We start from the raw sequence: 104,229 nt of genomic DNA on the forward strand, positions 1-104,229 counted from the left end.
GACGGTGTATGGAGAACCTAGAACCATGGTGTTTTTGTTTAACCTCCACTAAGCAGGTATTAGTGAGGCCTTTTGACTTTATCATACCAAATTCTTATTTGGTTGGGTATATTCAAGAATAAATGTTGTTAATTTATATCCCCTTTACATTGGGATGTCTGCACAGGGTGTAAAAGGAAATATCAAAATGGTGTTTATATATTGAGATAATAACGGTTCAGTCCAGGTTCAGAATCTTTAAGGCCTACAGTACAATTGAATTGATATTAATTCAGGGGCAGGCATTAATCTATAGACTGGGGATATGATTGACATTTCCGTAATGGGCTCGTTCGTACTTTTCCGTTATATATTTATAGTCACGAATCACAATAAAAATTATGCATTGTGATATGTGCCAAAACACTTCTATGTTTTCAGTTTTCGATGCTAAGTAAAAGCACAAATGTTGAGACTTAAAACATCCACTCTACTCGAAACCATTAAAAGATTCCACTCAAACCCAAATCAGGTGAAAGTTCTTCATTCACTTGTGGGGTTTTCCTTTATGATCCTTTTAGGGCTGTTAAAATGCTAAAAAAGAAAAAACAAAAAAGAGATAAATTCTTAAAATAACGAATGACAAATGTGATGGTCCTGATAATATAAAAGCTCTTAGAAAATAAAGCTTTATTTGGAAAAAGTGCAAATACAAATATGCATTAATTCATACAAATGATACTTGTTTGTCTCAATTGGGTCAAATATGGATTTGGATTCATCTTATCGGGTCAGATATAATTCGATTCAATTCATACGTATGATCTATATTGTTTAAATTAATAAAGGTTAATTTGAATGTTGTTTTCATTAGTCATAGGGTTCAAAGTTTCAAACAAGTTATAAACCATGAATTTTCTTGATCCAGCGCCAGCGATATGAATGCATATACAAAATAGGTATGGGTCCACACCGTAAGCTGGACGGGATCCGATTCCGGCGTCCGTATCACGTACGGTGGATGCGGATTGGGTTTGGATCCACTTTCATCCCCAAAGAGGATAGGATCTAAGGACACGAGCGGCGAACCCGCTAATAAAAGGAATTTCTCATAGGGCAGTACGATGGCTTCCGCAGCAGGAGGAAGACAGACAACAGCCCTCAGAAAACGAAGCGAATCATGGTTCTTTTTCTGCGCCACGTGTCGTTCTCTCATTGGTCCACCTGAAGACCGAACCAGTCTTCCTCTTCGGCTGGCTTAGCTGCACGCGAGGACCGTGTCTGGTACTACTAGTCTACTGCTACTGTTACGCCCGCTCACAAAAAAGAACTAGGAAAAGAAAAAAGAAACCAACTAACGAGAACGAGCGTCTCAGACTTCTCAGACTGCTGGGCTGTTGAGTTTGGTTGAGACCTTTTTAATCTCTCTCTCTCTCTCTCTCTCTCTCAAGACTCAACTCTCAAGGAAAATGCGGTTTGCTTTTCACGAAGGGCCATTGCTTCCTAGGCAAGCCAAAAAAGCTTGCGGTTTCTGACTGACTATGATGTTCTTCGCTATCCTTAGTTTAGATCTCTGAGAACGAAGAGGGGTCCCTTTATAATGATCGATTTTCTGTAAAAATGCCGGTTTCTTCGATAACTTCATCTGCTCATTTCAGGTAATCGGCGGACGTCGTTTTTTGATTGATTATCTTTCTTCTCGTTTCTGCTTGGTTTGAACTTTAATGGCGTCTGGACCTGTAAATTGTTCTGACAATGTTTTGATTTTCTTTTTTTTTTTTTTTTTTTTTTTTCTCTGAAGGTCGGTTACCGATATGATTCTACTCTGATTAGGTAGAACAGAGTTTGTGTCCATTATTTTTGAGTGAAAAAAACTGAGTTGAATCTGTAATGGCATCAAAACAAGGCTCTAAATCGAAGAAATCAATCTCGAGTGTTAACAAATTTCTTAATTCTCCTTCATCTTCGACTACTTCCTCTTCGAAACAGTTTCTAGACACCTCGCTGGAAGGTCAGAGTTCTCCCGCTTCTTCATCGGCTCGAAGTAAACAACAATATTTCTATTCGGATAGTGTACCTCTTGAGGTCGAGAGACCCAAAGAGAATGTCACGGTTACAGTCCGGTTTCGTCCTCTCAGGTTATTTTCAATTTTGCGCTCATGCATCCCATTTTTTCAATAAAAAAATGTGACTGGTTATGGTTGAATTCCGTTCTGCTTTTTGGTTGGTGCAGTCCGAAGGAAATTCGGCAAGGAGAGGAGGTTGCATGGTATGCTGATGGAGAAACTATCGTGCGGAATGAACACAATCCTTCGATAGCGTATGCATATGGTACGTTGTACTCGAAACTAAATGTTTTAATCCATTGGCGTTAATTGGTAATTTTGAACAGAGGGTGATACAGACTATGAACTTTTTTACGCTTTAATTTTGTTTCCCTACTGAAAATGAAAGCTTCAGTAGTCAACAATACCTTTTCGGAGTTGAGATACAGACAAAATATAAAAAGTAGAAGCAGGAAAAAGAAGAAAGGAAGTGGTGGCAATAAAATTAAAAATTGAATTTCTGAATGTCAGATAGTAGCGAAATTCTGATACATCTTGATGGAACATCTAAGCCCATTTGTAATGTACAGAATTCTCTCTCTCTCTCTCTCTCTCTCTCTCTCCTTGTGATTAAAAACAAGAAAATTTAAGAGACAAAACGCTGTTTATAAGTGTGTGGAAAAATTCCAGTGTGGAGGAATTCCAGAGTTGTAACTCTCTAGTTAGAATTAGAGGATTTCAACACCCCAAAAAAATTGACTTTCTTGGATGCACAAGATAACCACCAAACAAGGTATATTCCAATCAACAAATAGAGGAAAGGTTTACCATTATGGCCACAAACCCCCTCAAAGTTCAAACTGTGATAAAGAGCCAAATCTACCACCAGAAAGGCAGAAACCCTTGATGTAGAAGAGCCTGAACATGTATCCAAGAAATAGATAGAAAAAGCTTCCAAAGGACTGGAGTAATGGACTGATTTCTTTCCTTGTTCTTTTTTTTTTTTATTTTCTAAGAGGATGAAAAATCCATTAATCTCATTTTCACCTAAGAGGAAAAATTCTTACCACTTTCTTCTCCAGCCAAAAGAGGAAAAACCTAAAAGTGAATAGGATCTCAAGAGACCCATTTAAGAAGGCATGGAAGTAGGGAAAGAATCTAATGATAAAAAAACTAGTATTCTCCTCAGTCCTCATCCAGTTGCAAAATTGTGAATATTTTAATGTTTCTAATTTTAATCAATTTGAGTCTTTTGATAAGTTGCCTTTTAGTTTTAGGTGTCGTAGGGTCAAGGTTAGTTATTTTAAATGATCAAATTTGTTTATAGAGTCTTATTAGAGAGTAGAATTTTGAAAAGTTGAAGATGGAATAACATCATTTTTCTTTCAGCCTCTTTTTCCAGACTATTTTCTACAAGTCAATAGTTGTTCCTCTTACATGATTTTGATGCCATTAGATAGGTAACTGAGTTATCTGTCTAACAAGACCCAGTTCTTTTAAATTGATGTGTTTTAAGGAAGTCATGGCCATTTTAATGATAAGTTATTAGTCTGTAATGGAGTTTGGGTTTTCTTATTTCTTCTGATCTCTCTTGAAGTTGTTCTAGATTTGCTTAGTTGTAATGGGATTAATAAAATGTTGTACTGTTATTAGAGTGATTTTAGTAGTTAGCCTTTATTTGAGTGTTCTCATGGGTTAGCTAAGGTTTGACTTAGTTTGAAGTGATTAGAATTTATTTTCGATCAGTTTTTGAGTCTAAATTAGAATCTGTAGAGGAATATTCAAGCATTATCTTTAGCCTATAAACAGAACCATTGTAATCAGAATTTTATGGTTGAAGAAAGTTTTTTTTTTTTGATAAATAGTGGTTGAAGAAAGTTCATTTGCCTATGGGTAAGATTGTAAGAATGCAATTTTCTTTTTCTCTCCTTCTCTATTTTTTTTTTCGCTTTTAAAGGTGCAATATTTCTTCTGTATTCAGATCTAAATTTGTTTTTCCCCTTCTCTACCAATCACATTAGTCCTAGGACTTCCTCCTTTTCATCCTACATCACCCCTTTCTCCAATATGTAAAAAGGCATCTAGTGTAAGACAAGTGAAAGTGGAGATTGGCCTTACTATCCACTAAGGCATGAAATGACTGGGAAATCAATATGATTGTTGGACTTCCCTTTTCTCTTATTATTATTATTGTTGTTGTTGTTAATTTTTTTGTCCAACAAACTATAGTGGGCCCCACCCATTTGAGGAGGGGATACCCAACATGTGTGTTTGCATGTATGTGAGTTAGCAGTATTATTGTCAAATCATCATCAACCTTAAATGAAGATAGAAACTTATGCCAAATTGATGTATTGTGCTATCCTAATGGATCATCTTTTGTTTTTCCAATTTCCTTTGTAGGCTTTGTTACTAATGCTGTAGTTACTATTTTTCCTTTTATACTTTATATCTATATCTATACAAATAATTATGGACATATTTTTTTCAAGTTTGTGTCTTTTCTAATGTGTTATTTGATATCTCCTTTTTTTTAGTAAATAAAAAGAAAATTTTATTAAACAAGAAGAGGGATTCATCCAAAGCAGTGATGAGATATCATTAGAAGAACAAAAAGGAAAACACGAACCTTAATACATGAGATCCAGAAACATAGAAAACAACAATACATTTCAATAAAGTAACAGGGCAAAAATAAAACTTAATTTCTTGACTCTAACTCCAATAGAGACCAAAAGCCATTCCTAAGATCTTTGGAAACTCCTTCGAATTCTGGCAAGATAGAAATCCACTCCATGCTTCTCTTACTACAAAACAGAACTAATTGATCTCTTCTTTTCTCTTTTCCTTCAAAAATTCTTTCGTTCCTTTCTTTCCAAACCTCCCAGAAAATGGCAAAAGGAACATAGCTCCACGCAATTTCTGCCTTGAGATTTTCTCACATTGTTGGCCATCAGGCAAAAATCTCTCCTAGACATCTAGGGTCCATGCAGTCAGATATGAAAAGACCAAAGAAGTATCCTTAAATGTATGTCAAAATGCAACACCTGAAACATAAGTGGAAGACATTCTCTTCAGCCACTTTGCATAAGTAACACCTCCCTGACAACTGCACTTCCCTAGTTAGAATATGATCCATAGTTAGAATGCTGTCCAAAGCCATCATGAGCCATGTAAAAACTCTACCCCTAGGTGGAATAGGGTTTCACCACACTCCTTTAATCTCCGATTTCTCCACTTGATTTCTTGTAAGAGCATTATAAAATGATTTAACAGTAACGATACCATTTTTAGTAAATGAGCTAATATTCTGTCATACTCAAGTTCAATTTTTCTAAATCTAATTATTAATATTTATACTTGGTAACTAAATTTTTTATTTTCCTTCATGCATCTAGATCGAGTATTTGGCCCTACAACAACAAGTAGGCATGTTTATGATGTAGCTGCACAACATGTTGTTAATGGTGCTATGGAGGGCATCAATGGTAAATATGCTGATCTCCTAAAAGTTGACCTTTTTTTTAACTTTTCATGAATTTGGTCATAGTTTTGTCTCAAAAGTCAATAGATGGGATTATCTACCATTTATTTGTTAAAACCATTTTCTTGCACCATGTTGATACGCTCTTTATTTTCAATTTTGTACAGACTTTGTTAATGCTTTCCTAATATATACTTGGTAATGTTTTCTATAACAGGCACAATTTTTGCTTATGGTGTGACTAGCAGTGGCAAGACTCATACAATGCTTGTGAGATAAAATCTGTTCCTTCTGCCCCCCTCGCTCTTTCTCTTAGAGCTGGTCATTCATTAATGCACCATAGAAATTGAAAAAAAAAAAAAGTAGACATATCAGTATGTAGTTGGTCAGAAAAAATGCTGTTCATTGTAATAATTGTGGAGAGAGCATTCTAGGAATGTGTTACTGATGTACAAACACATATGCATGTCTTTCGCCAAATGACATCAGAACCAGCTTAAACTGCCCCCACCCTTCAATGCTGCCCACAAGTTATCATCATCATCATCTAAGCTTTGTTCCAACTATATGGGTTGGCTTCATGAATGCTATCCACCATTCCATCCTATTCAATACCATATCCATTGTTAAATTTTGGGCCTTTAATTGATTTCTCACTACTTCTGCCAATTTCCTTATTGTCCTGCCCCTAACTCTTTTAGCCCCTTCAACTTGTAATAGATTTTTTTTTTTTTAATTTTTTTTTATAGATAACAAAGACTTTTCTTAATAGATATTAATAAAGAAAGATACAAAAGGAGGGGTAAAAACTCTTAACCCTCCCAAGAATACAGTTCAGATTACAATATTGCCCAGAAAAAATTAACTCTTCCCACCCCTTGTTTGGCCAATGAATCTGCCAAGGAATTGGCAAACCTCTTAGTCCATTGAAACTTGACTTCCATATTTTGTGTGAGATGTCTAACTTTCTTCTTCTCATTTAGAAACTTCCACAAACTAGAATCATCCTTCATTAGCCAGTTTATAGCCAACTTAGAATCACCTTCCACTATCAATTTTCTGATATTTAATTCTTGAGCTCTTTTTAACCCTTCCAAAACAGCCAATGTTTCAGCACTAAGAGAGTCCCCCCATCCAATAGAACCAGAGTACAGAGCAATAATCCGACCTTCATCATCCCTTAAAGCTCCCCTTATACCTGACAGGCCTGGATTTCCTCCATTACTACCATCAAAGTTTAGTTTAGTGAATCTTGAAGTTGGAGGGGACCAAACTGGGTTAGATGAATTCTTCCTTGGAGCTGACCAAGCTACTTCTCTCCACTTCCTGATGATATCTCCTTTTGAATAATTTTCAAAAATTTGCAGAGTCTTAACCCAATGAACCAACCCTTATAGAAATTAGTTCAATGATTACACCCTTATTTCTTTCTTTCCCATGAAAGGTCCGTTGGTTCCTTTCCTCCCAAACTGTCCAACATATAGCTGCTCTTACACACCTCCACAGAATTTTCCCTTTCTTCTTCATTCCCCTAACAGTAGTAGAATGGAATAGGCTTTGTACATTTGATGGGGGGGGGGGGGCACTTACAAACAAAAAGATAGAAAAACCAACACCAGATCTCTGAAACAAATGGGCAAGAAGCCAGTAAGTGATAACAAGTCTCACCATTCTTCTTACAAAGGATGCACCAGTGTGGGGATAAACACCAATTAGGCTTTTTCTTTGGAGTAGGTCACAAGTGTCACACTTTTCAAGGAAAGCTTCCCAACAAAAGGCATTAATTCTGGGAGGAATTGGTCTACCCCAGACTTCCAAAATTAGAAAAGGGAGTCCAAAAACATGTGGGGAATGAACTAGTTCTTTGAAGAAAGAGGAACATGAAAAGACACTTGAAGGAGAAGGGACCCAAATCCTACTATCCCTCCTAAGGGGGTCAATCACCACATCATCTAGGATTTTTAGCAGGTTAGAAATGAGGTTCAGTTCAGAGTCTCTAAGGGCCCTCTAAAACCCAAATTCCAATCAATAGTTGAATTAGACGTGGTCAAAAAAGTGGAAACTAGCTCATTTTTAAATTGTGGTAAAAAATACAATGAAGGGGAAAGCTCTTTCAATGGAGTGCTTCCCACCCAAACATGATCCCAAAATTTCACGAGGTTACCAGAGCACAGATCATACCTGATTAGGGGAAGGAAAGAAGGAAGTATGGCATGCATGGATTTCCAAGGAGAAGCTCTCGTAGCCCTAGCTGAAACTCTCAAGTCCCAGTTGTCCGCCGCTTGCCCATGAATACTTAAGACAACTTGAGCCCATAATTTGTTCCTCTCCAATGTCAATCTCCAAAGCCATTTCTCCAATAGAGCTTCATTCTTTTTTCTGCAAGTTACCTAAAGCAAGCCCACCATCACTTTTGGTTTTGGTAACTATATCCCACCTGACTCTATGATCCTTTTTCTCCTCTCCTGGTTACCATAAGAAATCTCTCATTAACTTTTCCAATATCCCACATATTCCTTCATGCATTTTAAATACCAACAGAAAGTACACAAACATATTGGACAATGTTGACTTAATCAAAGTTATCTTGCCTCCCATGGATAGGTAGTTTTTCTTCCAAGATGCTAGCCTCTTAGTGAATCTCTCAATCACTGGGTTCCAGAAGCTCTTTTTGCTTGGGTTATCCCCTAGTGGCAGCCCCAAATAGGTCAAAGGCCATTGAGCAATCTCACAACCCAAAATTCGGGCTCTATCCTCCACCTCACTTTCATTCAAATTAATGAAAATCACAAAGCTCTTATCTAAATTCACTTTAAGATTAGTCACCTGTTCAAACACATTGATCACATGCTTTAGATTATTCACCCAACTTACCTCATCCCCACCACAGAAAAGAATTGTCATCAGCAAACTGTAGATGTGTTATTGGAACCCTATTCCTCCCTACCCTCCAAACTTTCACCAAGTTTCTAGAGTCTGCCCTCTCAATGAGCTTTCCTAGGACTTCAACACTTAGGGTAAAAACGAAAGGAGAAAGGGGGTCTCCTTGCCTAATACCCTTGGTAGCCGGGAAATGATCTACCACCCTACCATTCACTAAAATGGAATAGTGGCAAGTCCTAATACATCCTTTCACCCACTTGCACCACTTCTGCCCAAATCCAAAAGACTCTAAGACTTCCAATAGGAATGACCAATCCACCAAGTCATATGCCTTTTTGAGATCTAATTTGCACATTAACCCTTTCTTCCCACTTATTTTGAAATCTTCTACACTCTCATTCGCAATTAGGATTTGATTCACAATTTGTCTATTCTTCACAAAGGCACCCTGATTTGGGGAAATTATTAAGGGTAGCACCTCTCTAATCCTTTGAGATAGCATCTTAGCAATGATTTTATAAAGGCTGTGTACCAAACTAATGGGTCTGAACTCTTTGGGGTGACAATCATCTCCCTTTTTGGAATCAGAGCTAGGAAGGTAGAGTTTAGACCTGGATTGATCATCCCTCTTTCAAAGAATTCAGAAAACACTCTTTGAATATCCTCCTTAAGTACCTCCCAGTAGTCTTGATAAAAAGCCATCGTAAAGCCATTACGACTAGGTGCTTTAGATCTATTAATGGAAAATATGGCTACCCTTATTTCTTCCAATTCAAAGCTTCTCTCCAACCACACCCTTGATTCTTTCGGGAGTCTAGGCCATTCCAAACCCTCAATCTATAATCTGCTAGACATAGGCCTTCTATAGAATGTTTCAAAATGGTCCACAAAGGCCCCTTCAATCTCACTCTACTGGGTCGATGTTGCATCATTAACCACTAGCTTGGAGATCTAGTTCTTCTTTCTCCTGCCATTGGCTATAGCATGAAAGCATTTTGTGTTCCTATCTCCTTCCTTTACCCACTTATGTCTGGACTTTTGCCTCCAGTTAATTTCTTCTTTGAAGAGGACACCCTCCAGGTTTTTCCTCAGCTCTCACCTAAGCTTTGTCCCTTTCCCGAAACAATCATTGTTCTTCTTTTGCATCTAACTCCTCAATCTGATTAATCAAATGTTCTTTTCTTTCCTCTAGCCTCCCAAATTGAAGAATATTCCATTCTTTGATTTTATTTTTCAACTCTTTTAGCTTCCATTGAAATTTCATACCCTCCCAATTGGCCGTTGGATTACTTGCTACCAACCATTCCTTCACTTTCTCCTCAATGCCTGGATGGGACAACCACATATTCTCAAATCTGAATGGGATAAGTCCTCTATTCCTAGGCTCCACCTTACTAATCAAAACTGGCCAATGATCAAAGGTGGCTCTAGGCAATGTCCTTGACATCAAATCTTCCCAACTTGTAATAGATAACTTCTTACTAGTATTGTAGATGGTCTTCTTTGCATGAACCCAAACCATCTTAGTCTTCTTTCCCTCATTTTATAACCTATTGGTGCTACTCATTTCTAATCATATATGATAAAGTTCAGACCTGCAGTAGAATTCTGTTAGAAATAGTATTAGAGGAAGATTAGAAGAGATAGAAGAGAGAAGAAGAGAAGAGAAGAGAAGAGAGGAGAAGGAGAAAACTGGTTCAAACTAGAGAGAAAAATCTCTCTCTAGTCGGCCATGTTATATTTATAGGTCTCTATTAAATAAAACGAAAGACTATTATGTCCCTACTTAAGTATGAGACACATCACTTAACATAAACATTACACATCAACTTAAACATAAATAGAAAGACTAAACTACCCCTATACAGTCAACACTAACACTCCCCCTCAAGCTGGTGAGTATATATCATATAATCCAACTTGTTACATATGTAGTCCACTCTTCCCCGACTCAACCCTTTGGTGAACAAGTTTACCCATTGACTTCTTGTGTTAGCATATGCAGTATCTATCACTCCACTAAGCACCTTCTCTCTCAAAAAGTGACAGTCAACTTCTATATGCTTTGATCTCTCAAGAAACACTGGATTAGAAGAGATGTGGACTATAGCTTGGTTGCCACAATAAAGCTTCATTGGAGTGTCAATTGAGTACCCCATCTCTTGTAGAAGATTTCTCAACCACACTAGTTCACAAGTGGTATGTGCCTTGACTCTGTATTCAACTTCTGCACTGCTTCTTGCCACAATTGTCTGTTTCTTACTTTTCCATGTTACCAAATTACCCCCAAGAAAAATACGATAACCTGTAGTGGACCTTTTGTTAGATACAGAACCAGCCCAGTCAGCATCGGTGTATCCCTCTATTTCAAGATTTCCTCCACTCATGTATAACAAGCCATGACCAGGAGCTCCCTTCAAATACCTTACAATCCTTATAACTGCATCCCAATGTGGAACCCGAGTTTTCTGCATAAACTGACTCACCACAGTAACTGCAAATGAAATATCTGGCCGAATAATGGTTATGTAGTTTAGCTTACCCACCAATCGCCTGTACCTTCCAGGATCTTCAAACTCCTCACCCATATCACTGCTCAACTTGGTATTTGGTTCCATAGGTGTTTCAGCCGGTTTGGCACCTAAAATCATGTCTCCTCCAACAAATCAAGATCACTTCCTCTGGCACAAATTAATACCGTGCTTAGACCTTTCTACTTTTATCCCCAAGAAATATTTTAATTTACCAAGGTCCTTTGTTTGAAAGTGCTCCTGTAGAAAGGTCTTCAGCCTATCAATATCCCCAGTCTATCATTGTTGGTAATGACAATATCATCTACATATACCGCTAGTAAGATTTTCCCAACATGTGAATCATAGCTGAATATTGAGTGATCAACCTGACATTGTTTCATACCAAACTTCTTTATCACTTCACAGAATCTATCAAACCACACATGAGGGGACTGTTTAAGTCCATAAATGGCCTTCTTTAGTCTACACACCTTATCATCCTCCCCCTGAGCAACAAACCCTGGTGGTTGCTCCATATAGACCTCCTCAAGGAGATCACCATGTAAAAAGGCATTCTTGATATCAAGTTGGAACAATGGCCAATCATGCATAGTATCTAAAGATATCAAAACTCGAACAAAACCAATTTTAGCAACAGGAGAGAAGGTCTTCATGTAGTCAATACCATATGTTTGGGAATAGCCTTTGACAACCAGTCGAGCTTTCAATTGTTCTACACTACTATAAGGTAAATACTTAATAGTGTATACCCACTTATAGCCTACAATATGCTTACTAGGAGGGAGCGTGGTGAGATTCCATGTGTGATTATGAGCCAAAGTTGAGAGTTCTTCTTCCATTGCATGGTGCTGGTACATGTTGTCGATGAGTATACACTTGGCGGATGGGTGGCCGTTCAACGGGAAGTTGCATTGGAGGCGAAGACTTGGTTACAACCAGAACAAGTGGGATGGGGTCCTTAACAGGAGTTGGAAGAGGAGGAGAAGGTGAGGAAGAAGAAGAGACATCACTAGACCCAGAAAAAAATGGAACAGACTCAAAGAAAGTAACACTAGGGCACACAAAGGAACGTCGAGAATTGAGGTTGTAACACTTATACCCTTTCTAGGTCCGGGAATAGCCAAGGAAGATACACTTGGTGGATTGTGCATCTAGTTTGTCCACTCCAGGTCCAAGACTATGAACAAAATATACACACCCAAAAACCCTAAGAGTAAGGGGAAAAGGAGACAAGGTAGGAAACAAAGTAGTGAAAGGAGAATGACCTTTAAGGATGGGCGTGGACATTCGGTTAATAAGGAAATAAGATGTAAGCACAACATCACTCCAAAAACATTTGGGTACATTCATATGATGCAAAAGGGACCGAGTAGTTTCCAAAAGATGGCGGTTCTTTCTCTCAGCCACCCCATTTTGCTGAGGTGTATAGGTACATGAATTTCAATGGATAATGCCATGTTGTTCCATATACTCTTGAAACAATGTATAAAAGTATTTATGACCATTATCAGAATGAATAATCTTATTGTGTACACCAAATTGGTTACGAATTTTAGCATAAAATTTTTGGAAAATGGAAAACAATTCACTCATTTCTTTCATTAGGTAAAGTCACGTCATCCTTGAATAATCATCAACAAAAATAACAAAGCATTTGTAACCATTGTATGACACTATTTTATTTGGACCCCAAATATTTAAATGAACTAAAGAAAAAGGACTCGACATATGATTATCAATCCTAGGACTAAAGGGAACACGATGATGTTCCCCAATTGACACGACTCACAATCCAAAATAGAAAGATGACTCAACGACGGAATAAGCGACTTCAGTGCTTTAAGCGATGGATGACCAAGTCTATAGTGCCACTGAAGAGGAGAAAGAGATGTCTGAAGAGCTGTTGACGAACCACCACCACCATCAAGATAATACAGTCCACCAACTTCATGCCCTCCACCAATCTTCATCCCTGTCTTGAGATCTTGAAAAACACAAGAAGAGGGGTAAAAGGTGATAGAGCAATTAAGAGACTTGGTTAGCTTACTAATAGACATAAGATCAAAAGGGAATTTGGGAACATACAAAACTGAGGACAAGGATAAAGGGTATATGTCAACATTACCAACACCACAAATGGAGGATGTGGAACCATTATCAAGGGTAATAGAATGTGATGTGGAGCACTGTGAAAGGGATGGAAACACACTTGGAGCCCCAATTATATGATTGGAAGCTCTAAAGTCAATAATCTAAGAGGTGGGTTTGGATGCCAGACAAGCCATACCTGAATGTGTGAGTAGCTGAATTCTGTTGAGAGGTGGCTTGGATAAACCGCTCATACTCATCACTTGGGACACTCATCATCTTCCCGGAGATATCCGTAGATGTAGAGGGTATCTGATCAGCTTGTTGGATATCCTATCTTGAACTACCATCACTGGCCACTACATGATTTGCCCAAGTTGAAGGTGGGCCATGCAAATCATAACAAAAGTTAATGGTATGCCCTTCCATACCACAATGTGTACACCCCTCGGACCATTACTACGTCATCTGCCATGAGCTCCCCCTTGAATCTCGACCTCCCAACACGTCCACCACCACGACTATACATGAATCCACTGCTACCACTACGACCGGGCTGAACTCCCCAAGCTCCACCTTTAACACCATGGCCTCCCTCTCTCGTCACTTCAAAGGTAGACCTGTCAGAGATGTTAGAATTCTCTGTGGGCCCAACAAAAATCCTTCAAAGACGGGCAAACACCTATTCTAGAGACGGAAGAGCTGACCCTCCTAGTATCTGTGCTCTCACTGGTTCATATTCAGATTTCAACCCTACTAAAAGTCTGGTCACATCTAGTTGTTCTCTCTGTTGTTGCTGAATCTTAACATCAAAAGTGAGGGGATGGTACACATTCATCTCATGACGAATGTTCCTCATGCTAGCATAGTACTCCTCAAGACTCCGATTACCTTATTGCAGATTAAAGTACTCCTGATAAAAGCTGATACACTCTAGTAGTATTGTCTTGTCCTGAGTACAATTTCTTAGCATGGTCCCAAATCTCCTTGGCTGTATTTAGGAACATAAAATTCACACTGATATTGGGTTCCATACTATTTCATAACCATGTCATAATTTGTGCATCTTCTTGTTCCCAATCACTATACTCCTGAGTAAGAGTTTTTTCTTCTCTTACATGCTTCACTTTCTTCTTATTTCTAAGAAGGACCTCTACAGATTTCGCCCAAGGCACATAATTCTCCCCATTCAACTTGATAGAAGTCATCTGAACATTCAGCTAGTTGGTGGGAACCATAACACTAGATTTGTGTTCACTACTATCTCCCACTGGACACTGTTGAAATCACCTACAGTCACAATTTTCAGCACCACAAAACTACCACACAACTACCTGAATACACACCATAACACTAGCAACTCACCAACCACTCGATTCACACTGAAACACACATATAGCCCACCTATTTGATCACCAAAAACCAACCTGACACTTGACTGTCCACTGCATCACCTGAAACAGCCCCCTTCGTACCATCAATTAGAGGGTTTCCTACAAACACCCACTAAACCACTGACGGGAGGCATGAAAACCTCCAAAGGGAAAGGGCGATCACTCCTTTTCAGCCCTTTTCCCTATCTCCAACAGATGATGAAGAAAACTATAAAACCCTAGGCTGAATGGCGATAGAACAAAATTCTGGGCAGATCTGATTTTGTCACAATGGCTCTGATGCCATGATAAAGTTCAGACCTGCACTAGAATTCTCTTAGAAATAGTTAGAGGAAGATTATAGAGGAGATATAAGAGAGAAGAAGAGAAGAAGAGAAGATAAGCGAGGAGAAGAAGAAAACTGGTTTGAACTAGAGAGAAAAATCTTTCTTTCTAGTCAGCCATGTTATATTTATAGGTTTCTATTAAATAAAACAAACGACTATTATGTCCCTACTTAAGTATGGGACACATCATTTAACATTAATATTACACACCAGCTTAAACATAAATAGAAAGACTAAACTACCCCTATATAGTCAACACTAACAATATCCTTTGAGTTTTCCCAGTTATCCATCTCAATTTTTTGGACCTATTGTTTCTCGATTGCCCAATACTCTAATCCATGCAACGCAGATGGCCTTATAGCCCAATGCACGAGGCTCCTGCCAGTGCGGGGTTTGGGGAGGGATGGATGTATGCAACCTTACCCCTGTACATACAGAGAGGATGTTTCCACGATTTGAACCCTGGTCACACAAATGGCCTTATAGTCATCTTATAAAACTCTCCTTCTAGCACAAGTGGTATCCTCCTATCATATAAGAATTCGGATGCATCCCTCCTTTTGTTCATCCTACTTTAATTCTTTAGGCTACATCCTTAATCTCTTCCTTGTTGTGGATTATTGAACCAAAGTTGTCGAAGACGTCACATTGAGATATCTCTTGGTCTCTAATCCTACGTGAACCCAAATTTCCACCCCTATTGTTATCAAGGTTTAAAATGTCGATGTCAATGGAAATGTCGCTTACCAAAATATAGAACATATGTCAGAAATTTCGAGGAGAAATATTGTAAAAATTAGACATTGTGGAAATATTATGAAATATGTTGAAATATGCAATGATATTTTGTAAAATGATAAAAGACGCATTAATACATATTTCTAGACTATTATCTTATTCCCAACAATTATATAAAGCTAAGAAACTAAGATCAATAACAAATTAGTAAATGACGATTTACTGATTTATTATGCGTTTTGATGTTTTTACAAGGTTATCCGATATTTTCTTTTCTTATTTTTAATTCTGATTTATTATAAATTCTAATATATTTATTTCACGCTAGTAAATAGAAATACATTTATTCTTATTTTTTAAATAGTAAAGTTATAATACATTATGTTTTATTATAAATTTAATAAACTGATTCTCCTTTTTGTAGTATTAAGATTATGATAAATTCTGATTTCTTATAAAACTTAATGAATTTATTATGATTTTTAATACTAAATTTATAATAAATAATGACTTATTCTAATTAATAAATTTATTCTGATTTTTTATATTAAATTTAGAATATGATTTATTATAAAATTTTAATTAACATTTTCTGATTTTAATAAATATTTTTTGTTAACTCTTTTTTATAAATATTTTATTTGAAATTGTTAGAATGCTCGATTCAGGGGTATTTTGGTCATTCTGGTGTATCTTATTGAAAGTGAAATGCCTATTGTATCTGAGTTTAAGTTATGTGTCCCATCTTCTATGAGGGACAAAATTGTCTTTCTTGTAACTCAAGTTTTTCATGAATAAAAGTCAAGTGGGTCGGCTAGGAGAGTGACTTTTGAATATCCTCTCTTCTAGTCTGGCCGAACACTCTTCTCCTCTCCTTCTTCTTCTTCTTTCTCTTTTCTTTCTTCTTTCTTCTTCTCTACTTTGACCTATAAACAAGTAGGGTTTATTCCCATGGTATCAGAGCATTAAAGTCTGGTGTTCGTTTTCTTGCTGCTATCTTCTTCCTGGGTTCACCGCCAGCTTCATAGTAGGTTTCATCATCCTACAGCTGATCTGATTGAAGACTCGATAAAGAGCTGAAAAGGAGTTGTCGTTTTGAGGGCCTGGAGGTGAGAATGCCTCTGGCCGGTGCTGTGGTGGTCGTTGAAGTGGTACACTAGACCCTCTACTCAGTGTACGAAGAGGGCTGGTCGTGTACAGGTATGGACACTGCTGTCGTGTGTTCAGAAATGGACTGTGAATGCTGATTTTTTTTTTTTTTTTTTTGCTTCGGAAGTTAGTTGTTGTGGTGCTGGGTGAAACTGATACACATATCAGCCATGTCTTTTTTTTTTGTGTTTTCTTGTTCAGATGTGTGCTAGAAGAAGAGTGGTAGACTGCTGATGTCCACGACAGCAGTGGTGTGGTGTTAATTGTGTTGTGGTGGCTGACATATCTATGTTTTTAAATGCTTAAAAGTGAACCCCTAGACCTTGTGTGTAATCAGTTCTGCAGTATGCAGAACAAGTGTTCGATGAAATGACTGAGTAATTTCAGTGGTGGTGTGTTGGTGGTAAATGGTCTTGCAGTGTGCAGTCCAAGTGTTTGATGTGTTGACTGAATGATTTCAGCTTTAGAGTGTAGTGTGTAATGCGTAGTTGAAGAAAGTGGGTTGGTGGTAGCATAAGTGAGATAAGTCTTGTGACAAGTTTGAGATTGTGGTGTATATTCAGAGGAGACATAATTGAGATGGCTTCAACTGTAGTTGGGAATGACAACAAAACAGGCATCATGCTCTCTTCAGATTATCTAAGTGTTCAAATGACATCCATCAAGTTGAATGGTGAGAACTATGTACCATGGGCAAAATCTGTGGAGGTGTTCTTGAAGGCCAAGAGGAAAGTAAAACATGTGAGGGAGGAGAAACCTCCCTCTGATTCTCCTGGGTTTAGTGATTGGGAACAAAATGATGCACAGATAATGACATGGCTTTGGAACAGCATGGAACCAAAGATTAGTGTGAACTTCATGTTCCTAGATACAACCAAAGAGATTTGGGATCATGCTAAAAAGTTCTACTCTGGACAAGACAACACAACTAGGCTATATCAGTTATACCAAGAGTACTTCAATTTGAAGCAAGGAAGTCAAAGCTTAGAAGAGTACTATGCAAGTTTGAGAAACATCCGCAATGAGCTAAATGTGTATCACCCTCTAACATCAGATGTCCAGATCCAACAACAACAACGTGAACAACTTGATGTGACTAGGTTTCTTGTGGGCTTGAAGGCTGAGTATGAGCCTGTCAGAGCACAGATATTGGGGGGATCAGCTCTCCCCTCACTTGAAGAAGTTTTTGCCCGTCTTAAGAGGACATCCATTGAGCTAGTGGAACATTCTTCCTTCTCTGATAGATCTGGTTTGGTAGTGACTAAAGGGAGTAGTCGTGGAAGTAAAAGTGGTGGTAGCAGCAGTGGTCCTCCAAGCAACCGTGGTGGATACATGTTTAACCGGGCCAGTGGTCGGACTGGAGGTCGTGAGTCAGGGGGAGGCCGTGGAAAAGAAAGGGGTAATGCTCAGAGAAAATATACACATTGTGACTTAGAGGGGCACACAGTTAATTTCTGCTATGATTTGCGTGGTCCACCCAACACTTGGGCTAACCATGTAACATTTAAGAGTAGTAGCACAATTATTGAAAGCCAGCAAACTGCACCAACCCCCTCCACACCCACTTGTGCTTTCGGGCAGGAAATGGTGAGTGTACCACGGGCAATATATGAGCAGTTCCTTCAAACATCTCAGCAGAACATAGCTACACTTGCTCATTCAGGTATGACTTGTTTAGCTTCCAAAGCCTCACCCTGGATCATTCATTCTGGCGCCTCGGACCATATGTCTAGGACTCCTGATGTATTTTCTTCCCTTTCTCGCACTTCCACATCTCAGACAGTTACACTTGCTAATGGTTCTACATCTCCTATTTGTGGTGTTGGTGATGTTGATCTCTCCTCATTGTCTTTAGCATCTGTTTTATATGTTCCTAAGTTCCCTTTTAACCTTATGTCTGTTAGTAGATTAACCAAGTCCCTTAATTGTTCTGTAACTTTCTATCCTTCTTCTTGTGTCTCAGGATCTTAAGACGGGGACGAAGATTGGTGGAGGGCATGAAGCCGGTGGTTTGTATTACCTTGATGGTGGTGGCCCTCCAGTGGCTTTTAAGTTGTCTCTTACTCCTCTCCAATGGCATTGCAGACTTGGTCATCCCTCTCTCAAGGCTTTGAAGCTGTCAGTTCCTTCATTGAGTCATCTTTCATCATTAGATTGTGAGTCATGTCAGTTGGGAAAACATCATCGAGTCTCATTTAGTCCAAGAACTGATAGTTGTGTCTCAAGTCCTTTTGCTTTAGTTCATTCTGATGTATGGGGTCCAGTTAAAGTGGTGTCATACAATGGGTTTAAGTATTTTGTAATATTTGTTGATGAATTTACAAGGATGACATGGATCTATCTTATGAAAGACCGTAGTGAATTGTTCTCTATTTTTCAGAAATTTCATGCTGAAATACGCACTCAGTTTGGTGTTCATATGAAAATACTTCGCTCCGATAATGCCAAAGAATACATCTCCTCATCATTTCGGCAATACCTAGAATATCATGGAATAGTTCATCAAACTTCTTGTGCCTACACCCCGCAACAAAACGGTGTAGCTGAACGGAAAAATAGACATCTTCTTGAAATTGCTCGGTCCTTGATGATCAATATGCATGTCCCAAAGCACTTTTGGAGTGATGCTTTTCTTACATTCTGTTTTTTAATAAATCGAATGCCCATGTCAATCCTTGGAAGTCAATCCCCTTTCTCCGTGTTGTTTCCCACTTTGTCTCCCTTTCCTCTCACCCCAAGAGTCTTTGGATGTGTTTGTTTTGTTCAGCACTTGGGGCCTGGAGTAGACAAGCTAGATGCTCAGGCTACGAAGTGTATTTTTCTTGGCTACTCAAGGACTTAGAAAGGGTACAAGTGTTATAACCCTAAGTTTCATAAATCGTTTGAGTGCCCTGATGTCACCTTCTTTGAGTTAGTTCCTTTTTTCTCCAATGCCGGGGTCTCTTCTTCTCCCTCTGTGGTTCCTCTTCTTGTTCCGGTTCTGGACCCCCTTCCCGTAGCTCCCACTCCTACTGCAGATGCACATCATATGCCCGTTACTACAGAGAGGCCGCTAATTACTCAAGTGTATACTCGCAAAAGTGCTTCTCCCTCAGATCTTCATCTCCCTATTGCTTTGCGGAAAGGTAAATGTACTTGTACTTCTCATCCCATTTCAGACAGTGTTTCCACTGCTCACCTTTTTGCTTCTCATTGCAAGTTTATATCAGTACTCTCATCGGTTCCCATTCCCAAGACTGTACAGGAAACCCTTGCCTCTCCAGGGTGGCGACAAGCCATGGAAGAATAACTCTCTGCTCTACAACATAATCATACGTGGGAACTCACCACCCTTCCTCCTGGTAAGCACACTGTTGGGTGTAAATGGGTCTATACAATAAAGCATCTTCCTGATGGCAGTGTGGAACGATTGAAGGCACGGTTAGTGGCCAAGGGCTATTCTCAGTTATATGGTGTGGACTATATGGAGACATTCTCTCCTGTGGCTAAAATTGGTTCAGTTTGGGTGTTGATCTCATTAGCTACTATGTATGATTGGCCTCTCCTACAACTTGACATAAAAAATGCCTTCCTACATGGTGATCTTGTTGAGGAGAGGTGTATATGGAGCAACCACCAGAGTTTGTTGCTCAAGGGGAGGCTGGTAAGGTGTGCAGGCTCAAAAAGGCAATCTATGGATTGAAACAATCTCCTCGTGCATGGTTCGGCAGGTTCAGTGAAGTGGTGAAGGCCTTTGGGATGAAATAGTGTCAAGTTGATCATTCCGTGTTTGGCTATAACTCAAAAGATGGAAAAATCTCGCTAGTCGTGTATGTGGATGATATTGTCATAACTGGAAGTGACAGCAATGGAATTGACAGGCTGAAAAAAATTCTTACAGGACCACTTCAATACGAAAGATCTGGGGAAGCTAAAGTATTTCTTAGGAATAGAAGTTGCGAGGTCAAAACAGGGGATCAACCTATGTCAGAGGAAATATGTTCTTGATCTACTTGAAGAAACAAGGTTGTTAGGTGCTAAACCAGCAGAGACTCCTACGGAACTCAATGCCAAGTTAAGTGTGGATGTAGGTGAAGAGTTTGATGATCTTGGAAGATACAGAAGGTTGGTGGGAAAGTTGAACTACCTGACCATTACCCGACTAGATATATCATTTGCTGTGAGTGTGGTGAGTCAGTTTATGCAACATCCCCGGGTTCCTCACTGGGAAGCTGTTCTAAGAATTGTTAGGTACCTAAAGGGTGCTCCAGGTTGTGGTTTGTTATACCAAAAAGGAGGACCTCTTGAGATAGTAGGGTACACAAATGCTGATTGGGCTGGCTCTATATCAGACAGGAGGTCAACCACAGGGTATTGTACCTTCCTGGGTGGCAATCTTGTAACTTGGAAGAGCAAGAAGCAAACAGTGGTGGCAAGAAGTAGTGCGGAAGCAGAGTACAGGGCTATGGCCCATACCACATGTGAACTAGTATGGCTGAAGAACCTACTACAGGAGATGGGTTTATCAATTGACAAACCCATGAAACTATACTGTGATAACCAAGCTGCTGTTCACATCTCATCCAATCCTGTATTCCATGAAAGAACTAAACATATTGAGGTGGATTGTCACTTTGTGAGAGAGAAAGTGATAAGTGGGGTAATAACTACATCTCATGTGAGCTTAGGAAATCAGTGGGCAGATATCTTCACAAAAGGCTTGTCTCGGGGAAGAATAGATTACATTTGTAACAAGCTGGGACTATATGATACATACTTTCCAACTTGAGGGGGAGTGCTAGAATGCTCGAGTCAGGGGTATTTTGGTCATTCTGGTGTATCTTATTGAAAGTGAAATGTCTATTGTATCTGAGTTTAAGTTATGTGTCCCATCTTCTATGAGGGACAAAATTGTCTTTCTTGTAACTCAAGTTTTTCATGAATAAAAGTCAAGTGGGTCGGCTAGGAGATTGACTTTTGAACATCCTCTCTTCTAGTTTGGCCGAACACTCTTCTCCTCCCCTTCTTCTTCTTTCTCTTTTCTTTCTTCTTTCTTCTTCTCTACTTTGACCTAGAAACAACTAGGGTTTATTCACAGAAATATTAAATAGAAATTATTAATGGAATAATTTATATTAATATACTATATTATATTATTAATGTACATTAGTTGACATCTTGTCAACAAAATAGGAAAAATTGTCTTTTTTTTTGGTTTATTTGGACCGATTTGGTCAACATTTCCGAAATAAAGGAAATGTCAACCGAAATAATGCAATTTTTATATTACCATCCATTTTCATGTCGGTGAGCCTCGACATCAACATATGTCGGGCGACATTAGCGAAATGTCACGACCTTTGGTTGCAGCAATTAAAACTAGATCACCGGCGTTGTATCCATTGTTGATTTATTGGTGCTTAAATCATTCTCTTATTACTTTCATCCAAGTCCTTTTCGGTCTGCCCTTTGCTCTTATAGCCCCTTCAGCTTGTAACAAATCACTTTTTCTAATAGGTGCTGTAGATGGTCTTCTATTCACATGAAAAAAATCATCTCAATCTCCTTTCTCTCATTTTATCACATAATGGAGCTACTCCTTGGTTCCTTTGTATGACTTCATTTTAAATCTCCTTTCTAACCTTGAATAGAAGGAATGGCAAAACAGGATTCATGTTACCAACCCCATATAATTGGGACAAGGCTTAGATGATGATGATCAGAAACAACATGCACCATGCGACCTTCTGAATATGTTTAGTCAATTCATACATGACTAGTGCAAATAAATAAGGGTTAAGTATTGAGTCTTGGTGAAGGCCCATCATAATTGAAAACTTATGCATCTCTTATAGGTGTTTAACATTGGTTGCTGCGCCCTCATACATGCTCTTAATGGAGCCCATATTAATTGTTTGGCACTCATTTCTTTCCAAAACTCACCATATTATCTTTCTAGTAACTTTTATTATACTTATCCATATGCATGCTCTAAATAATAAAAGTCGAGATCATCATCATCCATGCCTTATCCCAACTATATGCGGTTGACTACATGAATCCTTTTCTTTTGTTCAGCAAATAAGACTTTTAATTCATTGACATTAATTAAGGTACTAGATTTTAAGTTTCTGGACTGTAGTGTCCCAAAATACAAACAATTACAGTTTGGCCCAGAATAAAGTATGTCTATTTGGTCCCTGTTTAGCTAAGACATCCGCCAAACCATTTGCTGTCCTTTTTATCCAACCAAACTGAGGGTTAAACCTCCTTGCAAGTAGGTCAATTTCTCTGAAGATAAATTTGAGCTTCCAAGGTGCTGAACTGGTTTGCTTTGCCCAAGATATGACCAGTAGTGAATCTCCTTCAATTTCTAAATCTGTTGCTCCAATCTGCTCAGCCAGTTTCAAGCCTTGTAGGAGAGCCAGAGTTTCATGAATCCTGTTTCGCCAATCCGTTCTATTTAAAGCCATATCCACTGTTAAATTATTAGTGCTTAAATCATTTCTTACTAATACCCATGTCCTTTTTGGTCTACCCTTAGTCGTTAACAAATCACTTCTTCTAAGTGGTACCATTGATGGTTTTCTATGCTAAATAATAAAAATTGAGATGGTTTCCCAAAATTATGTTGTAAATGATAAAAGATCAACTACTTATTTGTGCGAGGGGATCATTAAAGGAAATTGAACCTAGTCAAAAGAGCCTATATGATTGTAACTGAGATGGGCAAAAATTAAAATGAATATTACTGATAAAAATAAAATAAAAATGAGAGCTTCCAAGGGAACTTAAGAGTAGCCCTAAGATGCAATGAGATTGATGAAAAGAAACTCCACAGAAATGGTCTAGTCATTTTCAATGAACAAACCCCAATGTTTGTATCCTTTCCTACTCTCTTTTACTTTCGACACTGAACATAGTGCTTTGTAATGATTAAATAAAATAAATGAAGACCAATGAGGACACAAGATATAATAAAATTAAAGAACATGAATATATCCTTATCTCTGTTTATATGTTTCTTGTTTGGTCAGTAACAGATAGCTTTTATTAGAAACATATGCATAAATTATCAAGAATATGACCATCTAATCCCCAGGAAACAATGGGTGAGCAAAAGAGAAACAACAAAAGCTACCAATAAACACAAGAGCAAATACACATAAGAGAATGACTTCTGTGCTCAAGGTCTAGTCTCACCACACAAACTCTCTCTGCCTTACTTTCGTCTTAGCCATATTGTCTGCAAGAGAGTTAGCAGACCATGGGATCCATCTGAATGAGCTATTCATTTTGGGTGCAAAAATTGTTGCTACCTTGGTATGATGATGCAAATAACAGGGCCCTCTGAGAAGTTACACATACAGCTTATAACTACATGGTAGCTCCAATAGAGAAGCAAGATCTTTGTTAGCTAACTATAACTGCTTGTTCTGGTATACTCCAAGGAATGCAAATAGATAGCATGGCTGATTCTCTACCTGGGAAAGAGGTTACAAAGGGATAATTTGGTTAGAGGGAAGCAGGCCCAAGGGGTAATTTGTAAGACTCCGATACTCTTCATAATGCTTACATAATCGTCCCAATGTTATCGTAATTGTCTCTTCCATTTCAACCATTTTGGAATTCTTGTAGTTCTCTAAATTTTATAAATTAATATTATTGTGGTTTACTGTTGCTGTTAGAAAAAGCCTCAGCTCCAATAGAACCCACTAACCTAGTGTGTGGATGTTGCATTTTTATCTCTCAGACAAAATTTATTTCTTTTAATGCTGAAGAATATGTAACAGTCAAGCTTATGGTTTTTATATAATGCTCTTCAACATATTTTTAATCATTTTTCTTCCAATATATAAGCCATGGTGTGGGATGTAGTTGATGCATAAGAATTAATGAAGCTGTTTGGTTTGAAACAATATTCTTATTGTTGTAATGCACAAATGATAGGGTGATCAAAGGTCCCCTGGAATCATACCCTTGGCTGTGAAGGATGCTTTTAGTATCATTCAAGAGGTATCATAAATTGGTTACTTCTTATTGTTCTATATTTTTGCTGCAATTGTACACTTTATTATTCCTCAATAAAAATATATGTTTTTATTTATTAAATGTGCTAGTTAATTTGATGCTCATCTTTGTCCTAGACTCCAAATCGGGAATTTCTTCTTCGAGTGTCATATGTGGAAATCTACAATGAGGTCAGTTTCTTTAGTTTTTATCAAATTATTTGCTTCATTTTGTGATTTATATGGTCATGAATAAATAATTTAATGGTTTTGTCTTTGGAGTTTCTTAAGTTGAAGCTCTCAGTTTAATGTAATACTTGTATTATGTATTTTCTCAGTTAGAATGTTAGAATGAAGTCTCTTTGTATGAGTGTTTGGCTGATAAGAGTTCTTATTAGCCCATACTTAAGTTTAAGTTATCCTGTAACTGGGCCTGTGTTAATGGGCCTAAGCCTGTTTAATGTTTTAAGTTAACTGGATGTCCCATCACTAATCAGGGGCATTCTAGTAATTACTTGTATCATTGTACTACATTCAAATGTAAATAATAGCATGGTCGACTGGGCATTACAGTTCGACATTCACAGCATATCAATGGTGTTCTTCTCCTCTCCTCTACTTCGAGTACAACTCTCAAGCTCACATGGTATCAGAGCACTAGCTTCTCTTTGGTTTCAGCCAGTGCACTAGCTTCTACTCTCTCTTCACTTGCTGTTCTTTCCATCTTCTTTCTTCTTTTCTGGGTTGCTGAAAAAACTAGGGTTGTAAGAGAACAAAGCAGATTCGAACCTAGGGTTTCCCTTGGTTGTAGGGCTCACGGGAGGTAAGGCCCAGAAGTGGATGTCCTATTAGGTTCTTTTCTCAGCAAATAGTAGCTATTTGGCTACTAAGAGAGGTCTGTATAGGACAGACCTAGTTGAGGACTGATTTCAGCAGTCCTAGCTCTAGCCAAAAGGGGGAGAGCTTCTCCACAACTGCAGCTTCGAAGCCCCAGCAAAACCAGCATAGCACAGTGGTAAACAGCTCCAAGTTCAGGTTGGTTATCAGTCTGGAACCTCTCACCACTGCTGTACCCGAACTGCTTCGGCTCAAGTGAAGATTACCTAGGGAGCTGCCAGCTCCAGATTGTCCAGCACTGTGAACACTTCGGCGAGCTCTAAACCTACTCTAAGACTGAAGTCAGCATGTCCCCACTATCCGGAGAAGTTTCCTCTAGAGATAACAGACCTGCCGCAAGGTTCTCTAACCTGGAAAACCCTAATTTGCACAGTTTACAGATTACAAACGTGTTGCTAGATGAGTATAACTTCAGAGAGTTGTTCGTCTCAGCAAGGCTGTTTGGACCAAGTACATTGGGCTTCACAATGTCGTGAAAGAACCTGAAGTTGGCAGCTACTTTGAGAAAGGACAAAAGACAACATAAGGGTCACACAACAAGTGGAATCTTTCCACCAATAACAGTAGTGACAACTCACAAAGTACTCTAACAGTGTCCTCTTCCTCCACAGGGCAGGCTGCCAACTACTTTGGACCAAGTACATTGGGCTTCACGGCTAGTGAGGTAGAGATTCTCAGCTGGGCATTAGCCCGTCTGAAGAACAATTCTTTAGCTTCCACCTCTCTTGCCAGATCAGATAAAGTCTCTGCCTTTAGTGCAACTAGTTCCATTGATTCCACCTCTTGGGTGATTGATTCCGAAGCAACTGACCATATGACACATATGTCCTCCTTATTCTCTTCATATCATTTGTTGTCTGGCCAGGATAAGATGAGAGTGGCTGATGGGTCTCTCTCCACCATCTCTAGAAAGGGGGTGGTTGACCTAAAAAGGACCTCTCTCTTAAATCAGTCTTACATGTTCCTAGTCTTACCTCAAATCTTCTGTCTGTTTCAAAGCTTACAAAAAATTTGAACTGTAGTATAACTTCTTTTCCTACTCATTGTGTCTTCCAGGACAAATTGACGAGGAGAACGATTGGGAGTGGTCATGAGTATGGGGGCCTCTACTATTTTGATGCAGACATCGGCTCAGCCCTACAAGCTTCGGCTACCACTAGTCCGGAAAGTGTGGAGTCAATAGCTAGGCTGCACCTGTGGCATGCTAGGCTAGGTCATGTGTCTTTCTCTTCTTCAGCAATGTTGTTTCCTGAATAGTTTAAGGGAATTCCAAGTCAGAGTTTAATTTGTGATGTGTGTCAAATGTCAAAACAATGTAGAATAGTCTATCCAACTTCTAGTAACGAAATTCGAGCTCCTTTTGATTTGGTTCATTCTGATGTTTGGGGACCTTCACCCATTGTTTCCATTGATGGCTTCCGTTACTTTATCAGTTTTATTGACCATTATTCTCGGTGCACATGGATTTATCTATTAAAAGGACGAGATGGAGTACCACGGATAACTATGGCTTTTTGCAAGATGATTGATAAGAAGATTAAGCAATTCCGGTCAGACAATGCGGCTGAATACTTTGAAAGATCCCTAAACTCATTCATGGAAAATGCAGGCATGTTACACCAATCATCCTGTGCTAACACCCCTCAGCAAAATAGGGTTGCTGAACGCAAGAACAGGCACCTATTGGAGACAGCTTGAGCCCTACTATTCCAGCACAAAGTGCCCAAGCAATATTGGTCTCAAGCTATACTCACTGCATCATACCTGATAAATTGGATGCCATCTAAGGTATTGGGTATGAAGACTCCTTTCTCTATTTTGTGTCCCACTCTTCTAGAATTTCCTCTTCCCCCATGGGTTTTTGGCTGTACATGCTTTATACATGTGAAGGATCCAAAGAAAACCAAGTTGGATCCCAAGGCTACAAAGGGAATATTTTTGGGGTACTCTCCTATACAAAAGGGGTACAAGTGTTATAATCCTGTCTCCAAGAAAAAGTATGTCACCAGAGATGCAGTCTTTTTGGAGTCTCAACCCTATTTCCAGTATTCTCAGAATCCTCTTCAGGGGGAGACTAGTGGGTTGGAAGAGGATTCTCATTCTCCCTTCTTTTTTGTTCCCCTTTCATCACCTTCCACTACTCCTAGCTGTGACATTCCGGGTCAACCTAGTGAGGCTCCCATTGTGCTAGTTACTTCTCCTGATACAACAAATGCTCCTGAAGGTTCCAGTAGGCAAGAGAAAGAGATACTTACATACAACAGAAGGAAGAAGGACCCTCAACCTCATGATTGCAACCAGTTGAACTCAGACCAATCTGTCTCTACAATCCAAGGTAATTCTGGCTCACACACTTCGGATTTGGATCCTATTGCTCTCTATAAGCCTGCTTGTTCTTGTACCACCTGGCATCCCATTGCTGATTTTGTTTCTTACTCACACTTATCTCTTGCCTATCACTCATTTATGTTTGCTCTTTCCTCTGTATGTGTCCCTTCCAGGTACTCAAAGGTGGCATCTGATCCAAGGTGGAAAGAAGCCATGAATGAAGAGATGAAAGCCCTAATGAAAGCAAGAACGTGGGAATTAGTGGACTTGTCAGAGGGGAAAGGCACTATTGGGTGCAAGTGGGTATTCACAGTAAAGCATAGGGAAGATGGGTCAATCGAGAGGTACAAGGCCAGACTTGTGGCAAAGGGATTTACACAAAAGGAAGGAATTGACTACAAAGAAACCTTTGCCCCAATAGCAAAGCTCAACACAATCCGGGTTCTACTATCACTAGCAGCAAATTTCTCTTGGGAACTCCATCAACTGGATGTGAAGAATGCCTTCCTAAATGGTGATATTCAAGGTATTCATGGAGCCTCCACCAGCCTATGATGTTGGAAAGGTGTGTAAACTAAGGAAAGCATTATATGGCTTGAAACAGTCTCCTCGGGCATGGTTTGAGAGACTTTGTATGGCCATGAACAAAGTGGGGTACACTCAGAGCAGTGTAGATCATACATTGTTTACAAGGAGACAGGATGACAAATTTACGACACTCATTGTTTATGTGGATGATATGGTGATTACTTGGAAGAGATGAAGAGGCTGAAGGAGTTCTTAGCTTCAGAATTTGAGATCAAAAACCTGGGAAATCTGAGATATTTTCTTGGGATCAAGAGAAGGAATCTACATATGTCAGCGGAAATATGTGCTAGATGTCCTAGAGGAAACAGGCATGATGGGGTGCAGGCCAGCAGACACTCCAATAGAACTGAACCATGGACTACAATAATCAATGGGTGAGAAATACTGTGATAAAGAGAGGTACCAAAAATTGGTAGGAAAGCTGATATACTTATCCCTTACTCGGCCAGACATTGCCCATGCAGTGTATGTTGTCAGTCAATTCATGCACTCACCAAAGATTCGCCATATGAGAGCAGTGGAAAGAATTCTCAGGTAGTTGAAGACTTGCCCAGGGAAAGGAATTCTATTAAGGAAAAACAATAGACTTGAAATTGAAGCCTACACTGATGCAGATTGGACTGGGTCTGTTGGAGACAGAAAATCAACCTCAGGTTACTGTACATTCTTGGGAGGAAACCTGGTCACATGGCGTAGTAAGAAGCATAATGTAGTGGCTAGATCAAGTGCAGAAGCAGAATACCGAGTTGTGGCACACGGGGTTGCTGAACTCTTATGGCTCAGAACTCTTCTTAATGAGCTTGGTATTAAAGCTGAGGGTCCTCTCAGGCTGTATTGTGATAATAAAGTTGCTATCAACATTGCCAACAATCCCGTGCAGCATGACATGACAAAACATATTGAAATTGATTGAACACTTTGTCAGAGAGAGAATTGTCTCGGGAGAACTCTGTGTGCCTTATACTCCATCAGAGATGCAAATTGCAGATGTATTGACTAAAGGGCTGGCAGCAACAAAGTCCATGGACATACTTGGCAAGCTAAACATGATTGATATCCATGCTTAGCTTAAGGGGGAGTGTTAGAATGTTAGAATGAAGTCTCTTTGTATGAGTGTTCGGCTGATAAGAGTTCTTATTAGCCCATACTTAAGTTTAAGTTATCCTGTAACTGGGCCTGTGTTAATGGGCCTAAGCCTGTTTAATGTTTTAAGTTAATTGGGTGTCCCATCACTAATCAGGGGCATTACTTGTATCATTGTACTACATTCAAATATAAATAATAGCATGGTTGACTGGGCAGTACAGTTCGACATTCACAGCATATCAGTGGTGTTCTTCTCCTCTCCTCTACTTCGAGTACAACTCTCAAGCTCACATTCTCCTTTTTCTATTTAATTTAGGATTTTTTTGTTTTTACTTTTTTTTTTTAATTTTGAGCTATGGGGATTTCTATGATGACTCGTTTCAAGTAAAGCATCTTGAACAAGAGAGAGTTCAAGTGGAGTTGAAGATTTGGGTGTATGTTTCAGTCTGAGAATCCTAGGAATTGGTTCTCGAGTTTGAGAACCAAGATTGTTAGTGCGGATCTTAAGGAGGGTGATCAATGCGGCAACCACAATGATAATTTTGATATAAGGAAACAATGCGGTGGAAGGAAGGATTAAGACAAGGTTTGGCCAGCAAGCAGGTAAAGTTTATTTATTTTTGGTGATTTCGTAGTTGAGCTCTCTTCCATTTTGTCACAACCATGGAATTTGGAGGTGGAGCACCAAGGGCCTGTTTGTTCAGAAGGTCAGAAGGAGGGAAGGGAGGTGGGTTGTAGGGAAGCGGTTAGTAAGGTGGGAAGCGGAGGGCAAGGAAGGAATGTTAGGTAGGGCTGGTTTGGAGGGGGATGATGACAAGAGACCGAATGCTTTTGGTTGTGTTGAGGATTCGAAATAGCGAAAGAGCTTCTGGACAAGGATGAAAAAACTGACTCATCAATAGAGTGCGAGAATTTCCAAAAGTTTGAAGTTTCAATTGGTAGGATTGAAGTTCATCCAGGTCAGAGAAGAAGTGTGAACAAGGAAGGAGATGTTGAACCTCTAAGGGGTGAAGAAAGCCAAAGAGACAAGAAAGTTTCATTTTGTCCATGTGTCAAAGGTTTTCTCGAGCCTAAAAGACAGATTGATTGGGGTAGGTCCTTCCAATAAATATAAGAGTCTACAAGAGGAAGAGATTAAAAGTTCTAGAATCGAGAAGAAGGGTGATGAAAGGAGGGGCGAGGAGCTTCAAGCTATGTAGTAGGGGAGATAACGTTGGCCTTGACAAAGGAAGGTCTGGAGGTTAGGCCAAGGTTTGGGGATAAGGAGGAGGAAGGTCAAGCTGGTGAGAGTAGTCTCACTTTGTCTCAACAAGCTGGAAAGGAGGGGGATAGTGGAGATTAAGGACCTGGTTGACAAGGAGGTTAGAATTGGCAAGAGTTTAGGGCTTTTTTTGGGGGGAGGTGAGGAGTTCAATAGAAGAACTATCGAAATATTTGAAAAGAGAATGAAGAGCTTGTTACGGAAAGAGGAAAATGCTTGGGATGAGGATGCTGATGGGTATGACGAGATGTTTGAAGCTGAAGGCTAGCTACTTTTTGAAGTGTGTGTGTGGGGGGGAGGTTCTTTGTTTTTTTTTTGTTAGTTTTGTGTCTTTGTAATCCTTCTATTATGAGTTGGATCAGGTGTTATCTTAACACCCCTTTTTGGGTTGTAATCATTTTTTTTATCAATAAAATTTTATTTTTACTTTTCAAAAAAGAGCCATGGGGATAATTTGGTCACTGTACATTTTTATGTGGGCTTCAGCCATTGTAAGTTGTTACTTTGCTGTGTAGTGGGTCATTGTGATGTCGTTAGTGTTAGGTTAACGTTTTTATGTAATAGGGACCATAGGGTCAACAGACTATATCTTTTTAATTATTTCATACCTGTTCTATCCTGAAGTTCACACCTAAACCAGCAATCTTTAATTGAAAATCCAACCAAGAATGTTCATCCAATTGGCCAAATTGAGTTCTCTAATGGAGGTCACAATGCTCCTTTTTTCTATAGCTTTTTGACACTCTGTCCTAGATCAATTAGGCACTACAAAGCATTGGTTCGATTTATCCTTTAGGGATGGTCGTACCATGCATTCTAAGATCTCAAAATATCTCATATATTATGCAAAGAAAGTTTCTAAGAGGGGTTTGAGATCCTATTAGGGTTTTCCGGAAGATACCATAACTCTTTGCTCTTGGATTAGAATCTTCCATCTACTCTCTAATCTATGGTTAGGATTAGAAAGACTTCCTAAAACTGCAAAGAGATTACACATTAAGTCCTACAAATTATCGCATTGGCCTCTACATGCAAAGTAAAATTACAGTTCAATCCTTCTACCACATTGGGTCCAATCAGGTCCCACGAAGTTAGAGTTTGGTTTCTCACTTGTCTTTGATCAAAGACAATGATTTCCATGTACTAGTAGGGATGTCAATGGGTTGAGTTAGACGGTAAATTCAACTTGACCCAACCCTATAGGGCTGGGTTAGGGTTAGGTTTATTTAGATGTAGGGTTGGATCAATGTTTTAAAATGCAGAAGCATGACGTGAGGCGTTTCACTACCTAGAGGCATGAGGTGTAAGCCTCTTGAACACAGGCGTAAGCCTCCTTAAGAGGAGGGGGGCTAGGATGAGGATGAAGAGGAAGGGGGGATCTCATTTTTTCTTTATTTTTAATAATAATCTTTTATATTGAGAAGAACAAAGATGCATAACATTAGTTGAAAGGGGGGGTCTGGGGGGCAAAGCCCCCCAACTGAAGGGGGTGGGGGGGTTTGGGGTGCGAAGCCCCCCAATCGAAGGGGCAGGGGGCAAAGTGGCAAACCACCTTCTTTCCCCTTATATTTTCTTCCCTTCCCTTCCCTTTTCTCTTTTTTTCATTTTTCTTTTTTTCTGTCTTTTTATATAAGATGTGCATGAGGTGCATGAGACATATGCCTCTAGCACGCCTCATGAAAAAAGTGCAAGAGGCGCCTGAGGCATATGCCTCAGAGGTGTTAGCGCCTCTGGCATACGCCTCAGGGTGTTTTGGGAGCGCCTTGCCTGGAGGTGCACCTCTAAGCATACGTCTCCCATGCCTTTTAAATCACTGGGTTGGATTATGGTTTTGATTCTTTAACCTGAGTTAGGTTCAAGTTTTAGTTGACCCACCTTGCTAGGTCATGATACCCTTACATATTTATAGGGTATTCTTGTAATTTGTTGATTTATAATTCCACAGCCTTAAAACTTAGGATTTCTTTTCATATTTATTTTGGATTTTCTTCTTTCACTAATGAAGAAAGTGACACCTTAGAATCTATATACCAAATTCCAATTTAAATTTAATGGCTTTTCAGGTTTTCAAAATTTGTTATAAAAAATACAATTGAAAAGATGCATGTCGGTTTTGGGTTTGAACCCTATACGGTCAAGGCAATATATCATGAGAAGCAGGGTTCTTAGGGGGGGTGTGAGATCCTATTAGGGTTTCCATCCTTAAGATTAAGGTTTTCTAGGAGACACCATATCTCTCTACTTTTGGATTGGAATCTTCCATGCACTCTCTCTAATATATGGTTGGGATTAGGGCTTCCTAAAGCTGTAAAGATGTTCAACTACACATTTGCAATCAAGTCCTTAAGTCTTGAAAATTATTACATCGGCCCCTACGTGCAAACTAAAATTACAATTCAGTCCTTCTGTACAACAATGTTCGAATTTAGTTTTCAAACCACATAAAAAGTCATTATCTCGACCAACCACCATAGTTTTGGTTTTGACCAAGAGTTTTGCTCTCATTAAGAAACCTCCTAAAATTCAGTTTCTTGCTTTGAAACTTTTTCAAAACAATTGATAGCATTTAATTCTTTGACACAAACTATTTGCTTCAAAGAAAGAGGCCCAATTGCTGTTTATCTCCAAAAAGGTGTATTCTTTGCAAAGTTGATGGGGAAACAGGTTACCACATTATGGTTACTTGTCCAGTTACTAAGACTGTTTGGGAATGGGTGTTTTCCCTTTTTGGGAATACTTGGAATCCCCCGTGAGTGTGAAAGAATGGTAGGATCCATCTAATGGACGCCATGAAGGGTGCGGAATGGGTGGGCGAATTTCAAAAAAATTTCCTACCTTCTTCCAACTGGGAATCATATTCCCTAAATTTAGAATACATTATTCAAGGATTCTACTTGAACCATAATCAAACCAGATCTGAACAAAAAGGAAGCAGGAAAGATTATACCTGATCCGGAGAAACAATATCTCCCAAAGTTGGTGTTCACGCCCAAAGAAGAAACCAAGATCCGCTCCTGCTGAAAATGACACAACTGTGGATAGAACGGAACCAGCAGGGTGCGTCCTACACACTGGATTCTTCGCAAGAATCCTCTGGAAACCTTGAACACCGAATCTTTTGGTCTTTCTTGCAAGACTATTGTCAAGAACTGATTTCTTGACTTCCTGTTGTTGCAAAGATCCAATCTTCCAACAGGGAATGGCGGCTACTGGAGGAGGAGAAATCCAGGGACGAAGAGGGCAAAACTGTCTCTTCTCTCTGGAGTCTGTGAGAGATCAAATCTCAATTCGCAGGAGGTGTCTCTTGCATACAAAACCCTAGTTCAAAATCTGATATTTCTCTTAGGGTTTTCTCCTCTTTCTTCTTGATTAAGAAACCTCCCAATATTTTGGGAGTTATCCCAATCCAAATCAGTATTTGGATAGGGGATAATCTTAATCCTATCTGCAGATTAAGTTAGTTAACTCCTGATCTTATCAGGAGGTTACCAGATTCAAATCTAATTTGAATTTGGTTTCTTAGAGTGGATAAGGTTAAAGACCCAATCCTTTTACTAACATTAATCTCAGATTCGCCCCATGAATAGGTGATCATATCAGCCCAGTTCGAAATGGGCTTTTGGCCCATTAAGTGTTCAGTGTTTAACCAGTTTCCAATCTACTGCCCAGTTGGGCTTCTTTGTATGGCGTGGGACCTAAGCATTGATCTACACACCAGCCATATGGGTTCGGCCTAGCCTTTATTACAAGGCCCAGCCAAATTCACTGAAAGACTCAGTGACCCCCTTGAGCCCATCACATGGACCCTATGGGCCCAACACTTACATTAAGTGGTCTCTGGGCCAAGCCATCTTATAAAAACCCAGGGACTGTGGGCAGGTGCAAGATTAGCCCATCAGGTATTATCCTAAATGGTCTTACACTTAACCTCTCAGCCCTTAATGATCAAGCACTGCCCGACAAGAGAAGACCTCTCTCTCGGCTGCAAGGAACAGTGCCGCACTCTCTACTCACATAGATACCGGGAATTAAAACCTTTTGCAAATCTTTTGAAACCGTACATATGCATATATATATATATATATATATATATATATATTAATTTTGCAAAACAAAATTCCAACGATTGAAATCAACTGCCGGCAGTTTGGTTTCCATCAGAGAGTGCATTCCCGATCATTACCATTGTCCGACAAAGGGGCTGATCCTGTCACTATGACCACTCACTCAGCTGAATTCTCAGACTGCCCCAACATGTCCAGGTTTTGACCCCTACTAAGGATCTCACTGATTGACACATCAAAGATAGCCCGATCCGACACCTTGTGATGTGTCATAATCAAGTCTAGGGGTCAGGTGTAACTTTCCAGTTTTGCCCATTTGTCTCCAAGGTCTAGGGCAATACTGGAAATCTGGTCCGGTTCAAGGGTTCAAGCAATCCCATACTGCATGTGCCTTGGGTCTTACCCTGATGGCCGAAACAAGCCATCCCAACACTTGGTGGCACATCAATATCAGCCCTGGCAGGATAAATCTCCCCTGACTTATCCAATGGCTGTGAACATTTAAAACTAACACAAGTTTCTTTAAGTGTCCAGTTTTTGGGTCTTACACAGAATTATACCAAACAACATGAATCAAACATGCACTTTAATTTATTTCCACTAAATAACAAAAGTACATCAAATCCGATTGAAGCTAAGGGCATACAAGACTGTCTAACAGAGTGTGCAACACTTGTTCTCTCCCTCATTCTTTAGATGGCCTAAGAAAAGGGGGAGGTTATGTGGAGAAGTATTAGGGCTGCAGTGTGCTGGTCAATATGGGAAGAAAAAAATTCACGAATTTTTTCAGATAAGGAAAGAACCACAGAAAACCTAATAGACTTGATACATTCAAGGGTAGTTCACTGGCTGAAATCAATGGAGATATTCTCTGAATTTTCTATGGCAGACTTGTTGGGAAAGTGGAAAGAGGTAGCTATTGCTACTCTTTGTAAAAGGACCTGTAGACCATCTTGGACCCCCCCTCCCGCCAGATTCATAAAACTGAACTTTGATGGATGTAGCTTAAGGAATCCGGGGCCTTCTGGGATAGGGGGTGTTTTCGGGAATGAGGAGGGGTATATTATTGCCATGTTCTCTGGGCCAATTGGAGAGGGTGACTCTCTTAGGGCCAAAATTCTAGCAGTTCTTGAAGGAATCCAAATAGCAAGAGAATTAAGCATCAGATGTCTAGTTTTTGAGGGGGACTCGGAGGTGGTGATTAGGTGGCTAAAAGGAGATATCAGTGGCTTGTGGAGCTACAACAATGAGAAGAAAAAATTTAATTGGCTGAGTAAGGACTTAGAGGTGCAATACAGCTGGGTGAAGAGAAGTGCTAACTTAATGGCTGATGGGTTAGCTAAGTAAGGGGTGGCTAAGGATTCGTTGTTTTGGGCAAACTTTTAGTGTCTTCTTTGTCATTTTGATGTTGGGGAGTTAAGATAGCTTACCTCCCCTTTTTTTTTGTAATTAAATTTCACAAGTATTATTCATTAATAAAGCTTTATGTTATTGATCAAAAAATTTAATCGCCCGAGTATATTAGGGATTCACAATTCAATCAAAGATGCTACAGGAAAAGCCTTAAAAACTTTCCTGTGAGTTATAGTGCACAAGGACTCTTTCCATATTCATCCAAAAGTCCTTTGAAACCCAAATACTAGAATCCTAGTGCAACTAGGATTCCTCCCTATCCCTAAGTGTCATAGTTCAACAAGGATTCTTCCATATTCATTTTGGTGTTACCTAGGGACTCATATAGGAGTCCTAGTCTCATTGAGATTCCTCCACCAAAGTCCTAGTCTGACTAGGACTCTCGGCCATATCTTGATTTGGCTCAACTTTTTGACAGTAACACTCTCTTGTCTGAGGATCCTTGTTGGGCATTTACAAAATCATAGAATCATTCACAAACACCCAACATATGAAGTCTCATAGCTGCAGGCATCGACAACCATCCTCATGGTATATCAAAGTGGCTCGTTACAATCCTACAATCCTAGAACTCCTCAAGTCTGAGGACTCAAATGACTTTGCATAAGAGAGATTCATGCAAATAACAATGACACAGAAATCCTTTCATGAAGACATGAATTAATCTCTAACTAGATCTTATCAGTGTGTATCCCAGAACACACCCACATGGTACTTAGGAGTCTCACCCCAATGATTGAGATCACACCACACCATTTCATGGAAACTATCTATGTGGTAACCTTAAAAGTAAGCTGTCCAAACTCATCCTTAGGATATTTTAGGTCTATAAGGAACTAGGCCATCCACATCTCCCATGATAAGTCTCACATATCATTTGGGTGCCATAGAATATTGTCTATGGAGTATGGACTAGTTGTAAAGAAAAGTAACTGTAGATAGAATGACTCAATTAGAAAAGAGAATGAAAAAACCTAGGTACATTTGGCTTTGAATGAACACATGAAAATCACATTTCCAACAACTAGTCACCCCTTTGAATTCCTTTGCAATTCTCTTTTAGGGAATTAAACCCCAATTCATTTGATTTCTAGGGATTCCTTACCTAGCCCATCTGTCATGCTCTTGGTTTAGGTGCACTGGTAACCGTTTTTTTTTTCAATATCCACTTGTAACTTGTTCCCAGCTCCCTGCAATTGCCTTACCTGTGAACCCACAATACTGTATTCTTTCTCCTTGACCAACCCATGATTGTTTTGGAGCCCCCTTAACTAAGAGATTTAACAATCCTCATTCCTTGCAACACAGCCTCCAAATCGGATCTAGTTGAGTCATCATAGCCAATTTGCTATGAAAACAAGGCCGTTGTATTTCCATCCCAATTTCTAAAGACTACTGCTACACCTGATAGGCCTAGGTTCTCCAAACTGCATCTATCAAAGTTTAATTTAAAGATTACAGAGTAGACCAAGAGTATGAAAGAACATATCTGTATATGGAGAAAATTTCCATTTTCTGCCAATTTCTAGTAATGTTGTCTATGGAAGTGTTTAAATGCTTCCAATGTTTTCACAGTAGAAGTTGCTGATAACTATTTCTGATGTATACTTTGTGAAGAAAAGTAGAGGACACTGAAAGGTTTCAGCAAGAGAGAAGGAGAGAGAAGAAGAAAAGAGAGAGAGATGAAGCCAAAATTGAATATGTCTGGCTGCCAACCCCTCTTTGAATTATATACTTAAAATAAAATAATGAAAGATTACAAGAATGCCTTTAGTAGGGTGGCTATTTTAAGTAGCTGAACAGTCACAACTTAAAAACATAAACTAATGGGCCTAAATCCCAATAGCTTCCTAACTTAACAACTTAAAAATAAAAAATAAATGACTGGGCCCAATAACTTGAAATTGGCTGAACTCAACACTCCCCCTCAAGTTGGGAGTAAGTGTCACACAATCCCAACTTGCGTAGATCATGCTCCAACTTGTTCCTTGCAACACCTTTTGTCAGAACATCAGCAAGCTACATTTCAATGTGCTTTGTCCTGTCATGCTAAACTAGGTTGTGGGCAATATTAATTGTTGCCTGATTGTCACAGTACAACATCATAGGTTCTTCTGCCTCAACACCAATCTCTTCTAACAAGGAGCGGATCCAGAGAAGCTTTGAAACTCCATGTGCCATGGCTCTGTATTCAACTTCTGCACTTGGTCTTGCCACAACTGTCTGTTTCTTACTTTTCCACGAGACTAGATTACCCCCAACAAGAGTGCAAACTCCTGATGTAGACCTCCTGTCATCAAGGCATCCTGCCCAATCAACATCTATATAAGCCTCTAGCTTCAACTGTCCATGGTCAACAAATAGTATGCCTCTGCCTGGGTGTCCCTTCAGATAAGCAAAAATCCTGTCAACAACCTCCCATTGCTGAACTTGTGAGGCATGCATGTATTGACTCACCACACTCACTGCATAGGAGATATCTGGTCTTGTCATACATAAATATAGTAGTTGCCCCACAAGTCTCTGATATCTTCCAATGTCCTTTATCAACTCACCTTCTAATGCATTAATTCTGTGATTTTGATCAATAGGAGTACTGGCTACCTTTGTTCCAAGCTTCCCTATTTCTTGCAAGAGGTCCAGAACATACTTCCTTTGATAAATAAAAATTCCATGTTTTGATTTTGCAACCTCAATGCCCAAGAAGTACCTCATCTCCCCAAGATCCTTAATTTCAAATTCTTTGTGTAGATTCTTCTTCAAACTGTCAATCTCACTTAGGTCATTTTCTGTGACAATAATATCATCCACATAAACTATCAGGACTGACACCAAGGACCCCCTCTGCTTTACAAACAAAGTATGGTCTGGTTGAGTCTGAGTGTAGCCAAAAGCAATCAAATCCTTCCTAAACCTGTCAAACCATGCTCTAGAAGACTGTTTTAAACCATAAAGTGACTTCTTCAGTCTACATACCTTCCCCTTTTCAGCATCACTATAGAAACCAGCAGGAAGATCCATATACACTTCTTGCAAATCTCCATTCAGAAAAGCATTTTTTACATCAAGTTGAAATAGGGGCCAAGAGTATGTGGCAGCAAGAGAGAGAAGAATCCAAACAGAAGTCATCTTTGCAACTGGTGCAAAGGTCTCTAAATAATCAATGCCATAGGTTTGGGTGTACCCTTTTTGCAACCAGTCTGGCCTTATACCTTTCTATACTTCTATCTGTCTTATATTTAACTGTATAAACCCATTTGCATCCAACAGTCTCCTTGCCCTCTAGTAGATCCACAATATTCCATGTCTAATTCTTAATTAAGGCTTCCATCTCTTCCTGCATAGCTGCTTTCCACTCAGGTTTGGAGAGAGCCTCACTGACACCCTTGGGTATAGACACAGAGTCAAGGGAAGAAAGGAAAGCACGATAAGAAGGAGAAAGTCCACTGTAGGATAGGTACTGTGAAATACAATGAACAATACACTTTCTCTTCCCTTTTCTGAGTGCAATAGGAAGGTCCAGGTCATATGTAATGGGATTAGTAGAATCAATAGGAACTGAAACATTAGAGGGATCAAGAGGAATACCTGAATCCATGTCAGGTGAATCTCGAGTCTCCAAGGAACCGATAGGAAGTGACGTGAGTTCTTCTGCAGTGGAATCAACCTCTTTGTGAAGTCGTTGTCGTGAGTAACATTGAGAAGTAGGACGCAAGGGAGGTGGTAAGATAGGTGACATAGGAGGATCAGACACAGGAACTGGAACTGGAAGAGGAATAGACTATTCACTCACTTCCCCAAAACACTCCAGTTGAGAAAGATCCTTCGAGAAAAAGGATGTGGACTCAAAAAAGGTGACATCCATAGTAACCTACCGACTCCCAAAGACTGGATCATAGCAGCAGTACCCTTTCTGATTTTCTGCATACCCAAGAAAAGCACACTTCTTTTCCTTTGGATCGAGCTTCGAGCGGTGAGGACCAAAAACTTGTGCGAAGCAAACACATCCAAACACCCTAAGAGGAATGTGGAGCATCTATTCCTCAAGAAAAAGGGGGCTGAATGGGGTGCTGAATCCAAGTATATGAGAGGGCACCCTATTAATCAGGAAGACTGTTGTGAGAACTGCATCACCCCAAAACCGAACTGGAACAGTAGATGTGATCATGATTCTTCTTGCAATCTCAATAATGTGTCTGTTCTTCCTCTCTGCAACACCATTCTGTTGTGTCTGTAAGAACAACTACTCTGATGGATAACTCCATACTCTAACAGATATGAAGCAAGGTTCCTTTCAAAATACTCCCTGGCATTGTCTGATCCGAACACCTTCACTCGTACTCCAAATTGTGTTAGCACCATCTGATGAAATTGTTGAACCAAGGATGGTACCTCATCATGAGATCTCATTAAGTAAATCCAAGAATATCGAGAAAAATCATCCACAAATAAAAAGAAATATCAATAGCCACCCAAAAGGAACATGGTATGGTCCCCACACATCAGAATGAATAACATCAAAAGCAGATGAGCACCTTTTATTACTAGCTTTAAAGGAATGTCTACAATGTTTTCCAACCTGACAACCTTTACACTCTAAACTAGACAGATTAATAGACTCAAATAGCTTTGGAAATAAGAAGCGCAAAAGAAGAAAAAGACAAATGACCCAAATGATTATGCCAAAGCATAATCTAACTCACAGACTGACTCAATATCCCTGCTAACATGATGACCCTGATGATGAGGAAGCGCATCCAGGAGGTAGTTTTCATTCACTTCACGAACATTACCAATCGTCCTCTTTGAATCCAGATCCTACAAAACACATGACCAGGAGAAAAAATCACTGAGCAATTCAAGTTCTTAGTCAAACTACTAATAGATAACAAGTTAGTACTCAATCTGGGAACATGAAGGACAGAGGGTAGGGAAATGGAATCAGTAATCTTGACAGACCCCTTCCCAGCAATGGGAACATGAGATCCATCGACTGTGGAGACTCTGTCTCTGCCAGAATAGAGTTGGTAAGAAGAAAAAATAGTGGAACTATGGGTCATGTTCTCTAAGGCTCCAGAATCTATAATCCAAGGAGGTCCCTCCTTACTTGTAGTAGAAACATAGTTTGCAGTGACATGTGAACTACCTGTATGAGCAAAGGAAGTAGAATGTGCTCCACCAGAACCACCTGTACCTAGCTGTCCACCTATTACTAGATTAGGGCTGACTTTACCTCGCTGATTTAAGAACTGCCCATATCTCTCAAGTTCGGCCCTCACTGTAGCAGCTGCAACAGACTCTAAAGTAGTTGTAGGGGGCCAGGTATGTCACCAGTGACTGCCATGTTAGCATTTTCCTTATTGTTTTTAAGTCTATTCGACACAAGATGAGGGTGAAACTTCCAGTAGGTATCTCTTGTGTGTTTGGGCTTCTTATAGTAATCACAAAACATATCCTTCTTATCTTCCTTCCTGATTTCATTGCTACCTCAGTCTCCACTCTGTTTAGGTTTCATAGTACTGACCATGGTTGATTGTTCAAAACCATAATTCTTCATCATCATCACATTCCTCCTACTCTCTTCTCCTGATACAAAGGCATATGCCTGAGAGAGAGTAACATTATCCCTAGAAAGGATATGTTGCCTTGCAATATCATATTCGTGATTAAGACCAGCAAGAAATTCAAAGACTCTATACTTCTCTAAAAGCTTCTGGTAGGCAGTTGCATTCTTAGTGGTTTCCCAAACAATTGTCTCCAGATGGTCAATCTCCTACCACAGGGTTTTAAGGGCCGAAAAATAAACAACAATAGGTTTATCTCCCTACTAGGTAGCAATAATATGATTCCTCAACTGATAGGTCCTAGCAACATTTTCACTCTGTGAGTAGGTTTCTGCAACCCCATCCCATATTTCCTTAGCCGTATTTGCCCACAAAAAAAATTTATTTACATGGGGCAACATCAAATTACACAGCAAAGTCATTACCATATAATTTTCTTGTACCCACCGGGAGCTGTTAGTCTTGGGTTTCACTTCCTCACCAGTGATATACCCCAACTTCCCATGAGCACCAATGGCCATCTTTGCAGATTGTGACCATTCTAAATAGTTTGCAACATCTAACTTAACTATAGTGATGGTCCTAGCCCCGAAAAGTTCTCCGACACCTCCCACTAGTTGCATTTCACTCCCGGGTTTGTTTTCAGTTCCGTGGCCCTCCATAATTCTTAAAAAAGGGTTAGAAGGTCACTTTAAGATGAAAGAATATGAAATAAATCCTTTCTGGTACCCCAGATGATCCTCCCACAAAAGATTCCCTTTTTGCGGGACGGGAGAAGAGAGAGAAGAGGTAGCCGCTTTCTCCAGAGACCTCCAAAAAAGATAGGACTTGAACCGCCCTCTTCAGAAAACCCTAAGGAACCCTAAAAAATTAGGGCGCCACTTCCTAGGTCAAAATTGAAGAGTCCTACAAAAACAGGACTCTCCCCCTTTCTCTTGTTCTTCCTGAATTTGATGGGAAACCCTAGACCAGCTACAGGGCAAAACAGATCCACCAAAAAATCCAAAAACTGGGCTTACCTGAGATCTTCGACCAACCTCTCAAATCACCATGCATTCGGCCGATCTAGGGCTGCATGATAGAGCAGCTCAAGAAGCCTTCAGCCTGCTCTGATACCAAGCAGAAGTTGCTGATAACTATTTCTGGTGTATACTTTGTGAAGAAAAGTAGAGGACACTGAAAGGTTTCAGCAAGAGAGAAGGAGAGAAAAGAAGAAAAGAGAGTGGGATGAAGCCAGAATTGAATAGGTCTGGCCGCCAACCTCTCTTTGAATTATATACTTAAAATAAAATAATGAAAGATTACAAGAATGCCCTTACTAGGGCGGCTACTTTCCTAACTTAACAACTTAAAAATAAAAAATAAATGACTGGGCCCAATAACTTGAAATCGGCACAACTCAACATTCACCAAAGTGCCACCTGAATTGTAATTTTTCAATAATGTCATCCTTGCTTTTCCTTTCAAATACACCACAAAATTACTGCTTTAGTGCATTTCTACAAGTTCTTTCCTCTTTTCTTGGCTGGAGAGAAGAGTGAGGGACTAAAAAGGTTTCCTAGGGTGAATCCACCTTCTACCAAAAACAGAAAGAAAAATTTCCCAAATATTGGACGTGAAAGGATAGAAGATTAACCAGTGAAATGTAATTTCACAATTTTCTCAACATAAAAGACACATTTTTGGTGAGAGATGCCACTTGGACCTACTCTTTTGGAGATTTTTAAGAATGTTACAGTGAGCTGTCCAAAATTTGGCATCACACTTGGAAACATTGTTCATTTCAGAGTCATTTAGGCCTCTCGTTAACCCAAGTCCCATACTAACTGTTTCTCAAGAAAGAAACACCTTGGGGACAAAGTGTCTTTGTGCAAGGAAATAGGGCAAAAAACAAGGAAATCCTTCCGTAAAGAAAAAATCTCGGTAACAATGATCTTCCTAGTATTTGGTTTTGACAGGGTAAATAAAAGTAAGCCTTTCCTTCTTTTCTTGATAAGTAAAAAGTAAAGCGAAATTAGTAGACTTTTCCTTGAAGGAAAAATCACTGCACAAAAGATCTGAAGAATAGGCTGAAAAAAAGCCATAAAGGTCAAACCTTGATGGTGGGATGGTGAATTTCAATAATTCTTGAATTCAGCCCTAGGAGAGATTGAATCTCTCATGAGAAACAAGATTTCTCTATGAATCGATTTAGAATTAGCATGCCAAATTGATTTCTAATAGTTGGGTAGAATGTTACCTGATACAGAGTCCACAAGCTCCCTAGGTGGTTAACATGCCCAAAGATTTAGGTCCAGAAGATCACCAAAGCTGAAGATGACACAACCCAACATTGTGTTGTCTCTTTCACTCAAAATACTCTTGTTTTTCTATAAAAGCTGAGGTGAGAGAAGAAGAAAGGTGCTCCTTTTCCCTTGGGTCGAATTTGGGTTGCAATCGCAAGAAGACTTGTCTAGATTGGGGGGAGAAGCGGTGGTGAGGAAGGCAATCTAACAATTTGAACAAAATAGAAGGCAGGAAAAGAACAAGAAAAGCGCAGTTGGGGAAGGGGTGAGAATTGGGAGGAGGGTGAAGGAAAGGAGTCAGATTTAGTTGATGAAGAGTGAAGGAAGAATGTGAGTTTCGATGAAGGTGAGAGGGTGAGGCTTGGAGGTTCGTGGCTGCTCTATGTTGGTTCCCGGGCTCAGCTGGCTTGGTCCAGAGGTTTCTTTTTGTATTGGTCGCTGGTTTTTGCTGGTTTTTGGGGGCCTTTTGTTTGGGATTTGGTTGCATGTTATTTTTTGGCTCTTATGGAGCTGTTTTCTCAACACCGTCCTAGTTTGTAATTGTTTTTTCTTTTTACTTGTCAAAAAAAATTATGGACAATGTGCTCATATTCGTTTTTTTTTATGTATGCAGAACTAGAAAATATTCCATGTTTCATATTAATAAATATTTAATCTGTATTTCTCTCTTTTCAAGTTTCCCAAGGTGGAGGTTCATAAAATTGAAATTTGTAATGATTTGGTAGAAGAGAGTCCAGCCATCCTCCCTCTCTCTCTCTCTCTCTCTCTCTCTCTCTCCCCATTATGTGTATTTATGACCAAATTATTTTGTTTTTTTTCCCATTAATGTCTCTTTTTCCTGAATTCTTCTATGGTACATTGGAAGCTCTTTTCCCCTCTTATCACATTGATACATATATCCATTTAACCAAATAGCTTAATCTCTTCTAATTGGAGATTGATTAATGCTTTTATATCCATGTACATGAGCATTCTAAAGCTATATTCGTGTTCCAAGAGTATTTATATTTCGTTAATTTTTCATTTGCAAACTATCCTTTTGAGTTTTTTATATTTTGTTTCAGGTTGTTAATGACTTGCTGAATCCTGCAGGCCAGAACCTAAGAATAAGAGAGGACCTTCAGGTGCCAGTCTTTCACTTTATATTCCTTAGAATAGGTTTATTATTTTTCCAGAAAATATGTCTATCTTATTCATTGTTACTCAATTTTTAATTTCCAAATCTCTTCAATATGCATCAAGGTAACTGGGAAATTCTTTTGAAAACAAATTTTGTGCATTACTTTGAAGGTCATATGTGCAACAGGTATGAGGAACCATATGTGAAGATAGGTATTGTATGTAAGTTAAATGTCCATAACTAAGCTAGCCCCTGAAGTTTCTGATATTCAAGAAAAAATCTTGAGTACGAAAGTTGAGTGCACAGGGTTTGAGTGTTTATGAATTATGACTAAGAATGAAAGGTGGATTCAATTAGGAAGTATGTATTCATCCAAAACATTAGTGATAGTAACAACATTGGCTAAAAGATTTTACTTGATATCAGTGTTTTAAAAAATAGCCTAGAAATAGAACCATTTTTTCCTTTGGGTAGCGGGCCACCAGTTCAACCCCATGATATCATAATCAAATAATAAAACATCAAAATAGATAAGAAGCAGAAAAAAAAAAGAAAATAATAGAAAATTTTCTGGGCCTGTCTCTAATGTTATATATTCATCATGTTAATAAAAAATGTGATAAATGAGAACTTTTGTTATTAGTGATGGAAATGACTAGATACAAAAAAAAGAGAGAATTATTGTCGAACCCATTACCCACTGACTGGGTCAAATGGTTCAGCGGTTCAATCAGCTAGGTCACTGGTACATTGACTGAATCAACGTTTTTTGCAAGTAAACTGTTTGGGGCCAAATGGACCCAAAAACCTGATCAAATGACAGGTTGACAAGTCCAACCATCCAATTCAATTGCGGATTGAAAATGTTGCTTAATGTAATGCATTCATGGTCATTTTTTAAAACACTAGATGTTTTTGCACCTTTCTCTGCTTATGACATTGTTAGAGGCTGGAAATTGGTGGAAAATCCTTCTACATATGGATCTACTCTTTCAGTGGAGTGGAGCCTACCTAACACACCAAATAAAGCTAAATTTTGATGGCTGTAGCATAGGTAATCCTTTTTTTTTTTTTCTGGCATAGGAGTACTCAGGAATAGTCACGGAGCCATAACAGTCATGTCTCTTGACCAATAGGAGCTGGGGACTCGAAAAGGGTGAGTTGATATGGATGTCTTACAAGGCCTAAGACTAAGTAGAGAACTTGGTTTTAGAAATATAGAGGTGGATGAGGACTCTCAGATAGTTATGAGTTGGCTAAATAATGCTAGCCAAGTTTTATTCCAGTATAAATGTTTTTTCTATTGGTAACTTTCAAAGAATTTTTTTAGTAAAAGGAATGAATATTTACAATATGGTTGTGCCCATGGATTAAAATATCAATACGATACGCCTGGTATCGGGTGTATCGTATCACTCTAAGGCTGCACTGATATGGGATACGCTATGACTGCAGGTGTATTCTGCCAATCGTGCATATCGGTCCAATACACCACTGTATCGGCATGCATCGCATAGTATCGGCTGATACGCGTCGATACAGAAGCGTCTCAACCATGGTTTCGACTAGTGATGCAGCATCTCACAATAAAAAAATGAGAGTAGCGTGACTCGAACCCACGTTGGTCAATGCACGCGCATTTAACCACAAAGCCATTTGTTATTTCATGTTAGTAAGGGTAATAAAATAACTTTATTAAACTTAATGTTTACATGCAAACAAAAAACAACCTACATTTATTTTCAAAAACTTCAACTTTAAATTAAAAGGAACAATATTCATAATTAGTATTTTATAAATAAATGGAATAAATAATTTATAAAATCCACACACACACACACACACACACATATATATATATATATATATATATATCAAAAATGAATTTTAACTTTAAAAATTTATACAAATAAAATATTTAAAATAGAATAATTATTTTAATACTTAAATTTTTATAAACTTGCATATGGTATATATCTTAAATTTTTATAAATTGTTAATTAATATTTTAATTTACATTAAATAACAATGTATTTATTATTTACAAAAATAAAATTATTGTTTACAAAGTATTTGAAAATATAATATAAATTGGATCTATTAAATCCATTAATCTACTATTTATATAAAAAACAATTTTTAACTTCAAAATTTTATAAAAATAAAACATTGATAATGAAATAATTATTTTAGAAATTAAAATTTATGTATTTCCATATGATATGCATTTTCAAAATTTTAATAGATTTGATATATTTTAAGTTAAGATTATATATTTTTATAAATTATTAATTGATATTTTCATTTACATTTTATAATAACATATTTATTGTTTACAAAAATATAAATATTATTTATCAAACATTTAAGAATTAAATTTTTAGTTGAATTTTTTGAAAATGTTAAAAGATAAAAATAGAAAATAGAAAAAAAGATATAACAATTCAAATATAATAGTTGCATATGCTTTATGCCATACACTATAATAGATAATAAAATAGTATTGGCTTTTTGCATATATTAATTTGTAAAAATCTATATAATATTTTCCTTGGACTCTTGATTGATGCATTACTAATAAAATTGTATAATATCTACATGTCCTGCTATATTAATTATAATATATTTCTTCATATGTATATGTATATATATACATATATCATTTAAATAAACAATTCCTATGTATTTATATATTATTTATAATTGTTTTGACATTAAACATATTATGATTCGGCCTGCCCTTGAGTTCTGTTAGTTTGATAACAGCCAAGAATAGAGAAGAAGAAAGAAGAAAGAAAGAGAGAGAGAAAAGAGGAGAAAAGGAGAGAAGAAAAGTCTGGTTTGAACGAGAGAAAAAATTACCTCTCCCATTCGGCCAGACATGTTTTATATTACTAACATAATGGAAAAGACACATGTGCCCTTACTTAAGTGAGGGACACTAGTTCTAATATAATATTACAGATCAACAACCTCAACATAAATATAAAGGCAGAAATACCCCTACACTAACACTCCCCCTCAAGCTGGTGAGTATATATCATATAATCCCAACTTGTTACATATGCAGTCCACTCTTCCCCGACTCAACCCTTTTGTAAATAAGTCTGCCCACTGGTTCCCTGTGTTAATATATGCAGTGTCTATCACTCCATTCAGCACCTTCTCTCTCATAAAGTGACAGTCAACCTCTATGTGCTTGGTTCTTTCATGAAACACCGGATTAGAAGAAATATGAACTGCAGCCTGATTGTCACAATAGAGCTTCATTGGAGTGTTAACATTGTATCACATCTCCTATAGAAGGTTCCTTAGGCACACTAATTCACAAGTGGTATGTGCCATAGCTTTATATTCTGCCTCTGCACTGATTCTCGCCACGATTGTCTACTTCTTACTTTTCCATGTCACCAGATTACCCCCAAGTAAAGTGCAATAGCCTGTTGTAGACCTCCTATCAGACATAGAATCGGTCCAGTCAGCATCAGTATATCCTTCTATTTCAAGTTTTCCACCACCTTTGTATATCAAACCACGACCAAGAGCCCCTTTCAAATACCTCACAATTCTTAAAATTGCATCCCAATGAGGAACCAGAGGTTTCTGCATGAACTGACTTACCACACTAACCGCAAATGAAATATCTGATCGAGTAATGGTTAGGTAGTTCAGTTTACCTACAAGTCACCGGTATCTGCCAGGGTCTTCAAACACTTCACCCATATCACTACTCAGCTTAGTATTTGTTTCCATAGGTGTTTCAATTGGTTTAACACCTAACAAACATGTTTCCTCTAGCAAATCAAGCACATATTTCCTCTGACACAAATTAATGGCATGCTTAGACCTTGCTACTTCTATCCCCAAAAAATATTTCAATTTACCAAGGTCCTTTGATTGGAAATGTTTCTGTAGAAAAGTCTTCAACCTGCCAATGCCCATTTTATCATTCCCGATAATAACAATATCATCTACATACACCACCAATAGGATTTTTACTACCTGAGAATAGACATGTTCATGGGTCGGGTAGCGGCCCGGCCCGCACCCCAGTCGGGCTTGGTCATGTGCGGGCCTAACATAGTAAGCCCAACTGTGTTTCGGGCCGGGCTCGGGATTTGTCAAAAAAGCCTGGCCCGACCCGACTCAGCATTATATATTTTATAAAATATATAATATGTATTTTATATATTATATAAAATATATAAATAATATAATATTTATTAAAATATATATTTATAATTTAATATATACATTTTTTATTCTTTTCTTTATAATCTCTCTCTCTCTCTATTCAGTCGCTAACAGTATGGGCTAAACTTTGGGCTCAGCCCTAGGCCCGGGCTTCAGGCTTTTTATGAGGGTCGGGCTCGGGCCCAAGTTGCAGGCCCGATGGTCGGGCCAGGCTCGGGCTCGGGCCTTAGAAAATTCTGTTAATACAGACTGAAAGCCCGGCCCGAGCCCAGCCCGGCCCGGCCCATGAACAGGTCTACCTGAGAGTCATGACTGAAGATAGAATAATCAACTTGGCATTGTTTCATACCAAACTTCTTTACCACCTCACTAAACCTACCAAACCATGCTCGAGGAGACTGTTTAAGCCCATAAATAGCCTTCTTTGGTCTGCATACCTTACCATCCTCCCCCTGAGAAACAAACCCTGGTGGTTGCTCCATATAGACTTCCTTGAGCAAATCACCATGCAAGAAAGCATTTTTTATATCAAGCTGATAGAGGGGCCAACAATACATAGTAGCAAGAGAGATCACAACACGAATCGACCTATCTTAGCAACTGGGGAGAAGGTCTTTGTGTAATCAATACCATAGGTTTGGGAGTACCATTTTGCAACCAATCGAGCTTTCAGGCGCTCTACACTACCATCAGGTAAATACTTAACAATATAAACCCACTTACAACCGACATTCTGCTTCCCAGGAGCAAGAGTGGTGAGGTCCCAAGTATGATTATGAGTTAGAGCTGAGAGTTCTTCTTCCATTGCACGGCACCACCCTGGAGAGGCAAGGGCTTCCTCGACATCCTTAGGGACAACAACTGAGGATAACAAAGAGATAAACTGGCGATGGGAAGTGGAAAGGTGAGTGAGTGAAACATAATTAGAAATAGGATGAAGGGTACAAGTGCGTTTACCTTTCCGCAAGGCAATGAGAAGATCAAGATCAGATACTAGGTTTGGGGCTGGTGTGGAGACAACTGCTGAATCTGTTGACGTTGATGGAGCCAGAGGAGTAGCAGCTGGTACATGTGGGCAATGTGTATACACTTGACAGATAGGTGGTCGTTCAACAGGTGGTGGCACTGGAGGCAAGGACTTGGTCATGGCTGGAACAAGGGGAACAGAATCCGCAACTAGAAGTGGAAGAGGAGGAGGTGATGAGGAGGAAGAAGCATCACCGAACCCCAAGAAAAACGGAGTAGACTCAAAGAAGGTAACATCAACACACACAAAGGAACGCCAAGGACTAGGATGATAACACTTATACCCTTTCTAGGTTTGGGAATAGCCAAGGAAGATGCACTTAATGGATCGTGCATCTAACCTGTCCTTCCTGGGGCCCAGATTATGGACGAAGCAAACACACCCAAAAACCCGGGGAGAAAGAGGAAACGGAGACAAGGTGGGAAACAAGGTAGTGAATGGGGAATGACCATCAAGGATAAACGTGGGCATCCGATTAATCAAGAAGCAAGAAGTAAGCACCACATCACTCCAAAAGGATTTGGGAACATTCATGTGATGCATGAGGGATCGAGGTGTTTCCAAAAGATGACGATTCTTTCTCTCAGCCACCCCATTTTGTTGTGGGGTGTAGGTACATGAGGTCTGATGTATAATGCCATGTTGGTCCAAGTATTCTTGAAATGATGAAGAGAAATATTCACAGCCATTATTGGAACGAAAAATTTTAATGTGAACACCAAATTGGTTGCGAATCTCAGCATAAATTTTTTGGAAGATGGTAAACAATTCACTCCTTTCTTTCATTAAATAGATCCACGTCATCATTGAATAATCATCAACAAAAATGACAAAATATCTATATCCATTATATGACATTACTTTATAAGGACCCCAAACATTTGAGTGAACCAAAGAAAAAGGACTCGACACACGGTTATCAACCCTAGGACTAAAGGGAACATGATGATGTTTCCCCAACTGACATGACTCACAATCTGAAATAGAAAGTTGACTCAATGAAGGAACCAAAGATTTCAAAACTTTCAGCGAAGGATGACCAAATCGACAGTGCCACTGGAGAGGAGAGAGAGATGACTTGGAGAACTGTTGATGTTCTTCCACCACCGTCAAGATAATACAATCCACCAGCTTCATGCCCTCCACCAATCTTCATCCCCGTCTTGAGATCTTGAAAAACACACAAAGAAGGGTAAAAAGTAATAGAGCAATTGAGTGACTTGGTCAACTTACTAACAGATTACTAACAAACATAAGGTTAAACGGAAATTTGGGGACATACAAAACTGAGGATAAAGATAAGGGGGTCATGTTAACATTGCCAACACCACAAATCAAGGATGCAGAACCATTAGCAAGGGTAATAGATTGTGATGTTGAGCAATGAGAGAGGGAAGAAAACATACCTAGAGTTCTAGTCATGTGATCGGAGGCTCCAGAGTCAATAATCCTGTGATTGGGTGTGGATGCCAAACAAGCCATACCTGAGTGTGCGAAAGTAGTTGTGTTCTGCTGAGATGTGGATTGGACAAACCTCTCACACTCATCACGAGGAACACTCACCATCTCCTTCCAGGGAACATCTGTGGATGTAGGAGGCATCTGATCAGCTGAACGACTCTCTTGTCTGAAACTGGTGTCACTAGTCAGGGCATGATTGGCCCAAGTTGAGGGTGGACCATGCAAGTCATAGCAATAATTAATGGTATGTCCATCCATACCACAATGAGTACATCTCCTCGAACCCGAGCCACTTGATACTACAAAGGCTGATCTATCAGAAACATTAGAGTTCTTAGTAGATCCAATGGAAGTCCTCCGAAGTCGAGCAAACACCTCTTCTAAGGAAGGGAGAGCTGACCCTCCTAGTATCTGAACCCGCACTAGTTCATACTCAGATTTCAGCCCCACCAAAAATCGAGTCACATGAAGTTGTTCTCTCTGTTGTTGCTGAATTTTGACATCAGAAGTGAGGGGGTGATAAGCATTCAACTCATTATGAATGTTTCTCATACTAACATAGTGCTCCTCAAGACTTTGATTGCCCTGTTGCAGATTAAAGTATTCCCGATACAGCTGATATACTCTGGTTGTATTGTCTTGACCAGAATACAACTTCTTAGCATGGTCCCACACATCTTTAGCAGTGTCAAGAAACATGAAATTTACACTAATCTTGGGTTCCATACTGTTCCATAACCACGTGATAATCTGTGCATCCTCTTGTTCTCAGTCATCATACTCATGAGAATTAGTGGAGGGTTTCTCCTCCCTTATGTGTTTCACCTTCTTCTTTGCCTTCCGAAATCTTCTACAGATTTAGCCCAAGGTACATAATTCTCTCCATTCAGCTTAATGGAGGTCATTTGAACATTCAGGTAGTCAGTAGGTATCATCACATTAGATTTGCTATCACTTTTATATCCTATTGCTGAATTCTGTTATTACTGAATTCGGCACACTGCACACTACTTGATCACACTAGTTTCAGCACTTGTTATTGCTGAAGATTGCACTCTTTACATCACAAACCCTACCCCACGACTACCTGAAATCTCACCACTATATGAGGACCACAGAAACCGACCATGAACAGCACAACTGGAGGCATAGAGACCTCCAAGGGAAGAGGGCGACCACTCCTTTTCAGTCCTTTCCCTTATCTCCAATCGATGGCAGAGAAATCAAGAGAAAACCCTAGATTGAGTGCACAGAAAACAAAAATCTGGGCAGATCCGAGTTGCTTAGTTGTGCTCTGATACCATATTATGATTTGGCCTGCCCTTGAGTTCTGTTAGTCTAATAACAGCCAAAAAGAGAGAACAAGAAAGAAGAAAGAAAGAGAGAGAGAGAAAAAAGGAGAAAATGAGAGAAGAAAAGTCTGGTTCGAATGAGAGAAAAAATTACCTCTCCCATTTGGCTAGACATGTTTTATATTACTAACATAATGGAAAAGATAGGTGTGCCCTTACTTAAGTGAGGGACACTAGTTCTAATATAATATTATAGATCATCAACCTCAACATAAGTATAATGACAGAAATACCCCTACACTAACAAAACTTAATGCTATTAATATATTCATGGAATTTGTGTGCATTTTCTTAGCATATCCAAGCATTTCCATATTTTTTCGTTCGTATCCATGTGTTTCCCAAGCATATCTGTATCCATATCCAAGTTGTCTAATACAATACCCGATACCAATACTTTAATCCTTGGTTGTGCCCATAGTTGTTCAGGCGACGCCTAGGCGACAAGGCGCCCTTGGAGGCTTGCCTTGCCTAGTCACCAAGCAGTTTTGCATACTGTGTAATAAAATACTTTTATATTGTTATTTTTTGAGATTTTAATTATAAAATAGACATTATTAAAGAAAAATATTCATTTTTTGTGTTTATAAACTAATTTCTTTTTATTATTTTCTTATTTGTTAGGGTTAATCAACACAAGCATTGCTAATTGCTGTATTGTACCCTCAATGACTTCAAAATCTGAACCAATAAGTAAGGGAAGAACTTAAAATTTTGTCTAATCAACACACTTCTTCTTCTTCTTCTTCTTCTTCCACCTTTTCCTTTCTTCTTTTCCTATAACAAAAATAGGGGTTCAGCCCCTATATTTTTTGAATTTTCTTTCCTTTCTTCTTTTTCTTCTCATAAATATGTTGATTTTCTAGACTTAAACATGAAGTTTATATTTTCTTATGAAAATTATGGATAGTTATTAAAGAAACTTGGTTATGGAACCTAGGGAACTACCCTAGGATATGTGATTTTTACTTAAAAAAATCCATCGCCTAGGCGACTAGGCGACAAGGTGCCCCCCTGTTGCCTAGCCTCGCCTTGGCACCTTGAAAACTATGGTTGTGCCTCACACCCCTCATGCTACTTTGGGTAGCTGACCATCATTTCATTATCTTAATTATATAACTTGCTATTTCTCCTAGACAGAACCCCAGAACATTTGAGCCCTTTTTACCCGTCTTGCTAGTGTATGTGTATCTGACATGCTGTTTGCTGATTTCTGAATCCATGTAAGCATGGATCTCAGCAGTCAGCTCCTTAGTTAACCATCTTACTTTTCTTAAAATATGCCTGTAGGACCATGTTCCATCCTTTGGAGTATGTGGGATCAAAGAAATGCTAGAGTATTTGAAGAAGGGAAACAAGATGCTCAAATTCAATAGAGTTAATTTTAGTAAGAACCTCTTACTAGGTCTTGTCGTGTAAGGAATTCAAAGGAACTACTAAGATGATCTTTTAAGGGGATGGAAAATGGTGGTTAGCTATTTAGTGAGAACTAAGAAGACAAGAAGTGAATGCTACGTGGAGTACACATGAGAATGGAAAATTAGAACTCAATTTTGGTGGCTACTGTTTAGGTAACCCAGGTGTATCAGGCATAGGATGCATTAGGGATGATAGGGGAAACATTATTTTATGCTTTTCAGCAATGGAAGGGGCTGAAAATTCACAAAAAGTGGAGCTTCTTGCAGCTTACAAGGACTAAAATTTGCCTCATCAGAATGGCAGAGATTGAAGTAGAAGCCAACTGTCTTGTGGTAATAATAAACTGGTTGAAATTTGGTGAAGAAGTACCATGGAACATGTGGTTTTTGGTAAGACATGGGAGTGCATTAGGAACCAACTTAAACTTCTTATTCAGGTATTTTCCAAGGTCAGCAAATTGAATGTATTTTAGTCCAACAACAGGTGGTGTGGAGAGATTCCTCTAGAAGAGCTTTTCCTGGCCCTTTGTGAAATAGCTCTGAATCAAAATGCTGTATTAGGAGACTGCTTTGATCAGATCAATAATGAGGTGGTCTGCGGACTTACTTCCAGAAGGAACTTAAATGATTGGGAAATAAATCCATTGGTGGAGCTTATTGGTTTATTACGAAACATCAAACCCAACCCAAGAGAAGCTGATGAGAGGGTGTGGAAAGGGAAGAAAGATGGTCATTTTACTGTCAAATCCTTTCATAATGGTCTGGGAGCACAACAAGAAGTTCCTTACCTGTTGGAACCATTGCATTCCATCGAAGGTGACTTTCTTGGTTTGGACTATGTCACTTTGAAGATATTTAACAAAAGATTAGCTGGTGAGGGGAATTTTGCTTGATAGCCAATTATGCTCTTTATGCAATGATAGTGTAGAATCCTCAAACCATCTGTTCATCCGTTGCACCTTTTCTTACAGCCTTTGGAATCTGGCTTTACAATGTTTTGGGGTTCATTTCTGTTTCCTGGCCTCAGCACTGGCACTGTTTGAAAGTTGGAGAGTGCAAGTGTAGAAGAGGGAAGGTACTCTGGGGAATTTTACTAGCAGCCATCATCTGGGAAGTATGGAGAGAAAGAAACTTGTGCATTTTTTAAAACAAGCATTCTGATTTAGACACTGTAAAATAAAAGTTAAAGGGTTTGTTATGTTCCTGGTTAAGCATTCAAACTCCTTTTCACGGGGCCCAGCCTAGTGATTGTTTTGATGCTCGGTCCCTGTTTTCTTAATCATATACTATTGTTTTCTTTTTGTATATTCCCATTGTACATCATCTCTGTGTACATGGAATGGTTGTACCTTCTCACTTTTATTCAATGAAAGATATTATCTTACCTGTTTTAAAGAAAAAAAGCTCATAGCTTATACTGGGGTGAACCTGGGTGAAGGGGCAGTTTTGTTTTCTGTCAGCCTATGCTGTCTTTTGTAAACCAAGTGCAATCCACTTGTATAGCTGGTTTTTTCTTCTATTAATAAAATTATGGGAGAAGTACACTGCAGCCCAATGCAGAATTCTGAAATTACAGCCCCCCATAGTCTACTAGTAGCCCCCCCCCCTAAACCGCACCCTGCCCATGGATTTGGCATCAATCCACGGTCAGGATTCATCCCCCTGTACGGTGGGGCTGAAGAATTCTAGCTGGGCTGATCAGTCATTCTCCCTAAAATTATTAAGTACTGTTACATATCCAAAAAACCTTTTGAAGGTATGGGATGTGGAGTAAATCCTGTGCTGGAAAAGGGAAGTTCACAATAATATAGTTTTGGACGTCATACTTTCTGATTGTGGGGCAAAACTTTTCTACTTTTGTAATGGCTGGTTAGTATTATTTTTGAAGCCCAGCAGAGCTAGTAGGACGTGGCTGTACATTGTGTGTTTGGTCTGATCAGAGCATACATGTTACCAGTTGTATGGGGGTGATGGTCTGGTGTACTTTTTTGATACTAAAATGATACAAATTCAACTTTTCTAAAGGAAAAAAATGTTACCAAGTTTAGTCAATTCAATTGCACAAAGTATATATGTAGGTTGGGAGTGGAGAGAGTTCAGATTCTCTGAGGGTCCTACCATTGCTATTCTACTTTATATTATATATACAAGGTTTTAAACTTTGATTTCACTGTAAATTTGGGTCCATGTAGAAGTGGAAGCCCACAAAAAATCATAAAACTATGGAAAATCATGGTCATATTTGTACAGTACAGTACTTGTTGGTTTTAGGCTGCCCTAGGTACTTTTGATACCTGAAGGGATTTATCTTTTCTCATTACTTTGTCTTTTCTTTCATGATGGATAGTTTTCTCATTTTTTCCTTCTTAATATATATTTGCATCTTGTTGCTGAACCAATCAGTAAAAGAGAAAATCAGAAACCATGTTCTTACATGTTCCATGAACTGATACAACAAAGGAAGGTTTATATAATAATATTAATTAACAGGATAGTACTTAGATGAACTATTATTTCCTAGACTTTATGGAAGAGCTTTTGTTTATTTTTACCTGTACTGGTTATAGGGAACCTATGTTGAAGGGATAAAAGAAGAAGTTGTATTATCCCCTGCTCATGCTCTGTCCCTTATTGCAGCTGGTGAAGGTAAATTTTTTTGCTCTGTTTATGAGTGCTTCTATATGTTCATATTTGTGGGCATGCAAAGTGTACAAGTTCCTGTATATATATTACACATGCATACATGCAAATCTTTCATTCTGGATTTTACTTTCCCTCCCTTCTCTTTACAGTTGGTCACTGATGTAAGAAATAAGAGTGAATAAGGAAATCATAAATCTTATGGCAAAGGTGTTTAACTCCATCCAAAGAACTGAATATTTCCAAGGAGTTTGGCAGTTAAGAGATATGTAGAAAATATAGCACAAGTATGCAGAAATTGTTTGATATCAAGTTTTCTAAGTTTTGAAAACTCAAGAAATGTTAAAATTTCTTCTTGAGCAAGAAGATGTGGTTCTGAATCTCAATTCAACTCAGCTAAGGGCTGCCAGTTACATGAATCTTGTTTTTTTTTTTTTTTTTTTTTGATAAATTCTACATGAATCTTGTTTTGCCATTCCCCTCTGTTCAGTGCCATATCTATCGAAGATTTGGATCTCAATCTATATAATACTATTTAGATTAGCAGTAGGCTTGGTGATGGACCCCAGTGGTGGATCCCTTTCAATAATATAGAATTAACGCTCCTTCTCACTGTTAATTTTGTCTATAAATTTCCATGTGTTAAAAACTAAAATAAAAGATCTTACCTGTTATGCTGTATAACTAATAAGTTTGTAGGCTAAATTTGGACAGAAGTCTATATTAAGTTTGTAGGCTAAATTTTGACAGAAGTCTATATTACTGTCTAGATTGGTCATCAATGATATATGGGTATTGTGCATCTTCTGGTTATTATTTATTAATTATAGGAATTTTGTCATGACAACAGAGCACAGACATGTTGGGTCTACAAGTTTCAATTTACTCAGCAGCAGAAGCCATACAATATTTACACTGGTATTTTAACTTTTTTTAACATCTTACTTTCAGCATTTTTTTTATGTTTATGTCTATTTTTGTATTCTTTTTAGGCACAAGTACATAAATACTGGAATGACATAGATGTTGTGGGTCACTGTCTGACTGGTTAAATCCTTCTAATCCCTGGCTGGAGGGCCTTGCAGCTGTGCTTGGTGACCAATTAGGAATGTATGAATAAGTCTTGTGTACTTTTTTTTGATAACTAATGAATTTTATTAAAGAAAGATAAAGTGTTACAACAGAGTATTACATAAAGCAATCCAACAGAGGTGTGAGGTGCAGCGCTTTTACCAAAAGGAATTACAGCTGAGCCAGAAAAAGTTCAGACTTATGCACCCCCAGTTTTGCAAAATAATCATCCACTCCATTTGCTGACCTCCTTTCCCATTGGATTATAACAGTCATATCTCTAATTAACCATTTAAGTCTTTTTAATGATTCCCTATACTTCCAAATCACAAGTCTTGTGTAGTTGGTGATACTTTTTTCATATAATTAGAAATATATGCTATTAGAAAAGTAATTTCTTTTTTAGTTACCCTAAAGTTCTTAAATAATTATCTAAAGATCTTGTTTTTATGATCTTTTGGTCTCCATCTACTTATCTGAGTTCTGAGGACGAAATAAAACATGTTAGCCATGTGATGCAGTAGGGGTGGAACAAACTGTCACAAGACAGAAAGAGAGAGGAAGAGAGAGAGAGAGTGTGTGTGCGTGTGTGTGTGTGTGTGTGAGAGAGAGAGAGAGAGGAGAAAGGGTAGAGAAAGAGAAAAGAGAGAAATCCCAAGGAATCACTCCAAGGGTCCTAGAATTACTCCATACAGGCTACAACAAAATTGCAAGAGAGCTCTAAAGAAATCTTCATTTGCTTCAAAAGGAAGAGAATGCATCTATTTATAGAGTGACTTGTGTGGCCCGGAATACTGTTCACCATAATGACAAAAAAGCCACTCATTGTCTTGTGCATCAAGAAACATAATAACTTACTACCTACTAATGCAACTAAACTGAAAATTGAAAGAGAAGCACTACTAAGATAGAGGAACAAGATGCTATAGCTCAATCCCACATGGGACTGGTCAAAATGACGAACATACCCCTGACCAGATCAGTTCAAGTCCCGAGAGTCTTCCCCATGCCAAATCAGAACCTGTTTCTTGGCTTTCTTATGAAAATAGGTCTTACAATGCCTGGACCGATCTCCATCATCATGTACACAAGAAAAGAAAAGGAAAGCCAAGGATGACAATTGCAGATCAAATATAGGGTATTTTCATCTATAGTTCTTGGTTTTTCTAAATACGTTAAGCCATATTATGACTAAATGAAATTCCCATCTTTATAAACTTGAGACTGTCTGGAAGTTGATCATGGTATAATATTACCTGCTCAACTCAACTCACTAAGCCTTCTCTTAACTATAACGTTATCTACTGAAGATGAGATTCCTAAAGTTAATAAGTAATGTGGGTTCATACTTGAGCATATGATGATTCAGGTGATTAAGATTTGATGTTACTTCCTCATCTTCATGTCTGATGATTTTTTTTTTTTTTTTTTATGTTTTCCATTTGGTATTCCTACCCTGTCGGTATCAATTTTTTATTTTTCTTTGACAACCTTGTCAACAGACAATAGAGAGCAGTCCATATGGTGAAAACAGCGAAGGAGAAGCAGTAAGCTTGTCACAGTTGGTATATTTCTGAAACTTCCCTTCTAGTTACCTAATTGTAGACTGCTTTTGGATCTATATTTCTTTGCCTGTGGTTCAACAATCATAGTTGTTTCTGATGACATCAATTATGCAGATGTGTTATTGATTTTTTATGGCTTTTTTTATTTTACTTGTATATGCAGAACCTCATCGATCTGGCAGGTTCTGAGAGCTCCAGAGCTGAAACCAATGGTGTGAGACAAAAAGAAGGATCATACATCAATAAAAGCTTGCTAACTCTTGGAACTGTGAGAACCTAGACATTATTATAGTGATAGAATTACTCATATTTTGAATTCTGGATGCTTTTGAAATCTTTAATGAGCCCATTTCTAGTATATTATAACTGATTGATGGACTTGAATCATTATTAGATGCTTTTCCTATTTTCCAATGTTCATGTTGTTCATTGAAAACAAAAAAGAAAAAAAAAACACTTGTTATAGTGATTGGAAAAATGTACTGTCAGTAACATGAAGTAATCTTCCTGTTCAATACAAAGTTTGATTGCTTATGCAACTGTATTCTATCTTACTAACCTTTCTAGATTTTCCTTTAACCAAAATCAGATTGCTAAAGGTCAAAATGTATATGTTGACAACTGCATGAAATGTTATTTATTTTATATCTTTTTATCAGTAATTGAAATGTTATGCTAATAAAAAAATATAAAGAAAATTACAGGATATACAAGACAGCCTGTTTTTAAGTGACCAACCAGCCTAACCCCTCGTTTGGCCAAAGCATCAGCCAACCCATTTGCTGACCTAGGAATTCAATGAACTGTTGCCTCCATACTTTTGATAATCTAGTTAATTTCCCTAATCTCCTGCCCGAAATACCACATCTCTTGTTCATTATGTTTCATCTGGATTGCCACCACTTGTGATCACCTTCTACCACAAGCCTTTTAACATCTTACGAGCATATGTTTAGTTATTATGACATTTTTGTGTGCCATCACTTTTTACTTATATCTGCAGTTATGTCTAATCAGAAGGCTTGTGCTTTCAATTATCATTTTGGTTGTTATAGTTCTAGATAAGCTTTTCTAGGAATTTTTTAATATTTGCTTTATAGAATTGCAGGTTATATCAAAATTAACAGATGGAAAGGCTACTCATATACCTTACAGAAATTCTAAACTAACGAGGCTTCTTCAGTCCTCTTTAAGTGGTCATGGGCGTGTATTTGTGAGTCTCCCAAGATGCTACTGTTGATATAAGTTGTAATATAATTGGTAAATTCTAAATGAAACTGGATGGTTCCATCAAAATTAATTTTGTTTTTATAGATTGGTTCCTTCAGAACTTTCAAAATTATTTTAATAAAGCACTGTTTGTTTAGAATTCTCAGCAGTGTAATTATGTGTCTATTTATGGTTGAAACTACAGCTTATTTGCACTGTTACTCCTTCATCAAGTAATTCAGAAGAAACACATAACACATTGAAGTTTGCCCATCGTGCAAAACATATTGAAATTCAAGCATCACAAAACAAGGTAGTTTTTCTATCTTTTATGATTTATGTGATACCTGTACTTGGTAGCTGACGGGCATAGTCTTATCATCGACAGATAATTGATGAGAAATCACTCATCAAGAAATACCAAAATGAGATTCAAAGTTTAAAGGAAGAGTTGGAACAACTGAAAAGGGGTATCATTACTGTACCACCATTGAAAGATGTTATCGATGATGACATTATGCTTCTAAAACAAAAGGTACCAATAGTGAGGCGGCTTGTGCAGTCATTTCTTTACTTATTCTATATTGATCTTTTCACGGTTGTCATGAAATCTATATCCATTTGAAACAATTTTGCATATAACTTGACCAAATTCTTTTTCTGTGATATAAATCTAAAAAGTTAGAAGATGGTCAAGTCAAGCTGCAATCAAGATTGGAACAAGAAGAAGAAGCTAAAGCTGTTCTTCTGAGTAGGATTCAACAGTTGACAAAGTTAATTCTAGTGTCCACAAAGGCTACACAATCTCCTAGATTTTCTCAACACCCTGGTCACAGGAGAAGGCATTCTTTTGGAGAAGAAGAGGTAGTTTACTGGAAAATTCTCTTGCATATTATTTTTTTCCTCTGGCTATAAATTAGTGACATACAGTGTCTATTCTGTTGGATGTATAGTCAGGCTGTATTTGGATTCAGGGGAGCCAAACGTGAAGGAGGATTCCAACCTCCCTTGAGTCAATGGGTTTTGACTAGCCACCCTTTGGAAAAACTTTTCTCTTTAGCTGAGAAAAATCCAGTCAAGAAAAACCCACTACCTTCTGGTTCTACTTGGCCATGCTTTTTAGCTAAACAACAAATACAGAAAATTGCATAAAATCAAATTCTTTTCTAAACTGTGTTTCAGTTTCCTCTCCAATCTGAACACTGAATTATAGAATTCGTCCTTCTTTTCTTTCTCTGTTTGCTTGAGGTTGGAGATAACCTTAAGTTAAAATGATTAAAGAAAAAGAACTCACAATAGATAATTTTCATTTTTTTTTTGCGAGTTTTCCTTGATTTCATTGCATAATTTGTTTCTACAGCTTGCATACCTCCCATACAAAAGGCGAGATTTGATCTTGGATGACGAAAACATTGACTTGTATGTTTCTCTAGAAGGCAGCAGTGAAAATACAGATGATTCTTCCAAGGAGGGAAAAAAAAGCCGAAAGCATGGATTGCTAAATTGGTTCAAGTTGCGGGTATGTTACAACTTGTTTTAACATGCTAATACTTCATGGTGCCATACATTATTTTATGCTTGTGGTGTTCTCAAAGTGTTCCAGTAATCTCTTCAGTTGATGTTTATATAATATTATACTAGCAGAAGCGAGATAATGGCTTCAAAACATTGACAAGCATAGATGGTGATAAATCAAGTGTGAGAAAGTCAACTACTGCACCTTCAACTCCTCGGGCAGAAAGCATTAATTGTCCCACAGAACCTAGAATTTCTAATTCTTTACTTACTGAAAGCACTCCTGTCGATGTTTTGTTGGAGGTTGGACAGGATAGAGAAGTTCATGATGATAGATTTTCTGTATCAGATGCACCGTTGGTATATCCTTTGAACTTATCAATTCCATATGCGTTCTCCTTATGGGCTACTGCTTACTCTCTGTCTCTCTCCCTCTCTCTCTCTCTCTCTCTCTCTCTCTCTGGATTTTGTCTTCAGTTGTGATGCATACAACTAATTAAGATAAAAAATCTACTTAAAATACAGATTTCTCAAATATTCATTTTGGATGAACATCTTGTAAAATATAATTTCCGGTCAATGATTAAGATAACAATCTACTTAAAATAGGGATTTCTACTTAATTATTGTTTGGAGTTGATAAGGAGCATTTTTTTTATTAGAAAGAAGAAGAATTTTATTAATAACTGAGTAAACAGGTTACAGAATTACAAAAGAGCACAGCAAGATAATTTATGCCCAACAAAACATTACAATACAGCTCAAAAAAGCTGCTGCCTGTAGACCCCCTGTTTAGTTAAAGAATCAGCCATCCCATTGGCAGTCCTCCTAATCCATGTAAAACAGGCATTGAGCTCCCTTGCCAAGCTTTCAATCTCCCTTTTTTTTTTATCAATAACAGAAATCAATTTATTAATGGACAATAAAATTATAATAATCTGGGAAGAGGTAAAGAGGCTCAACTCTCCCAAAAAAAGAAAAAAGAAAAGAGGATTACAATACAGTCCAAAACATTTGTTCCCTTCCCAACCCTTGTTTTGCCAATGTATCTGCAAAAGAATTTGCAGTCCTCTTCACCCATTGAAACTGAACTTCCACCCACCTATTTAACCATTTAGCTTCCCTTCTTTCATTTGCATATTTCCACAGTCCATTGTCCTTCTGTAACCAGCTTTGAGTCTTCTCATCTCTGAACACCCCACAAACACCCAAGGGCCCAGGATTACCTTCACTACTGCCATCAAAATTTAATTTTACACACCCTGGGCTGGTGGAGACCATAAGCGAGAGGCAACTGATGAAAAAGAAGCAGAATTTTCCACTTCTAGCCAGCTATTCAATAGCATAACTGTGGAGACATCAGCAAACATATCCAAAAACTTCAGCCAATGCACCATCCTAACCAATATTACCTCAATGATACCTTCCTTGTTCCTTATCAGAAAAGGTCCTATAGTTCCTCTCTTCCCATATAGTCCAGCAAATGGTAGCCCTCGCACACCTCCACATAACCCTACCCCTTTTCTTAGGCCATCTAAGGAAAGAGGTGGTAAACAAGTTTCGTATATCTGGTGGAGGGGTCCACCTGCCACCAAATAAAGAAATAAACCATTCCCATATATCAGAAACAAAAGGACAGGAAATTAGTAAGTGGTAGGAGCTTTCACCATTAGCCTTGCAGAGGGTGCACCGATTTGGGGACAAGCACCAATTTGGCCTTTTCTTCTGGAGTAAATCACATGTGTTACATCTATCCAGGAATGCCTCCCAACAAAAAGCTCCAATCCTTGGAGGGATCTGCTCACCCCATATTTTCTTAACTGGGAAAGACTGAATAGAATTGTTGGTCTGTTGTGCCAAGGACTTAAAGAAAGAAGCACAAGAAAAAGCCCCAGAGGGGGACAAAGTCCAAATTATACTATCCCTTTTTGAAGGGTCCAAAACCACCCCATTCAAAATCTGAATTAAATCCACAACAGTTCCCAAGAACATTACCCCTATTGGTAATCCAAGAAATCACCAGTTGTGAGTCACCTTCAACCTCCAGGTTTTTTAAATCTGCTTTCTTGGCAAGTTTTAGACGTTGTAGCAGTGCTAACAGCTTAGCCTTTTGAGAGTCACCTACCCCCAAAGGACCTGAATACATACATTTCCAATACTTTTCTTGAAGAGTCTCTAAACAAACCACCAATGTCTGCCAGGCCCGGGTTACCTAAAGAGCTTCCACCAAAGTCCAGCTTGATTTTGTTGGTACCTGGGGGCTTCCATTCCATCACCTTTCTTTCTTCCTTACTCAAGTCAAAACACCTGATTGGACTGAATTCTCAGAGATCTATAGCAAGGAGTACAGGTTGCACCATTGCAGTGAAGAAAAAGAAAATAAAGGAGAAAAGAGAGAGAAGAAAACTGGATTACTGCAATCTCTACTCTGATATCATATAACAAGTCTGGTTTCAGAGGAGAGAAACAGAAAAATAGAAGAGAGGAATGGGTAGCAGTCTATTTGAGAAGAAGAGAGACACGTGGTAAAAATGGATGGGCTATTGACCCAGACCCTGTGTATTGTTTCTTAACTGGATTTTTTTTGTCATCATTTTTTATTGTTTTCATGATGAAATAATGTGCATTATGCTTTGCTGAGTTGAGATGAAGCTTCGTTGAGTTGAGTCATGGATTCCTTTGCCCAGGAAAATAAAAAGGAAAAAACTTAGACCAATTATTTCTCAAATTTCTGAGAATTTGATTTTTCTCCTCCCAGTGGATTTCATTAGTAGCATAACTTTGGCAGGTTCCTGTAGTGCTGTCGTCTTTTGCAATTAAACTATAGCATGCTGGTTCTTGAATATTACATGTTAGCAATTACATTTTTTACATGTGGTGTCTTCAAATTTAAGATTTTCCTAATGATGTCAGGCCAGCATAAAAATGACAGACCAAATTGATCTGCTAAGAGAACAGCAAAATATTTTGTCTGGGGAGGTGGCGCTCCACCAAATTGCTTTAAAGCGCTTGTCAGAAGAGGCTGCAAACAACCCTAAGAAGGAACAAATTCATGTAATGAACTTAAAATTTTTGTTTCTGCATTACTAAATAATATGAATATGCATAATAAGAAAAATCCTGATGATCTTTTGAACTGAAGGTGAATGTGCAAAAGCTAAATGATGAAAACATGGTGAAAAAACAACAGATAGCTTCCCTAGAAAAACAGATTGCTGTTTCCATCCTAGAATCTCAAAACAAGGACACCTTGGAGTTGTCACAGGTAAAGGCTAGTGCCTAAGTTATTTGCATATCTTCGCCTATTAGCTTATTGTTCATCTGGGTATCATTTTATGCTGCAGTCTTTTGCTGAAGTGGTTGCTCAATTGAATGAGAAGTCCTTCGAACTTGAGGTAATTTTCCCTAATCTAAGTTGGGCAGGCAGAAATTTCTCCTTTTGCCTGGGGGAATATGTTAGGCACTTTTCAATTGAACTAATTATGATGGTAATTTTAAAATTTGATATTACTTTATGGAAACGTGTATAATCCTTAAAGGTGTTTTTTATTGGTTAATAAATATTATTGATATTAACTTCTGACAATGTTTTTATTATTTATTGTGTTTAACAACTCTACTAAAAAATATTAAGTATTCTTGTTATTATATTGGCGCAATAAATTTTTGTTATATGTTATATGGTCTTAGTTTATTACTTGATTAGGCAATGGCTTTTCAATAGTTTAAATACTATTCTTTTCTGCTGTAATATGTTTTTGGTTTTAATTGAATAAATTTGAACGCTTAGCATATAAAAATTTACCTTGTTCTCTTTCGAGTAACATCAAAGGATCCTTGTTCTCTTTCGAAATTGATGGTTAAGATTTTCAATATATCCATACAAGCACAATCATTTTAAGAAGCTTGTTTAATATGATATGAAAATGGAAAAATGATTATGGTAACAGTATTGTGTATGTACACATGGTATGAAGGTTCTGGAGTTATGTTATGCTTTTATTTAGAAAAGAACTGAACAGAATTAAACTTCTTGAGTTTCTAATGTAACAATAAAGAAATGGAAATGGGGAAGTTCTAAAAATAGGGCACCCTGTCAATAAGAGCTTGTATGGAAAGTCAAGACCCACAGTCAAATGGCCTAAATAAGCTTGTTAGGTTACATTTAATCATGAAAATTTTGTAACTTATTTGCAGATCAATTAGTCTTACCACATCAATAAACTCTGATATTTGAATTGAACATATATGATCATGATCAATCCAATACCGGGGAGTTTTAGTATAACAATATTTAAATGAAATCCATTCATAGTGGGCACTGATCCTTTGTATATGGAGAAATGGAAGCTCAAGAGTGCACACTATGGTTCTTATCGTGAGGTCACTCTCATTAGAGCACTGCTAATGAAAATAATAATAGTGCTGACAAAGTAAGTTATGATGGAAAGGTGAGAGTTGAGGAAAAAAGTGGAGAAGGTCAAGTGAGTATAGCTAGAATGATATGTAAAAGATAAAGTAAGATTTAGAGATAACCCATATTAGATCCATAGGAAGTAGGTGAACCAAAGTAGGGACAAATTGGCTGCTGCCACTTAGGGCTGCATATGGTATCCTATTGTTCCTTTTCAAATTCGGATTCAATCTCATTAAGTGTAATCTGATTTCGATCCATTTATAATTGGATTGAATATGGATCCACCCCTATCCAATCCAATATAATCCAATTTGAATTGTTTCAAATATATACGCTCATATACTTAAAATTTATATTGTATCTATTAGTAAAGTTGATTTGAATGTTGTGTTTTAATAAATTTTCCATAGGTTCAAGTTTCATATAAGTAATTTTCAATTAATTGTGTCCATAAAATATAACATCAAAGTTTTTTTTTGTTCATTTTTTAATACTATATGACATTTGATCATTTTTAGTTTAATTTATTTATACTATTCAATATCCAACTGCAGTTTGAATCCAATTAATGTCCAACATTGTAGAGAACACTGATGTGGGTCCCACAGCTGTGGTCCCCACTGTGTTCGTAGGACAGTATGTGTAATTATTTGTTTCAGTCATGGTAGTGTCAGTTGGTGGTCAGTTTGTTATTTCAGTTGTTATTTATTTCAGTTTTTTATTTGCTTTATTTGTCATTAAGTACTAAGGGCAGATCTGTCCTTTTCCCTATGTACTGAACATAACCTATAAATACTAAGAGAGTGGCGGCGGCAGATCATTCTGAATCTGTCCCTTCTTTCAACCTTTGTTTCTCCAGTTCTTCTCCTCTCTTTTCTTCCTTTCTCTTTCTTTTCTTCTACTTTTCCTAATCTGAAATCTATTAGGGTTCAAGGCTGATTGTAGTCTTGATCATCTACTTGGTATCAGAGCCTATCTATCTAGGGTTTCTCATGTGAGTCTAGTCCAGCCGACCACATGAGAACTATCTAGGGCTGGAAGTTTATGAAGAAGTATACGTTGGCTGATTCTTGGAGGTTACCAGAAGAGGTTCGCAGCTATTGAAGACTTGCCACAGCTTGCAGAGTGTTGGTAATCAGAAAGAATCAGAGAAGACTAGGGTTCAGGCAACCTTGGAAGGTTGCGAACAGCATTCTCTGGGTAAGTCTTATTTATTTTCTAGAGACTGCTATCAATCAAGATAAGTTGGACCTATCTAGAAGGAGCGGCCGAACTGTTTTAGGGTTTTCTCTCTGTTGGGTTTAACATTAACCTTGCGGCAAACCTTTCTGTTGGGCCGAATTCTTGTTATCCTCTTGGAAAGTGCTTGTTTTAGGGTTTTCTCCCAGAGGTGATTAGTTTTAGGGTTTCACATTGACCGTATGACAAAACCTAACTGTACGGACTGCTTGGAAAGTGCGGCTGAGCACTTATTTCAGACCTACGATTGAAACCCTAATTCTGTTCCAGCATCTAAGATTGCTCTATAAGCTGGTTTCAGACCTATTTTTGGTTTCGAGCTCTTTTAGGGGGTGAAAACTTGTACAGACTGCTTGGTACTGTGATTGCCGATTGGTTTCAGATCAGACCTGCACTAGTTTCATGCATATACCGTGATTACAGATTGGTTTCAGATCAGACCTGCATTGATTCCATACTGATTTCTGATTGTGATCGACTGTCCAAGTGCTGTTTTCTGTTGTAGTGACCCTAACAGTTCATACCTACTGATTCTTGACCAAAGATGGAGTTTAAAAATCAGGGAGAAGGTAGTTTTGGGAACAGCAGCTATGGTAGTATATCTGAAACTGGGTTTCAGATTACAACTGTGAGATTTGACGGGTCAAACTACTTGGAATGGGCCCAATCAGCCATGATGGCTATTGAGGGAAGGGGAAAACTGGGCTACTTCTTGGGTGACGTGAAAGAACCTTCCAAGGAGGACCCGATGTACACCAAGTGGGTTCAAGAGAACTACTTGGTTATGGCATGGCTGTGTAATTCTATGCAGCCACATATCAGCTGAAATTACTTGTGGGCCAAGACAGCCAAGGAGATATGGGATGTTATGAAAGAAACCTATTCCCAACTCCTTAATGTTGCCAGAGCCTATGAATTGAAGTGTGAAGTAAATAATCTTAAACAAGGAGAGAAATCAGTTTCTGTCTACTTCTCTACCTTGAAATCCCTGTGACATGAGATTTATCACCTAGAGACTCTTGAGTGGGAGAGTCCCAGAGATGCACAAACTCACAGAAAGCAAGTCGAGACAAATAGGGTGTTTGAATTTCTGGCTGGCCTGAATTCAGAATATGACATTGTGCGGCAACAGATACTGACCAGAGATAGTGTGACCCTCTCTCGTGCATAGTGAAGAGACCAGGCGGAAAGTCATGATGCAACCTCAGCCTCTTTCCCCAGCCCTGACCGTTGTTAAATCTAAGTCAGGGGGTGATCCAGAAAGGGATAGGAAGAAGGAAGATAAATGGGACCTGGTATGTGAATATTGCAAGAAACCCAAGCACACAAAAGATACTTGTTGGAAGCTGCATCCTCATTTGGTCTCAGCAAAACTGAGAAATAAGAAGGGTAATGCTCATGTGGTTGTGAATACTGATTCAGCATCCTCGTCAGGCACAAAAGGCACACCCCTAGAGACCTTAGCTGCAGTTCAGGCTGCCCTAATACAGTTGGAAAAGGAAGTTGGGAGTTCAGCTCAACCATCTCAGTCACCAATGGCCCCTGCCACATCTGCCTTTGCACATTTAAGTACTCGAGTCTCAGCTTACCATGCTTCAGCTCCAGGTAATACTGAACACTGTTGGGTAATAGATTCAGGTGCATCCGACCATATGACTAGCTTGCCATCATTGTTCACTACTTATCACTTGTCCTCCAGTAGAGATAGAGTATCCATTGTTGATGGCTCTCTCGTTCCCATTTTTGGCAAAGGTGACATCAAGTTATCGGATACTATCTCTTTATCTTCGGTCTTGCATGTTCCTAAGCTTGATACTAACCTGCTTTCAGTTAGTAGTATTACCAAACATATGAACTGTTTAGTAACCTTTTTCCCTGACCGATGTGTTTTTCAGGACTTGGAGACGAGGAAGGTGATTGGGACTGGCCGTGAGACGAATGGGATCTATCTGCTCGGAGAGAGTTCTCGTTGGGAAGAGCCAGTGGATAAGAAGTCCTTTGTTTCTCAGTTTGTGAGTCCGGTTATGCTTTGGCATAACCGATTAGGTCATTTATCTTTCCGGTCCTTGAAGAGTTTGTTTCCTGTTTTATTTGAGTCTGTTGAGTTGTCAAAGTTGAGATGTGAGAGTTGTGAACTTGCCAAACATTGTAGAACATCTTATTCTTTGAGTAATAAAAGGAGTAACTATTCTTTTGATATTGTGCATATTGATCTTTGGGGGCCATATCACATACCTTCTATGGGTGAGTACAGATATTTTCTGTTGTTTGTTGATGACCATACCCATTTTTCTTAAGTCTACCTTATGCGTTCTCGAGATGAGGTTCTTGGATGCAGGCAGGTTGATCCTAGTCATCGGCAGTCCAAGCCAGCTCTGGTTCCTTCTGCGGCTCCAGATCCAGGTATCACAGTCCCAGAGCCCACTGAGACACCTTCCACTGTTCCTTTACCTCCTGCGTATGACCTTGACCTCCCTATTGCCGTCCGCAAAGGGAAACGGCATTGCACCACATCTACAGCTCACTGCATTTCTCAATTTTTATCCTATGATCGCCTATCTCCCTCTTACCGGTCCTATCTCACTTCCATAGCCAATGTCACTATTCCAAGAACAGTGCAAGAAGCCTTATCAGTTCCAAAGTGGAAAGATGCAATGCAAGTTGAAATGGATGCCCCGTTGAAAAATAATACTTGGGCACTAGTTGACCTACCCAAAGGAAAGAAACCGGTTGGATGTAGATGGGTATTTACTGTGAAGCATAATGCTGATGGCTCCACTAAAAGGTACAAAGCCCGGCTGGTTGCAAAGGGGTTCACCCAGACTTATGGTATAGACTACTTGGAGACCTTTGCCCCAGTAGCCAAGATGACCACCATCCGAGTTCTGTTATCCCTTGCAGCAAGTCATTCTTGGCCCCTATTCTAGATGGATGTTAAAAATGCTTTTCTGAATGGAGACTTACAGGAAGAGGTCTACATGCAGTTGCCTCCTGGATTCTATGATACAGAGATAGGTAAGAAGGTTTGCCAACTGAACAAGGCATTGTATGGTTTGAAGCAGTCACCTAGAGCCTGGTTTGATAGATTCAGACTAGCCCTTGGAAAATTCGGTTATGTATAGGCCCAGCCAGATCATACACTGTTCATTAAGAGGGTGGACTCCTCTCTGACCCTGCTTGCTGTGTATGTGGATGATATTGTAGTGACAGGAAATAATGGTAGTGAGATTGAGTCCCTCAAACAGCTCCTTCATCAAGAGTTTGAGGTGAAAGATCTTGGTACACTACGGTACTTTTTGGGTATTGAGGTTGCTAGATCTAAACAAGGGATCTTTATCTCTCAGAGAAAATATGTTCTAGATCTGTTGGCGAAAATTGGAAAATTAGGTGTTAAGCTTGCGGATACACCCATTGAACAGAATCACAAGATTAGTGCAGAGGGCGGGGAGCCTCTTGAAGACAAAGTTATGTTCCAACAGTTGGTTGAAAAGCTCCTATATCTCTGCCTCACTCAACCAAATATCAGTTATGCAGTTAGTGTTGTCAGCCAATACATGCATTCCCCTAGAACTACTCATCTTCTTGCGGCAGAGAGAATATTAGCATACTTGAAGAGATGCCCGGGTAGAGGTATACTGTTCAAGAACAATAATCGCATGAAGGTGGAGGTCTATACAGATGCCGATTGGGCTGGGAGTGCTAATGACAGGAGGTCTACCTCTGGATATTGTACCCTTGTGGGAGGTAACCTTGTCTCTTGGAGGAGTAAGAAGCAGAGTGTTGTTTCCCGCTCTAGTGCTGAAGCTGAGTACAGGTCAATGGCTAACGGAGTGGCTTAAATCCTATGGCTGAGATCACTACTTGAAGAGTTGGGTATTAATTATGAGAAGCCCTTGATGTTGTATTGTGATAATCAGGCGGCTATTAATATAGCCCACAATCCGGTGCAGCATGACAGAACTAAACACATTGAAATTGATTGACATTTTGTGCGAGCGAGGCTCTCATCACAAGAAGTGTCTCTCGTATATCACATCCAACATGCAGCTCGCAGATATCCTCACCAAGGCAGTACCAAGGAAGAAGTTAGAGGCAGACCTATCCAAGTTGGGAATGATAAATATCTATTCCCAACTTGATGGGGAGTGTAGAGAACACTGGTGTGGGCCCCACAGCTGTGGTCCCCACTGTGTTCGTATGACAGTATGTGTAATTATTTGTTTCAGTCATGGTAGTGTCAGTTGGTGGTCAGTTTGTTATTTCAGTTTTTTATTTGCTTTATTTGTCATGTAAGTACTAAGGGCAGATCTGTCCTTTTCCCTATGTACTGAACATAACCTATAAATACTAAGAGAGTGGTGGTGGCAGATCATTCTGAATCTGTCCCTTCTTTCAACCTTTGTTTCTCCAGTTCTTCTCTCTTTTCTTCCTTTCTCCTTTTCTTCTACTTTTCCTAATCTGAAATCTATTAGGGTTCAAGGCTGATTGTAGTCTTGATCGTCTACTAACATAAATCCAATGGATAAGATACAATTGGAATTCCAATATAAATGAATCAAATTTGGATCTACCTACATCCAATCTGATTCAAGCCATTTGCAGCCATACTGCCACATAAACTAAGAAGGAAGAGAGTAATGGATTTGGGGGAGGAGGTCTACATGGAGAAAGGACCAATGAGAGAGCTGCTACACTGACAGAGGAGAATCTACCATGGAGTTTTCAATTATTTATTTATTTTGGTTTTGGATGCGCCCACCTCCTCACCTGGATCCATGCTGCTCTCAACATGTAAATGTGAATTTCTTTACTTTCTAATTCCATGTTAGATATATTGGTTTTATATGCTTCTATATCATACTATCCCTGACTTGGTTGTTTTGTCTTATGTTTCATAGCCTTCAGTATTTTTCATGCTTCATTCAAGTTTCTATCATATGTGAGGAACTTTGATGCATCATTTGTTTCAGGTGAAGGTTGCGGATAACAGAATAATTCAAGAGCAGCTCAACGAAAAGGTACTAAAACTGTTACAACCAATGCATCTAGAGCTTTATGAGTGCAAAAATGAGAGTGACCTCATTTGTTACATTTTGCCAAATTTAATTAATTTTCTAATATATTGATATCTCATAGTACAATTCATTAAAAATACCATCTTATATACTTGTTATGTGTTACTTCTGTTGAGCATATTAGAAGCATCCATGCTCACTTCCGTTGCATAGGGTACGTATCATGTCTGGTACCAATATGTTAGGCATCTACAGGTTTACATGTATCACAATTACATGAGTATGATTGGTCATGTGTTCAATCTTCCAGTGCATATTAGTCCTATACCTTGTATTGGTATTTTTCCTGAATGATATTACCAATCTTTAGTTTCATACTTTTTAATTTAAAGTTTTCCGACAAAAAAAAGGCTTGTTCTGGACGTGACAATGCCTTTGGGGCTGAAATTGTAAAATGAATAGAGGGTGGCTAGAGAAACATGCAGGGCCTTTTAAGGAACATAACCATCTTGCCATGTGGAAGATTGCTGGCTTGCTTATGTTTTCTTCATTAAACAACCCAGCTAGCAAATAAAGTAGCCATTACCCAATGTATGCTCCCAAAGTATTATTATATTCTGTACCAAATTAAATTAACTCTTACATAGTGGTTTATCTATATATTGTTTCATGTACATCTACATTTATACAAATTATCAAGCACATCATCTATAACTGTCTAAGGGTGGATCTTGTGTGTTGGAGCTGTTTAAGCAGATCATCTACAAATTATCAAGCACGGTATATAACAAGAAACATAAAAGTAAATAACATACAGCACGGTTCAGTTAGTGCTTAATTGACTTTGAATGCAAAATTCGTTAGAAGTATTACTATTTTATTGCATTTATAATCAAGGGAATTGTTCATCTTGGTTTAGAATAATACAATTATAAGTAATTCAAATAAATAAATAAAGGCTTACCTTTTTAGTTAAAGTAGCTTTTCCTGTATAGATTTCAAGTCAGTAATATTCCCCCAAGTCTTACCAAAATTTCGCAAAATTTATTACTTGGGCCTAAAGTTTTGGTGATATGTATCTGATCAAGCATTTGGATTCCCCATGGATTTCATGTCCCCTACCTGCAAAAGGTGAAGTGTAACAAATATTTTATACTATTGGCAATGGTAACTGATTTGTTGTCAAATATCCTTTTTCTTGCAGATCCACGAGTGTGAAGGATTGCAGGAAACAATCATTTCCTTGAGACAACAGCTGGCCGAAGCACAAGAGCTGAAGAGTTCTAGTTCAGTTTCAGTAACAGCACATTCACAGCATTACACTGAAGAGAGAAGCTTCCAAGAAGAAGTTGCTCTCAGAAAGGAAGATGCAGTCCTTGGAGATGCTAATGAAGACTTGCCACTACAAGAACAGGTTTTAGTTATGTAAACCTATTTATTGGTTTTTCAGTTCTAGCTATTTGGAGCTAACCTATTAAATTCATCCACAAACCCATACTAACCTAGACAAGTTTCCATTGATGAAATAAAATGAATCATTCTCATAATAATAAAAATGTTTGGTTTACATGTACATGAAGCTAACCTGTTATACTCTGTCTTCCTATGGCTGCTCTCTTTGGAAAGGTTTCATGAAAATCCTCCTGTGTTTCTCGAAGGGTATTGGCTACAAGGTGGGTGATGGTAGCAGGTTGTTGTTGTGGAAGGATCATTGGTGTGCTGAACTTCTTTGGAAGAGTTATTCCCTCAATTATTTCGATTAGCCAAGAATAAGGATGCCTCAGTTGCGGAGTTTTATGAGATTATTGGGGGGAATGTGATTTGGAGTCCCAGAATCAGGAGAAGTTTCCGGGATTGGGTTGTTGGGCTGCTTCATTTGTTGAAGGATCAGTCTGTTGAGGTAAATCAGATGGATAAGTGGAGAATCTGGAGATGGAGATGGAATTATGATGGGCATTTTTCTGTAAAATCATCTGTGTGTGGGTTGAATGGGTCAAACTAAATGTGCTTTCCAACCAAGCAGGTCTGGAACCCAATGTCCCCTTGAAGCTGAATTTCTTGGTTTGGGCTGCAGCCCTTTGTAAGTGTCTTACCAAGAGTTTTATTTTGAGAAGCAATTTGCTGATCCAGGACTTAAGCTTGGCCTCTGTGGCTGGGAGGCTGCGTCTGTTGACCATCTTTGCATCCATTTCCTGGTAACTTGTTGAGATCTGGTGGCACTTCATCAAAGCTGCTGGTCTGAATTGGTCGGTGCCTTGCTCAGTGAAGGATTGCTGCTAGACTCTCTAACATTAAATGAAAAGGCATTGATGGGTTAATTAGTATTACTGTGGGTAGATCGGAGACCTGGGTTTCCATTGTAGATGACGTCAAGCATCAGAATATGTTCCTGTTGCTGAACTCGAAGAGCTTATGGGATGTGTAATGTGATGTTTGTCCCAGGTGGGGGGACTGGTTTGTTTGTCCTGCTCTCTCCTCTTGGGTGTATGTTGTATTCTTTTCTTGTGTGTGCTATGCAATAAAATTCTTACTTTACCTTTTTTCAAAAAAAAAAAAAAAGAACTTTGGGAATACCAATTCCAATCTATTAAAGCATGATCATGGAATATGTAAAAACTAGGCTTACGTTAAGAAATCAAAATACCAAAAACAGAACTCTTCTACCTGAAAGACTACTGCTTTTGGATTCTTAGCAAGTGAACTTTCTGCATTAGTAAAATCAGCATGATGTCAAACTATATAATTCTTTATTAAAGGTTTAAAATAGGATACTACAAGTATATAGAGAGCTATTGAATGATTGCCACTTCCAGATTCCAGTAACTTTCATGTTACCTACAGATTGAACTACAGGGGGGAAATTGTTTTGAATCCTTGGAGAAGGGCTCTCTTATTTTTATACTTCAAGGGGGAGAGAGAGAGAGGGAGAGACCTCAACTTAATCTAAGGGCTATCCTGTTAGCTACAATCATAGAGCAAGATCCCAACTAATTCTGTAGGAAACCCCTTATCACGGCATCTTCTATTGATACAACTATTACATCTTTTACTATACTGGAATCACAAATATAATACACTTATAGAATAATTTATTTTGATATTTGCATTAATCATGGAACTGTGTTGCTTTTGTGTGCAACTTATGTCAGTCTGGAAACTCCAGAGATCCTAAATTAAAATATTTCAACACAAGATATCGGTGTCATACACCCAAGCCTACCCAATTTACAGGATAACACATAGCATAATCAATTTTACCTGACACTTTGCACATCTCTGTTTTAAACTTTGAGCCAAATTAGCAAAAGAAGATATATACCTTAGATCAAGATAGATAATATGGAATACGAATATATGATAAACATTTTGCTTCTTAGTAGAAGAAAATGTCCTGTTTATGATGATATTGTAGAATTTCTTTTTTCATGTGATACATCAGTTTATATTATGCCGTAGAATTATATTGAATGAAATGGCAAGCCTGGTTAACATTATAATTGCTCTCTTTGACAATCAGGCAAACGAGGTTGAAGAACGGAAGAGGAAAATGACTGAATTAACAGAAGCAAAAGAACTGCTGGAAATCAGAAATCGAAAGCTGGCAGAAGAGAGCTCATATGCTAAGGGGTTGGCATCTGCTGCAGCAGTGGAGCTGAAGGCATTATCAGAAGAAGTCGCCAAGCTTATGAACCATAATGAGAGACTAGCTGCTGACTTGGCTACACTAAAGAATTCCTCCTCCCAGCGAAAACCCATTGGTACTGCTCGAAATAGCAGAAGAGATGGACATATCAAGAGGCATGACCAAGCAGGATCTGCAGACATAAAGAGAGAACTAGCCATGAGTCGAGAGAGAGAATTGTCATATGAAGCTGCACTGATAGAAAAGGATCAAAGAGAAGCAGAGCTTCAGAAGAAGGTGGAGGAATCTAAACAAAGAGAAGCTTATCTTGAGAATGAACTTGCTAACATGTGGGTTATGGTGGCAAAGCTGAAATCTTATGGAGATGAGAATAATGATTATATATCCCATAGAGTGGATGGTAGTGAACTTTGGGACGAATCAATAGATAAAAAGAGATTTCAATAGAATTGGCTCAATGCCACGGGGTATTATGTAAGTGAAGAGGAAAGAAATGAAGGAAAAAGAGGAAAAAGGGGGGGGGGGGGACTCAGAAATCAAGTTTGTCATAGTGCAAAATTCGTGTTCTTCCACTTTAATTGATTCTACTAAGCTCTATTGTCACATTGTTCTCTTGCTTTTGCCCTTAAACTAGAACTTACAGCAAAAGATGAATCAAGCTTTACTAAACTACAGATGGAGACAACTGACGAGGGTCTAGACAACCTAAGTTAGCTCCTTCCCAGTGCACAGGCTCCCGCCAATACAAGTTTTGGGGGGGGACAGATGTTTACCTGTACTTTGAGGATAGTGACACTTGGCCTCCTCAATTTGAATTCGAATTAACTGAAGGCTTTAACTGTTCAGCGGACTGTGAAACCAATAACGAGATTCCATGCCATTAATAAATTCATAGGCCCTACTATAAAAGAAGATATGGGCCCATGTGTTTAAATACTGGCGTGAAACCTTATCATTGGTTCCACAGCCTAAAGCGCCTGCTCCCACCCACCCTAAACTTTAAGAGTCCAGCATTTTGCCTCTGCCTCGTTGACAGGTTTGATGGTAAAGGTAAAGCTACTAAAGTATCTTATCAGAAAAAGAGGTAAAGCTACTAAACTGTCCATGGTTGAGAGGAGAAAGTATCAAAATAACAAAAATAGGCCTCTTGAAGTACAGTATCTCTTGTTGCATTTTTAGTTTTTTTTTGTAATTTTATTGTTATATGTATTTTCCTTTTTTTCTCTGTTGTATTTTCTGCAACTTTTTCTTTTTCTATATTATATGCAGTTTGTTTTACTTTTCTTTTCATTTTCATTTTTTTGTATTTTATTATTTTTCTACAAAGGGTGTCATAAGGGCGTTTTAGGGTTTTAGAAATGTTTAAACACGCAAATGACAGTGACATGAGAATATATTTTTCAAGTTATGTAACAGGATGCCCACGGTGGAGCAAAATGCCTAAATCTGAAAGTTTAGGTTGGTATTTTCAAGGCGCCAAATGTTACACCCCTAAGTAGTAAGTACAGGATAGCAGTCTGTAAGTAATTTACTCTATAGGCCTATATTTTTCGGAAAAATACGGACGGGCCCAAGGTTAGAAAATAGTAACCCTGGGCTGGATTAGTGCGTTTGAACTTGAAGGGTTTTGTTTTCGAGTCCACTGAAATTTTGATACGTCATTCGCTGCTCTTTTAGTCAATACCTAAAACCGGCTGAAGCTTCAATGCTAGTAACGACTGATAAAAATATTTTTAAACAAAAATTGGTAAATATAAATTTTTTGTAAATAAAAACTAAATACTGACAAAAACATCGAAACTCTCACGTTCTCACCCTTCTTCCCCAACCATTAATCGGATGACAAAAGTTGTGGCTTTGGATCTGCAAAACAAACCCTCACGTTCTAAAAAAAAAAAAAAAAAACGCTCATGTTCTCGGTTCAAATGCAACTCAAATCCTTCTCCCCCAACCATTAATGGGGTAAACAACGTTGTTCTGCCTTTGGATTTGCAAGATATGAGACGTCTCTTCTTCCTCCACATGAAGCTTCTGCAAGTAAAAACAATAGCTCCAAAGTCTCACACAAGGTTTTCTTTCTTGGCAGGCTCTCAAAAATTTCAATTTTAAATGGAGTCTAGGGTTTCAGATTTTAGTATGCAAAAGTGGTGTTACAGGGATTTTTAGATACAAATCAGTGAGTTCATTAGCTTTTTCGTTCTCTTTCTGGCTTCTGTATTTTAGGGTTTTCAAGATTAGAAACGGAATTAGAGAATGGGAGCTTTGTTTCTACTTCTCATCAAAATATATAATCTAGGCAAAAGAAAATGTTTTTTCAAGAAGGAAGGACGAAAAAGTCTAAACCCAGTAGTTCACCCTTGAGGCCTTAAACACTCTTTCGATGTTTGAAACTTTCTGTTAACACTAATGGCGTTGCCGTTAAGAATCATGGTTGCTGTTTGAACACCATTGATGAAAGCTTGTTATCGTTAATAGTTTGAGGAGCAAGGTTTGAGCCTGGGAACGTGAGGGTTCTGGAGTATACTGTCAATACTTAGTTAGGTTTTGTTTATAAAGGTTTTATATTTCATCAAATTTTATTTAAAAATATTTTTTATCAGTCATAAAATTTCAGTGGGTTGTACTTCGTAGGTGATGGTCAGTTAAGCATCAGATGTTGAGAAATTGGGTACATGAAGGTTGTAGTATGAAATCTGTGACCATGGATCTGTCTGATGTTGAGAAAGCTTGAGAAACAAACAAATTTTTTCAACATGGAATTGGATCTTCCCAAAATGTTTAGAATATATCAAGGATTTTCATAAGGCTTCCTCTTTTTATTAAGAAGAAATGCCCGTTAAATGACACCTCTGACATAAATATTAGACTGCAAGCATATTTTGAAGATTTGGCACAAGGACGTAGACATTGTTTGAAACGGAGACTTCTTGTTTGCAGCCCCCATCATTATAATTGTTTGAGAGAAAACTGAATACAACCCAAAATCTGTGATCTAACATCATGATCTCTAGGGTGATGGGATGGGATTCTCTGAAAGCAAAAACTCTGCTCACACTGTGAAAGCATGGGAATTCAGCCGCACCTTTGAAGTATTTCCCCATGAATGGGAGATATCCTAATATGCGGTTGGATGCTATGTGAACAGAGTTTTTACTTGCAACAGATCTGGGCTCATCTGCAGGCTCGGCATCTCACCACAAATGAGGCGTAGGATCAAACCGGCATGACTGCATGCTCTCCGTGGTAAGATCAATGGACCACAGCCCAAGGTTTAAAGTATGATAGTTTACTGAGTTTGGAAACTCTTTGTTATTTTAAATTTTTGTGTATGATAGTTTGCAAATAGCTGTGGTCCTGTGCAGAGCCAGACCTCCAGCAAGCAAAAGTCTTGCTCACATTGGGAACATCTCCTATCTCCTACATGTATATTAAATTCAAGAGGATGTATTCACAATATGTGACTAGATTCCCATGATTTCTGCAGAATTTTTATTTGCAAGGAATCCCATAAAATAATAATTAATCTTTCTTTTTTGAAGTAAATAATAACAATTACTCTTTAAATCATTTAAACCATTAACTCTATGTAAATGTTATATATACATTAATTAATACATTGTGATACTTTAAACCTTAGACCACAGATTCATACCTGCTCTGTCCCCGCCCTTCTTGATCTCCTAAAATGTATAATATGTAATTCCTAAAAAACATGATGATCTTCAAGAGAGGAATTTGGCCTCTAAGGAACTTTTCTTCATAATAGAGATCCCAATGCAGCAGCAAAAGTTTCAATACATCATATACGCTGCCGGGTCCAAAGCAAAATGAGAGAGGAGTATAGCAAGTGCTTTAAATAGTCATTTTAAACCAATTATATGCTGCTAGGAGCGAATACTTTCTTACGACCAAGGCAAAATTCATGCAGCATCTGCTGCATTGTGCAGAAAAATATGTGATTGGTTATACATATATGATGGTTATTAAATGTGAAATTACATTTTGTGAAAAGAATTAATGAAAAGTAAGCAAACTTTAACATGACTGATTGAAATCTGGATTTAAGCGAGCAATCAATATTAATGAATGTTTCGTAGTAGAACTCTAAATTCAAAATTGAAGTGATTCTTTTTTTCAACAAGGCTCAGTTTTGGAAGAGTACAAATATAAATATATATACACTATCTTGTATTTTTGTATTTCTAAGCCCTGTACGTTTTTTGTTATTTATCCTAGTAAATGCAGTCATCTGGGTAAGTTTTTCTTAGGAAACACTTATTCGGGTAACTGTATCTATCCATATACTTTTATTTCTCATGTAAATAAGGCAATGACCATTTTAACTATAAAAGTACATTATTAAAAGGGGGCATTTTTGTCTCATTCAAGTGTTGGCAACCCCCTAGGTGGAAAAGTTATTTATCCACCTAGGAGATGGGCATCACTTACCCCTAGATAAGTGGTATCCAGGAAAATAAATTTTCTATGATCCCCACATAAATCCGAAAAATAAAGAACAAGTAACTCTTGGCCAATGGAAACCAAAATCCAATTGACCAACTTTCTCCCTCTCAAAATCCAAAAAAAAAAGACGCCTCCTAAACCTTATATTTACAGTTGTGCACTGTTTATATTTGTATTTATAATCTTTCCAAATTTAGCTTAAAAGATAGGAACAGCAATACAGTAGCTTTGTTCATGAACACAAGTAAACCCAAAGGGTAAAGCATGCCTCCGTTACTACTCTGGGGTCATGGACTATAAGCTAGTAAACACAGAAAGAGACATTACCACTTCTAAGGCTGGCCATGTTATAAGGTCAAATCATATTCTAGATATAGACCTAGATGCCATTTTGTTGACGAAGAAGTCTCCAGGATTCTCTTGAAGTGTGCCATCAAAATGGGAAAAAGAAGTTTCCAACCACAAAATGGGGCCCTGGGCCGTTTTGAGGCTCTTGTGCATGACATGTTACACCATTAGTTCTTTATTTGCCTTTTTAGGGCCGGTTTGGTTTCTAGAAATAGGGGTTTGGAATCGGAATCAGAATGAATCATTCCGATTCTAACTGTTTAGTTTGACGGAATTGGAACCCCATTCAGCATTTCCTCATTTAAGGGAATGGCCATTCCCTCTCTTTCTCTTGGGAATGAAATCCCATTCCAGTTTATTCTAACTCACATTTCAATTCCTGTCTAAACGAAACAGATTATGGGAATAGATCATTTTGATTCTAATTTGGGAGGATTTTGATTTTGATTTTGATTGTGATTGTGATTCCAACTATGAACCAAATGAACCCTTAATTAAAAAAATAGGTAAATGATAAGCTGCCATCCTTATTTTGGAGATAGTGACATTTAACTCCCCGAACTTTCATTTGCATTAAAACATCCCACCCATAATTTTTAAATTCTATCACTTTACCCCATGCATCCTGTCAATTACCTACCTAAAAGATTTTCACGTCACTGTCATGTGCATGTTTAAACATTTCTAAAACCCCAAACTTCCCTTATATCATTTTATGAGACACTTTTGTAAAAAAATGATAAAATACAATAAAAACAGAAAAATAAATGAAAATTAGGAAATTGTAGATAGTACAGGAAATACAACAAAAAATGAAGACAAAGAGGAAAATCAAACAAAATATAAGAAAACAAAAAAAAAATGTAGAAAAAAATAACAAAGAAAAAGAAAAATATAGAAAACACTGAAATTTGTAAAAGAACAAAAAAAAATACAACGAAAAGAAAATTGAAGAATACAATAATACTAGAGAAAATTGCAAACAAAGAAAAAGAAAAGGAAATATACATAAAAGATAAAAATATATATATATATATACAAAACAGAACTTTGGATGTGCATTTTTGAAATATTTCTTTGCCATCAAGCCCGTAATGGAATGTAGGCGAAGTACTGGAATCTGAAAATTCAAAGGCGTGTCTTTGTTACAAATGGAAGTTTAGAAGGGGTTGTATTTATCCTAAAAATACATTAATATATTGATTGCAATTACTTTACTCTACACCCATGCCAACGTATTTTGCACATGAAATTTCAAACAGAGCCCATACTGTTTTTCTCAGACAGCCAAACTTTTTCCATCAAAACCATGGTTAATTGAGTTCATGCAAGCCAGACAAATCCTTGAAAGAAATGCCATTTGGGTCCCAAAGAGATTAAGCACCAAACTGAAAGTAACCAATTAATTGAATAGATGAGTTCATTGTTGTCTGCTGTATATTAATTATTATTAGGGATTATTTATTGAAATGGTGTGGCCTGGCCGTGTGGGGCCTGTCAGGTCATGTGTGTTAAGCATAAGACTTGCGATCTTGTTTATGGATGGAAAGATCTTTGGGGATCTTGTAGACCCCTTCTACTCTATACAACAGAGTAAGGGCCCATCAACCCAATAAAGCTGGCAGCCTTGAGTATACAACTTTCACCACGCAGCTGTCCAATAAGTGGGCTGGGCCATCTCTTTGGGTGGGCAAAGTCATACATAGAATGTATACTAGCTAGAACACAAGATCTGTGTCCATTCAAATTTCAAAGGACGGCTTTGCTAATTCAGGTCTCGTTACGTTTCTGTGCGGGTAGATATGAGGCTATGCCCCATATATTAGAGAGAGAGAGAGAGCTTTTTCAGGATGAGAACTTTACTTGTTCTCATGAGCCTGGTTGATAAAATCACTGGATATAAAGTTTCTTTGCGCATCTACATTCCTTGAAAAAAGCCATATTCCAATGTATAATTGTGACTTTGACTCGAATATGTATGTATGACTTAATTAGCAAATGTAGTGGCTCATTGATTACTGTGAGTAGCAAAGTTAAACCAGTTAGATGTTTCAATTGTATAACTTAATTAGTTTAAAGTAAGAAGCAAATAGACTATTGATCATTTAAAGTGAAAAGCAAAAAAATAATAATAATAATAATAATAAAGTAATTGATCAATTAATAAAAGAGACAAATAAGTGAGGGGTCTCTTCTCCTACAGGTGTAACCGAAAGGAGAAAAAGAAGGCCCCAGACCTAATGGTAATAAATGAACCTTCACTACTTTTTTGCAAAAGTAGGTTTAAAAGTATTAATCAGGGTTGTCACATAAAAAAAAAAAAAACTATTTTTTTCATTTAATTTAACTAGATCTAGATCCAATTACATCTGTAACATTCAATTAAGCCCACTATTTGGACAGGACTTATCGCAGCACTGAAATTGATTGGACATTAATCCAATATTTCCATAAAGATTCATCACAGACCAGTAATTAAGCTGATGGGTAATTGGATATTATGATTATCATCTATAATATAAATGTTGAAGATATTCATCACAAAAGAAAAAAAAAAAAAAAAAAAAGAGCTCGATCATCCATCCAAGTGGACAAGTAACCAAGTAATACAAAGTTGATAAATGTGATATAGATGAATCCATCATTTTCTGGAGCCTCTCAGCTGACTTTATCAAAAATATCAATATAGAATTTATAAAGCCTGAAGAGATGACATGGACCACAAATGGATCCCTCTACTGCTTTCTTTTTTCAATAATGCCCTACCACTTTTCTTTTTCTATGGCTCCCTCTGGTTCTCCGTCCACAAGTCATGGTCCATGGTCGGTTGTACGTGGCACAACCTCATTGACTCTTTCCTTAAATCATGAATCTCAACCATGAATAAACTCTCACCGATTCTTGGCAGTATCCCCCATGGATCGTCAAAAGGTGGAATCCCTGTAACACAAGTAAAGCTACACACAGCCCTTCTTTTATTTTTATTCCTTTCTTTCCTTTTCCTCAACAGAGAACAGAGAGTTCATTAAGCAAAAACCCAACGGACCAATATATATAAGCAGCTATACCAATCCTTTCTTCTCAGGTGAACCAGTCAGTTCTGGAAAAAGTTCTACCAGAGTTGAGTTGATCTCAGATCTCTACTGTCATCTCTAGACTATACAAAACATCTCTCTTTCGATCGATCGAGACCGGCCCATATCTTACAAGACATGGCTTCCGATTATTACTACTCTTCTCCTTATTATCAGTTTCCTCCTCTGCACTTGTGTTTCTTCTGTGTTATCCTGCTCCTTTTTATGGGTCTCTCATGGTATATCAACTACGAGTCGATGTTCGAGAGCTTGATAGATCAGGTGAAGCTGGTGGTAATGGTGTCTCCCCTACTGCTGTTACTTGTAGTGCACTGGTTGTCGAGCGACGAGCGAAGAAGGGTTCCGTTTTTCATTCCGTTGCCGGAGAGAGAGTCACTTCACAGGGCCGGGGGCACTCCTTGGGGCGTAGGAGCTCTCTTGGTTCTTCTGATGTTCATGATCTCTTATCAGTCTTACTTCCATGAACGTTGGTTTCCTCTGCTAAGCAAATAATGAGATTGATGGTGATCAAGATGATTATGTTAATATGATATGGTTACGTGGGTATCTCTGTAACTATAGTATGCACGCGACTATATATCTGCAAGAGTAGGCTTGCTTTTTATTGTACAAGACTTGCTACTTGCCCTTTTTCTTATATCACACTATTGTATCTTATTAAGCTTTTCTTCTTCTTCTTAGGATATCTAATGATCGTAACCATGTGATGAGAATAATCTCAGTATTGAGCTGATTTTGCGTGTCTATACTGCATTTAAACCATCTGGAATCCCTGCATGTGTGCCATGTGTACTGGAAATGAAGGTGATTAGAGGTGATGTGTGAAGTGTGAAGAATAGCAAAGTTTTGGGGGTTTCTATTCTCTTGCAATGGAGAGACCTTTTGGTTTCCTGGTGATATAACTCTGGAGAATGTTTTGGGTGGAAATGTAGTGGGGATGGCATCTTTTGTCAGTAGCTGCAACTTTTGTAAAAGCTACGCCATCTCCTTTCTGGCTTGACTGCTGAATTAATTTGAATGGAACTCTGCAGATTCTGAACTATGCTCTGTCCAGTTGAAGAAAATGCCTAGCGTGAGTGTGTGACCCACGTCCCAATATAATAATTTCCATTATCTATACTAATTAAATAGGTGAATGAATGAAGCAAAAACTGCAGAACCTCGTAGCCAAACATGCATTTTGGCTTTGATCTCTTTCGTCCTGGGGAGTTTGTGATTGTGAGGTAATTAATTGGACAATAAATGGAACCTCCTTTTCTTAATTTCTTATGGTTAGGTTAACTACTTTAGATTGTACGATGGAGAGAGATCTGAAACGGTGACTTGAGCCAAGTATCCACGTGAACTATTTAGACTTTCGGTTCCTGATAATAAAATGGGGCTCAAGGGACAATAGATGAATCCATCCATGACAACGATATCCCCATCTCAAATGTTGAGTTCTTTCATGAATTTAAATTTCAAATTCAAATCTAATTTCTTATGCATGTTTCAATGTATTTTGAAGATTTTTGAGCTTTTTATATAATATATTGACAATTTTGACAAAATCTACGGTACCAATGACAACATAAATAGATGGACATGTGATGTCTTTACGAGTTGGTTGATATTAAGATTTAACATGTTGTAAATATTCATTTTTGCATTGCATTCGAACTCCAAGTATAAAAGTAATACTGTAGCATGCCTTTCAAAATTTTGTTATCAACCGATATATATCGTATATGTCAAATATGTTAGCTTTGGCCTTTTGACCTGTTTTAGGGGTAGAGAAACCTTAGACCGACCCCTCTGAACAGGTTTGGACACATAAACTGGGACATGTGTCACACAGCTATTACGTGCTCACTTGTTGTGCTTACCTAATGTGCCTATTACATCTGGACCCAAAAAAGCATATGCATGTATCTATTTAAATGTAAGTTATTTGGTCAAAAAGTGAGAATGTAAACTAGGTTCAGTTTTGCATTGATAAAGTTTGTGTTGTGTTTCGTTGTTATGGGTGCTAGGGGTGAACATGTGTTGTATTGTGTTAGCAATGTAAACTAGGTTCATTTCTGTTTCATGCATGGCAAAACCTGGAACCTACCCTATAGGGGGTCGTTTCCAATTTTTGGAACTAGAACCTACTATGTGAAGGTTGGTTCTAGCCTTGGTGGTTTTGGGGTCAGTTCCATGGTTTACCTATGGAACTTGTTCTTTGTTTACTCTCGCCCTTAAAAAAATATGTTCTTTAAAAACTTGATTTTCAATAAATATAAAATATAGTTTAAAACCTATGTTATCTTTATTTATTTTTGAGTAAGTTAATATGTAAACTATCATTGTATGGTTCACAACTTATAATTAATTTAAATTTAAATCTTGTAAATATTACCTTTTACGTTACTTATTGTACATGTTCAAATATTAACATGAAAACAAATGATTAAATCACTTAAAAGTAACTCAATGGTCAAATGAGACGACCATGGCCTTTTGTAACCATGAGTGCTTGGGTTCAAATTTTCACATCCCCGTAAGTATTTTGGGGTTTATTTCAAGGCATGTTTGGTTTCAAGACAAGTTCCACCAAGACCAACTAAGGCCAGTTTGTCGGGTCGGTTCGAGTAAGGTAAACCCTTAGGCTTTGAAATTGGCCTGGCTGGGTGTCAATTCCAAGAATTTGGAACCTTGCCCTATAACCGATCGAAAGGGACAGTTCAAAGTTGGTTGCAGGTAGAACTTACCCATTTGTTCACCCTTAATGAGTAAAAAATACAAATTCTAAGACTAGAATCTACCTTTTTATTACATTGACCAACTTTGAATGCAAGAGTTTGTTTACATTTTGAATGCAAAAACATTAGAAAATTAAACAAATGTATTTTCATCTTTAATACAAGAATGTAGTCGTATCAAACAACTATAAAGCCAAATTCACCTCAGTTATACATTTGCACTCTTACCTGGAACCTGAAGGACGACGAAAGCAAGATTATCTAGGGTGGGAATTTTGTTGGTTGCCTATTATCCCAATAGGAATACACCTTTGAACATGTTAAGTATAGACTATAGACTAACACATAAATTGAACATGTAAGGCTGTCAATAGACTCTGGAAGTCTGAAAACCAATTCAGCATCTCATGTGATTATTTTGGATTCAGGTTTTAGAACTTGCAATCAAGGTTTAAAGTATTAACATGTATCGGCCCGTATTAGTCGATATGTATCATTTCGGGGCGCTTCCGATACACCCTACAGTGAGTCTGAAAACCAATTCAGCATCTCATGTGATTATTTTGGATTCAGGTTTTAGAACTTGCAATCAAGGTTTAAAGTATTAACATGTATCGGCCCGTATTAGTCGATATGTATCATTTCGGGGCGCTTCCGATACACCCTACAGTGAGTGTATCGGAGGTCTGACCGGTTCAGGGGGTAGAGGAGACCTAAATCGACCCCCTGAACTGGTTGTAAAAAAAAAAAAAAAAGAGCCTGAAACACTGTATCAATTCACTCGATACACCCATACTAGCATATTGGACGTATCAATAATTTGAACTTTACATGCAACCATCTAACAATCGGTTGAACATTTTATCAAATTTTCAATGGACCAACATCCTAATTCTAGGGTGATATAATTGAAATTCTTCTAATCAGGCAAACTGACTGTGCAACCCTAGATTTAACCCCATCTGATACCATTAAGATCTGAGTTCAATTAAATTTAAAGTCTATATGTAATACAATTATGCATATTTACATAAATATTATATCTAATCATATAAAGTTTATAATTAATAAATTTAATATTTTATATTATATAAATTTATTAATAATAAATGAAAAAGTAGTTATCCAAATTCAAGCCAATTCCAACAATTCCAATTTAAAGTATCGCTTGAATTCGAATATACTGGACCCCTTATCCAAGATACAGCCTAATCGAGATTCCTGGTGCCTATCTTAGAGGATTTGAATTCATTACTCTTCATCCTTCGAGTGGGTATCGGTGCCTATCTTATCTTTTTTTTTTTTTTTTTTTTTTTTACTTTTTAATTATATAAGTATTGAGAATTTTATACGGGCTTTAATTTTTTAAAAAAATCTTTGTATCAATATATCCAATGCATATATAGATAATAGATGTATTACGAATACGATACACCTCAATCTATATTTTAATCCTTGTTCATAAACATATAAATATTTTATTGACCCCAGTATTTGCAAAGTGAGTTGTGATGTATTAAATGACAGGTGTCAACATTTAGATAATGAACTTAATTGGTGTGTTCACGGGTGTGCTTACCACTATACCAGGTCCGGACTCTTTAGTCTTTGCTTCTGCCAAGCGCTAGGCAACTCTACCTGGTTACCAAGTGGTCCAAATCCAAGCCAAACAGAAGATAATTAATGATGTCGTTCGCCTCCAACTTTGTTACCAAACATTCAATCAGACTTCAGACAGCCTTATCCTGCTCCGATCTGCTTACGCTGATGAGTGTTGGGGGTACGTCGGTACGATTTTTATTGGTGTCGTTTCATTTGTTTTTAACCAGGCCAAATAGACCGTGTGACCCTGAAAATCTGTACATCTTGACCCACCAATCCGCTCGTTCTATTGTTCCAATCCCGAATGGACCCGCTAACCGAGCTTTTCTCAAGATTCGCTCCTACCACCTCTGACGCATAAAAACAAACACCTTTCACAAAATAACACAGAACGATACAGACCGGAACACAAGTGAGATGTCGGTTTCTCGTTCCCGATATTTAACATTTTTTTTTTATATCACTATCATATGGAGCCTGCGCTCTGCATAAGTGCAGTGTGTTGTATTCCTACAGACTCCTTAGTCCTTACACTTGGACTTTTGCACCCCGAGTATTAAATTAATATGTAAATTTCTTAAACTATTCTTATGATTTAACTAATTGATTAAATATACCTTTATGTTTCAAAATTGATTGAGGCTACTCCTATTGTTTTTTACAATTGATTAATTCTATTTTTACCGTTCACTTCCATCAAAACCCATGAAAATGCCTAAACTATTTTGCCACTTAAAAAGTAGAGCTCTAAGACAGCTCTATAACTCCCGTTGATTCCCGTTAGTGGAGTTATATGGCAATGCTGTCTAAGATAACCCTGTAACTCCCGTCGCTAGGTGGAGTTACATGAAAGTGCTACCACCGTCGCCTAGGAAGAAGAGAGAGATTGGAGTTCAGAGACAAATGTTGTTGTCATCACCCATAGGAAGAAGAAAAAGAAGAGAGGTTGGTCTCCAGAGGGGTTTCCGCCACTATCATCCAAAGGAAGAAGAGAGAGAAAGATCGGACTTCCGCCACCGTCGCCTCAGTTCGCTCATACCACTTCGCCCCCTCACTCGTTCTCTGCTTTTTCAGAGCACCCCCACTGTTTGTTTTTATGCATTGTGTAAATATCGCCTACTCTCTCTTCCTCTCTGGCTCCCATGGAATCTCCCAAACTTCTCTATGCCTTCTTCTCTTAGCGTTCTCTCTTACCCCTCCTCTCAATTATTTCTTTTTGGTTCTTAGCGTTTTGTTTCACTTTTTTATTTCTCTTCTCTGTGTATTTCCTTGTACTTGTAAGAATAATTTTCTGGTGCAATGGAGATGGAGAGTTTTTGCTCTAAGGTTGTGGTTGTGCAGTGGATGGTCTGCTCTGTGATGGAAGCCTTGGTAGTGGAGATGGCTTTGGTTGCTGGAATTCGTCTTTCTCATCCCATGTTCAAAATGATTGCGAGTATGCGACATCGAGACAAGGGTAGCTTTGGATTTTAAAAAATTTTAAACATCACGTGATATTATGTGCGTACAAATTTTAACGGAATATTTATGGATGTTAATGATAAGGATAAAATTAGTGAATTGTCAAAAAAAACAAAGGTAATTAATCAATTTTCAAACAATAAAAGTATACTTTATCCTAAATTAATATTAATAGAGCAAAAGATGGAAACCCGATAAATTTTTACCATAAAAACTCCGATATTAATTCGGTGTTATCTAATTTGAAGAAATCCACGTGGCAAGTTGTGATAGTAATTATAACACGTGTCAGTCTGGTATGGTTATCTGGGTTGGCCGGCCCACAACTGCAGTGCAGTCAGTCACCGTCCTGTACGGAGATTCGGTGGTAAGTCAAGCTTTCCTCTCTTAAAAGCTGTCCGGACTCCAGACGGCCAGAGTCCAGACACCCAGTAACGCGACAGATGCCCACGCGCCCGTAGGCCTAAAAGTGTACCATCTACTAACCAATCGGGCAATCGTCATTGATGGAACCACAGATCTGAGAGAGTGAGAGAGAAGGGGTACCGCAAAAGTTTAATCATCATTAGTCACAGAAGGGGTATGAGCCTGAGACTAAGAGAGGGCGTAAATATGGATTCCAACCTGACGGTTGGAAGTCGGTCATCGTGATCAACGGTGGAACCAGTTTGTTGAATCGTGCAAGCGATTCCACCTGGCCGTTGATCTGAGACTTCTCTCAGGATTCAGGATTAGTGAGCTGATGTATGCTGAGTAGTGGAGTGGAGTAGTGATTACTGACTCCCTGGCTGCTTGGGAAGCTGAACGTGCGTGACTAGAATGATCCTGGGACCCGGACCCTACACGATACCGTTAGATGCCAAGGTCGTTCTTGCATTTTGATTAATAGACCACCGACCCTACACGATACCGTTAGCTGCCAAGGTTGTTCTTGCATTTTGATTAATAGACCGGGGCGGTAGGCCCTAGGGGGTCTGAAATCTGAAAATGGGTTATGGGTGAGCACGTGCGCGTGGCTCTGGGAATACTGAATAGTGAATACCCTCCTCAATTCTCCATTCCACCGGAACTGAGACCAAAATGTTTTGGTCTGTCGTGAATCCGACCGAGTTGCTTGTTCCTCACTCACGTGAACCGAGATACCGACCTTAGAAGATCCCAACTCCTACACGGCTACACTCAGATGGCCAGATCCTAATCCGCTTCGGCTTATTAGTAGAACCTGGGTTGAGGGTTGAAGGTTGATACATGCTGTGCATGCAGTAGTCAGTAAAGGGATTTCAGTGGTGAGCCACCTTCTTTTCATCCGACTGGAATATACTTAACTCCCATACCCCAGCCATTTGATACCAATTTAACGGTTTAGAGTGCTTTCCATCAGAATTTAACGTTTTGGATTCGCGGGTATGAGATTATGATTTATGAGCACCGTTACTTGTGAGCGTAAAGCGTAGAGGCTAACCACAACAAGAGTGAAGGAAAAAATGTGTAAGCAATTACAAACATTGATGAAAAGGGGGTCCATTAATTAATTACTACCATCACCGTCTACAGCTTAGATAAAAACAGAAAGCATATCGATGACTGCAGTAGTAGTAGTAATGTAGTACTGCATTGTCAAACTAAACGATAGAAGGAAGGCTGGTAAGAGATAAGAAAGAAGAGGAGGAGAAGAACAAAGGCTACGCCCCAAGGCGAACCCCCAGCTCTGTGAATGGCTCCTGGTTCCGACCCTGGCACTGGGAAGGTAAAACGGCTCGACGGGGGCACCGCGGACAGCCAGTGAACCACAACAACTAGGAGCAGCGGTGAAATCACCAGGAAACGCTTGAACTGCTCGGCTGCCGGGACCATTATGGCGTCGTAGACTACGTACCACAACAACCCACACAGCAGCACCACCATAGCTGTCACTACCAACCTCTGCTCCGAAACCCCATAGCTTGAAGTGTTTACTTTGGTACCTGCAGCCATGAAGAAAAAGAAAGAATGGTGAATCCTGAATCGGTGATGTGAGGGAAGGACTGAGGAGAGAACGAAAGAGGAGTAAGAAGAAATAAATGGGCTGTGTCCTTTTGTTCAGCAGGGAGAGTAATTTCTGAGGGAGTATATTGTGTCATTTTATAGGAGTGGAATATTTCAGATTTCACTGAAGGCCGTGATAATTGATATAGAGGCCCATCTCTGCATATGGTGGTAGCCCACCCACCCAGAGCCTCTTAAGTGGGCTCCAAGGCATGCTACGTTATATAATAGCAGATGATCCAACTATTCAAGATTCTAGAGTTGCTTAATCCATGGGTTTTGACCAATTGTAATGCACTGCACCACATGAGCAATCTAAAGATGGCATCAATGCAATCGTAACCAATCAAATCTGATATCGTTTCATCTGTTTTTGGAATAGTGTTTTAATCTTGCTTTAACGGACTGCATGTGGTTTTCAGATAAAAAGTGACAAGTGGTCCATTGAATCTGAACGACCCAGCGTGGCTGTGACGCACGGTAGTCAGTACATCCATGAGCTAACATAACATATTCAGTTATGATCACGACATAAGACCTTCTAACCCTGGCGATCCAGGTTGTGATCAGAACAGATGGTTCATTTTCAGGCCCAAGTTGGCAGCAGGTTGGGCAAGTTTTGTGGTCTGGGCAGGATCTGGGCTCAAATTTTGCGCCCAAAGTTGAATTCGTATTGGGTTTAGGCCTATCTCAATTTGCAACCGAATATAACTTGGTTATGTTGATTGATATGACCGAACTGATTTATCTATCCATCCAAATTCCAAAACCATAGTCTCTCCCTAGATTCTAAGATTTGTCTACACCGAACAACTTCGTTAATTTTGCTTTCGAGCTTTACTCCACTTTGCTTCCGTTTTATTTTACTTTGTCTTCACTGAAATCAAACAAAATAAAGTGAAATCTGAAACAAAAACAAATACAAATATGCACAGTTTTAAACCTTGTTCTGCACTGTACATATTTGTATATCGTACTCTTCCCAAACTGAGCCAAAAATAATTGCATTGCAAACAAATCAGACCTGAATTTGTAAAACGAGAAATTTGGCAACAAAAATACACTATAAGAAAATATTGGAAGAACAACGTACTGGCTTTGGAAACTTTCAGCTTTTTCGCATTAATAATTGAGGAACAAAGTTTTGGCTTGCATTTTATATTGAGCATGTATAATATATTAGAGATATACAGATTATTGTTTATACATATAAAACCAAACTAGAGGTAATATAATATCCAAAAACTTTGGTGATGGAGAAGAATATTCCTGTCAAAAAGCTGAACAAAGCAGGCATTCCACCGCTTTGTTTGGGCTCACTAACTTAATTTGTCTGATGCTTATGTTGGGGTGGAAACTTCTAACTCAACTAGAGATCAAGAATTTGTTAAATTTTCAATGGGCTCAAGCCCTAATCCAAGCCCAATATAGTTAAAATTCTTTTCATATCCGGCAAGGTGGCAACCTTTCTAACTTGCAGCCCTAAACCCAACTCACCTATTTAGGACGTGCTGATGGTTAAGGGGCAGTTGTTTTTTTTTTTTTTTTTTTGTTTCCAAAAACAAAATCAACGACGTTGCCGAACACCCCCTAAAGCACTGTTAGTCCTTTGGTTTAGTTCAAAATTGAATTAGATGATGCATTGGTTACATTTTCTGCTCAATTGGCTTGTTTCACAGAGTTGGAGGGGTGAGATGCTGATTTTTTATGACGAGAAAGAGAGAGAGAGAGAGAGAGAGAGAATTGTAGCTGAATACCCCCTTTAGGTTGCTCTCTCCAATATGCATAAGCAATTACCAATGATTTTTTTCTGATACGCATTTTTTTTTCTTTTCAGAAGAACAAAATTATGCAATATGCAAATAGGTGCTAAATGGGCTGATGGGTGGGTCATAATTCAATCCACACCTTGACTTGTCCATTTGGAAAGATTTAAAACTTAGCCCAGTCTCAACTCTGGGCTGGACGTGCTGACTATCGGTCCATCTCTCCGCTGAAACTTTAGCTCAACTTGCATATAAATCCATCTAGGTCAGCTGCGAATGCTAATACTAGTACGATCGAGTAGGAAAACAAGAAATTCAGAGATGATCCCCCCTATCAGATAGAGTGAAATAGTTTAACTTTGGGCTGGACCTGATGCTTTCTGTATTTCTTCTCATCATACACTGTCCCCGGTGATTTATAGTCATTTCAATTCATCAAAAAAGGAAATTAAAAGTCTTCTGGACGAGAACCCAAAAAAAGAGAAATGTGACTTCAAATTAGTAGGGCCGATTTTTAATTTCTTAGTCCTGACTCCTGCGCTGCTTAACAACTTGCAGCCTGGACCACGCACCTTTGAATTCTTTCTGAAGAGAAATGAGGAATCGTACTAGCTATCATATTAAAATAGTGGAACTATATAGACAAATAGACAATCGACTAGCCGAGTGTGTGTTGAGGCACTGGGATGGCTTAAGCTTTGACTGAGCTGCTTTCACTGAGCCGCTCTGAAGAAGCTTCATCGGGATTTTTTTTTTTATCTTTAAACGACAGTTTATAATTATTTGGGCTTTTTGGATTTTTCATCAAATATATAGCCTAAGGTTATTCGTATGGTGGAGCCCCACCTCGCTAAGTCAAAAGTCGCTCCAGGAAAGCCCTCCCAAACGGCCACTTGGTTCGTAGACTTGAGTTGACCCGCTTCAACACCGAAGGAGATTCATTTGTTTTTTTATTTTCTTCTCATAAATTTCATTGAATTAGTTGGAAGGATAGAGGATGTGTTGCTATTTGGGTTGGGCTTTTGTGAAAAATTGAATGGGCTCAACCCATAGCACGAGCTCAAAGCAGTGTAAATTGTTAACTCGGCCCAATCCGAGATAATAGTTTGTTTCCTACAAATAAAAGTTCGTTGGGTTAGAATTTAGAAGGTTACTGCAGATAAAGAAAAAGTTCATATATAAGTTGAATATATTCATTGCTGTCAGCCTGTCACCTTTAGAGGAAGCTCATTTAGACATTAGGCATATTCTAAAACCTCAAGTGCATGGGCTATATAAGGCATTATCTTGTTTAGGGACTGAGAGGGGTAAGGGCCATAAGGGTTAGAGATGAATCATTTCAAATTAGCTGATGAATCCATCCACTAGGGCAATTATTTGTGTATTTTGTTTGAAACTCTCAGAGAAACATTGGACATTATAATGGGGTAATGAGAATAGAACAATGGATCATTTGGACAAAGTGACTTTGATATCATCTCAAAAAACCATTCAACCTAAAAGCTTAAACCGTTAGGTGGGATCTTTGAATAGGTTATCACATGTAAAATTAATTAATACTCATACACACCATCACTATTCCTCCAGCCAATGGCGAATGATTCGAAGTTTGGTGATAACACGTTGGGAGATTTGGAAAGTGAGATTTAACCTAGTTTTCCGTAACGAAGATAGAATTCTGGAGCCTGAAGCAAGACCTGCTGTCATCTCCCCCCCCCCCCCCCCACCCCACCCAGTAGTGGAATGTAAAGCTTCTAATCAAATAGGGGTGATCATAAAAAATCGAGTCAAAACGAGACCAAATCAAAAATTACAGTTAACCGAATCGATCGGTCAATACAAAAAAATCAGTGGTTAATAGAATCAATTGATATACATATATTTATAATATTATTTATATATTATATACATAAATATAATACATAATATATTATTTATTATTTATAATATGATATTTTATATATACATTTCTAACTTTTTATAATAGATTTATTTATAATATATATTATAGAAATAAAAAAACTGATAAATCAAACTTGAGGTTAACCAAATCGATCAACTTGATTTAGTTTCAATTATCGATTTTTCAAAATTTGGTATTACGTACTACCAATTTGATTTAATAAATAGGCCCACAGTTTTAGTTAAATGGAACATGAGCACCCCTACTTGTAAGGTTGTGTGTGAAACTACTCGCTACTGAGATAGCAGAGATGCCACTATCCGTCAAGGGTGTATGGCTGGCATTCAGTGGGCCTTTCCCAATATTATTGTGAAATCAGATGCCCCGGAAGCTATTAAATCAAGTCATCTCATCAACCCACCTGGATGGCACCCGTGTGGCCCTGTACAACTCTACATTCATATAGGATAGCCCTTTTGTTCATGCATTCCGGCCGGGGAACCATTTGTCCCCACCAGCTAGCTAAGGTGGCTGCCCGTTTTTGGTTCGAGTGTTAACTCTTTGTATTTCCCTTCTCTTCTCACAAATGCAAATCTATTTTAATCAAAATAAAAGATCAGCCTCTTTTACATTATTTTTTATTCAAAGAAAACAATGTCACTAAAAAATTTTTTAAAAAAAATGGTACAATTCTGTAATCGTACCACCCTTTTCCTCGACCATGAATCGAACACCATCTAAATTAGATTTAATTTATAATTAATTAACATGATATAGAATGAGTTCATGCAAAATGTTGTAATGTAAGTGTATTTGTTTGGGACCCACAATTCACCCGGTAAGTCTTAAAAGCTTTGGGTTGGGCTTGAAAAAATTAAATTAGACTTTCTTTTTCCAAGTAAAGGATATGATTACTAAACATTAATGAAAATATCCTTTCTACCATGAAAAATTATAAGGGTCCTATAGTCTGTTTGGTTCAGACAGGAATGAAAATGAAAATTAAAATCAACAAGAATGGGATTTTATTTTCAAGGGAGGGGTAAGAAATGATCATTTTCTCAAATAGGAGAATGTCATTCCAACAGGAATGGGAATAAGATTCCAATTCCATCCAACCAAACAGTTGGACCATTTTGATTCCAATTCCAGATCCATATTCCTGCAAACCAAACGGACCCTAAATACTTTTATCTTGAATTAAAACTTAGGCCCCATTTGGTTCACAGGATTAGAGGTCTGGAATTGGAATCGGATTGGGCAGAATCGGAATCTCATTCTCATTCTTGCTGGAATGGCACCCCCCTATTTGAGAGAATGGCCATTCCCACCCCCTTCCTTAAAAATGAAATTCCATTCTTGTCTGAACCAAACAGACTATGAAAATGAAGCATTCGGATTCCAACTGCAAACCAAACGGATGCTTTGTGTATGCATGTATTTATGTATGACTACCATTAAACCCACTTCAGCCGCTAAAAGTATGATCATATTGTGTGGATTCCTCATGCTAAAAACAAATTATTCTCATGTTTTAGATTTTTCCAAAGCCCAAAGCAATAGTTTGAACGGCCCAAATCAAATATTATCGATTTATTGGGAAGAGAACCATCCCCCCATTTCACTTTTGATTCTTAGGATGGTAAAAACAGGATGCCCTTCTAAAGCAAGACAAGATGATCTTTAGATGCATCACCAATAGACCCTCTTTCCTCCTCCCGCCCCTTCTACAGGAAAGATCAATAAAAGCATGATCACCCGTGCTTTGACCTCGGTTATTCCAAGCTTGTTCATTGATTCTCAGTATCGATCAGCAATTCAGCATAACCAGCTAACTGTGATTTCAAATTAAAACCCATGATAAAAAGCTCATGATGTTGTATCAACATTTCACTGAAAAAAAAAAATAGCAAAAGAATAATATGATGGAAATATCTATGTCTCACATTACCAGCAAAAACTCAACAAAAACTGAAAAACTCTAAGGATAATAGCTTTTGAGAACTATTAGCGACAAGTTTACCCAAGCCTTACTTAGGCGAAATAGTAAAACTATCAAAATAATTAAAAGAATCATGGTTCAAAGTATAGAGACCTGCGATACATTATGATATTTTGAACCTTGATTGAATAGAATACATAGAGCTAGACAACCTCACTGTTAGGTCGTGACCTGTGTGATTAAAGCAACAAGCAGTCTGTCCGGAGTACACTCCTTTGTTAACTTGCAATAGTTGATGTATGTGCAGCGCAGGGTGAAGAGCACTTGCTTTTTCTTTCTAACTGGGATAGGATGAAACCATGAACACTTTGGAACGTACAAGGAGGATTTTTCTAGGAAACCAATCAAGATCTATGTATGACACATGCCGCATCTTGACTGGTCCAGGAGAATTTTCCATTTTAAAAGCTTTCACTACTCTTCTCCGGAGAATTCCTCATTCCTTGCCAAGTAAGAGAATGAGAGTGGGAATTCTTTAGCGGCTTTCAATACAAAATCTTGTCATTTCCTCCCTCCAATCTTTCTTTTAAGTTGTAAAGGGAAGGTCACAGACGTTTTTGTCTCCTACTGTCCTCCAGTCATTAGTGAATGGGGTCTCGAGATTACCCAAACCAAATGATTGTGTGCATTTAATTATATCAACCTCAGAAAAATTAAAAAAAAAAAAAAAAAAGCTTCCAAAGGCAAATGTATCATCATTCCCTTCTGCAAGGAACTTCAATGTCGTCAGCCCCTTAATTCCTCCATTTTGGACACAGTACTCTCCAGACTCGAATGCAAAATCAATTAAACTTAGCAAAACAAACGACACCCAGCTACATTTCCCTTAATAGAAACACTGGTTTAAAGCTTTTGTTTTTCTTATTGATGATGGAAAGAAGAGGAGCTAATTAATGTCAGTAGACTGTCCTATATTCCCACATTTGCAGCTCCAGGGTGAAAGCGAAGTGACGGTTCAAACCCGTGAAGTAACAGGTTGAGTGTGGCACTGCACAGACACAGCAGTGCCATAGCCTCATCTTTGGGGGGAGCTGAGTTGAGTGCAATTCCGAGGGCCTGAGCTGAGAAGTGAGAAGGGAGTCATATAAAGGGGCCCTCAGTCCTCACCTCTTTGTGAATTGTGATAAATCATAGATGAGCATAAAATTTTGACAAGTGCAACTCAAACTCCATGTGAAACCAATTGGGGAAAGGGTAGCTAGTCCGTAGTAAAATTTCTGAGAGAGAGGAATCAGTAAAGCTTTGTTCATGTGTCTCGTTAATGGTGCAAGGTGCAGAGAGATGCACAGACACGAAGATTCTATAGGCTTTGGCTTATGGGAGTGCGTGTGCTCGTGTTGTGTGTGTCTGTGCCTGACCTCCATACTTTAACAGATAAATCACGAATAATGGAAGTGGGTATCCCAGGCTGAGCCTGGGATTGTTTTTGGTTGCTTTTTCTTGCTGGCTGCTCCCCAAGTGGGCCTTCTCTCTCTCTCCCTCTCTCTAACCCAGCAAAAGCTGGCTCCAGCAGCATCAATTCCCATTCCCAAATACCACTTTTGTCCCCTTTTTAAAGCGCCTTGATATGCTGATTTACCCAAAAAAGAATAAGCCCTTAGTTTCGCACGGCTCATTATCTCTTCCAAGTTTCCGACTAGTTGGATCAGAGCCCAGGCAACTTTCTCAGCCTATGGCTTATTTCATACCAAGGTTTTAAAAATTAAACCAGATATGAAACCGTTTTAACCACCGGTTTTTTTGGATAAAACATTCCAACTACATTCAGTTTGAACAGACAATTGTTCTGATTTAAAAAAAAAAAAAAACTAGAAAAATAGCCAAAAACCGTTTTTCAAATCAATGGGTTGATAATTGGATTACCCAAGTAAATGAGTCATTGACCAAATCAACAGTTTTAGGATAAAATAGAATTTATTGCCTGACTGATTTCCCGAGTCATCCTATTTGGCCATCCAGTTCGGTCTGATTTTCAAAACCATGATTCATACAAAAAGTATTTGATACACATTTTAAATTTTTATCAAAACCGCATTAGACAACAAATTATTCAAAAGATGAAAAGAAATAGGAATTCTCCATGAAAAATGTCTGTGTAAAATATGCTGAACTTTTCATTCCATAATACAAGTCAAATTCATGTCTGGGCAATATCTATGATGCTGAAAAGATATGAACTTGTGATACTGGAAGAGCTACGCCCAATCAAACACTCCCCAATCCTTCGTGAATTTTGATGAAAACCACGCACTTCATTACCACTTTCATTAATGGTTTTTTTACTTTTTTTTCCATCTTTATTTTGAGAAGGTCCGCCGTAGGCTCTTCATTCCACCAAATCATTCATGAGTACAGATAACAAAGAGACGAGGACCAAGTACAAGTTCTAGATAGACGAGAAGCAAACTTGGTGATATAGTAAGCCGCATGATTAAAAAGAACACAAAATTTACTTCAATTAGCCATGATATGTTGAATTCTCCAAGAAAACACCCAAACTATATCAATTTTTCATCAGTTAGGATGCCTTCCTATTTGGCATCAGTTGTGAGCACTGAAGACGACTTCATTATACACTTTTTTTTCATCAAATGTAGTTTTGACACATAAAAATAGCCTTGGCCGGGTTTGGGGAACACCTTCTAGTCTGGCGAGGGTCTAATAGTGTCTGACCCAGTGCCTGTATGTCCGTTTGGGAGGGCTTTCACGCGGGGCTTTTGTTATTTTATGAGCCAATAATTCCCGAAACTTGTTAAGTCCTGTTTAGGCTCAGTTTGGACAAATATGTACAGTGCAAGTACATATAATATAAAGTGTAAGATTTTGTATTGTATATATTTGTATTTATATCCCTTCCAAATTGAGCCTTAGGTTGTATTTGGTTGCAGTACAAATAAATTTGTACTGATGCAAAATCATGATAGTGCAAATGATTTGAGTATAAGTTCTGACCTATTTTCGTTTCAAACTTTTGCTTATTTTCTTTGATTGCAGTACAAATAAAGTAAATTAAAACATGAAGTAGAATCAAGTTAAATACAAAATAAAATTAAACAATAATTTATATTTTTTATATTTGCACTTCCATGCAAATAAATTTGCACTGCAACCAAACACAGCCTTAGTACAAATTTGAAAAGCCAAAATTAGGTTTACATGTGCCCAAAAATAAATTTTCCAATGAAACTATCACAGGTAGCTTCTTTGAAGTGATTCTGTGAACGCCAATATTTAAAAACCGATTTGGAATCAAAGCTGCTTTAGCCACTGGTTTTTGGGTCAGAATTGACCATCTGGTCCAAATGGATGATATATTGCAATTTAAAAAAAACAAAATGAAAATTGGTCAAAATTGTCATCCGAGTCAAATGAGTCAATGGTTCGATCCCCCGAGTCAGCAAGTTATTGACTAAGTCAACACTTTTGGCAAAAGAATGGTTCAGGGGTGAAACTGAACGATTGCCTGGATGGTTTCTGAGCCAAATAATCAGACCGTTCAGGCCAACAATAATTCGAAAACATGATCAACACATCTCAATCACACAGAAGCCCTCCCAAACAGGCTCTAAGTGCCTGTGAGGCTTTCAGATTGTATGAATTAGGCCCCACCTAAACAGCCATGTTTGATGATAACTCCAGAAAGCCCAAAATAGCTGTTTGTCAGCCAGAAATAGGGCTTTCCGGTTTCCACTCAAGCACCTTTTAGTGGCTTGTTCAAAGCAGCTCAACTAAAATCTCAACCCTCCCAAATGGGCCAACCAAAAAGCAAGCTCACGCAAACCATAAGGTTAGTCTAATGGGCTTGGAGCGTTGCGTAGACGGAATCTGAGCCGTCGGATTTTGACATTCTGCATAGAGTCTCTTTTTGGCTTTATTCTTGATTCCTCCGTTACCATATGCTTTCTCACATGGCTGACCTGCTTTGTATCCTTGCTATGCTTCACGTTTGCAGCTTTCCATGCCAACCAACCATTCCTTTTCCCAGTTTCAACGAGAAATGGTGATAAATAATTTAAAAAGGTGTCAAAGAAAAGAGAATAAAACGACCTGGGACCATTAGATCTTGATCCAACGGTGTTGAAGGGATTAACAACAATAAATATTCCTTTTGAAGTTTTAAAGATAAAAATCATCATGAAAGGCAACCAAGAAAAACTACTTTTAAAAGCAAGAATACCACAATAGTGCTCAAGATAAGAAAATTGCAACTACAAAAGGTGGGAATGTTTGTTTAGCTACCCCTAACTTGTAATGAGAACCACCGAAGAATCACGTCAAGTTGTGCTTTGGTTGGTTTAAAAATCTAAACCGGTGATCAAACCGATTTGTCATCGAATTGGTCTAAGCATGATACGAGCGAATCATATTTGCAAAGAATAGAACCGGATGACTTTTGGTTTTGGAAAACAGAATTATATTTGCAAAGAATTGAACCGGATGACTTTTGGTTTTGGAAGACAGAATCATATTTGCAAAAACCCCCCCTTAGTGCAGAAAAATAAATAAACATTAATGTTACTGGAAAAAACTAGCTCTATCAGTCGAATTGAATTATTAAAATTTTTAGGGTTTGGTTATGATGTAGAAAGGACATGATACCCAAATAACTTACAATCAATCAACTGGCATCATAAAAATAACCAATCATGTAAATTTTCACCAAAAGTCATAGAGGGTTATGATTGGTCAAAGTCTTTCCATATTATATCTTTCTGGCATCATATATTTTTCCAATTTTTAGACATTTCGATTAAAATCGATTGGAATAAATGCGAGTCCAGTTCAACTTATTGAACCTTAAAATTGTAATTATATGCAAGGTTCAAAGTATCAATACGATATGCATTTTGGCCGTATCGTATCGGTACTTAGAAATGGCTGAAACACCTATTTTTTTTAAGTTTTTTTTCGAAGTTTGATTTTTTGGGAAACTTAAAACGTGTTTTTTATGATTAAAAAAAGTTGGAGTCCAAAACACTTGAAAACAAGCATTTCAAACCGTATCTTTTTCAAAAAATAAGATACAATACGCCCAATACAAAGTATATCGTATCGATACTTTAAACCATGATTATAAAACACCCATACATGTAAACACCTTTCCCAAGCTTGGGTTGATGAGTTGAAGATAGGATTAGGGTTAGGGTTGAAATGTGTCAGTCTGATATAAAATCGGGTTAGGTTAATTAGGGTTGAAGACCTGATCAGGATCAGGATTGAAGTTTTGACACATTCATTTGGATTAAGATTGACCTCAAACTGAGACAACCTGGCCTGAATTGCAACCTCTCACCTTTCCCCACCCTCACCCCTCTCAAAGCTCAAAGCCATTGGCAGAAAAGAAGGAAAAGAAAAGAAAATTTTAATGCCACTTTTTTCTTGTTTACGCAGATGTAATGTCACTTTGATGTATTTTTATTGCAAAAGGTTCTTTCTTTCAACTTTATACGAATATATAGCGCTGTTAGTAGCATTTGGGATAACGCTCCTTCCACATTTCTACAACAAGCAACTCTGTGTGCAACTCCAAACCATGGAGTTGTGGGTGGCCTCTTTAATGGGCCAAGGCTCAGCCCAATATTCTGACGTTAGGGGAAAAAGGAAGCAAGCAATCTCACAATCTCAACCGTCCAAGATATGACCCCACAGACTATTATCACAGTGGCATACTCCCCTTATAGAGCACATTTATCTGGGAACTGGGATCCCATTTCTGAAACCTCCCCTGAAGTAGGGTATGGTTCAACAACTCTCTTAAACTTCAGGGGAGATTTCACGAATTTACCCTATAAGTTAAAGAACATTCAGCCTACACAATAAAAAATAAAGAATATTCTCTTAACTCTACTCTTAAAGC

At 38.2% G+C, this 104,229-nt stretch overlaps 2 protein-coding genes across 7 annotated transcripts; both read left to right on the top strand.

The window, feature by feature from the left end:
- Positions 1-1,137: 1,137 nt before the first annotated feature.
- LOC148844609 (kinesin-like protein KIN-7K, chloroplastic) lies at positions 1,138-77,586 on the top strand. Of its 6 annotated transcripts, none has more exons than XM_088955723.1 (24): positions 1,138-1,637; positions 1,781-2,117; positions 2,213-2,310; positions 5,423-5,512; positions 5,726-5,778; positions 24,553-24,618; positions 24,750-24,803; positions 45,162-45,221; positions 57,237-57,315; positions 58,160-58,227; positions 59,883-59,945; positions 60,109-60,213; positions 61,054-61,158; positions 61,360-61,467; positions 61,543-61,689; positions 61,836-62,018; positions 62,515-62,673; positions 62,796-63,029; positions 65,583-65,723; positions 65,812-65,934; positions 66,014-66,064; positions 73,296-73,343; positions 74,545-74,760; positions 76,858-77,586. In XM_088955723.1, the coding sequence occupies exons 2-24, from the start codon at positions 1,870-1,872 to the stop codon at positions 77,428-77,430; spliced, it is 3,072 nt and encodes a 1,023-aa protein (XP_088811849.1). In that variant the 5' UTR covers positions 1,138-1,637; positions 1,781-1,869; the 3' UTR covers positions 77,431-77,586. The 6 variants fall into 6 exon arrangements, with proteins under 6 accessions (XP_088811849.1, XP_088811851.1, XP_088811850.1 ...); XM_088955725.1 differs by having other exon boundaries at positions 74,545-74,754; XM_088955724.1 differs by having other exon boundaries at positions 62,799-63,029.
- Positions 77,587-84,871: 7,285 nt separating this feature from the next.
- Positions 84,872-85,634, top strand: LOC148844610 (uncharacterized). The gene is made up of 2 exons (XM_088953142.1): positions 84,872-85,478; positions 85,572-85,634. Exon 1 carries the CDS (start codon positions 85,008-85,010, stop codon positions 85,380-85,382), a length of 375 nt encoding a protein of 124 aa, XP_088809268.1. The 5' UTR covers positions 84,872-85,007; the 3' UTR covers positions 85,383-85,478; positions 85,572-85,634.
- Positions 85,635-104,229: the final 18,595 nt, after the last annotated feature.

This window comes from Nelumbo lutea, chromosome 7 (genome assembly GCF_056320005.1).
Source record: "Nelumbo lutea isolate HS-2025 chromosome 7, American lotus-T2T, whole genome shotgun sequence".
NCBI lineage: Eukaryota > Viridiplantae > Streptophyta > Magnoliopsida > Proteales > Nelumbonaceae > Nelumbo > Nelumbo lutea.

Bases quoted from the DNA above. Each gene is read 5' to 3' on its own strand.
- LOC148844610 (XM_088953142.1), top strand. From the start codon at position 85,008: ATGGCTTCCGATTATTACTACTCTTCTCCTTATTATCAGTTTCCTCCT.
- LOC148844609 (XM_088955723.1), top strand. From the start codon at position 1,870: ATGGCATCAAAACAAGGCTCTAAATCGAAGAAATCAATCTCGAGTGTT. The intron at 5,513-5,725 runs GTAAATATGCTG...TTTCTATAACAG, and splicing joins TGCTATGGAGGGCATCAATG to GCACAATTTTTGCTTATGGT. The intron at 62,019-62,514 runs GTAGTTTACTGG...TTGTTTCTACAG, and splicing joins ATTCTTTTGGAGAAGAAGAG to CTTGCATACCTCCCATACAA.